Source organism: Acomys minous, assembly GCF_964271855.1.
Source record: "Acomys minous genome assembly, chromosome: 1".
Lineage (NCBI taxonomy): Eukaryota > Metazoa > Chordata > Mammalia > Rodentia > Muridae > Acomys > Acomys minous.
Window position 1 is genome coordinate 57,316,372 of NC_140483.1, and position 114,022 is coordinate 57,430,393.

A 114,022-nucleotide genomic window follows, 5' to 3' on the forward strand; every position below is an offset into this window, starting at 1 on the left:
CAGGAAAAAGCTCAGCTGGTGGAAATTGCTGTATAACCCTGAGGACATAGGAAACTGGGGGTGGAGACGCACTCTTGTAATCTCAGCACTGGGGAGGCAGAGGCAGGCGGGTTTCTACGGCTCACTGGCCAGCCACGCTAACCTTCTCTGTGAGTCCCAACAAAAGAGCCTGTCTCAAAACCAATCAAACAAAAACCACAGTGGACAGACACTGCCTGAAGAACAAGCAAGGTTGACCTCTGGCTCGTAGCTTCCACACTCATGCACCCACATACATGTATATATAACCCCCCGCCCCTGAGAGGGGGAGGAGGGGGAGAGGAGAGAGAGAGAGAGAGAGAGAGAGAGAGAGAGAGAGAGAGAGAGAGAGAGAGAGAGAGAGAGAGAGAGAGGAGGAAGAGGAGGAGAAATAGTTACACATTTAGAAGGATTCTTCTTATCCACCCCACCCACCCCCCACCAAGATGAGGTTTCTCTGTGTAGCCTTGACTGCCCAACTGTCTTGGACTCGCTTTGTAGACCAGGCTGGCCTCAAACTCACAGAGATCTACTTGCCTCTGCCTCCCGAGTGCTGGGATTAAAGGCGTGTATGATGGTCTGGGCAGAGTCTACTGTGGTAGTTTGAATGAGATGTCTCGGATAAGTTTGAATACTTGGTTCTTATTGGCAGCTGTTTGGGAAGGGTAGATGTGGCCTTGCTGGAGGAAGTACATCACTAGGGGTGGGCTCTGAGGTTTCTCTCTTGCCTCCTGCTTGCAGCTTGAGAGCTGAACTCCGAGCTGCTGCTTCAGCCCTCTGCTGCCAGCTACCTCTACCATCACGGACTCTGTCCTCTTTGAACTGTAAACCCCAAATAAACTTTTTCTATAAGCGGCCTTTTTTTTTTTTATGGTGTTTTAACGCAGCAATAGAAATGGCACTATGTAGGTGGTCATTAAGGTTAAGAGTAAACAAAACAGTAGTCATCCTTTGGTCAAATTTTGGACTGATTTAGCATCTCTGGGTTGAGGCTCAGGAATGTTTAGTTTCTAAAGCATCCAGATTATTCTGGCACAGCTAAGGAAGAGGATCGTGGGGTTTGGGATTCTGCCACTCCTGTAGCTACAGAAAGAGGAGAAATGCTCTCCTGCTGTAAGCTGGCGCCCAAGAGCCTTTCCCCCAAAGGTTCCATAAGCCAATTACCTCAAGATTCCCTCTGAAGGACCCCTGAGGGGCTTAAGTCTGGATTTCCTAAGCAGAAACAAAGGTAGCAGTCCTCCCTTGGGGATCTGAGAGGCTGTGAGAAACCAGTACACTCGACCTTTCCAGGAACACAAACCCAGGAACAGACACCGCAAACAGGAGGGGCGGGGCAGGAAACTGTCCACAGCAACCAGGAGCCCAGTGGGTTTAAGGACGATTCACTGCCAACAGCCCTTCCAACACAGAGGCCACACAAAGCAATCTGTCCCAGCCACATTCTAGGAAACCCAAGGAAAACGAGAGCCAGGACAATTTCTAATGTGTGAGAAATTTTACGTAAAACGACAAAGGGTTAGGCTGCCATACAGCTACTGTGAATTACTTTTATTGAACAAAAAGAATAAAAGCTTCCCCAAGTAAAAAAGCTGCTAGTAGGACATTCTGGTCCATACACAGTGTTCAGAGAGGTGGAGAGGGGGTGAGTGGCACACACGCCAGGAGGCGTGGAATAAAAGCAAGCTTGGAGGACAGAACTCTCCCCAGGAACAGAGAAGCAGAACCTGCAGTGGGTTCCAAACCCCGATGGACACTGCTGCCCCAAGCCCCCTAGGTGTCCTCCGGCTGTGAAGGCCCTCTCTTGCCGCTTCAATTCACTATCAGAGTGACTGACACTCGTGTACAAGCTAGCTCAGCTTCCTGGGCGGCCAGCCTCCCAGGAGTAAGGAGGCGTATGCTATCCGCTGCTGAGGCTGCCGTTGCCATCAACCTCCCTCAGCACACTGCGGATAGCGAGGCTTACCACAACACCGCCGACCACTCCAGCAGCAATCCCTATGCCTAAGGCCGATGCTACCTTCTTCTGCCACTTTGGGAGGTGAGGCTTAGAATGGTTGTCGAGATTAACTTCCCAGCCCTCGTCCGCTAGCTTCTGGTCCTCAGTAAGGGACTGATAGAAATTCAGGTTTACCAGTGTTGGAGGAAGGACCCTCAGGCCAAAGTAGAGCCTCTTGACAAATCTCAAGCTTTTGAACACTTGCACATCACAGCGGTAAGTCCCAGAGTCGCGCTCATAGGCAGGCTTAAAGCGCAGGAAGTGAGAGTTAGCCCGGAAGGGCTTGAAAACCTCATCGTTGGTAGAGATGATGCCTCGAGCAAGCTTCCAGGTGAAGCGGAAAGCCTCCTGCCCCACCTCCAGGATGTCTGAGCTGAGACAGCTCAGTTCCAACTCCTCCCCATGGGCAACGGTGAAATGGAGCATTCCGCAGATCCAGTTGGTCAGACACTCCAAGCGCTGGGACTTGCACTTCCTCCTCACTCCGTCGGGACCCACCTCACAGACGGTCTCCTCCTTGTAGCCAAGGCCACACGTAACAGTACAGGCTGTGGCATTGACGACGACTCTCCCCACGGCTTGTTGTAGCTTCTCAGGGATGGCCAGGGTTTTAGGTGACATCAACACCAAAGGCAGGTGGGCTATCAATACCAGACTCCCAAGGATAAGAACGGTGGCCCCAGTCTTCATGACTCAGTAGGCATTCCAGCTGAGCGCTTTATTGCACTAGAGCACAGATCCTCCAGCTTGGAACAGCCCTTAGCACCAACAGATTGTAGTGTAAAGCTGTCAGCAGAACAGACACATGCACAGATGTGCATGGGAGGGCAGTCCATAGGTTCAGGCGAGGCCACAGGCAGGGAAAAGAAAAAAAAGGACTTAAAATATTGTTTTGACTATCTAAGCTTGCTAGGGGCATCTTCCCAGGTGTCATTCTTGTCATTTTCTCCTAATGGACTTAAATCCATAGACTTGAGAAGGAAAAAAGGAAAAGGCCTCAGAAGCGGAAGTGAATTTCCACATTGCCCCAAATGCATGAGCTAACTTCCCCTCCCTTGCAGACCGTGGAAGAGTTTCAAAGCCCCATGCGAAATCTGACCAAATACAAGCACCAGCTTTATGAAAGGGGTGAGAACAGGTTGGGTTGGGATGTTAATTTGAATACCTTGAGTTATTTACTATAAATGTTCCTAAGCTACATCTATTAAAAAGATAACTCTGGACTGGAGTCACTCTACTCCCCTAACCCCCCCTGCCCCCTTTGTAAGCCAAGATCTCCTATCTGTTTCAGGAAGGTCACTTTAAACAATGCACCTGAAAACACTTTTCCAGTGTTAACTACCTTCATTTAAAGGAACAGAAGGCAAGGTGTGGTGACAGCACCTGGAGGCAGAAGCAGGACTACTAACACATTCAAGGCTAGCCTGGGCTACATGGGCTAACTCTGAAACCTGCCTGAAATGGAAACCCGGAAGTTTGAGTGGAGTGTGGCAGAGTGCTTGCCTGGCGTGTGTGATGTTCTGGGGCTGGTCCCCAGCACCACACATCCTGGGCGTGGCAGCGCACCCCTTATCCCAGCACTCACGGGGATCAGAAGTTCCAGGTCATCTTCAGTCTACATACGAGTTTGAGACCAGCCTGGGCTAGAGATATTAAAGGGTGTGTGTGTGTTCAAATTCAGTCCAACACACTCTTCCAGAGGAGCAAGTGAGGCTACGGCAGAGGCAGCTCCTGCCTTGTTCCAGGTACTCTCTTTTCTAAATGAACCAGGACGTTGCTAGGTGTGAGGATGAAAGATGCTGTTTGACTCTAGTCTGCTTTAGTTACCCTGCACAACAAAGGAGCTCATTGTTTACATCAATGGCGGTTGCTAGGAAACAGCTGTGATGCTAAAGATGAGTTCTTTGTGACAAGAAAGTCTGTAAGTAGACAGATTTGGAAGTCATTAAAACCATACACTAGATTGTGTGGGACATCTTAATCTTGAGATAATAAATGTTCAGTATGGACTTTAGTGTTATTTAATCAGAGAAAATGACTAACAAGGAAGAATTTAACTTATGTTTAGACTAACAAAGATCCTTGGAAGGCTAAAATCTCGAGGGTGCACTGCTGTAACCTCCCAGAATGCCTAGCACTGTGGTCTCTTCAAAGCTTATATTGAGTTAAAGAATATGGAAAGAGAAATCTCTAGATGAACTTTTTCATTAACATCAGCTTTTGGATCAAATAATTTGTTTCTAGTTTGTACAAGGGAAGACATCCAAACTGTCTGATCGTTCCAGATCCAAATGACAACAGAGAAAGATCTACAGTGCACACGTATTTTCTATTGTACAAAACCAAAGGTGGCTGCTGAGTTCCAAAAGCAGGCAGTGTTTACAAACAAACAGCTATACTTGTGGTTTAATAAACATCCAATTTTATTTACAAAGCATTAAAGCTTTAGCAAGAAGTACCCAAGGCTAAGTCTCATCTTGTACAAAACTACAGAACATTTTAGGAAATAAAATGGCGAGGCAGGGGAGATGATAAGAAGGAAGAAGAGAATATACATATATTACACAAGTCAAAAAATCCTAGCTGAAAGTGGACGGAAGGTTTTAGAAGCTGACAAAGATTCCAAAAGCATAAATAATTACTAGGAGCTGCTGCCAGAGACAACCTGGCAGGGTTTGAGCTGATTTACTCAGTAGCCAGTTAATGGAAACGGACACAGCGCTAGTATCCAGATGGAGAAAATCAAGCCACTTCACACAGGGAAGGCAGAAACCCCTGTATCAGCTTGCACACCACTGCGGTGCTGTACAGAGACATGACATGGATATAATGTCTACAAAAAACAAAAACAAAACCATGTCCTGTGAGCCGTTTACCAATAACAACCATTGGTCTCACTCACACTTGAGGAAGCAGCACTGGCAATGACACTGGAGACTTGCCAAAGTGTCCCCTTGTCACTTCTACCCCACAATATAATGTAATCAATGTGTTTGCCTATCTGAAGGAGCCGTCACCGACTGATAGAGATTTCACAATTGGCATAGTATTTAACCTCCTCTCGATGCTGAGAAAGTGTGGCCCAGGGCAAGCCAAAGCTATTGCCAGAGACATTACCAACCCTTTCCACACCTGGCTTCCTGACTTTGGATTTCAGAAAATTTCAAACATTTATTGTACACATCCATCCAATTTGCTATTTTTATTAAAAGAACAGCAAATGCAGAGAGAGCCAGAGTGAGAAAGAGAAGGGTAAAAGGAAAAAAGCTAAGCAACCTTTCACAGAAAGGAAGTGAGTGAAAACACAGGAAAAGGGGCCTGGCTCCAGGAAGGGACACAGTGTGGCTGGTGGGGACAGGTTCTCCACAGGCAATGATTAACGAATGAACCTGATCTTTGATTTAAAGTGAACTGCTGTTGCTTTGATTGTGGGGGTTCCACATGAGGGGTTTCACTCACCCCCATAAAAAAGAAGCTTGTGGGGAAACATACCTTGCTTTGTTTCTAAGTCTGGAAGTCAACCCAGGTAAATTAACACACAAACTACTGCTGATTCTTAGCTGGAGATGGTAAAACTAACCAAATCCAGACACCATGATTATTTAAACAGGCCCAACACTGGGAAACACGCGATGCAAGGGAAACCCGCTTCCCAGCAGCCCAGCCTCCTGAGCAAAAGGCTCCAGTACGACGGAATGACAGGGCCTTCTATCTTCCTTTTCTGCCAGTTTGAAATCTTTCAAGCACTTGCTTCTCTGCCCAACCTTTACACACAATATAGAAATACAGGAAGCAACTGGGAGAGGGAAGTTATGAATGAAAGAAACAGAAAATGCACTGGTTCTCCTAGGATACTGGTAGCAAATTTTCAGAAAAGAACAAGTCACTGAAGGACATGCGTGAAGATGGAAGGCTAACAGGAGATGGAAAGGACATGTCAAAGGATGTGACTTCAACAGTGAGGTGAACAAAACATGGTATTTTTCACCAGCAACACAGCCAAGTGTGGGGTTGAAGTGAGTCAGATCTGCCATCGTCACGAATCCTCACTCCTGAGAGCCTATCTGGACTGATGCTTGAGGGAAGACAGGGACATGTGCTCTTCCTCCATAATTCACTTCTTCATTGACATAAAATCCACTCCTTCACCCCCAGGGTGGGAGGTCGAGGCCTTTGTTTTCAGTTACTGCCAATCTCGGATGACTGGCCACACTGTCCAAAGGCTACCTGACGACAACGGGAGAAGAACGAAGGGTCTCACCATCTTCATAGCAGTTCTGAGATTGCTCCTCCTGCTAAAGACATTAGACACCAAAAGGTCTTCTTGAGTATTGTAGGAACAGATGGACCAAGAGCGTCCCCTCTGAGGAAAAATGCACAACCCAGATCCCAATCACACATCACCAAAGTAACCGCCCGGCTAAACTCCAAATCCCCACACAATAAAGACTGCTTCAGGATTGTCCCAACGTGTGCAAACGGGTGGGCTTCTACATAACCAGGCCCTCGTGCAATCACAACAGACAAAATAAACTCCGGGGAACCGACCCTTTCAACCTTCCATATGTTAGACCAATCGTTCGCTAAAGATTCACAGTGAACAAGACACCCCCTGTCCAAGCCCTGCCATTCCTTAAGTGACATTCTTATCAGCTTGGAAGGACCCCAGATAAGGTGTGATGTTTCTGTGCACCAGCAGCTGGTAAGTGAACAGAATCCTAAAAGGTAAGAACAATTAGCCACCTCCCTGGAGACTCCATAGAAGCGGCTCAGCTCCTGGCGGACAGACATCTTAACTGGGCTGCTGTGAAATAGTAACTAGGAAGTATAAAAGAGAACAAGGTGAAGAAAGCCTCCTGGATGTAACTAACTGAGGGATTACATGATGCTTGGAATTGTAAAATGGTGAAAATTAATTGCATAAGTAATGAAAGTATACATTTACAAAGTGGCTGTGAATGTTATTTTTTAAAATGAAGTTCTAATGCAAATGAAAACTGACAATAAAACATACTCATATTTGCTGAGAACATACTGAAGTTAGGACAAGATATAAGCTCTCTATAAATGCCACATTTTAAAAAGTCAAACTTTATGAGATTTTGTATTTGGCACTTATTTTTCAAATCTCCTTCAATATAAAATACAAAAAAATTCTTTTTTTTTTTTTTAAAAATATTTTATTTAATTTTAACTTATGTGCATTGGTGTGAGGGTGTCAGATCTTGGTGTTACAAACAGTTGTGAGCTGCCATGTGGGCGCTGGGAATTGAACCCGGGTCCTTTGGAAGAGCAGGCAGTGCTCTTAACCACTGAGCCATCTCTCCAGCCCACAAAAAATTTCTTAAGCTGATTTAAAATTTAAAATAACAGAACACATTCTACTAGACTCAGTTCATTGACTTCTTTGATGCTGTCGCACTGACTGCTCCCATAGGTCCCCTGACCAACTGAGTTTTCAGCTTGCAAATTAACATAGCACTACCATGTTAGCCATGAATCATGATGAAAAAAGTGGTTTGATTCCAGGTTGACACTCTTAATAATAGGCACTCAAGACAATTAATGAGCACCTTCTATCGTGCAAAATAATTCACATTTCTAGAGCATTCTCATTCTTATGAGAGACGTGCATGCATGTTTACACACAAAGGTTACTGAGGCATTAGGCAGCAAACTAAAATCAAAGCAAACACTACTATCAGCGAGGTCATATACTCAAGAACAGCTCTACAAAGGCCTGCAGCATCTGGCTCATGGAAATAGTTTAGGTGCATCACACAGGACATCTCTAGCAGTATAACATCAAGAAAAACTGAGCTTAGATTGACAGCTTTTTGGTCTCTCCCAGTAGGAGCCTAATTCAGGATGGCCAAAGAGAACGCTAGGACATGGTTTCCAATCCTTCATTGGTTAGCTAGAGGAACCACAGAGAATGAGACAGAATATCCAACTAGGCATCAAGTCTTAGTAGAATCCACAAACTAGTTTTTGAGTGACTAATTATTTCTAAAAAAGAGAGGAGGAAGTGGAGGAGGAGGACAAATGAACACTTGACTCACTAGCAGGCATTTAGTGGTTAGGTGGGCCTAGCTCCAGAAGGCAGTGAGTAGTTGCCCCAAGGTGGAACAAACTGCCTGGTACCCATTTCTCTAGGCAACAGCTTTTCTGTTCACTTGTTCTTGTCCACCTTCAACAGATCCAGGTGTACATCAGGCCATTAGTGTCTATTACATAAGGGGAGAGTGAGATTACGTATGTGACAACCAGTCCTCTGTAGCATTTTGTTGATGAGGTTTGCTGCTGAGGAACCTTGGGTCTTGGGTAATAAGGAAACCGGAGCTTGTGCTCTCAAGCTCAGAGAAGGAATTAAGGTGACAGAACAGAGGTATTAGACAGACGGTCCCACCAGGCCTGTCCCTGGAGAGTGCCCAGCACATGGTTCCCCTTGTCAGGCTTCCCTCCTCCACACCAAGCTCCTCATGGTGCTGGCCCTCCTATGCTAGCCAACACTAAGGAGCTGTGTGACATGGAAGACCTTCCGTGGCCCCACATTCCAGATTAACAGTGCCCTATTTGCCTCCAAATTCTCCCTGAATCCTTAATCTCCTGTTCTAACATACAACAGATAGCGGCAGTTTTTTGTTAGAGTAATTAAGGCTCACAAAATGGATTCTGCAGTAATTGGCCAGCTGCACATATTAATAAGCAGTTATTATCTATCCAGCTTGAGCATAGCATAGTTTACCCCTACAACTCTACCTTCAAAGTTGTGACACTAATGCAAAACTTATCCAGTTAAAGGGAGTCCAAAAAGTGACCCTTGAACACAGCCCTCAGAGTAGACTGCTGTACTTCTGCAGGACTGAGAGGGGAGCCTTGCACATGCTAGGCAAGTTCTAACACTGACCTATGCTTCAAACTGTGGGATAATTTTCAAAGAGCTCTCTATTACAGGCATTCTAAATGAGTTTTCTTTATTTTTAAATATATTTTATTAATTTATTCATATTACATCTCAATTGTTATCCCATCCCTTGTATCCTCCCATTCCTCCCTCCCTCCCATTTTCCCCTTACTCCCCTCCCCTATGACTGTGGCTGAGGGGGATTACCTCCCCCTGTATATGCTCATAGGGTATCAAGTCTCTTCTTGGTAACCTGCTATCCTTCCTCTGAGTGCCACCAGGTCTCCCCATTCAGGGGACGTGGTCAAAAAATGGGGCACCAGAGTTCATGTGAGAGTCAGACCCCACTCTCCACTCAACTGTGGAGAATGTCCTGTCCATTGGCTAGATCTGGGTAGGGGTTCGAAGTTTACTGCATGTATTGTCCTTGGCTGGTGCCATAGTTTGAGTAGGACCCCTGGGCCCATATCTGCCCATCATAATGTTCTTCTTGTAGGTTTCTAGGACCCTCTGGATTCTTCTATTTCCCCAGAGTTTTATTTATTTATTAATATTTGGTGAGAAACAATGCTTATATATTATCTTTTATTGAAAATCTCTGAAGCATCAAATAACATGAGTTATTTGCGAAAATACCAGTTTTCCTCCGGGGCCCCTGGACCACAAACAGCGGGTCCAGCTTTTGCTTGCTCAAGAGCCTCCCAAACCACCACGTTATTGAATGAAGAAGCCATCATCCCAACCAAGGAACCTCACACAGAAGATAGAGTAGCTCACCCTGAAAGCGGTATTTCTAGAGTTATGTGGGACATCTGCTATCAGTACTCATAAACAAACTGGTAGCCTCACAAATTTCCAAACTGCACTGAACTGCCTTCCAGTAAAGTGTGGCAACCCCCTGAAGGTGTGGGGGGCAAGCCTTAAGCTCCCTGCTGAGGCACTGCTAGGGCTTCTGCTCCTTCCCATTGAGATAGTTAATCTGTCCTGGAGATTTCCATTCAGGAAAAGCTCAATAAACCAAGGCCGGGGAAGAAAGGAGACCAGGGAAGGACGCAGAGCTGCATGGAGAAGCATGTGCAGCAGTCAGAAGGGGCAGCAGGACTGCTCTGCCTTCCCCTCCCCCACCAGGGGCAAGGTCTCTAGTCCTCCTTAGTGATGAGGCTTTTAAGACAGTTGCCGCCCTTTAAAGCTGACTCCCTTCAGTGCTTAACAAAGGTACTCAGAAAAGGGCAGCATGAATACCCTGCTACTAAAGACATGGTTCTACCTTTGATGCCTCAGGTCAAACAAGTGACAATGGGTCGTCTTCAGAAAGACCCTAGACAGAGGTTCCTACTCTTACTAGAGTCTAGCCTGCAGAGATACCCAGTAAGTGCATCTCACACACAGTTCAAAATCTTACTGCAAATTCTTTTGCCAAAAAGAAAATACTACTCATATACAAATTCAGTGTTTGTGGAATTTGAGTAATAAAAAGCTCATTCTCTAGGACTGAGTAAACTTTCCAACATTTTGAGCTTGGTTCTCATTTAAACATTTAGTGCCTATGGCTACTAGTGAACATATCAACTAAAATCTCAATTTTAAGTCATTCTATCATTGAGAAAGATAATTTTTAAAAAGGTTTGCACTGGCTTACTTATCATTTATTATATATACTTTCTATTGCAAAGCACAGGATTAATTTTAACTAATAATTTTTTTTTCTGGTGATGCAGTTCAAACCCAGGGCCTTACACGAGTTAGGCAAATGCTACTCCACTGAGCCACCCCACAGAGTTCTGAGTCCTTACAGAATGATCCTGAAGAATTAGAGAGAAAAAAGGCAGGCCTGCTTGCACATACTTTTATTCCCAGCACTCTGGAGACAGAGGCAGGAAGATCTCTCTGAATTTGAAGCCAACCTGGTCTGTGACACAGTAAGTCCCTTTCCTTAAAAAAAGGTGAAAGTGGAAGAAGAGGAAGAGGAGGAGGAGGAGGAGAAACAGCAGAAGCAACAGCAGCAGCAGTAGCAGCAGCAGCAGCAGCAGCAGCAGCAGCAGCAGCAGCAGCAGTAGCAGCAGCAGCAGCAGCAGCAGCAGCAGCAGCAGCGGAAGCATCAAGATTATGTCCTGAAATATTTTAATTAATTTTATACATCTGGCCACACTTTAAATCATGGTAAAAGCAACTGGGCTTTTTGTGGCAGGAAAATTGCCTCAAACTTCAAAGTGGGTATTTTTCTGAACTGATATCAGCTCATGCACACGGGCTACAGAAAGACCATCTGTATTTGTAGGCAGTGGCTGCTCCTGGCCCCTTTATAGTCCACACACATAGCCCCAGTACTCAGTATGGAGGTGAAAGCTGCCATTATCAGCGGAGCAGGGGGACCATCCCACTCAGCAGTCAGTGTCCTAGTATGAAAAACTCAAGTCTAGATCTAGCAAACTTAGGTCACTAACGACAGAGTCTCTTTTTCAGTTTCTCTGTAAACAATAATTCCTATTTACAGGTAACAAGTAACTAGCAAAGGTACAAACTGGGCAAGGAATTCTGCTTTGCATTTTAGTATTTAGCCTATGCAGATTAATACATTTAAATTAAAATTTAAATTGGAGAGAAAAAAAATTAAATATAACCACTGACATTTTATCTATCCTTTGTCAATTAGCCACAAAACAGCGTATTATAGTAACAAAACACTGCTCTGTGTGTGTGTGTCTGTCTGTCTGTCTGTCTTTCTCTGCATCTATCTAATGGATAGATACAGACTTTCAAATCCCAAGGACATTTGAGTGAGATAAGCTCTAACTTGATCATTACTTTTCAAACAAACACCACGTAACTGGCTCACAGGTGTTTTCTAGGATTTTTCACTCCTTGATAAAACTCCCTTGATCATATTATCACTTTAGGGGCTGGAAACGGCTCAGAAGTTGAAGGCAAAGGCTCACAACTAAGGACAGGTAGATGTTAAGAAGCTGCACTGTGTCTTTTTGGCTATTTCCTAATATTGGGGGAAACTCCCACACCTTGTTTTCTTCTTTAACATTATGCTACTGACAACAAACTCGCTCCTTTCTGTAGACTGCAGAAAAAGAACAGTGCCACTGGAGAATCTGAACAGCAGGAAGTTGCTGAAGTTTAAAACAGTCTTTATTTCTAGCTACTTAGGCAAAAATAAACAAACAAAAGAAAAACTCACAAATAAAAATTTAAAAACAAAACACCTAGGGCAGATACAGACTAAGAAATGTATTAGTTGGAGGTTTATATCTTTTTGGGTCAAAGATTTTCCTATAGGAGTCTAGTGAAAAGTAGGAGTTCTTACCCAGGAAAAAACCACTCACGGAATACTTTATATGTACCTGGAGAATGTAGGACCCTTGAAATCTACAAATTAAGCCAGTTTTGGTTTAACTCGCCCTAAGCAGCTTAAAATCCAGAGATTACTTGATGCTGGGGAGAAGGAAGGAATATAGGGAGGGAAAAATCCCATTGCAGTTAAAGGAAGTCAGGAGCTGTACAAAGCAAGGCCACAAAGCAAGCCAGACGGTGCTCCCAATGTGTCCTTACCTGTCAAGGGCTGGCTGAGTTCCGCCTGCACTTTACCCTTCGCTGATCCTTCCAGAGGTAAACCTCTGTCCCCTTTGTAGAGTTTCGGTTTAAATGGAGAATCTTTCTCTTTACCTTTTGATCCTTTAGGCCGGCCTGCTTGCTTCTTCTTGGATTTGCCATCCCCCTTCACACCCAGTAGTGGATGGACTTCTACAGAAGGAGACAGCCATGAAAGAGTGCATACTACACTGGTCCCACATCCCAGCCAGACCTCTGACTGCATCTGCTCTTGTGCCCCACATCACTACTTTAAGAAAAAAAATGCATTATTATTTTTAAAACTACAAAAGAATGGCTACAAAACTGACAAATACTTGCTAGGCTAAAAGGCATACAGAGTCTATATAGTTTATTCCAAACCATAGCAACTTTAAATTCAAAACCAGTTAAAACATCCACTCATACTAAGTGGATCCAAGTGTGTATGGGACACGAACACTCAGCACAGGCATAAGGGATCAGAAAACAAATGGACAGACCAGGGCAAGAGTCCTGACTGGACCATTTTCTGTAAGACCTTGGACAAGTTATGCTTCAGCCTAACTTTTCTCCTTTGTAAAGCACAGACAGACTAATTTCAGGGCTAATGAAAAGATGAGCAGTGGTATAGAAGCCATACCCTGCTGCCTGGATTGGAGTACACTTCAGAGACTGTGCAGCTGCATAACTGACTGACCCACTGTTAGCTGTAAGAAAAAAGAATGCAGGTGCCTAATCGTAATACCCTATCAGATCACTGCCACACATGGTAGTAAGAGCTCCCAATCCCACTGTAAAAGCAGGAAGGAAAAAACGAGATCTGACTGACACTTTAACAGGCAGTAAAGTCACTCTATGGGGGGAAAAAAGCCCATGTGTCAGAAGACAAAGTGTGTCATCCTCGCAAGATACTGGAAGGTAGAATGTCCCCATTTTAAAAGAAGTGAACACAAATGCCATCATCACAGAACTGTAAAGCAATATAGAAAAAGACTCATGGGAAAACCTCTTTAGAGTAAAAATGGCTCAAGTAGGAAATTATTTATTTGCGGCCAAGAGTGTAAATGAACAACGTATCTACAGGCACGGGGAATAAAAAGGAGCAGCTCTTACCATCGTTCGGCACTCCTTGGAGTTCTATATTGGTTGTTTTAGGTTTCTTCTTTGGTGGCTGGGATCCATCTGCAGAAGACTGCCTCTTCTTCTCTGAACTAGCCCCTTCATCCATCAAGGAGGTTGGGACTGCATCCGGTGGGGGGCCATACGGATTTTCTTCAGGGTCTTCTACCTCAGGGGCAATGGGTAAATACAACAGAGCCTTTGAATCTTCCAGCTCTTCATCACTATTTGGAACAGGATCAGACAAGGGATTGGAAAAAAGAGGAGATAGTTGCTTAAACCACACGCCCTTCAGCCTTTCTCTAGTGTCTATATTTAGTACACACAGCAGTTACAGACCTAGACTTTAAGAAAGTTCAGATGAAGGAAAGAAACCAGGTAACAGGATAGTGAATTGATAACCGTAAAAGCACTAAGCTCATTACTGCAGTTTAGTTTTTGTTTTGGTTTTGACCCTGAGACAGGTTTCTCTCTATAGCCTTGGCTGTCCTGAACTCGCTCTGTAGGGTACTCTGGCCTCAAACTCAAGAGATCCACCTGCCTCTGCCTTCCAAGTGCTGGATTAAAGGAGTGTGCCGCAACGCCTGGCTTTACCTCAGTTTCTTAAAATCTGTGATGCATTTTGTTCAGCAAAGGACCATTCTCTATTCTCCTGGTAAGCAGTTGGGAGTAAATGAACAGCTGACAACTGGGTAGTGAACAAGAGACAAGAATGACACCCAGCCTTCCAAGCTGCTCACCTGCTACAGAAGGCAGCAATGGGGTCTACGCTGGTGACATCCACTTCCTCGTCTTCAGCAGCATCAGCCCCTGTAGGACAGAATATTGGAGAGGGTTGAAAAGAAATGAAAAACTTCTTTTTGTCTAACAATAACCCAATAGTTCAATTTCATTCAATTACTTAACCAAAGGGGCTGAATTCCTACTAGATACTAACGCTGGAAATAGTGACAACCAGGAAAGCTGAGAACAGTTCTTGAGTAAAAGTCTCACAGTCTACCCAGGAAACAGACAGCAATCATTTCAACATAATACAATAAATGCCACAGAAAAACAATACACAGTGTCCTTGGTGGGGAGACTAGGAGAGGGACTGACTTACGTGGACATCTAAGAAGGTTCACAAAAATAGTCTAAGACTGCCAATGCTATCTACAACACTCTGCATCCTTGGAAGCATCCCTAGATCCCAGGAGATATGTAAATTACCTAAAGCCCTAAAGCGAAGGGCAATTTTCAAGCTAGAGAGATCTATTTCTCTTCTTCAGTTCTGATTCTCTAATTCCCAGCACCATGAAGTGGCCTAGCTGTCAAAGATCTATCCATCAAATACAGTGCCAGCTGGGCATAATAAACACTGACACACACATGCGCACACTCACACATGCACAGACACATATAGACACCTACTGTATGCAAAGTTCTGTGACAAAAACTAGGAAGATATGCCAAATCTCAAGGCAGCGGTGATGCACATATGCAATCTCAGCACTGGGGAGATTGGTGCAGAACGGTTGCGAGTTTGAGGTCAGGCTGTGCTACATAAGGAGACTCTTGTCTCCAAACAGCAACAAAAAAGTCAGATCTTTATTTTCAAGGAGTTCCTATTCAGAAATTTAGAAGATGAGATTAAAAATAACAATGATTATGGTCATAATAATAAGACTCTGGTGCTCTTTTTGCAGGCTGAGCATCCACTAACCAACCGCTTTACATGGGTTACTCCACTCACCCTCTACAGTATGGGTGTTACCATTACCCCACCTTAGAAATGACAGATTCTCTGGTATTTTGCCAAAAGCTGACCGGTAATAGAGGCCACGCTCTTGATCTTTCTACCACCGACAAAGACGGAACAGAAGGCACCACACAAGCAGAGCCTGAGCACAGCTCTGTGCTTTGCAGGGTGCAGTATATAAATCCTCACTTTATCATCTGTGAATCATCAGGAAACACAGGTGAAATGTCAAGAGAGCTGCTGGAGCTTTGGTAATGCCTACGTGAGCCCTTAACTAGCGTGGTAAAAACTACATATGCTTAGGAAAAAGGTGGCAGAGGAGGTGCTAACATACAGTTACACACAAAGCAGGGATAGTAAGTGAAACATTCCATTTCCTTTTGGAAATACCATCTGCAAATGAGAGGCATTACCTGTTTGCTCGGGTTCACTCTTATCTTCGTCCTCAATATCAAATTCTGATTCCCTTTCCTCATATTCTACATTTTCATCCAACTCTTTGAAATCTGGTGCAAATGCACTCCAATTTTCCTATGACAAAACAGATGAGTCACTACACGAAAAATCAGTAGCAATGTGAATTCTGTCAACTTATATTCAGCATAAAACAGACTAAGCATTTTAAGATTAAATTTAGGATATGAGAATAAAATCTTAGATAGCTAAGTGTTTGCTATCTTGATGCATTTTTCTATGTAAGTATTCAAGTTATTAACTGCATTTCTTCCCTTTTTAAAATGCTCTTCACAAACGTAGTTTAAAAGTGGTCACAGATATGAAATAAACTGAGCTGAAATAAGAAAGCAAAAGAAATGTTAAAAGGTGGCAGAAAGTGTACATACATGGAAACAAAGTTGGAAACCAGCTAAGGACTAATAATGTCCCTTGAACTAAACCTAAATATAATGAAATTAATTAGGCTGCAAGGATCAGGTGAATGACAAAGTAATTAAAGTGGTATTTAGCCTACTCTCTATAAAGATTTTTTTGATAAAAAGAAATACCTAGTTTCAGAGCAAGTCAACCAGAAAAATACTTACTACTTGATTTTGGGCCCAAATAGACACCACTCCACTAGAAATAGAAGCTATGATGGGTCGAACTGGATGCCACTAAATTGTAATTTAAGAGAGAGAAGAATTGTTTGTCAGAACAGATTCAAGCCATTCTAAAGTGTGCGTGCAAGCAAAGCAACATCCTGCTCTACTCACAGCCACGTCCAGCAGGAGTTCCCCTCTGGTCCCATGCAAGATCTTCACCAAGTTGCCGATGCTCTTCTCCCAGATATACAACGCATGCTGCCGAGCAGAGCCTGCCACTATGTATTCCCCATCCCCAGAGAAGCAACATTTTTTCCATGGGGTCCTAAAAGACAAAGAACATCCCCAAGAGACACTGAAAGAGGAGCCCAGGGAAGAGCGGCCATATACTCTCCTGGCAACGATACCTACCTATTCACCAAGTCCTGCAGTTTCTGCATAGGCTCAGGCTCTCCATCCCTTCCACATGTTAAAATCTCTCTGCCGTCATAAACTCTGATTATTCGATCTGCTGTGTTAATCAGAAAGCAACTACAGAAAGGAGAGGATTACAAACAAGTCAGAAGCCTGTCCCTGCCAGCATTTTCTATTACTGCTCCTTAGACGAGGACCATAGTCAACTGGTTAACTGGAGAGAAAGTAAGAACGTTCAAGATTCAGTGCCTGGGCAACTTTTTGTCACTCCAGAACAATAAAGTGAAAACACCTGTGCTTTATCCTGAACTCCTTAAAACTCAAGTTAACATTGTCTGGATTTACCTGAGATCCAAGGCCTCTGAAGCAAAATCAGCCTGCTTAAGCCACATACTGTGTAATAATCAATAGTTAAATACTTCATTTATCGGGGCTGGCGATATGGCTCAGTGGTTAAGAGCACTATCTGCTCTTCCAGAGGTCCTGAGTTCAATTCCCAGCAACCACATGGTGGCTCACAACCATCTATATTGAGATCTGGTGCTCTCTTCTGGTGTGCAGGCATAGATGCAGGCAGAACATTGTATATGTAATAAATAAATCTTAAAAACAAAAAACAAATCAAAACAAACAAAAAAACAACAGCCATGTAGAGTATGCTCAGCCTTACAGATAACAAATTTGTAACTAAATATGGTGTTTTCAATTTGTACAGAATAGAATATTCTATTAAAGTTGTGAAACAAAACAACAACAACAACCAAAAAACCCCCTTCATTTATCTGGCCTGTTTCAAACACAGTATAACTATTGAGTCATTGAGCTAAATATGTATTTTAAAATTATGTTTCTTCATTTGGGGAGGGATGCACATGCCATAGCACACTTACAGTGGGCAGAAGACAACTGGGTAGAGTCAGTTTTCTCCCTCCACCATGTAGGTCCTGAGGATCCAACTCAAATCATCAGGGTTGGTAGCCGGCTTCTCTAGCTGCTAAGCTAGTTCTCTGGCCTTAAGTATGTCACCTTTAAACAGCTAATATTTTATTATAATGCTAATGGAAATCTGTTTAAGATGTTTCTCATCATTTTCCTACAGTCTGTTGACTTATTTTTTAATAGTAAGTTTATATCTTTTTGAAGTTATAATACGTCATTCCCCCTTCCCTGTCCTCCCTTCCACAAAACCTCCTTCCCCTTGGTCTCCAAAATCCATGGCCTCCTTTTCTTTTGTTTAATTGTTTTTACATGACTTGATGATTCTTAACTCAAGAGCAATCTGAGTGGACGGCCTGCGGCTCAGTAGTAGAGAGCCTGTCTAGCATGCATGAGACTCCGAGTTCAATTCCCAGACCCACCAAGCACTCTGAAGAGGAGTCCACCCTAACTGGAAATGCTCTTACTGCTGACTGACAAGCCATTTTTTTTCTTGTTTCTGTCAATCCATCCACATCTTACAATCTTAGGGGAATGTGTGGAATTAAACCAGTTAGCACATGCTCAGTTGCAGTGGAATTCTGTAAGGTCAGTTGATGTTATATGCTGGCTACATTTATGTCAACCTGGCACAAGCTAGAGTTATGTGAGAGGAGGGAACTTCAATTGAGACAACATCTCCAAAAGATCCAGCTATGAGGCACGTTCTTAATTAGTGATTGACAGGGAGGGCCCAGCCCTTTGAGGGTGGTACCATGCCTGGACTGGGGGACCTGAGGTCTGTAAGAAAGCAGGCTGAGCAAGCCATGTCAGTAAGCAGCCCCCTCCATGGCCTGTGCATCAGCTCCTGCCCTGCCTGAGTTCCTGCCCTCCGTGAACTGTTATGTGGAACTGTGCCTCCTCCAGTTGCTTTTGGTTCTGGTGTTTCACCACAGCAGTAGTGATCCTAACTAGGACATGTTAGAAGCATATTTGGGGCTGGGGGTGTCGCTCAGTTTCAGAGCACTCGTCTAACATGAGGGAGGCCCTGGGGTTTTGTCCCTAGAACTGCTAAAAACTAGTAAAATATTTAAAATCTTTACTCAGTGCTATAAACCAGGCATTTTGATTCTAAGCAATGATAATTAAACATTTTTCTATAAAGGAACTGCCTAGTAACCTTCCAATAACAAAGATGTGACAACAAGTCAATGAAGGACATTTTATGAACTTAAGAACCAGAAAGTGAGCGATTCTAATCACTTTAATAATATGTGTAAGTTACACACACTGTTGTTATTGTTATTATTAAATTACTATTGTTTACAATCCATTCACATGAAAAAAAAAACCCTAAAGAAAATCTAAGACCTCCCAGGAGGTGTTAGTGCCATTCTGTAACCTCTGCACTCAGGAGGCTGAGGGAGAAGGACCTCAAGACCTAGGCCAACCTGAGCTATGCAGTGAGAGTCTGTTACAAAACACAAAATACAAAAACTCCACACACACAGAGAAGACATGGCCTCACTCACCTGCCCTTCCGGGCAAACTCAATTGACTTTATGGCTGTAGTATTGCTTGTTCCCGTTGTTACTCTGAAGGAAGCAACAAGATCCTGAGAGTCTGTTTTTAGGACCAAGATCTGAAGTTTACAGACAAAAATAAAAAGTAAATATTCTGATGACTAATAGTAATTAGACCTGACTTGTTTTTAAATTGCGCAGAGACCTAGTGAAAATTCAGGCATTTCTATTCCCATGTATTCAACCTTGTTAGCTGATACTGCCTTTTACTTCTTTTAATAAACCACAGTTATGACCATCTACTCTTAAGTGATGTCAATGATGTTTAACATTATTCACAACAGCCAACAAGTGGAAACACTGACAAATAGGGAAAATGTGCCATCAGCATGCAATATGATTGAACTTTGAAGCGGAGGGAAGTTCTTGCACACAGTACCACAGTTACCCTGAGGACACTATGTTGTATGGGATACACCAGTTGCAAACGGGGAAATGCAGTATTAGTCCATTTCCATAAAGTGCTTACAGTGCTCAAATTCAGCAACAGGAAACAGAATGGCAGCTGCCAGGGACTGAGGACACTCTCTGACAGCAGTTAAGCTTCCAAGATGAAAGAAATTTGCAGAGGCCGCTGCAGTGCCGCTGAGTTTAACATTACAATTCTTACAAGGAAAAGGTTTGTGTTTATCTTCTTTATATATTCATTTAATACTGAGGTTAAAAACCAAGACCTCATGCATGGAGGCAAGCACCTATAGCCATATATATATATATACACATGCGCACGTGGACACACACACACACATGTGTATATATATGTATATACACACACATACATGCATATGTATGTATGTATATGTGTGTTATGTATGTATATGTATATATACGTGTGTGTGTATGTGTGTGTGTGTATATATATATATATATATATATACACACACATATATATCACAATTTTAAAAAAACTGCAACTAGACAAAACACCTATGATGTACTGTCCCTCAAAAGTCTACACTTCAAAACATCCCAAAGGACAAGAGTAACAAGAAAAAAAAAAGGTAATAGTCTCAGTACTATAGGTTAAACTGGTCTGAATTACACCACCTTCCTCTGTGTGAATGTGCACATGTGGGTTTTATTCAACTAGATACTATGACATTCTCATTACCATGTTCTAGATGATGACTTTTAAATAGCATTCTCCTCACTACTACTAACTGGCGATGAACCCTCTGTCCTTCCCTTTTTTCCTTTTTTCCTAGACCCACATGCACATGGCAAGCACTTTACAACTAAGCTATATCCCAGGATTTTTCCCCTTAGTTTCTTGATTAAAGTCTTGTTTGTAATCCCAAACTAGCTTGAATCTCAGACTACTCCTTAAACTTGGAGTAATTCTCCTGTCTCTGCTTCTCCAGTGCTGGAAGAATTGTAAGATAAGTCACCACACTGTCTCCATCCTTATCCAGCCAAACAATCTATCAACCCTAATTAAAAGTATAGAAGTTATTATTAAGGCATGAAAGAAAACTTAGTGCACTTCAGTGGAGCGATTATTCCAGAGATAAAAGAAGCTTAAAGGAGAAGTAAACACGAGCCAAGGTGACACCTGGCCTTTCCTCAGGAACCTCAGCGCTTACCTTGCCTTTTGCATTTCCTGTATAGATATATTCCCCTCGCCTATCAAACGATGCCACCACGTTCAAATCGGAGTCATCATCTACCGGCAGAACAACATGTTTGGAATCTGAAAGGGTCAACATGACAGGAGCAGATTTCATGGGACACACGAGAACCTTGTTCCTGTTCAAAAATATGAACACATATTGGCTATTGCTTTGGTATTAGAAGATTGAGTCCCTGTCCTTTGTCCCTGATCCCTGACCACTTCCCTCACTGGCTCTCCCAGCTCCAGCAAATATGGTCAAAACACATAAAGTTTACACATCTAATAAAAGGCACAATGTATGAGAGCCTATCTTGACAAATAAAGTGTGATCATTAAAAACATTTAGTAAACCATAAGATAAAAACAAAATACTGATTGTAACTATGTTAACAGATATATGTGTGTATGTATCAAATATGGCCTGAGCCTGAGGCACATATAGTGAGCATCATACTTACAGAGTAGATAATGGGAGATCCCCGAGAAATGAAAGCTGTGTCTGGGTAATGGAATACTGAACAACTTTTCCTTAAATGTCGTCTTAGCATTAAATTATTTCTTCATACTAAAGGAGTCTAAAAAGTCAAGGCCAGGGCCCACTTATTGCATTATTCCCATCTTTGGTCATTTCCAAAGTCTTAATAATAATAATGATCAGTTACAATCTCCTTACAATATAGTCAGTAGAACCAACCTAGATAGAAAAATTATTTCATATAGGTTTGAAAAGTGTTGTGTTTGCCTCTTAAAATCTTAATCTGAAGCTGTCATAGCCCAGAGCTAATCCTCTCAGAAATGAGACCCCGCCCTAGGAAGGAGTATCTGAAACATACTGATCTCGAGGATGGTATTGAACTTTTAAGATGGGTGAAGGGAATCGAAACCTCTGGTCGCAATCTCCTGAAAGAACATCCCACTGTGACACTATGTTATCTGTAGAAGCACTCACGAGCTTATGACCATCTCGACTCCAACTAGAAGAAGAAACAGAGGTGAATTTAGCACATGGGCTAAGGTAAAGTATACACACCACTATTATGGATAAAAAGTTGACCTAATTGCACAGGTCAACATTTTATTAAGATATAGAAAAATCTATAGCAAACTTTCTCAACTAATCAATAAGTATTTCCATCACTCTCTTTTTTATTTTTGCCTCTTTCCTGAGACAAAGTCTCAGTACGGCTGACCCTGAACCCACAATCCTCCTGCCTCTCCTTCCCAAGTGCTGGGACTGTAGGTATGTGCCACCACGCCTGGCTCTCATACTGTATTTACATCTAGTAATGTCACTATTTCAAAGTAGCAGTTAGCACTATGAAATAACAGCTGAGCACCTTAGTAAAGTCCCAAGTGAGCTGACTTTTAAGACCATGACACATAAAAAGGGCTTAAGAGGTGTTTCAGGGATGAAGAGTGTCAGAATTTCCTCCAGATGACCCAGGACTTCACAGCAACAACAAAACAAAAAAGACAAATATGCTATCTCGAAAGTATTAAGTACTTGCAATCCTAGCACTTTGGAGGCAGGGGAAGGAGAATCACTGAGCCCCAGGACCCCCCCCAGGCTTCAGGGAAAAACAATAAAAATTAAATGGATAATCATTTCTTAAATGCAGCTGAGCATACTAGACATTATTAAAGAGCGAAAGGTAGGCTGGCTCCTTAGAGACAGCAGAAGTCAATGGAGGATTCTAGACTAAAGTCCTGGAGTACCTTCCAGCCTCACATACCCTGGACTGGGAGAAGCTAACAACTGGATAAAGCCAATGGTTACACACCATCCTCCTCCTCCTTTCTTCCCCCTTGCTCTCCCAAGGTGAGGGATCAGGACAGGAAAGGAGGGAGAGAGATGGAGAGAGGGAGGGAAGGAGGGAGGAGAGAAAGAGAGAGAGAGAGAGAGAGAGAGAGAGAGAGAGAGAGAGACAGACAGACAGACAGACAGACAGACAGACAGAGAAAAACATGTACCCACTCTGTCCTCAGTCAGCAATGTCTGAGCAGACAGCTAGACTTCTACCCTGACCTATCTCTAAAAAGGCACCCTGCCTCATCGCGGTGCTGCCAGAGATGGCTGAGTGGGCTCTCACCACCACAGTGCCTGTGGAGGCCAAACGAAGTGAAGGATCAGGGCCTTCCTGTCCTTCCCAAATAGGATGATGTCAGCAGAGACCCATGGAGAGTCTCCACTTCCAACCCCACCAGCAGCTTCTGCAAAAGTGTAAAGGAAAAACATAAGGGAACTTGAGAACTGAAAATATAATAATTCAAAGTGAAAATTCAATAAAAGGATCTAGCAGTCAATGGAGTTGGGGAAAAATAAGAAATAGTAAACTTGAAAGATAGAATAAAAATTACTCTTGTCTCGAAAAACAAAAACAAAACAAAAATAAAAAGAATAAAAATTACTCATAGTGGATAATAGATTTAAAAATTTAAGTGAATGGGAAGAACACATGGCCTCAGCCATAGACAATGAACTACAGGCAAATAAGGAATGCTAGGAACAAAAATCTTCCTCAGGAAAGAGCACAACACATGGTTATCAGATACCAAATGGTCAGTCCTGAAAACATATATAGTCAAGTAATATTATATGATTCGGCAGACTGTATTTATATATCTAGAAATATATACATCTATACATGTATACACACAATGTGTACACACACAATGTATACACATACATACAACAGAAATTAAAGAAAAAGAGGCCATCAATTTTAAAGAGAGTAAGGAGGAGGTAATGGAAGGGTTTGGAGGGAGGAACAGGATGGGGTAAATGATGTAACATCAAAAAAATTAATAAAATAAAAATTAAAAATTCCAAAACACAAATGTATTTGAATACAGAAACATCCTCAATCTTGTCTTAAAAGTGGCAATAGGGCTGGGTGGTGGTGGCACATGCCTTTCTTTCCAGCAGTAAGGAAAGGCAGGTGGATCTTTACTTTGAGGCTAGCCTGGTGTACAGACTAAATTCCAGGACAGCCAGGACCTACACAGAGAAACCTTGTCTCAAAAAACAAACAAACAAAACTCCCAAAAGTGGTAATAGGAAAATGATTCCTCATCAATTAAAAAAAAAAAGTAACTAAAGACAACAATTTCTCATAAAAAACAAGCAAACAAACAAAACCCTCCAAAAACAAAGATAAAAAACCAAAAAACCAACTGCAGAAGCCAGGCGTGGTGGCGCCCCAGCACTCAGGAGGCAGAGTCAGGTGGATTGCTGTGATTTCCAGGCCAGCCTGGTCTACAAAGCAAGTCCAGGATAGCCAACGTTACACAGAGAAACCCTGTCTCGAAACAAACAAAAACTACAGAGGTCAGGAGTCAGGCATGGTGATACATGCCTTTCTTTAATCCCAGCATTCCTGACAGAGGATCTCTGTGAGTTGAAAACCAGCCTGATCTACATAGTGAGTTCCAGGACAGACCAGGCTACTTAGAGAGATCCTGTCTCAAAAAACAACAGAGGCTAAACCAAGGTATTTAAATGGAAAGATTAGATTAAAAGGCCACTATAGGTTTGTTTTGTGCCAGTTACAATGTATCCAGAAGATATGTGTGAGATAATTACATTTTATACAAGGGAAGCAGAAGAAAAGATCAGGGCATCATACTTAATCTGAACTTGGATTTGACCTTGGAGCATTGTAGTAAATCAGATGTATAACACAGTATCTAGTAACCACTACAAGGTACACAAAGAAACACTTTAAGTAAATCAATACAAAACCCTAAATTTGTTCTAGTAACCAACAAGTAAGACAGGACTCAGAGAAAGGAAATATAGAAGGAACAGAAAGAAAATTCAAACAAATATTAACCCAAGCTGTGGAAAGCAAAAATACTTGTTAACGAAGAACTTGGCAGGCAATGCAAGTTCACAAATCGGACTTCTGCTTGAACTAGGTATTACCACCTTCTAGTTATGTGATCTTAGGGAAAGTGTATGGCTTTTCTGGGCTTCAATTCTTCTATGACAAGAAGAATAAAGTCTTTACTTATACAGGACTATTGACAGAATTAAAGTTTACACACACACACACACACACACACACACACACACACACACACACACACACATTTTTAAGTTTTCCAAAACAGGGTTTCTCTGTGTAGCCTTGGCTGTCCTAGACTCACTCTGTAGACCAGGCTGGCCTCGAACTCACAGCGATCTGCCTGCCTCTGCCTCCCGAGTGCTGGGATTATAGGCATGCACCACCACGCCTGGCTTATATAAAGTTCTTAATCCAATGCCTGATATATAAGAAGTGTTCAGAAAATATAACATAATCATTTGTGTCAGAGATGAGGCAAATTTATTCCTAGATTCTGGACTCTGGGGACAAACAATGGTAGAAATAAGCTAGAGGTTTAATTATGAGGACCTACGTTCAAGTCTTCACGCAGAAAAAGTGAGGTACCTCTCCTACCAGTTCTACAACACCTGCAATTAACCCTGGGCCTTCATACCCATGTGCATACATATGCACACACACACACACACACACACACACACACACACACACACACACACACAATGCCAACATACTTATACACATGCACATAAAAAAAGAAGAAAAATAATCATGGAGCTGAAGGTATTTATATAACTCAGTAGTAAAGTGTTTGCCCAGAATGTATAAGGTCTTGGGCTCAATCCTCAATACCACAAAAAATAAATAAAATAAAATAAAAATTCCTTACCACAAAGAACAGACTGGATGGATGTGTGCACTAATTATTTTAGCAATGCCTCTTGTCAAGAAATCCCAAATAACAATTCGGCCATCGTTACAGCCAACTGCAAGCAGTGTGCCCCACCTGTTAAAGGTGCAAGTCAGGGCCATGCTGATGCAATCCAAAGTTCCATCAGCTTCCTGTAAGACAAATACAGAAACGCACACAAAAGACAATGCATACCGAACTCTGTAATGTTCATACATCTTGTAAATTGGCTAAAATGGGCTAAATTAAAAGTGAATTAAAACCAATGGAAACAGTGGGGACCGATCTTTTACACAAATCTTCTAAAGGTCAATGGGCAAAGTGTTATAGAAGTTACTAGAAAAGTTCTTTGGTTTCAGGAAAATGTAAAAGCTATGAAATACCCTGTGTGTCTGACTGATGCTATGAAAATTACATTCCTTTATATTAGTGCCTTGAAAAATAACCATGATGACCACAATGAAGCCCAGGAAGTGTCATGAGTGCACAACAGCACGTGATCATTACTGCTATCAATGCATTCACTACAACTTGTAAAGCACACTCAAAAAAGTGAACTTTTTTGATTTAAAACTTTACTGTAAGACTTCCAACCAAATTTGCATATTACCTCTTATTCAATACTAAACATTCCATTTTTACCATAGCAACGTGTGTGTGTGTGTGTGTGTGTGTGTGTGTGTGTGTGTTGCATTTAATTATTTGTCATCAAACAAGTAAAAGGCAGTCACCATTTTCCACACATAACAACAAAATGAAACTCACCTCTGGATAATTCTGCCCAAAGGACTCTGCAACAAGGCAAAGAAAAAAGTAGATGAAACACAGGGCACATACAAGGGCCCACACAGCCCATGAACAGTACACAGAAGCACTGGCCAAGTGCCCGGAGCTGACACCAGTCTAGAATATTCATGGGGCCACACTACTCATCGCCACCAGCAGATGGCATATACCTGTTTTACTCTTGTCATCTGATTAGCACACAGGAAAGTATTCCTGAGGCTGTGATATCTTTTGTTGAGGTTGTTGTCATTTCCAGACAGGATTTCTCTGTGGCCCTGGCTGTCCTGGAACTCACAGAGATCCGCCTGCCTCTGCCTCCGGAGTGCTTGGATTATGGTCTGCACCACAGCTCCTGGCTGAGGCTGTGATATCTTGAAGTGAGCTCGGAAGCAGACAGGAATGCAGTTCAACCAAACCAACTTCTTTTTAGACAAACACTAAAGAGATCTTTAAAAATACAAGATAACGTTGTTCCTCTCACTCATTTTTATTTGTTTGCTTTTTAAAACCCCAGAAAGTGGAAAGGTAAGGAAGGATATGAACTCTGCGTTGTTAACACTGGGGACAGTGAAAAGTTCCCAAGTGCCACCTGGCGCAGGACTGCAGAAGGCTATCAGTACAGGAGGTGCACTGAGGCCCAGAGAGACTACAGAGAAGGAAGTTAAAGAGCTAAGGGCAGGAGCTGAGACTGTGAACAACATAGCCCCACTGGCTAGAGTACAGAGAGCCACCACGTGTGAACAACCCAGGGTCTAAGACCTAGACCCCAGGAGCTGGTGTGCTGGCAAGCTGAGCCCAGAGCCTTACGCATCTGCTTAAGCACCGAACAATAAACCTCTGGCTCTGAACTCCGGAGCCATACGCCTCTAGTTCTCAGCATTAGAGGTATAAAACTGCGAATTTGGAACAGTGTGTGAGCCACCAGAATGCAAGGTTACCAAGTGTTCTCACTGCTCATCCAGGATTCCTATCTGACAAACCCAAAGAACCCCAGCCCCTGATGACAACACATTCAATTGCAAAGAAGGCAATGAAAGCAAATGCTGACTGTATCAAGAAACAGGTTCCTGAAAATTGTTTTTACAGTTACTAAAGTAGAACACATATTACATAGGAAGGCACAGCTAGGCCTGGAGAGGTGTCTCACTGAGAAAGGCACTGCTATGACACCTTTACATAATGCTAGACTCAGGAGACAGGCCAGCCTGAGCTCTGTGTGGGAGTAAAAACACAGTGGGCCACCACAAATTCCACATTTTACCTTAGTCAGTCCTCTCAACTCACTGCTAACTAGGCATTACCATACTGCGTTTTTATAGATGAAGACAGCTGGGCACGAAGGTACAGCTAAACACTGGCAAGACCCTGCCCTGGCCAGAAACAATGTTTGGGCCAAAAATGTAACTCCTAGAACCTTGCCTCAATTTGCCCACAAGGTTATTACTCTGTGATTTACAGAACACACACCTGCCTTTTCCTGAGAGTCAAAAATGCAGCCCAGCCCTTTCAGCATAGCTAATGTTCTGAGATCCTCAATGATCATCCACAGATCTTGGGGCCAAGGGATTCAGCAATGCAGTGTGAGCTAAGAGATCTACCTAGAATCTTTATCCGATGAGAACTTTTCTTAGCAACAACCACTATTCATTTTATTCTGTTAGTCCCAAAACACCATCCATTTGCCACAGAACCAAAGAAAAAGTTAAGAACGTAACCATCCAGTTAGCCTTTGCCCATAAAATTCACAGTGGGCACACATAAGGTTTTTATCAGATTACTGAATGAATAACTTGTTCTTTCTGGTCTTCAACACTTCTTTGTTCTCCATGTTTCATATGCTGACTCCTCAGAAGCCTGTGTGAGCTTCATATCCACCTTCCGCTATGGACCTTCTCTGTACCTGCATTTTTGGGATCTGAGTTTAGTGCAATCTCATCAGCCTCTTCAAGCACCTCCTGGGATCTTCCTCTTCTGCAGGATCCTTGCTTCAGGTGGTCATGGATCGGTCTAGGCTTCTCCAGCCTTCTGTCTCTCAATAGCCCTATTTGGGTTTTTTGTCTGTCTGTCTGTCTTTCTTTCTTTCTTTTTGGTTTTTCAAGAAAGAGTTTCTCTGTGTAATAGCCCTGACTGTCCTGGACTCGCTTTGTATACCAGGCTAGTCTTGAACTCACAGCGATCCACGTGCCTCCTGAGTGGTGGGATTAAAAGCGAGCACCACCACGCCTGGCCCTATTTGCTTTCTATTGCCAACAAAGTCCTCCCTTTCATACCAGTTTGGGACCATAGTAGCAGCCCATTCTGCTGCCTGTAACAGGTGACGGCTCTGTTAGTACTTCAGAGAAATCTCTTGTCTAGGTGTCTAGACAACAGACACTATCCCCTCCTCAGTCTAACACGGCCACACCTGCTACACTGCCTTGGGCCTAGTCATCTTTCAGACAAGTCGCAGGTGTAATTCCATCTACCCACAACTGTATAACAGCACTCTCTCACTTAAAACCCTTCTTTGTTGGACAAAATAAACAAAACTCTTTAAGCATAATTTTGAAAAGCAAGCTGACCTTGGCTCTGGCCAGCACCTTTCATTTTGTCTTCTGTCTTTGTACTATCAGCACTTGTGCCAGAACTTAAATTAACCACGCCCTGAGTACCAGCTGCAGAATACACCACCTCCTGCACTCACTCATTCATTTACACACTCATTCATGCCTAGGAATGTTTGTTCCTCTGGGTAACCGCTTTGATTGGTCGGTGGTTTGGCGTCTCCATCTCAGTATCTTCACTTGAGCAGGACCTCTGTAAACTCTCCCCACATTTTACATCAATCCCACCAACAGAGCAGAACTAGCTGCTTCATATGGATTCCCCACATTGTAGTAATACATTGTGCCTCAGTAGTATACAGTTATTTCTTTCTCTTCTCCTGGTGGCTTTTATCCAGGACAAAAGCAGTATCTTATTGACTTCAGACGATACAATTTAATCCACCAAAAATGAATCAATCATCATAGCCCATTAAAAACAAGGTTTTATTTATTTATTTATTTTTAGTTTTTTTGAGACAGGGTTTCTCTGTGTAGTCTTGGTTGTCCTAGACTAACTTTGTAGACCAGGCTGGCCTCAAACTCACAGAGATCCACCTGCCTCTGCCTCTCGAGTGATGGGATTAAAGGTGTGCACCACCACACTCAGCTAAAAACAAGTTTTTAAAAAATAAATTACAGCAGGAAATGTCACAGGATAATAAACAAAAGGATTATATATGTGTGTGTGTGTGTGTGTGTGTGTGTGTGTGTGTGTGTGTGTGTGTGTGTTTAAAGGCTGGAGAGATGGCTCAGTGGTTAAAAGTACTTGCTACAAAGCATGAGGTCCAGAGTTCAGGTCCTGGCACCCACAGACGTCCAGAATGGTCCTACCCAAGTTTGTTACACCAGCATTGAAGGGGGCAGAATAGGAGGAAGTTGGCTGGCTAGCAGTCCAACTAAAAAGCACAAGCTCTGGTTGATAAAAAAGACTCTGCCTTAGAGGAAAAGGGTAAAGAATACAAAGCATACTACATCACTCCCTTTTCTAGCCTGAGTGTACAAACCCCCACACACAAATTCACCCACACAAACACAGGCATACATTCCACAGACATACTCATGCCAAAATATTCTAATTACACATGTGCATACATAAGGGTTGTGACAGTTTATTTCTAGGGCTGGTGAAATTGCTCAGTGGCTAAGGATACTTGCTGCCAATTCTAAGACCCTGAGATTTGCAGAACCCACACGGAGAAAGGAGAAAACTGACTCCCTAAAGTGGTCCTCTGATCTGCATGTGAGCTGCTGCACGCACCCACACACACATCAACACACACTAAGTAAATAAGTTAAAATTAATTTTTAAAAAGAAAATTTGCTTCTTACTATGAGTTATAGGAAAAATGTGTTTGGAACCTATCTTGGGCTGGTGACGCAGCACTAGGTGCACACGCCCTGGGGTGGAAGAGGCTGTCCTAGGAATTTTGTGTCTTCAATGCAGCCCATCTGTTACACAGCAACATCTCAAAAAGTGGTCAGATGGTCACAGAAGTAAAACTAGTATTCCTTCATTTCCTTTATCTGGTCCTTTACTTGCTCCTACAATCACATTCACTTCTGTTCCTTGTTCCTGCTTATACACAATCATTAACTTTCTCACTTTAAAACTCAGCCATTTCTACAGATTTTTTATCTTTGGAGACTCAGACTTCTTTTTAATTGCTGAATCAGCCAATGTTAAATATTCCTAAGTCTCCCCCTTATGAACCTTCTGTATCACTCAAAAGAACTTTCCCCACGCCACTGCTAACGCTTTCAAAGGGCTATCGTAACAGCTTTCCCCTTTTCCTCTTATAAATAAGGATCATCTTGGTCTCTACTTCTCCCACACCTCCCTAAAATCACTGTAATCCACCTCCAACCTAGGCTGCTAAGGAGTGCAAGCTGCTAGGGATGAAATGGAGCAGCCTTTGCTGAGTTTTCAGACTCCTCTGCTCTGCAGCTGGTGTCTGTGAGAAGGAACTACTAACCTGTATCCTCTTCCAGCTGCTGTACAAGGGGAAATACACGGAAAGGGCCTGCAAATGTGCCTGGCTCATGGAAGCACTGCATATGTTACGATTTTATTTTATAATCATTTGCTCATCTTTTTCCCTCCAAGCAAATAACCGGAAGATCTTGTCCCTGGCAATTTTCTTTTCTGTCCCTTCCATCTTTTCCCTTCCACCTATTCACAGGGTGTCAATGAGGCAAAATGAACGGAGATCCTAAGTCCAAAATTCCCCCCAAGCTCTCAGGCTACATTTAACACATCCAAGCTACCTTTCAAATATCTTTACAACTTATCAATCAAGTGCCATTATTTTTTTAGTTCCTTTCCTCATTACCACTACACTCAGACTCTGCCAACACTGCCTCCTCAATGCTTCTTTTCTTTTCATGTCCGAATTTACACATTCTCTATCACTCACACACTGTAGCCCTCCAAACTGGTTTTATATTGTTTCAAACCCAACTGAACATTACTGTAAGATGAACTTTATAAATCAGTGCTCCAGATGAGTTGTCAATGGATCTGCCCTTCCATAAAAAGCAAACTGTCCAATCTGGCATCCATAAGTCTCCACAAAATGGATAGCACCAATCTAAACTCTTGATTATCTCTTTATCACCATATCCACATTTTGGTCAAGCAGAAAAATTCTCTAGTTGGGGGCTAAAGAGATACTTCAGGGGTTAAGAGCACTGGCTGCTCTTCCAAAGATTCCAGGTTTGATTCCCAGCATCCATATTGTAGCTCATAACCATCTCTAACTCCCGCTCCAGGGGATCTGACTCTCTCTTCTGGCCTCTGTGGGCACCAGCCACACTACTGGTGCACAGTCATACATGCAGACAAAACACCCAGTCATATAAAACATCAATAAATTAATTGTGAAAACTCTCACTTTTGTCTTATTTCAGATGTATCATACACATATTTTCATACTTTGCCAGGATTATATCCATGTACATGCATTCATACTCCAAGACGCTACTTGAAGACAAAGAACGCTTTAAAAAATTATCTTTGTAGCCCTAGTCCCTTCTCAGAAAAATGTAACCATTAAAGGCAGCCAAGTCACGTAGGAGCTCCAGAAAAAGAATCACCATGCTAAACATTACCTCATGGGAAGTCAGAAGGAAAAAACAAAAACAACAACAACCAGAAACCAATGCGGATAAGGGATTGTAGGCAAATTTTCAAACATAGTGAGCATAAAATAACTGTTTGTGTAGTTCACACTTCGGGAGATCTACACCTTCCTACGGTTAAGAACCTTAAACTGGAAGTCAAGATAGCTGGATTCCAAGTGCCAACTACGCCACTTAGTGCCCAGTCACAGCACTCTTACCCTTTTAATAAAATCTGGTTAAATAACACATTGCAAGTAAGAGTTACCCTACCTATGCACTCGATCTCCTGACAAGTCTTCTAAACTGACCCACCCTACGTCACTCTTCCTCAGATCGCACCTCCAAAACTCTGGTCCTGTCCGCTCTTGTTACTTCGAAATCACAGCTCGGACAAAAAGTGTCCCTATGACTCCACAACTGACCTGAAAGCGGCTTCAGGAAGGAAATGCATTCTTCTCGGACAGAAGCCGGTCATACTCCTGCTGCTGCAACTCCCTATCATGAGCACTTAATCATCTCAGAAAAGTGTCCCTAAGGTTGCAGCCTGCGTTCCCTCCCGCCAAGGTTCCCTCCTTTCCAATACCAAAGGGTTAGCCAAGACGCAGCCAAGCCCTCCTTACCCAGCAACTCAAGGTTCATCCCTGCGGAAGCTGGCCGCCTGGTCTCCGCACCGGCAACAGTTCCTTTTCCCCCACCCGCTCAGAAGCCCCGCGTCTAAGTGGGGGGCGCCGCGAAGAGCCTGGCGCAAGCTCCGGAGACTTTCGGATTAGAAGGCCCCGCGGCTTCCGCTTTCCTCCCCCGCCTTCCTTGTTCGTTTTACGTAGCTGTCCACATTTATCCCTAACTTTAAAAAAAAGACTAAACACTCTTGGAATCAGTCAATTATAATATTATTGAGGTTTAAAAATGTTATCGTCATTCAGAACGCCAAGAAGTGCAAGAATGTAAGACCTTTCTCTCCGGGACCATGTAAGTGAGCAAGAAATTTCAGGCATATCACTAACCCACTAATACTTACTGTGCTGTGTGTTCCTTAGGTCATCCCGGCGGCTGCCTGTAACTCCGCAAGAAAGGTTCCGGCGTGCTTCTTTCTAAGGCAGGAACGCGGGAAAGGTTGGCCCCTAGTGCCAGAGGTTTGGAGTTCCTTGACGTGGTCCAGAGTGCGTGCTGGCTTGGCTCATCCTGTGTGTACTATAGTTAACATGTGTCTGACTTAGTTTCGTGAGAATTATTTCACGTCTCTAAAAGTATGTCATACTCCACCAGAAAACGGCTCGATAGCGTTTGTTAGGCCTTTCCCTGCGGCTTTACTAATGTACACAACGTCGATTAGGACACAGGAAAATTGTCAAGAGAGATGGACTGAGTTCCTCACAGTTCCGTCAGACTTGATGAGGTACACAGAGCAATCAGAGAAGACCAGCTGATGGTAAATAGTGGCCGTGGGGTGGGAGGTGTTTAGCCGACTGTAGATGTGGTGGGCATTCACAAAAAGGAAAGAATGGCGCGGAAAGACGAGCTAGGTTCCTAACTGTCCCCACCCCTTCTGGGTGTTTAATCCTCGGTGCCTCCGTTTCCTTGTGAGTAGACTGGCAATGACAAGAACGCTACTTACAGGATTAAATGGGTTAGCATTCAAAGCACGCAAGACAACGGGTGACAGCAGATATTAGCCATCATTTACCAGTTGCCTTCTCCTAAATATGTCACTTTCTTGTAGCCATTTAATCCAATAACAGCAATTGAGGCTCAGAGACATTAGACCATTTCCACTCCTTTACACATCCAGTTTTTCCAAAATGCTATCCAAACACTGTACTACCAGAAATAGTCTCTCGAACCTACTTCTGAACCTCTCATGATGATTTATTAATCAGGTCTCTTCAGCTGTACCCACTGGCTAAGTGGGAAGGAAAAAAAAAAAAGCACCATTTCTCTTGTTTAGTGGTAGTGATGAACTTTCCACACGTCTACCTGTTTATTCTCTTCTGTGAAGCAGTGTTTGTGTCCCTTGCCACTTTTTGTTTGTTTGGTTGGTTGGTTTTGGTTTTGGTTTTTTCGAGACAGGCTTTCTCTGTGTAACAGAGCCCTGCTGTCCTGGACTCGCTTTGTAGACCGGGCTGGCCTCGAACTCACAGACATTTACCTGCTTCTGTCTCCTGAGTGCTGAGATTAAAGACATGCGCCACCATATCCTGCTTCTTTGCCAGTTTTTTTTTTAAACAGAAAAATTCCAAAGCAGGAATAATATGATCAAATTGATGTTTAATAAATAAAATTCTGCACCCTGACATGGTGGCACATGTCTATAATCCCAGCTCAGGGAAGCAGAGGCAGGTGAATCTCTGTGAGTTTGAGGCCAGCCTGGTCTGCAAAGCGAGTTCAGGACAGCCAAAGCTACACAAAGAAACCCTGTCTCAAAAACAAAACAAGAAGAAAGAAAGAAAGAAAGAAAGAAAGAAAGAAAGAAAGGGGGAAAGGAAATTCCTACCCATCCTTGTTGCATATACATGTAATCTCAGCACTCAGGAGCCTGGGCTCTATAAATCCTGGTGTGAGAGGGAAGACAGAAATAAAATTAAAAGGATTGGTGGGTGTTTTGTTGCTGTTGTTGTTGGTGGTGCTTTGGTTTGGTTTTGATTTTGGTTTTGTTTTTTCTGGGGCTGGCGATTGAACCTAAGCCTTACCCACAGGCCTAGCCCTAAAAAGAAAAAATCTTACAGACACTGGTGAGTAGGAATTCACTTGAGGGGTGAAGACTCTCCACAGAGTTTACCACAGAGATCCTGTGGGAGGGTGAGGATGATCCGAACCCAGGCCAGAGTGGAGGAGGAAAACAAGCAAGGCGTTCCAGAGAGATTAGCAGACAGAAATGCAAACGGCAGAATAGGAAAGTCGGTTTGTTTTTAATGTGGGAACTAATTGGGGTAATGTCTGGCATGAGCCATGTCGTGCCATGAGCTTTTGGGGGGCTCCGTTTGCTAGTGCCTAGGACACAGAGAAAGAAACAGCTTGGACAGCTGGATGGAAGAGCCCAGCTTCGGATATACTGGGTTGAAGACACAGATGAGAAGCCAGAGAGACTATAACACTTGGACTTCAAAGAAGTTCAGGTTAAAGATGCACTGTATTTTGTCAATTTTATGATGTGCTTTTTTTGCATTTAAAAACATCTCTAAATTACGAACAGCGCACACATGTGATTATCTTTCATAATAAATTAGTAGGGTTCTTGTTTTTGTTGTTGTTGTTTTGATATGGTATACATTATATGTTTTGTAATTTGTTGTATTCTACATTGATGAAAAACTGTTATTGGTGGGCTTTGTTTTGTAAGGGTTAGTTAGAACTTATTAATACTCCTAACTGCCAAAATAGGGTATCTGAGTTTGTGTGCTGAAGGGGCCTGGAGCAATTTGTACCTGTCATCCTGTTAGTCTTAAAAACTTGGTTCCTAGCCCGGATGGACTTCCTTCTCATTAAGATGTTTTATGTCCTTCATGCGTTAGACCATATGCCCCTCTTCCTGGTAAAAATCATAAATTCTGGGCTGGGGTATAATATAGTGGTAAAGAACCTGCCCTAGCCTGTGTGAGGTTTTGGGTTTGATCCTAAAGCCCCGTGGGGGAGGGGGAGGGTGGGAAGTCTCTACCTAGAACGTTTCCCTTCACCGTCAACCAACAACTCCTCTGGGAGCTGCCGTAGATAACACGAGTACATTTAAAGGCTCCTGTGTGGTTCCAGCATACAGCAAAGGGCTGGGGGTGACATCAGAAATAGTGGGTGAGACAGGGATTAAAGCCTTTCTCAGAAAAAGTGTGCAATTGCAGTCAGTGTTTTAGTTAAAGAGAAGGAAGAAAAAGGACAGTTACAACCCAGCTCTGAATTCCCTGGAAAGAAGAAAATCGAGAAGGGAAGAAAACTATATAGGTATGGGTGTCATCCACTTGAAAAGAATGGAAACACACACACACACACACACACACACACACACACACACACACACACACACACAAAACACATGATTGTTCCTTGCAGTATTAATCTATAATTGCCACCGTTGGAATTTTTAAGAAGCGGGGAGCTTGAATTTTTCCTTCTTACTCTTCTGTGGGCAGTGTGTAGTTTTTACCACAGCGGGAAACTAAGTCCCATCACAGCTACCAAGATGTAGCTGCAGTCATCCTTGGCTCCCTTGCATTTGGTACCTTGCGGAGTGGGGTGGGGGGTCTTCTTTCTGGAGTAGGTAGAGGGCTTTTAGAAGCCATTTTTACTTACAGTTTAGTCTGTTAGAGCTAGTGCACTGAGGATAAGAATCTATGAAAGTAAAGCAGTAGTTTGCTTATGTTAGGGAAGAGGTTCCCTGGGAGTGGGAGCCAGCCAGCCTGCTGACATTGACCTTGCTCTGGAAGTCCCTGTCCTTCCTCTTATCTGGTCAGCATGGCTGACTCATACCCAGCTGCCTTGTGTTGTTTTGTTTTACCTTCTTCAATGTTCCTGACTTTAGCATTTTAACCCTAACTTTCCTTGCCCCCGCCTCCCCGCCTCAAGACAGGGTTTCTCTGTGTAGCCTTGGCTGTCCTGGACTCACTTTGTAGCTCAGGCTGGCCTTACAGAGATCCACCTGCCTCTGCTTCCCAGAGTGCTGGGATTACAGGCATGTGCCCACTACTGCCTGCTCAAAGGTTTGTTTATTTATTTATTGTATATGAGTGCTCTATCTGTGTGTACACCTACATGCCAGAAGAGGGAACCAGATCTCATTACAGATGGTTGTGAGCCACCATGTGGTTGCTGGGAACTGAACTTAGGACCTCTGGAAGAGCAGACTGTGCTCTTAACCTCTGAGCCATCTCTCCAGCACCCCCTAACTTTCCTTTTCACATTAATATTTGTTCTTATTACAACAAAACCCAAGGCCTTATGCATGCTAGACAAAGTGCTCTTCTGAGTTCTCTAGCCTCATTTGTAGATTACAATTATTTATTTATTTATTTATTTATTTATTTATTTTATGTGTGTGTGTGTGTATAGGCGTGTATCCATGGTATGACTTCAGAGGTCAGGAACAATGTTGAGTCAGAAATCAGTTCTGTTTTTACTATGTGGGTCCAAGGAATTAAACTCAGGTCATCTGGATTGGTGTCAAGGCCCTTTATACCCTGAGCCATCTCCCAGCACCCCTGATTAAAGATTTTAAATTAGAGTCAAATTTAATTCTGACCTTCTGCTATTCCTCTGAATTTTCCATTCTTAGAGGGAAGAGGGAACTCATAAGATTCAGAAAGCTTCTTGGCATGGTAGTGTACCCCCTTTAATCCCAGGACCTAGGAGAAGCAAGTGTATCTCTGTGAGTTCGAGGCTAGTCTGATCTACATAGGAAGCTCCAGGCCAAGGTTAAGACCTTGAACAACAACAACAACAAACAAAAAATAAAAAATAAAAAAAAAATAGGACCCCGAAGACTAAGGGAATGTATAAGGCTTAGAAATCTCAGAACTTTACAAGGCTTCTCAGGTTATCTTAGTCATGAGCTATTGCTTCCTGCTATTGCTGTTGGGAGAGGAGACTGTTTGTTGGAGTTGGCTGCAAGTTGTGCACGGTTCTCCAGGGACCAGTGTGCTTTTGTCACTTATCCCTAAGTGGGCGTTCTGGTCATGCAGTGGCCTTCAACTTACACATGCTTCTGTAAGTATCCCCAATAGACTCATCATTCGCCAAGCTGGATTTAAGTGAAATGCCTCTTTGGTCTCTCATCGTTGCCCTATCTGCACTGTGCATTTGTTCTTGTCTCCCTACAAAAATATCCCTTCCTGTGGGCTGGGGAGATGGCTCAGAGGTTAAGAGCGCTGTCTGCTCTTCCAGAGGTCCTGAGTTCAATTCCCAGCAACCACATGGTGGAATACAACCATCTATAATGCGATCTGGTGCCCTCTTCTGGTATGCAGGGGAACAGGCAGGTAAAAACAATGTATACATAATAAACAAGTCTTTTTTTTTTTTTAAAGCCTTCCTATGATCCAGTTGTAGTGATTCCCACAATAACCTCCATCAAACCACTTCTTTTCCCCCATCCTGAGAAAAGAAATGTCTGCCACCAAGTGACAGGACCCCTCTCCTCCTAGCTGCTGGCAGCCACAGTCTTTCCTCTGCTCTTCACAACGCGTGGGGCAGCTGGCTCCTACTCCTGTCACCATCCTGGTGACTCTACAGCCTGGCTGTTTGACTCAGCACCGTGACGTCCTGGTTTCTTGCCTCCTCCCCTCCAGTGACCTCAGTGGTTACACTTCATTGCACTCCAGCCTCTCACCTCCAGGGTCATAAGGCCATGACCGCCAAAACCAAAACCAGCCAACCAAAGCAAAGCCCCCCACTGTACCCCCTTTGAGATCTCAGTTTTAAGTACCCCATTGTTCAAAATATGCATCCTGGTTTTGTTTCTCACTTACTCTTGTCTCCTAATCAAATTTTCTTCATTCTTATCAAGATCTCTGTGACTTTAAACAACAACAAAAACAAAAACCTCTGTGACTTCTCATCCAACTTTGTTTTTCTGCTTATCTTACCAGGCTTAGAGTCCACAGACTTCTTTAGCCCTCACCCCAGTGCTAGTACCTATTAATTATCCCATGCTGGGTTCTTACCCTATCTATGGTGTTTAGTCCTCACTTGGTGAACTGTTTGGGAAGCGTTAGGAGGTGTGGTCTTGTTGGAGTAGGAGTGTCCTTGTTGGAAGAGGTGTGTTTCTGGGGGTGTACTTTGAGGTTTCAAAAGCCCACATCAGGCCTGCAGTCCGTCTCTCTGCGCACCCCTGACCTGACCCTATAAGGAGCAGTATATAAAGGCCTCAGCTACCGCCCCAGGGCCATGCCTGTCTGCTTCCAGCTGTGATGATAACAGACTGAAACCCTCGAAACTGTGAGCCAGCTCCCAATTAACTGCTTCCTTTTATAAGAGTTGCCTTGATCCTGGTATCTCTTCACAGCAGTAGAACAGTGACCAAGACACTATCTTTTTATTGTTTACTCATCAGTAAAATGGGTTGTGGTCAGGACGAAGTGAATTACTGTATGGAAACATTTACGACAGCACATAATACTCATTGCCGTTATCTATATCCTTCATGGTTTGACACTTTTACTTTGGGACAGGATAACTGGGATTTTGTTGTTGTTGTTGTCTTGGGTTTATTGCATGATAATTTGGGTCTTTTGTTTGTTTGTTTTGTTTTTTGAGACAAGGTTTCTCTTGTAGCCTTGGCTGTCCTGGGCTCGCTTTGTAGACCAGGCTGGCCTCAAACTCACAGCAATCCGCCTGCCTCTGCCTCCCGAGTGCTGGGATTAAAGGTGCACACCACCACGCCCAGCTCAGGTCTTTTTTTTTTTTTAACCCAGGTGGTGCTATGGTTTAAATATATGTGTTCCTCCCAAACCCAGGCTGGAACTTAAACCCCAAGGTGATGGAAGTAATACAGGAGACTCTTAGTATGCTATGGTTTGGATCTTGGGTGTCCCTCAAAGGTCTATGTGTTAACAACATCTTGGTCCTCAGTGTGATGCTGTTGAGAGGGGATAGAGCATCTAGAGGTGGAGCCCTGTGGGAGGCCTGCTCTTGAACCAGGGAGTGGGACCTTCATCCCTTCCTCATATTTTCTGCTCACTGGCCATGCAATAGGTGGTCTTGGCTTGTCACATGCTGCAGCAATGACACTTTGACTCATTTGTCCCACATTCTTGCCATCTCTAATACGATCTGATGCTCTCTTCCGCCATGTAAGTATACATGGCAAATAGAGTATGTGTATACATAAAAGTACATACTAAATAAACTAAAAATAGGCCAGGCGGTGGTGGCTCACGCTTTTAATCCCAGCACTTGGGAGGCAGAGGCAGGTGGATCTCCGTGAGTTTGAGGCCAGCCTGGTCTACAGAGTGAGTTTCAGGACAGCTAGAGCTGTTGTTATACAGAGAAACCCTGTCTTGAGAAACAAAAACAAACAAACAAACAAACAAAAAAACTAAAAATAAGTAAAGATAAAAAAGATTCTTTTACTTTATATGCCTAAGTGTTTTTCCTGCCTGCACGCATGCCATGAGAATGCCTGGTGCCAACAGAGGTGAAAAGAAGGGGTCAGATCTCCTGGAACGGGAACTACAGATGTGGAAGCCACGTGGCTATTGGGAACTGAACCCAAGTCCCCTGCAAGAGCAACAAGTGGCCTTGGCCGCTGAGCCGTCTCCTCAGCCTCTCTATGGAGCACTGGTAGCAGTGTATTCGCTTTCATAACCGGGGGTCTGCCTCACCCTGTCCTCAGGGCTTTAAAGCTTTCATTGTAGACGTCTTTCGCCTCCTTCGTTAGTTCTGTTTCTAGATGTTTTGAGAAACTGTTGATTGGCTGGCCATGGTGGCGTTAATCCCAGCACTCGAGGCAGAGGCAGGCAGATCTCTGTGAGTTGGAGGCCAGCCTGCTCTACAAAGCGAGTCCAAGACTGCCAGAGCTGTTACATAGAGAAACCCTGTCTGTCTGTGGGGGGGGGATGAGGGGGAGAGGGGGAGAACTGTTGATTAAACTGGGGTAAACCACCTAAATACAAGCTCTTGTCTTGGTGTCTTTGGTTCTTCATTTGGGGAGAGAGATAGATTCTGGGAATCTTGCTGCTGTGTAGCTTTTTCTTCTATACTGAAACATTTCCTCTTGGAGGGAAGAGGAAGGCTGTAAGACTCAGGAAGGAAATGAAACTTACAAGGCTACGTGAGTTCTAGAAACAAGATTCCCTGGGCCCCTCCCTAAGCTTATCAAACCAGTGTGGCCATTTAAATGAGAATACTCCTCATAGGCTCATATGTATAATTGCTTAGACCGAGGAGCTGGAACTGACTGGGAAGGATTAGGAGGTGTGGCCTTGTTGAAGGAGGTGTGTCGCTAAAGGTGAGGTTTGAGGTTTCAGAAGACCAATCCCAGTGTCCCCTCCCGAAAGAGAGCCCTCAGCTGCTCTTGCCACCGTGCCTTACTCTACCTTCATGAACTCTATCCCTCTGGAATAATAAGCCCAATTAAGTATTTTCCTTTTTTAAAATGCTGATATAAATGATTTACTTCACACAGTACTAAGCCAAAATTGAAACATGATTTTTAAAAGTACTTTTATATTTATAAGAAACTATAAAAAGTACATTTTAATGACAAAAATATTATAAATAATACAACATTTTAAGAAAGGATTAGTATGTGCTGGCCTATTCATATGTTTTATAAGATTTATTAACATAAAACAATGCTGTTGGGCTGGAGAGATGGCTCAGAGGTTAAGAGCACTGGCTGCTCTTCCAAAGGTCCTGAGTTCAATTCCCAGCTACCACCACATGGTGGCTCACAACCGTCTACAATGAGATCTGGTGCCCTCTTCTGGCCTGCAGGCAGACTAATAAATAAAAAAATTTTTTTTTAAGATGCTGTTAATTTTGTTTGATTTTTTTTTTAAAGCTGGTATATGCCTGTAATCCTAGCAGACAGGGGGTTAAGGCAAGACATTGCAAGTTCAGAGTTGAGCTGAGCTTTATAGCATGATCTTGTCCACCAGAACAAAGCCAAAACAGGTACTGAAAGGGTACATTCTTTTGTTTAATTTAGCAAAGTGCATGTGCCTATACTTGCATGGTACAGGGAAAACAAACTTATTCATATACCTCTTGTAAGAAAGAACTAGGGCAGACGGAGGAGGGCAGAATTAAACACTTTCTGTTATGAGTTGCCTTGGTCATAGTGCTTTGTCCTGGCAATAGAAAAGTAACTGAGACAACCAGTAGCCAACTGCTGACCAGAGGAGACACTCTGGTTGGCTTAGATACCAACAAGTCATGCAGGGAGCTCAAGAGCCATGTTCAAGTGGGCTTTTCAGTGATGCAGTGGCTTTAGTTGTCTGTGTCCCAGTGAACTCACTTGTTCACTAAGCTAGACTTGTCATGGGTGTCCCATCTGGAGCGTGTAGACATTTGTTCATGACTCCATGGATAATGATGTGGTCATGTTCCCCACCTGCATCGATGTTGAATGTAGTTTCCTCATCCTTGTCCTTCATCCCTGAAATTTCTCCTTCTGCTGTTGATTCTGCCTTTCCTCATTTAAGTCATTCAGCTTTGCATTTTTAACGTTTCTATTTTTTCCCCAAAATCTCAATTTATCTTTTTATCCATTTTGTTAGTTTGCTTTTCCAGGTCCTGGATTGATTTTCTTATTTGTTTGTATCTTCCTTTCTCTCTCTCTCTCTCTCTCTCTCTCTCTCTCTCTCTCTCTCTCTCTCTCTCTCTCTCAAAAGATTACACCTGCAGGCCAGAAGAGGGCATTAGATCACATTACAGATGATTGTGAGCCACTATGTGGTTGCTAGGATTTGAACTCAGGACCTCTGGAAGATCAGTCAGTGCTCTTAACCTCTGAGCCATCTCTCCAGCCTTTCTCTCTATTTTTAAGACAGAATTTTACTATGTAACTTTGGGTGGCCTTAAACTCACAGAATTTTACTTTTCTGCACCTTTTGAGTATTAAGATTAAAGATATGTACCACCATTGCCTCCAAGAAAACTTATGAATTCTTTTTTTTCCCCCAGACTGGGTTTTTCTATGTAGCCCTGTCTGTCCTGGACTTGCTCTGTAGACCAGGCTAATCTTGAACTCAGAGATTACTGTGGTACACCATCCCACAGCAGGTGGCCTGGATTCCTTATCTGGCAAGCTGGTACAGGTGCTGCTTCCAGACCAGAAAGAATAGACCTTGAGCTCAAAGGTCTCAAGGTCCTGTTTCTTGCTCAGGGACAGTTTAGAGCACTCAAGGTGAGGCTAGTGGCCTAGGAACAAGGCCACGTTTCCGGTCTCATTGGGGGAGTGGGGGTGGAAAATGACTTTTCCACAGAGTGTTACAGTTTAGCTCTTTTAGAATGAGATTGTTGGTATCAGAGACTTGGGAGCTCCACAAGTCCATGATGATACCAAAAATGTTACAGCTCCTTGTTTAAGTTGCTGTGCTAAGCACAGCAGAGGAAGCAGGCAGATGTCCAAAACCCACTGGCAGGAAGTTCCAGTGAGATGCAGCCCCAAGGTGCTTCACCACGGTCAGCACAGAGCCAGCAGCAGCCATGGAGCAGGTCCCAGCAGCTGCAGAGGCCATCGCTGCCTGACCACTGGGCACCCAGCAGCAGTCCCCACCCCCACCCCCGCCTGGAATGAATGAAGTCTCACAGGGTCATGGTGGGGGAATGGCGAGCACTCAGGTGCAAGTGGGGAGGAGTTTGGAGGGTGAAGGTCTGATTCGATCAGGCTAAGGGTGCCAGGATACTTTATCTACATGCAGCGTTACAGTGCCTCATTTACACACAGTAGTATGGGGTCCTATCACAAGAAGGAGAACACAGTACTTAACTATCCTGTGGCTGAGGGAATGTCTTCTAGGTTTGATTAGAGGTCATTGCTAGGATCTCAGCATAGGGTGGGGTGCTTCCCGAGAATTCTCTGTGCTTGCTGAAAAGTTCCTTATCAGGAACTGTAACCTTCCTTGAGGGCTATGTGACACTCCTTACAAAATCTGGAGTTACCAGATCAGGTGGAATGAGGATCCCGCTAAGGAAAGGGAGTCCACCATCAGAGATCGAGCGTAAAACAGCTTTCCAGAGATGTCAGACTTCCGCCTTATCCAGCGGAGACCCACAATCCACCTACCCTCTCTCTTCTTTTTTTTTCTTTTTTCCCTTCAACTGGGTTTCTCCTTTTAGCCTTGGCTGTCCTATAACTCACTTTAAAGACCAGACTGGCCTCGAACTCAGAGATTTGCCTGCCTCTGCCTCGCACGTGCTGGGACTAACGGTGTGTGCACAACTCCGGCACCAGAATTCCTTATGCAACATGTTGAAACCCATTTCAGTATCTTCTAGTTCATTAAAGAACTTATGATTGGGGGAGTCATGGTACCCTGCTTTTTTTATGCTTTTTATTTTTGCTTTCTGATTTGTACTTTGCTGTTGTTTGTTTAGATGTCTCTTCTGGTAGATTTAGTGAGCAGCTACTCTTAGGGGTCAGTCCTCATTACCACCTAGAGAGGAGAAAACAAACTGCTGTAACAACATCAAAACATACAAGATACAGGCATGCACTTAAAGTCAGTTGTAACCCATTAATACCTGTTGTGGTTAAATTATAAATATGACCTAGATCCGGGCATGGTGGCACATGCCTTTATCCCAGCACTTGGGAAGCAGGGCCAGGCGGATTGCTGTGAGTTCAAGGCCAGCCTGGTGTACAAGCGAGTCCAGGACAGCCAAGGCTACAAAGAGAGACCCTGTCTTGAAAAAAGAAAAAAAAAATAAGTATGACCTAATAATGTTTATTATCAGGCCTATAGTTATTACTAGCAAGGTATGATGGCACACACCTTTAATCCCAGCACTCAGGAGGCAGAGGTAGGTGGCCAGCCTGGTCTACAAAGCAAGTCCAGGACAGCCAAGATAACATCGAGATACTCTGTCTTGAAAAACAAACAAACAAAAAGATAAATGTTTTATTTATTTATTTTTAAAGATTTATTTATTACATATTACATATACAGTGTTCAGCCTGCATGTCTGCACACCAGAAGAGGGCACCAGATCACATTATAGATGGTTGTGAGCCACTATGTGGTTGCTGGGAATTGAACTCAGGATCTCTGGAAGAGCAGCCAGTGCTTTTAACCTCTGAGCCATCTCTCCAGCCCTCCCCCCACCTTTTTTTTTTTTTTAAAGATAAAGGTTTTAAGAAGCAATAACATAAAGTCAAAATACTACTAAAAGCATAGTAGACAGGAAGAAAAAAGAAAAGAAAAGAAAAGAAAATTGGCCAGGGTAATAAATGAAAAGAGAAGATTGCCCAAGAACAGAAAAAAAATAATATAAATAAAATTAGGTAAATTCATGAAGGGAAATAAAAAACGCTTTATGGATAAGTGAAAGCACTACTAACATAAGAATTAAACAAAGTCCCACCCCAATAGAAAGGAAAGAAAAGATGATGGAATGTTGAATTAGCTCCTTCTTGGGTGGGTCTTGAAAAGTCGGTCAATTTCTCTGTATGACAGGGCAAACGCAACTCATGGGCTCTGATCTTCCCTGTGACCTATGGTTGTGCTGAGTTTATAAGGAACCAGTGTGCATTGTCCACCACCAATCACAGAGGTCTCCCTTTGTGTGCTAGGGCCCTCTGCTGGTCACACGTGGCTTTGCTGGACCACACAGCTTTTCTCACCCTCCAAGCTCTACAGATCCTAAGTGGCTAGAAATCTAGCTGCAAGTGTCTCCCCAGTATACTGGGATTAGCAAAATTAGTCACAACACCGCATTGTGTACTGGTGTACCTATCTCCATACTTTTTGAACCCTAGCAGTATTAATCACCCTGCTGAAGGGATGTAGCTGTAGATACCAAGTGGTCTGTGGGAGTTTCAGTGTTCTCAACCTACAGAGAATGCCAGATGACCTCAGGCTCACACTCTCAAACTGCAATTAACTCTGAGCAGATGAGGTCTTCTCCCACATACCCAGGGCAAGGGCTACCTTTCTTTATACACTTCACTTTGAGGCCCATGCCAGTTGGGCTTTTCAGCTGGCCTGTGCCCAGCCCTCCTGCTTTCCACAGCTTTTTCCAGGGCTGTCTCTTGCCCTGGGGCTGTAGCAAGTTTAATAAGGCACCATTTCTTATGACTACTCCTCAGGATAGCTCAGGTTAAACAATCTCAAGATGGGAGAACTCTTCTCATTGCTGAGACAGCCCTCTGGAGAAACTAGTTTCGGCGAGCCTGTAGCTGGATCTGAGGCTGGTGAAGGCTGGGTCTTGTCCTATAGATAGGCTAGGGCTGCCAAGCTCTTTCCTCAGAACTCCTTCAATTTCTGTTTCCCCTGCCTCTTCAGGGCAGGCAGTGTAACATGGCCTGTTCTTCTTGTGAATTTCTGTTGCTCTTCCTTGGCCCCCTGTTGATCTGATGTATTTTGATACTAATTAATAAAAGGCTGTCACACCTGGGCAGGGCAAAAGAGATAGGCGTGGCTAAGGTTCCCAGGCGCTGGGAGACAGAGAGGATCTTGGGGAGAGACCGGAGGAGAAGGGAGGAGGAGGCTTGCGTTATGGGTTAGATGAGGAGAAGCACATGGCTGGCGTGGATGGAGGATTTGATCCAGATGAAGAACATTAGCAAGTATGTAGGATTATGGATGGGAGGTAGCTTGATAGAAGTTATTAGAAGCAGATGGCATGGGATGGAATCCCTACCCCACTATGGGAAGTAGTTTAGGGGATTAATAATCTGCCCTGCCCCAGGTTAACTAAGGCTATTTTAAAATATAACAGGTGTCTGTGTCTTGATTGATTGCTACTGGGTTAGAAAATGCTGTCATAATAATTATAGGCCTAATAATAAACATTATCAGGCCCTACTGGTAACTTAACCACAACAAATTAGCACCCAACGTTTAGGCCATATTGGTAAATTAACAACAGGCTCCCACTCTCTCTGAATATCTTATCTTACATTGACCCCCCCCCCACACACACACACATACTTTGGTTATTTGAGACAGGGTTTCTCTGTGTAGCCCTGGCTGTCCTGGAACTCACTCTGTAGACCACACTGGCCTTGAACTCTACCTCTGCCTTCCCAAGTGCTGAGATTAAAGGCGTGCACCAGCACTGCCGCCCGGCCTCCTTGACCCTTCTTTATCAGCTCACACAGATTTAGCTTCTGGAGGTCAGCCACTTCATTTTATAACTAGGCACTTGTTGCAGTAGCCACTGTGCTATTCCATCTTTTCTGTCATGTACAGACTTTGTCCCTATTTGTCCTTTTGCTCTTCGTCTATGGAGACACAGCAGTAATCTAACTCTAGGCTACAGCAACAAGACTCCATCTATGAAGCAGAACTGTGTGGCCCCCAGGACTGTGAAACACAAGTTTATTCTACTTATAAGTCATTCTATGGTTCTCATTGTAGGAACATGGTGATAACCAGTTTTATTGAAGTCTTTTCCCTATTGTCTTGAGATGTTATTTATAGCATATACAAGGAACAAGCTGTCCCTAAGGCCTAAGAAACTTCAATCTGCACATGGCCACCCATAGTAACTTTGCTGTTTCTTCCTAAGAGTTGCTTGGTCATGGTGTCTCTTCACAGCAATAGAACAGTGACTAAGACAGGGTATTGCTGGGGCAGGCTTGACTGTACTGTAACAAACAGTATAGGAGGAATATTGAGGACTGGGACTAGAAAAGAGGTTGGGTGGTTTAAGCAGAGACTAATGGGCCATCCTGGTAGGAACAGGGAAGACAAAGGGGGATTTGGACTGTGGAGGGCAGCCCAAGGAGTTTCTGAGGGGAAGAATATTACTAAGTGGCCTAGAGAATATTCTTGTCATATTTTGCCAAAGAATGAAGCTGCTTTTACTCCTTGTCCAAAAACTCTGCCTGAGCTAAGCTGAAGAGCTTTGGATTAATGCTGTTGCCAGAGGAGACTTCTAGACAGCCTAGCATTGACTGTGTAGTGTGGTTATTAGTAGTCACTCTTATGCAGATCTGTAATGAAAAGGAGCAGACTGGACAAAGACAAGTCTGAGGAGAAAAGGAGCATTAGGAAGTGTAATCAGTGCTAAGTCCAGTGTTCATGGGAATAAAAAGTTTAAAGAAAAGCATGATACTAAGTGGATTCAAGGGAATGGTAACCTCAGAATAATATTCTACCCAGCTAAGCATCCAACTTATGAAAAGGAATTAGTGCTCAAGCAGTGAAGGAAACCGTCAGCACCAGAAAGCTGATGCAAATGTAATTGAACAGGAGGCCAAGTTCCTCATTAAGCAGCAGAACTTGGCAGCTTAGGCCACATGGTTCTGGCTTTAGAGTCAAAGATACAAGGAAGGGATTGTGGAATCTCCCTTCACAGCTAAGGAAAACCAATGAAGCCAGGGGTGTGTAGGGTGTCCGTGCATGGAGCTCCAGAGAACCTTTTTTTTTTTTTTTTTTTTTTTTTTGGGTTTTCGAGACAGGGTTTCTCTGTGTAGCCTTGGCTGTCCTGAACTCGCTTTGTAGACCAGGCTGGCCTCAAACTCACAGATATCCACCTGCCTCTGCCTCCTGAGTGCTGAGATTACAGGCCTGTGCCACCATACCATGCTCCAGAGAACCCATTTCATGTGAAGATGAAACCTGGATTGTGTTAGAGACCCCATGATGTTTGAGATGCCAGAGTCCTGGGATACCTGCCTAGGAAAGCTGCAGACCAGTGGAACCGGGTCAGGAGAGAAAAGTATGTTGCTGAAAAGAGTTGGGAGTATTTCAGCAATCTCTCAAATGAAGGGACAACATTTGGGAGTGGGAAGCGGGGCTTGGGAACATCCTGGGAAAAGTGAGGGAAAGCTGATGCCAAACAGGCAACACTGAGACATTAATGTGGAATCCATATCCTAACAACTTACAGACGACTCCACAAAACCAGCACAGTCATTCATGCTATGGGAAGACAAAACCTAGCGATGTGTCTCTCAAACAACAAAAGAAATAAATAAAAATAAAATGGTCCCACTGCAACAATGCCATGGAAAGAGGCACACTGCACAAGAAAAGAGGGTACAGAGACTGAACTTTGTGTCAAAGTAAAGTTTTTGTTATTGCACTTTATTCTACACACTTAATATGTTACATTTGTATATAACACTGTAATAAACATTAGTCCTTTAAAACAAATAAAAACATTACATAAAGACAAAGGAAAAAAACAGCAAGCCATTCAGACTAATTTTCTTGCCAACCCTCTGGGCTACTTGGTCTCCCCAATGTCAGGTGTTTGCACAGTCTCCACCACTATGTCAATCACACTAGTTGCCAATAAAGCAAGTGAAGTTAAAATTAAACTCTTTTAAGGATACAGCACTACGTGAAACTTGTAGGGGAGTTTTCAGTACAAGTATCTTAAGGCCACCGCTTCCTGACCCTGTGACTCTAATATCACAATGTCTGTATCTCACACACCCCAACATTTAGAAAACTAAATCCCCATTTTCTTTTAAAGAGTGTGTGGACCACTTGACCCAACAAATAGGAAATGCAAGTTCTGAACACTTAAAGCAGATCATTCTTTGGAATGCACTTTTCCAAGGCATACTCCATCTTGACATTACATGGTCTTGGGAGGTTTCCCAGTAAACACATCAAACAAGCAGGGCATCTCTTCAGAGCAAGGACAGAGGATGCCTCAGTTTCCCTAAGTGCTACTGTACTCACACATCCCCTGGGCTTCTCAGTGGTAAATAAGACGATGACAACACAACAACAAAAATAAAGTGTCATTTAGTGCAGTTGTCACTTTGCAGCCCTAGTACCCCAGGCTACTTCTGTCAGGAAAACCATTTTTCAAACCCACTTTGACCCTTGTGTTTTGTTTTGTTTTGTTTTTGGTACTAGACACTGCACCCAAGGCCATGTGCACGCTAAGCACATCTTCCCACTGAGCTACACATGTCCTGAGCACTCTAACCTGTTTGACAGTTCAAGCGGAAATACAGAAATGCAATCTGGGGAGCTGACAAGTGTTTTGAGGTCACCATTCTCCTGTAGCTGTGGTAGTCAGGCGTCCTTTCCTCTGCTTCCTTAAGCATTAGTGTTAACACGTAGTCGCATGGCTGCCTAGCCCTGCCCCTTAAACTTGATGGAGTCAGAGTGACTCTCTTTGGTCTGGCAACAACCAGGGCAGCCCTCTTTCTGAGACCAGTGAAAGATTGCTCTCGGGCACAGGGGAGCCTTGCAGGGTCCAGACTCTGCCAGCATTTTTCTCTGATTGCTCTGCAGAAAGGTCTGTTAATCCATTCCAAGGCAAAATGAGTAGCCAGGCTTTCAGCTCCCAAGAAGCAGCCAGGTATCACTGTTGGGCTGCAGTGAACTGCCCTTCCGGCAGTGTTCTGAAGGATGGCACAGGAAAGGGAGCTCCTCATGCCACCCTTCCTCCTCCCTCAGCCCAGAGGTAAAGCCTCAAAACTCTGTCCCTGTGGAACCCGGTACTACCCAAGAGCCACCACACTTCTCTGCCCACCTAGTGTCTTCCCAAGTGATATACAATACAGTACATTTTATCACTGAAATAACAGATGCCAAAAAACATAGAATCCAAAATTAGCTTACAATGTTATAAAGTAAAATACACACAAATTAGACATACGTGTTCACATACTCAGCCTGCTGAGCACTGAAATACCGCCACCAAATATACCCCATGTGGCCTTTGGCTTGCCCGGAAACTTGGAGGAGTATGTTGGGCCTTCCTCAGATACATATAATGACTGAACTATAAAACTGCTCCTTATCTCCCTACTTAGCATTAGCTTTTCCCTTCCTCCCACAGGGCAGAAAAATGTAGGGAATCAGCTATTTAAAATTAAAAACAAAAAAGGAACCTGTAATCTGACAGGAGACTGAAAGGGGATTCTACATGAGGAAAAAAATCTAACCTCCCACTTATGGGTCCAACATGAGCTAGGTGGCCCCAGGAATGTTAGGAGCAAGGCTTCCTTTCTAGAACCTGAGCCTCCCTGTTACAGTCAGACTGAATAACAAGGGTCAGCAGCCTCCTAACTACACAAGACCGCTTCATGTTTTACACACAACAGACCTAACTAGTAGTGATGACTCATTTGTTCTGTCCTGATTCCTGGCTTCCTGTACATCCTACTGTCTCCAGAGGGCAATGCGTTAATATCAGAGTAGAGTAACTAAGGATAGTTGAGTAGGTGTTAAAACTCTTAAGAGCAGCTGGGCAGTGGTGGCACACGCCTTTAATCCCAGCACTTGGGAGGCAGATTGATGTGAGTTTGAGGTCAGCCTGGTCTACAAAGCAAGTCCTGGATAGCCAAGGCTACACAGAGAAATCCTGTCTTGAAAAACCAAAACCAACCAAACAAACAAAAACCCAAAACAAAAACCATAAAACCTCTAAGAGCTAAACTAAGCATTCTGCCAAAACGAGGCCAGAGCCAACGAACCAAAGACACTGCCCACCACTTGTCCGTTACAATCTGCATGTAGAAAGCATTGCATGCGTTTCTGAAGAGCTGCAAGTTTTAGGAGACCACCATGCTCAACTGTGTCATCATCAGGACTCATAGTGCCTAGTGTTTAAAGTGAACTTTAAGAGCTATATGAAGCTGGGGTGTGGCTCGCAGCAGAGCACTTACCAGAACATCTGAGCCGTGGATTGGTCCCTAGCACGGAGGAAGAAAAGAGTGAGTTATATAGTTAACAGCTAGGCATGGTTGCATGTGCCTGTAATCCCAGCGCTATGAAGGCTGAGCCAGAAGGATGGACTTTAAGGCTAGCCTAGGCTACATCCCATTAAAAACAACAACAAAATTATAGTTTATTTCTGATCAGACACTCAAGTCCAAGTACCATGTTATCTGGAGTATCCTTTTTGAGGGGAAAATAAAGGGGAGAAGGAGGTGGGGAAAGACCCAAGAATCAAACAGATTCTGTTTGGGTTAGACCTGCCCCGCAGACACCAGGGCTTCCTGGCCCTGGAAATGTAAACACACTGGGTTGTGAGGGCAGACAGCTTCACACCCAGCTGCCTCCTATGGCTTTGACTGTTACAACCTGAGATCCTAGTTATAGAGAACAAGAACCAGGCAACCACATGGTATGCTTGGCTGAATTGGTTTGTTTTTGCCTTTATAATCATACAATCCTGAACAAAGGTCATGTTTTCTAAGTGGTCTCTACCATCGGGTAGAAATGAATGGTTCCCAGCTAAAGCTGAAGTCACGAAAGTGATAGTTTTAGACCTTGCCTTGCAGTGTCCCACTTGTTTCAGAAACATATACAGTGAACAACAGTGTAACAGTGGTAACAGTTGCCTCCTTTTCAGTTCTGAGGCCAGAACATCACATTCTTCAGCTTTTACACATCTGAGACAATCTTTTGCCAAAAAGACAGTGTAAGGCAGTATGAGTAATAAAACAGCCACTGAATTCTTCACTGTCCAGGAGCCATCTCTGCCCAGGAAGGTCTCAAGTTGCCAACAAGCACCGGTTCCCTTGGGAGCTCCCTTAATGAACAAACGACAAATTCTCCCATGGCCAAAAGGTGAGAGGGAAGGAAGGAACAGATGGAAGGAGAGGTTTTGTCTTCAAGTAGAGTCCTCCAGCCCTCTGTTTGCTTGCTCACAACTGCACTTGCAGAGGCGTTCCATGATGCTGCGCAGCATAGGCTGGACGATGCCCAGGAGGGGCCTCTTAGAGGGGTCACCATCCCAACATGCTTCCATCAGCTGCCAGCACTCCTCATCAAACACAGGAAGACGTTCTGGACGGGTCCCTAGAGAGGAGAACAAGGAAGAACAGCCAGTCAGGGAGAACTGGGAGAGCAAAGAGCTGGGTTTCCACCGTAGATACCTAGACTATCATGTAACAGGGATGGTGAAACTGGAACGCATCAGCTTAGAAACCAAGCACTACAAGGTGTAGCAAAAACTATTTTTGAGACAGTTCGAGGTAGTGCTGTCCACAGCAAAGGTCTGGTGTACAGTGTCCTTTCAGCATTCTACGATGGTCAGTCTAATGTGGTCATGCTGTGGAATGGCCACAAGATAACGGTACCCTGCTGTGGTGCCTGGGATGTCTGTTTGGTGGCTCTTACCTCTGCGCACATTATTCCAGAGATGGTCTTTGCTAGCACACCTCTCAAATGCCTCAGGGAGCTTGATAGAGCCGGAGCAGATATACCAGAAAAGGATCCCAAAAGCGTAGACGTCCACCGAGTTGTCATACTTCCCTACAGTGAAGACAGGCAAGCGACAGTGAGCCACCGTCCTGCTGCTACAGGTCCTTACACAATTTTTAAGAGCTTTTAACATCTACTGTTCTTACAACTTGCCTGAAAGGCAGGGCCACTTGTAATGCCCATCTTGTAACATAGGAAGTAGATGCTAAGACAAAAATTGGTCAAAAAAGAAGGAACAGAAGACCTTTCATTTCAATGGGATAGTCTGCAAGATCAATTCTAAAGGGCCATACTAGAGAACTATGGGTGGGAACCAGAAAATAACAATTATAAAGACACAGATGAACAGGTGCGGTGGTGCACACCTCTAATCCCAGCACTCAAGAGACTAAGGCAGAGCCGGGTTAATCCAAGCATTCAGGGAGGCAGAGGCAGGCTGGGTTTGAGGCCAGCCTAGTCTATAGAGTGAGTTCCAGGACAGCCAAGGCTACACACAGAAACCCTGTCTCAAAAACAAAAACCAAAGAGACTGAGGCCAAAGGATTATTTAAAGCCAGTTGAGAATATGTAGGAAGCGCCTATCTCTCATAGGAGAACATATTTTTAGAAATACTCTTCTGGTAGCAATTGGGTAGATGAAAATAAAAGGAACTGAAGTAAGCAGCAGCCAGAGTAGAATAACAGAAGCAGGAATAGAGCATAGTAAACAGGAAACGAAGAACTCTCCTATTGGCTCCAGGGAAGGCCAGACAGCAGCTGTGCACTAAGCACAGCTCTTCTGCGTATGACATGATGAAAAGTGAGGTGACAACTTCTATGAAATGAATGGGATCCAGGGGCTGGAGAGATAGCTTGGTGGTTTGAACACTTGGTGTTCTTACAGAAGACTGGGGTTTGACCCCAGCATCCGCATGGCTCACAGACATCTGTAATTCCAGTTCCAGGGGATTCAACAACTTTTCTTGACCTTGGGCACCAGGTACACTCATGGTACACACACACACATGCAGCAATATATTCATGGTCATAAAATAAATCTTTAAAAAAGGAAAGAAATTGAGATGCATTGCACTTGTTTTCTCATGTTAACACTAGTGACAGACCTGTGATTTCTTCCTTGGCACAGTGCCATCACTCTCCGACCCTTTCCAACACTCACAGGAAAAAAAAGTTTTCCCATTGTCTTCTGAATTCACCTCAAATCTGTAACCTGTTTTAGCAGCAGTACCACCCTAACCACAGACACAAGTCTTTGCCTAACTGGCCACCTCACTCTGATCCTCCTCCCTCACACCCCCTCTGCCAGTGGCTGCAAAGCTTGGCCAGGCCGATGCTCTTTGCCTCCCTCCACTGCTCAAGCTCAGCACCTCCTTATCTGCACAGGAACCCTCTGCAAGGCTTTCAGTCTCTGGATTTCTCCGGCCTTATCTGTCACTGTTCGCTGCTTTGCAGTTTCCCCTTCTCCTTCAGCTGTCTTTGCCCTCATGATCCATGGTTGGACTGTAGAGATAGGAAGGCCAGGATTCAAACCACAGGTCCGTTGCCTTCTACCTCAGCTTTAGGACCTAATTACTTCGTCAATCTGGTCCCAATTTTATCTATTAATCTGACGTAAAAATATACCAACATCATCACAGGATTGTGGTAAAGATTAAGCAAAACAAGATCGCTAGAAACAAACCTGCCTTGCCTACTGCAAAGTGTACACTTAAACCCGAGTTTCTTTTCCACTACCAATTTTTCCACATAAGCCTCAAGTGTTACTCCAAATCTCATGTCTACCATAAAACCAGCCAGCATTTCATCCTTAATTCGTTCTTTCACTCTACATCATCACGACACCTGTAATTTAGCTCTTACTGCTGCCTTCCATCGTTCCCAGATCATTTTACCTCTGACTATAACTCCATGTTGATGGTAAATTAATGACAGCTCCATCATTTAGACATTATCCAACCAATATTTCATGATTAAGTAAGTGCAAAGTATGGCAAGTATAGTACCAATAATCAAACACATATCCAGAGAGTACTCGGTAACTCCATTTGTAGCTACACTCTTTCTCACTTCTTACCTCTTTACTCTCCCTGTTCTGGGTTCTTCCTTGTCAGAGCTGCTAGGAGTACTTGTGTACAATACTTACCCTGAGGGGCAGCACTCCAGGTCAGAGTCCTGGGGGCAGCCTAAACCCACTTTTTGCCCTCAAGCCTTACCTGTGAAAAGTTCAGGTGCCATATGGATTGGTGTCCCCACAATGCTGCCTGACATCATAGCTTCTGGCTTGCAGAATCCTAAGTCAGTGATCTTGGCACGGTTTTGTTTGTCCAGCTGCCAAAAATAGCAGGTGAGAGTCACCTTGTGTCTGCACACCCAGCCTCAAAGCAGTATTTACTAAGTCCTGCCTCCAACCTCACTGTCTCAGACTCGTTCCTGTCCCTGTCCTTTTCCCCGGGTTGTGAGCAACCTGGTGACAGGGATTGTTTCTTTCATCTGTATATCCCTGGCATATACTAAGATCACTATAATCTTGGAAGACTGAGTAATGAAGGTCTGTAAAAAATGAGGAAAACATGTTGGCACTTGATTTTCCTTTGTCAGTCAAAGCGATTCTTTAATTCTTAAAGCTCTGCTAGAAGGCTAGGGTGTGGCTCTAAGGCAGGGACCTGGAACAGCATACGTAAGACCCTGGTTCTACCAGAGCACAGCAGAGAGAATAATGATATAAAAACAAATAAGCAAAAATCGATCCTAGAGAATAAATGTGTCTCATCTGGTTACGGATGCTCTATTATCTTTCTATCTACAATTTCTGGGCTGTCTTTCTCTCCTCCAAACTGCAACCTCATGGGTATTGCCATGCAGTATCGGAAGATATTTTTTCCTAAAGCATTATATTTTATTTATGTACTTTGTGTATGTGTAGGTCAGAGGACAACTTGTAGGATGCTGTTCTCTCTTTCCACTATGTAGTAACAGGTACCACAGCATGTAGAGCCACCTCACTGACCCTAGTAGATGTTTCAAGAGGAATCTGTCGGAGGGTTCTTTACTATTATGTAGTGTGACCCTGAGCGGTACAGTGATGCATGCCGACTCTCACCTAGCATCTCGCATCAAACCTTCAACAACAACAGAGACTGACTCCTCAATCATACCAACGACATGAAGACAGAACAAGAGTTGACAATGACTGCTCTGGCTTGAAGAAGGCTGAAACAGCAGAATAACAAACTACACTGTAGGATCCTTTGATTAGATCCTAGATAAGAAACAAGAATAACAAAATGCCAAGCAGACATACTAGGAGCAACTGGCTATAATGGAGACAATAACAGAATACATGTTAATGTATCAATGTTACATTTCTTGAGTGTGGTAATGGCATTCTAGTTATGTAGAAGATTCTTCATTCTTAGGAGAGACACACTGACATATTTAGGAGTGAAGTGTTATCAGCAACTTACCTTCATATGATGCAGGAAAATAAATAGAAAATATGACTGTGAGTGGGCACCCTGGCAGGAACATAGATACAAGGGTATCTGGGCCTCCATTATGCCACTGCTAACTTTTCTGTGAAGTTTCTCAACAGTAGAGGGAAAAAGTGGTCGGTTGAAAGTCCTCCTTAAGCTTAAGTGCAGGGCACAATCCACCCTCCATGGTGTTAACTCTCCTGCTTTCCAGGTAGACTTTCCCTAGAATCAAAGTGCCTTTTACACAGACACTCTGCAGAGGCAGGAATCCTCTCTGAATATAGCTCTTCCTTACCAGCACATTTTTCAGTTTGATATCCCGATGAACAAGCCCCTGGCTGTGCAGAAAGCGGATTCCCTCCACCACATCCAGAGCTATCTGCAAACGTGTCTCCAGGGTCAGCCCGGCCTGGGAAGACAGAAGAACCTACATGTTATAAAGGCCAACGCCTTACCCCAACTGAGATGCCCAACTGTGAGCAACTAAATGACTTATGGTGGCACAAGAGGGCAGAAGAGTGAATGGGAGGTGCAGGACACAAAGCAAAATGAAGCCTTCTGCAGGCTGCAGCTGGTTGGCAGGGTCACTCCCAGATCCGAGCAGAAGAGGTGCAGGGCCTCACTCCCAGCATCACAGGGCCTCTGGCATTTCCTCATGGGAGATTCGCTTTCAGTGCTTTCACAGGCTTGGATAGCCCAGGTTTGATTTTATGGGTTCCAATTTCAAAGTCATTCTGATTACTTTAACTTAGCAATTCTGAGAAAATGTCATATTAATTTCTTCCAAAACCACAAATGGGCTTTTAGCCCACTTACAGGAAAACTTCAGGTGCCCTTGAGACAAAAAAGAAACCGAGTGTCTTTTTCATGCCACTAATTCTTGTGACTCCTGGAAACTCGAAGTTCTCTCTGCCTTACTTCTAAAGTCTCCATGTATGTTCATATAGGGGAATTCAAACACTCTGAAGTCAGCTTCTCTCTCCTTCTACTCAGCTCCAATGTAGGGGACAGACAAGAAAACCCTAATTCCCTATTGGTGGCGTTTGTTTGTTTGTTTGTTGAGACAAGGTTTCATTGTGTTATCTTGACTGTCCTGGAGTCACTTTGTAGACCAGGCTGGCCTCTAATTCACAGTGATCCACCTGCCTCTGCCTCCCAAGTGCTGGGATTAAAGGTGTGCGCCACCACTCCTGGCTGGTGATTTTTTAAATATGGGTTTAAACTTAGCATTCAACTGAGAGTCTCACCCTTCCTCAAGTGAAATTGGTCAGTGGCACACACCAATTAATCTTTTAAAAAAAAGATTTTATTTATTTTATGTACGAGTGCTCTATCGACATGCCAAAAGAGGGCATTAGATTCCAGTATAGATGGTTGTGAGCCACCATGTGGTTGCTGGGAATTGAACTCAGGACCTCTGCAAGAACAGACAATGCTTTTATCCACTGAGCCATCTCTCTAGCCCCACAATTAATCTTTTTTTTTTTTTAAATCAAGATCATATAATAAGATCCTATAAGTGACTTTGAGACTAGACTGCTCCCATTGAACCTGTCTTTCTCTGTCTCTTTCTGTTTCTGGTGGTGTGGGTTCTGAATTCAAGACCACACATGCTAATAAGCAAGCACTATGCTCGATCTCCAGCCCCCTGTAAGTGACTTCACTTTAAACCTTATTGAAAGATTTGTGTTAGAATGTGTAGACTGCAGAGCCTCTCAGTAGCTACAACTTGATCTGAATTCCTTTAAAATGTTAAATGTTGTGTGTGATATTGGAGGTGTGTACACATCTATGTGGGTGTGGAATCGCTCCTTGATTACACTTCATCTTTATTTTTTAAATATTTATCTACTTTTATGTGTACGAGTGTTTTGCCTGCTTGTAAGTACACACACCGTTTGCATGCAGGGTGCCTATAGAGGACAGTAGAGGGTGTAGGAGCCCCTGGAACCAGAGTTACATATGGCTGTGAGCTGCCATGTGGGTCCTGGGAATGGAACTCAGGTCCTCTGAAAGAAAAGCCAGTGCTCTTAACAACCGCGTCACCTCCCCAGCCCCCATCTACCTGTATCTTTCAAGGAGGGTCTTTCAGTGAAACTGAAGCTTATCTTAGCAATGCTAGGTTACAAGCACCCATCTTTATATCCAGGTTTTCCTAAGAGTTTTGACCTTGGATCCTTGTGCTCTTATAACAGGAAGTTTACAAACAGAGCCATCTCTCCAACCCTTAGCTTGAGTTCTTAACATTTGAGTATTTTGTTAGCGATATTTCTTTGTACTTTATCTCTCATTCCTATAATAAACTAGCTGCTGCCCAATGAGCCTAGAAGCCTAGTCTTCACGTTCTCTGGCATACTGTTCCTTTCCCATGGTATAGCTCATCTTTCAAAATATTCAAGTCTATACACCAGTGTGCACATGTCAAACTCAAACTGAACATCCTCATGGAATACTCACTGACTATAATTTCTTCTAAAGTGTCCAGAAATTGCACATTTTGGTATTGTCTAATGGTGCTTAATAAAAGGCCTTGCACAAAATAGTCATTAATAAATATTTGTTCATTTAACAAAAACTGGCTTTATCAAGAAGAGTAACAAGGAGCCATTCTGCTCTTCTAAAGAGCCTATATTTTATCACACTGCAGGATATCAAAGTGGAACCAGCTGGGCTTGACAGCACACGACTTTAATCCTACCACTCTGGAGTTAGAGCCCAATCTAATCTACATAGCTCAATTCCAGGCCAGCCAGCACTACATAGTGACACCCTGTCTCAAAAAACAAGCAAGCAAATAAACAAAAACAAACTTTTGAAACAATGAATAAAAGCATTATGGATATACACTGGAGCAAAAATAGATTCTGAGAAATGTTTGACATTTTCTTGAAATAATTCAGTAAAGCCAGATTATTCCAATTTCTATGAAAGTGAGAAGTTCTGAGTAAACAGGAAAGGATGAAGTCCAGGAAGGAAGGGTTGACCCTGGCTCCCACTGGCTCGGTCACTGGCTGCCTCACTCACCTTCAGCCCTGTGTAGAGGTCCCGGTGCAGCCGCTCCATAATAAGCAGTACAGCAACACTGGAGCCGCCACCGTAGTTGTAGTCAATGACTGACCCGTGGAGATCCACCAATCGCTCATGCTTTGGCAAAGACCTATGAGGAAGAGAGGTTCAGGCCACCACCCTTGGGGTCTAATTCTGCATTAGACGCCGGGATGTGGAAAGAAAGAACCTCACAGCCAACTTGGTCCTAGTCCAGACAGAGAGGAAACGAGAACTGCTTCTCCACCAAGGCCAAAACAACCATGGGTATCAATACTGACAATCCTTAGTGACTAAGGAAGATAACAGAATGAAGAGTTGAGAAATTATGATGGGGAAAAACTAAGCAAAGATAGTATGTCTGGGCTAAAAACACTGGCTCTAACATTTTGAAATCTAGGTTTGGAGAGAGGACATGCTATAGCTCACGGTTCAAAGCTTATCGCACTCTTGGCGTCTCTGGGTCTTCCCCCAGGGATCAGAGGAACAAAGACCCACCTCATGTAGTGAAACTCCAGTGCCAGATCATTCCAGTGCTTCTCATCTGGAGGGACAACGGATTTGAGGGCACAGGGGAAGTGTCCGCCCCAGTTGTCACACAGGTATACCACACCATATTGGCCCCGGCCTAGTTCCTGCCCTAATTTAGGTTTACCTGTAAGATATAAAGACAGAATAAGGCAGGTAGAATAAGAATTTACCAGCCATTCTCTAGGATTCTTAGATGCAGCCCCGCCTGGAGGCTGGAAGTTGTAATCATGAAATCATGCAGTGGGAAGCATTCAAGTGTTGCTCTAACCCATACAAAGCAGCTGAGTTGGATGACTTTGAGCAAACTTTGATCATGTCAGTCATATTACATAAGCAGCAGCTCAAACAGGAATTCACAATCATCACTAAGTGCTGAGGCAGCTTTGCAAGGTGCTAGGAGCCTGAGACACTGGAATTCTTGGAGGCCAGGCATAAAAATGTCAAAGATCCTGAACTTCCTCCAATTTACTTAGAAACAAGAACTCACGGTAAAGCAAGACGTCCTGTAAAGAGCGGCTCTCCAGGGAAAGGCGGGCCAGGCGCGGGGCGTGATCTTTTCGAACCTTCAGCCACAGATCTTCAGTTTTCTCCAGCCGGCCAGAGTGGCCAGCTTCCAGCTGGGAGAGAAACAGAAAAGACAACATGAGACTTCTAACGTCCCTCACCTCAGCCTCCCCGCCCACTGCATAGAAACAACAGTAGCGCTCTCATATCAACAACTGGGAGAACTGAATGGCATGTATATGACCGTCTAAGAAAATGACTGACCTGTCAATAGTCACTTTCCTCTTACAGTCATAATCACATCTATTTATTCTCTCCCTCTCTCCCTCCCTCTCTCTCTGTCACACACACACACACACACACACACACACACGGGGGGGGGGGAAGTGAGGGCACATAATTATGAACTGGAATTAATTTAGAAAGTCACTCCTCTATTTCTTCTTCTGTTTTTGTTTGTTTGTTTGTTTGTTTGTTTGTTTTCAAGACAGGGTTTCCTTGTGTAGCCCTGGCTATCCTGAAACTCTTTGTAGACCAGGCTGGCCTCAAATTTACAGAGATCTGCCTGCCTCTGCCTCCCAAGTGCTGGGATTAAAGCCATAAGGCACCATGCCTGGCCTATCATTTATTCTTTTTAAATATATATATATATTTTTTTTCAAGACAGGTTTCTCTGTGTAGCCTTGGCTGTCCTGGACTTACTTTGTAGACCAGGATGGCCTTGAACTCACAGCGATCTGCCTGCCTCTGCCTCTTTCAGTGCTGGGATTAAGGGTGTGTGCTTTTAACCCCATGCCAGTCTATCATTTATTCTTAAATACTGTATAAACTTATTATAAAGTGTGCACTCCTCTATGCTTTTTTCTCATTCAGTTGTATGGGAAGAAATTAACTGCATTCCCTCTAACTCTCTTAGAGCTAGAAAAAGATCCAAATGAAAAATTTGTTGATGAAACTTCCGGCAACATATTATTCTTTAACAGAGTAAAATGCATACTGATTTTTTTTAAACTATAAGGATAGCAGAGAGCAAATTATTTCCATCTACAGGAGGCCCCTTTCTGATTACTGCAGCGCTCACTCCTTCCCTGCATACCCACCTGCCTCAAGGAGGCCGCAAAAGCCTCATGAGAACTATTGAGCCGAGTGCGGAACTGGCTACAAATGCTCTTGGCCAGCTTGGAGGCACTGAGGCTGTCAATGGCTTCTTGGGCCACCTTCCTCTTCCACTCTAGAGTGATGGTGGGTGGGTTCACCCATGTGATACGCTGGATGATCTGCCAAGATGAGCACAGTAAGGTCACTGAAGGAAGGAGAAAGAACCTCAGGCAGCTCCTACAATGCCCTTCCTTCTCTGAGTTCTCATTCATTGGGAACAACTCTCAACGCAGGAGCCTAAGAAATCCAACATGGTCTCTAACTCCATCTACCTCAAAACTAGAGTTCATTCAGAGGAACGCACCAAAGAACAGTAGCCTAATTTAAATGCTCACGGCTGTCAAGGTGTCCTACTCAGGGCCGGGGAAGAACTGATGCCTCTCCCTCTGAAGCAGTAATCATGCTGCACAGATGCAAGTCCAGGGCAGGAACCACATTCTTGGCCCCTAGCAACAAGGCCTCGTTTGTGTTTGTTTTGTTTTGTTTGAGACTGGATCTCTATCTACATAGTCCTGGCTGCCCTGGAACTTACTACGTAGACCAGGCTGGCCTTGAACTTACAGAGATTTACCTGCCTTTACCTCCTGTGAGCTGGGATTAAAGGCGTGCACTACGACAACCACCTCAATGTCTATATTTTTGTTGTTTGTTTACTTGTTTACTTGTTTACTCTTGTAGTACTAGGGAATCCAACTATGGCCTTGCATATGTTAGGCACACCATCTACCACCAAGCTATAGGCCCAGCCCCAACAATACCTACTTTGAAAAAACATTTAAGCTGAATAAAAGATGAAGAAACTAATGAGGTAGAATTCTGTGGCTTCATCAAGTATTACATAAATCCACAGCTTTTTAAGAGTGGAAGGAAACATTGGTAGTCACCAAGAATAGGCATACAACAGAGTTCTCAGAGAGGCAAGCCAGATTTATGGCTACCCTTCTTTAACAGCATGTTCTAAAATGTAAGTGGGCCAAATGTGAACTGAGGAACACTCACCTGCTTGATTTGTTCCCAAAGCATCCTTGTAACTGAAGACCCCGAGTGAAATGTGACTTCAACATGATAAGCAGCATTTAGGATCTGAAAGAGAACACATGAAGGAGCAGATGCTGACAGTCTTTTCTGAACAACTTCAAGAATAATCCAAGTCATGTGTGGGGGTGTACACCTTTAATCCCTGCACTGGGAAGAGGAAGGTGGGTCCTTCTGAGGCCAGCCTGTTCTGTGTAGCAAGTTCCCAGCCAGCTACCTCTATGTCTGCCTGCCTGCCTGTCTGTCTGTCTGTCTGTCTCTCTATATATAAAGTTCATTAACCCTATTACTTTGTGACTAATTAGGTTATTTTACTTTCTATTCATTTTTATCAACTGCAATTTTACAACTCATCAGCACCTCCCCAAGCAGTAGTCATGAAGTAGGAAAACAAAATGCAGTTTCAACTAGACTGTTTCAAAGAGAAATCCTTGGCGAATTTGAGGCTGGGCTTGTGTGTGAATTGTTCCAGATGTTAGCTGTGACACTGTGTCTTAGCAACTGTTCTTTTCACACCTGTTTGAGATAGTTGCTGGTAATATGAACTGAGACATCCTGTGACTTTTCAAGGCTCTGCAGACACCGTTCCAGGGTTCCCACGAAGCTCTCCCGAAGGTAATCCACTGAGCTGATGAGCTTGTTGGCCACCGCCTGATTAAGCCTGGAGATGATGAGCTCCTGGATCTGCCGGATGCAGGACTTGATCTCTCTGGTGCCTATTGTTTCTCCATTCTCAGGGACAATGACATCTACAGAGGTAGAGACTACGCTAGTTAGCTGTGAAGGAAAGGGGCAGACACACTAAATAAGGGCATCTCCCAAGTCGTCATCAGTGACCTACCGTGATGGTGGCTATGAAAAGATATGGTTGTCAAATTCTGATTCTTAGCATGATCAAGGGCCAGGTAATGCTCAGCTACTTAAATAAGACCCTGAAACTGTCTAACTGAGTCTGTTGATCTCATTGGCTTTTAGGCTACAGTTACAGGAGGGGAAGAACACCATTAGTCACTCAGTGGAAGCTATTTGAAAGTCACAATAGTAAGCATTATATATCTGAATCTAACTTCATCTTGAAGTACCTTTATAGATGAGTATTAGTGGATATATTCTATAGACCAGAAAATAGCCCAGGGAATAAGACAAAGTGGGGGCAAGGAGAGAAGATGTGCAACCAGGAAGCAATACAGCACAAACCTCACTGGTTCCAAATCTAGGATCTTTAGGTTTTGGTGTTTCTTTTAAAAAAAAATTAATTTATTATAATTTATTCAGCTTATATCCTGAATGTTGTAGGATCTTTGTTAAATTCCACACTGTCTGGCATATTAATCAGACTAACATTGATACCACTCAAAAATTTTAACCAACCAACAACTGTATACACCTTCTGAATGGCTATGCTTATGGAAATTCTTTTTCTAGAACTCTGTCCTCACAAATCTCAGACTGTGTGCACAATGATATCAATTCAGTCATTTGTTTCAGCAAAAAGAAAAACACAAAAGAATCTAAATATTTATCAATAGGTTGGAAATGATGCAAGGTATGTCCATTAGAAGACAGACTTAAATGGGCATTTGCAGAAAGCTCTCTGAGCTTTACATTAGAAAAGTAGAAATGCATGGGAACCTAAGGAGAGGAACTGGATGCTTGGGGAATAGCATTTTCATGTGTTAGAATTAAATATCATATATATGCACTTATCTTATTGGGGGAATACAGCTCAGTGGTAGAGTGCTTATCTAGCATGAATAAGCCCTAAGCTCAATTCCCACTACTATAAAACAAGAATTTTTTTGACATGTAACTCCCTACATAGCCCAAGCTGACCTCAAACTTACGATTCTTCTGCCTCTGTCTCCTGAAAGCTGGGAGTACAAGCATATGTCACCACACCTAGATTAAAACATAAATATTTTCTAAAGTATGTACATTCTGTTTAACCAGCACACATGCATGACCTTTATTTAAAGACAATAGAAATAGCAATAGAAATCTGGTTTTATCAGATTATGTGCAAGCTCTCTTTTAAATCAATTTATTATTGCTTCAAAGGTACCCAGAAAGGACTCAGAACAAGGTGAGAATCAGATACTAATTTGCACCTAATATGTAGCTATCTAAGTATGTAGATCACAACCTACATGTGGCCAGCAGAGTCAGACATTTGATCTACACTTACTCCTATATCTGTTTAAGCTAAACATTGTACAGAAGGCACTCAATTTGGTATGCCTGCCACAGTAAATCCAACATTACACTTTTCACCTGACCTGCTGCTCTGGCCGGCTGTCATTATGTGCATAAGGTACCAGCATGGATGCTCCAGGATGCTTAGTGACATGCTAGAGGACTTCTAGAATTTCCACTGAATGAGCATTTCTTAGCCACTAAAGATACATCTTTGTTCATTTTTACTGAGAAAGAGAAGAGAGGGAAGAAGGAAGAGGGAGGGAGGAGAGAAGGAAGGTGATTCTTTGTGCTTTTGCTGCATGGTATAAGATGATGAATAACCCCAAGTTCATATTCTTGAACTCTGGCATTTCAGAGCACAGAAGTCTACACTAAAGAAAGTAAAAGATGACAGTTGCCGGTGAATGTGTGGGGGCATAAATGAGTACAGTTGACAGAATGCGGCAGAACTAAAGACTTCGTAAAAAGTGGCATGTGAAGGGTAGATAGGATTTGGAAAAATAAGACATATTTCAGATTTGAGGCAGGACACATGCAAAGAAGTTGAGGGAATGTATGGAGGGTAGCAAACAGTTAAGACCAAGCCAATAAAAATTATAGGAAGATGCTGGGTGGCGGTGGTACATCCCTCTAGTCCAGCACTCAGGAGGCAGAGGCGGGCAGATCTCTGTGAATTGGAGGCCAGCCTGTCTACGGACTGACTTCCAGGTCAGCCAGGGCTACTCAAAGAGAAACCTTGTCTCAAAGAAAATGCCCACAAAACAAAGACCTACAAGAATGTGAGGAATGAAAAGTAAGGTTGGCAAAGTTGATAAAGACTTTGGGAGCTAATACTAGACTGGCTGAGGTAGTCAGTACTAGTCTGTAGGGACAGGAAGCCAATAAAGACAAAGAAGGAAACAAGTTGGGTAGACTGATTAGGTCAAAATACTTCAGACAGACTAGAGAAAACAGAATAGAGGCAGTCTTCTGAGTTTAAAGCCAGCCTGGGTTACACAATGAAGTCTTATCTCAAAAATATCCAGAAAAGTATGGATAGATATTGCAGAGGACTCACAGGTACTTGGCAACTGGTTAAACAAGAAAACTCAAGAGAGAAGACAATAAAGGATATGCTGAGGCTTTGACACTGGTACCAGAAAAAAGGGGGACATCAGTAACTTAGAACAGAGGGCCTCAACATTCCTAATGATGCGACCCTTTAATACAGCTCCTCATGTTATGGTGACCCTCAACCATAAAATATTTCATTGCTACTTTGTATCTGTAATTTTGTTTCTATTATAAGTTATAATGTAAATATCTGATATTTCTAATGGTCTTAGGTTACCCTTGTGAAAGGGTCATTTGACTCCCAAAGGGGTCATGACCCAGATGTTGAGAACAGCTGGTTTAAACAGTAAACACTGAACTATAAAATATGGGCTCAGGGGCTCGGTGTGGTGATACATTCCTTTAATCTCAGTACTCAGGAAGCCAAGGAAGACCCATATTTGTAAGTTTGAGACCAGCCTGGTCCACATAGTGAGTTCCAAGATATCCAGGCTACACAGTGGGAGCATGTTAAACAAACACACACACACACACAATATCAGGACATATATATTGACCATATATTGAACTCAAGAATTAGACTGTCTCAGTTAATATCCTGCCGCTACTATTTACTAGCTGTAGGACCTTGGGCAAAATTGCTTAATTCTTTTAAGCCTTTTGCTCCCTTGTCTAAACAATGAAAATAAGTAGAATTTACCTAGAGAGAAAAACACTGCGCTAAATCTAAAGCTGTGATTTTGCTGTGCCCCCGCCCAGATGGTGTGCATGTGTACTCCAGATTGACAGTCTGAAGAGTAACTGAACAGTGTCGTTTTAATTACTGTAAGTCAGAGCTCATGCACACAGACTGAAGTCACAGCAATGGAACTTCAGACACTAGAAGCCCTGACTGATGGCTTCCCCCATCCGTTGGTACTCATTTCTGAGTGACACCGCCAGAAAAGCTAAAGTTGCTGTGGGAAATCTTCCCAAAGTGTTAGGAGCAGCCTGAAGGTAAAATAAGACCATGGGACAAAAAGCAACACAGTGAGGCCCCCTGGGCCATGCTGCCAGAGCAAAGGTGAAAGTACTCAAGCAGCTCCTCTCAGTAATGCAGAGACAGTGGAGACTGGACAGGTATAGAGGTGATTTTCATTTATATTGTATTAAGGTGTGTCTCTGTAGATTTGGTTGTTAATTGCTGAACTGACAGAGCTAAATGCTAACAGATTCAGGTATTGAATTACTATTGAGGAATCTCCTGTCTGCTTCAATGTGTTGTATAAAAATTACTCCCCAATTATCTCTGGTTAATAAAGAAGCTGAAGAGCCAATAACTGGTCAGAGGAGACAGTAGGCGGGACTTCTGGTCCTAGTCTGGGGGCGGGTTCCCCAGTAGACAGAGGGTGAAGAGAAGGTTGCTATGCCATGAGGATAAGGTCGCCACAGGGGTGTTGCTAGGGGGACAAGGATGGAGCAGAGGCAGCCAGGATGAGACTAGAGGACAGGTAGAAAGGCATGTGGCTGGGAAGTAGCTAGATTAGCATAGACGGGATAGAGTAGATCAGTATCTGCCCAGTTATAGTGCCTGAAGCTTATTAATAAATCTAACAAGTCTTATCATTTGGGGGCTAGATAGAGCGGGCATATTAAAAAAAAACCTTTAATTCGACAGACAGCTATATCAAAAGCTAAGCTAATGGCCCAGTAAGGAATGAAAGTGAACTTAAGAGCTATGAAAGCGAATGAGGCATCTCATCTAATGACTGAAAGTGTCCTCTTGCTGCACCTACAGAATCAGTGCATTCAACTTCTAGCCCAGAGGCCTCTGCAGTCCCAGTGCCCAGAAGCTCTCTAGAGCTTACCTTTAAACTCCATGTTGGCAGCATCCTCCAGAAGTTCCTCTTTCATGGTGTTAAGTGTCTCAACAATCATATCCTTCATTTCCTCCTGCTTTCGATTAGCAATGTTCATCAATGATTCATACAATTCATTCTCCTTTTTTCTAGTATATTCTAGACGTTTGGGAGTGATCTGCAGGTCTCGCTGCATGTCAAAAGCCTGGTTAATAAAGATGTCAAGGCAGTGGCAGTGCACCACGTTCAGGGCCTTGGCTGCGTCCACTAGGCGTGTCTGTAGCAGCTGCTGAGAGAATGTACTCAATTGTCTGAGCTTCTCACTTTGCTCCACCAACATGCTCTGAGCTCTGCTGTCCTGGTCGGTAGCTCCACAGTTCCTGTGGCTGCTGCTCAGATAGCCCAAGTCCAGTAGCTGCTGATACAGCGGTGATCTTTCACTCTCTGCTCTCCCACTGGAAGAGTCCATTATCTCCAGCTTGGGTGTTTTGAAAAAGAACACGGGAAAGGAGAAATACTTTCTAATTTCCTGAAGCTCTTGCTCATCCCTCTCAGAGAGTTCATCTTTGTGAAGTGCATAGGTTATCACAGGCAAGAAATCATTCGCCAAGTCACTCAGAACATCTACCGCAGCCCGATGGCCGTGGCATGGTGCCACGACAATGTCCACTTCCTACAAGGAGAAGGGGTCAGATCAGCACTTCAGGGTCAGAACCAATCTTTGCCTTCACTGAGATCAAAATCCAGATGCACAGTGAAGCAACTGGACTTGACGTGTACCGCAGTCACCTGTCCACCTCCTTCCGTGGTCCCTAATACCCCTCTGTGACATACAAAGGCAAGCATTGAACTAGATAGAAAAAAAAAAAGTAGATAGGATGGCAATCCCTTCAGCCATTCTAGATAAGTAGAAGAGTCCCTGTCTTTTTCTGATGCTTGTAAATTCCTATTGACTCCCATGAAAAGAAGACAAATAGTGAAAGAAAACGGAATTCTTTTTTGTTTGTTTTTTGTTTTTTGAGACAGGGTTTCTCTGTGTATAGCTTTCCTGTCCTGGGCTCACTTTGTAGACCAGGCTGGCCTCCAACTCACAGAGATCCACCTGCCTCGGTCTCCTGAGTGCTGGGATTACAGGCATGCGCCACCACCACCTGGCTGAAAACTGAATTCTTAGGGAGACTATCAGACAGGACGTAATCCTATCTTCCTCCTCTTGCTTCACCCTCACACCTCTAGCCCCACCTGGCAGCCTGGCTACCTGCGGTATCCTTTAACAGTATGTAAAGCATGTCACACCGTACTCTTTCCTGTTATGGAACTGCTGACACTCTACGTTCAACACATTCATAGTTTATTTATTTAAACCCCATCTTCTTCAGACAGGTTGGTAGTACATGCCTATAGTGCTAGCTCTTGGGAGCCAGAGGAAAGAGATCAAAAGTTTTAGGCCAGCCTGGGTCACACAGTGAGTTCCAGTCCAACCTGGGCTGGAACCTAGAGAGACCATATCTCAAAAGGAAAAGGGAAGAAAGAATAAAGGAAAGAGAGGTTAAAAAGAAGAATGGTGAGAAGAGAGGAAAGAAGAGAAGAAGAAATAGAAGGAAAAAGGAAAGAAAGAAGAGAGTTTGTTCCATTAGCATATAAAGCCTTTGAGGACAAAGACCATATTTACTCACTAGTAGAATTCCATATCTAATACAAGTAAGTCCTCAATATAATCATTTGTCAAAACAAGAAATCATTCTGCAAACTGATTGTCAAGGTCACCAAACACTTCTCTCCTATTCCAAGATTCTGCAGAGATCTCACAGGCTCAGTGGAGTTAAGTTGTGGTAACACCATTAACAACATGATCACTCGGGGCTGGGGACGGCTCACTGTGTAGGAGTGCCTGCTGCATGAGAATCTCAATTTCAATCCCTTGTGTCTACATAGTGACCACAGGAGGCCCCTGCATCAGTGAACTTCAAGTTCAGTGAGAGACCCTGTCTCAAGGCAATAAGGTTAAGAGTTATAGCAAAAGTCCTGCTCTGGCCTCTGCATATATGTGAATGTGCACACTCACCCATATGCCACCTGCATGCACGCATGTGCACACACATCATCACTTGCTATGGCAGATAATAAGGCTTGCCAAGCCAATATTTAGCCTTTATATTTTGGGGAAGGTGGGATGAGGCAAGAGAAAACATGAGACAGAATTGATTGAGTCTACCAGGAAGCATGCTATTGGCCTTGCCCATCTTCCTTCTGTGTGCAAATGTGACAGCGAGAGCAGCGGTAAGCATGTAGCTGACCTAGGCAAACATGTAGGTAAAAGCCAGAGCTAAGAATAATGAGAGCATGATGGTGCACTTTTAATCCCAGCACTCAGGAGTCAGATCTCTGAGTTCGAGACCAGCCTGATCTACATAATGAGCTCTCAGCTAGAGCTACATAGAGAGACCCCATCTCGAAAAGCAAAAATGATGATGATGATGATGACGACGATGATGAAGCACTTTTTCTTTTTAAAGGAAGCCTGGGCTTCAACTGCCTATCTAAAGTTTTCTCTCACATGAGAGGAAGATATCAATCTGCCCTGCCTAAGCCTTTGTGTTTGTGGTGGTCTGTTACACACAGCAGAACTTCATCTTAACTGATATTCCCAAATTTATAAAAAAAAGTTTCCAGAATGTCCTTTTGAAATAAATTTTCCATAGGCCCTTTTCCTATCCTATAGGTTCTGCTTTTGTTTTCAATCTCTCTCTTGAGGAGTAGCATATATTTCCATCCAGGGTACAGTTGCTCTTCATCGCTCTGAAACTAAGTCACAAAAGTGTGACTGAAGACTCTGGCCAGTTATCACTAGCATAGGTACACACTCTTGCTGCCTTCAGAGGTCTACAAACTCAAACCAGCCCTTACTGCAGTCACTTTACAAAGTCTAGCTTACAAAGTTCCAAAAGAATCCATCCTATATCTACTCAAGTTTAAGTCCTTAACAACTGCCAAGCTAAATATTCTTTTGAAACCTAAGGCAAATTTGTGTTTCTACTTTGTTTTTTAAAATAGGGTCTCTCCTGTAGCCATCTGCCCTCAGACTTGCTATGTACCCAGTGCTAGTCTTGAACTCCTGGTCCTCCTCCGACCTCCCAAGTGCCTGGTGTACAGGCTTGTACGACCATTCTGCGCTGGAAGAAACTTTCCTCTCCTTTTTCCATTTTACTATGTGTGTGTGTGATCAGAGGACAACTAGCAGTTGTTCATTTTACCATAGGTCAAGTTGTCAGATGACATCCTACCTACCCTTGAGGTATCTATATTTGATCAAATATATTTTAAAATGAAATCCTGAGAGTCCCCCCCTTCTTTGATAGCCTTTTCTAGATATGAAAAGCCCAGGAAAGCCAGCCTGTTTGTCTACCTAGTACCTGCCTTCTAATGAAACAGACATATGCTTGAACTATATTTTTGTTTTGTTCTTCATCCTTTCCATTTTCTGAAAAGCACAAAGGTCTCAGCTTCCTGCCAACAAAGACCTAAACTTTATTTTCAGGTAATTCACATGATACTCATTTAGTTGGTCACTTCCACTCCAAGAAATCAAAGAGCCTTTTAGTACTTCCTCATGTGTAATTTAAGCAAACTACATAAATCCATCCACTCCTTTCCCAAACCCAGGATAAGAAGATTCCCTCTGTTTCATCTCTGCCTCAAATTTCAGGGAGTGTGTTCTAGTTGGAAAACATGTCTGGCTCTCATCTTGCTGTCCAAAATGAACCCTTTTACTACCCTGACCTACACATGCTGGAATGTGAGTGTTCACTTCAGGGAAGCATTTTCAAAAATCTGGTAGATAGGAAATCCCAAGGTTTAGATTGGATTATATATACAATTGCATAAATACCATCAGGAAAAGCACATGTGAAAAAAAGGGTAAAAAGAATCTTAAGGACAAGGAGAGAGGAGAAAATGAGCCAGGATGTTTGTTTGATGGGGTCAGAGTTGGTTCCATCATTATCTTGAGACAAGATCTCCAGTTTCTGATGTTGTGCTGCAGACTCCAGATTTAACTGATCTGCTCAGTTCTCCTGTCTCTGCCTCCTATCTCTCTGTGGAAGCACCAGGATTGCAATGCTTGCTGGCACATCTGGCTTGTCATATGGGCTCCCTGATTACATTCAGGCTTGTTTCATTCACTGAGCCATCTCCCTGGCTCATAAGCTAGATACATTATGAGAAGTTTGTGTTTTTAAACCACAGTTCCTCTGTACGTATATCCCCACCCCCTTTTGAGATAGGGTCTCGTGTATCCCAGTTTGGTCTCAAACTTGCTGTTGTCAAGAATGACCTTGACCTGATCCTCCTGCCTCCACCTCCTGAGTGCTGCGTTAGAGGCTTGCCTTGTCATGTTTTCCTTATGCAGTGCTGAAGACTGAACCCAAGGCATCCTATGTAACAGGCAAGCACTCTACCAACTGAGCTACACTCCAGCCCCCTAGATATAGTGTAAAAAGATACAAATCAATTTTATTACAGGAAAAAAGCAAAATATTCAAAATCTACATATTATTTAGAAAATTTTCACTTGAGGAAATTCATAGCTGGTGTTTTGCTTTATGCTCATTTGTGTGTACTCCTGTATGCCAGAAGAGGGCATCAGATGACATTATAGATGTTTGTGAGCCATCATGTGGTTGCCAGGAATTGAACTCAGGACCTCTGAAAGAGTAGACAGTGTTCTTAACCATTGAGCCATTTCTCTAGACCCCTCACAGTTGGTATTGTAAGCCAGATCAAAAGCCCAACACTAAGAGGTCACAGACTCTAGGAGGAAAGGAGTGCTGAGAAACGCTATGTTCTGGAAAAGACATGGCCAGTGCACTCATGAACTCACTGAAGCTGTGGTGACCTGCCCAAGATCAAGGCCACAAGATCAGTCAACATTCCAGCAGGCAGCACTCATTGAACTAAGTGGATTACAGAAGGTGGAGGAGGGCATGAGTGGAGATGGGGACATGTGAGGTGTGTTGGAAGAGTGGGATGGGAGAATTAAGGGTAGAAATGATGAAGATGCATTGTTTACATTATGAAATTGTCAAAGATATTTCATCAAATTAATTGTTTAAGAAGAATTTTATTTGGTTAAATTTTCTAAAATAAATTTTGAGGTTTTCCTTAAAGGACCACTTTGTGCATAACAAAACCATCAACCAAAAGTACCAAGTCCATATGTCGGACCAACACCCTTCTTTAAGAGAAAAGAAAGAGCCAGGTGGTGGTGGCACACACCTTTAATCCCAGCACTCAGGAGGCAGAAGCGAGTGGGTATCTGTGAGTTTGAGGCCAGCCTGGTCTACAGAGTGAGTTCCAGTCAGCCAGGGCTACACAGAGAAATCCTCAACATGGGGGTGGCGGAGAGTAACAAGCACAGGGAAGAGAAAGAACAGGAACAGCGGACTATTAGAAGAAAAATTTTGATTAAGGGTTTGTTTGTTTGTTTGTTTGTTTTAAGACAGTGTCTGTGTCTCAAATTGCAGGGAATGTGTTCTGGTTGGAAAGTTTGTCTGACTCTCACCCTTGAAGTTCAGACACCTTTTGCTGCCCTGACTTATATGTGTTGGAGAGTGAGCAACTTTAGGGAAGCATTTTCTAAGTTAGTGCACAAGCACTCCTAAGTTAGTGCTCACTTTCAGGACTCGCTATATGGCCTTGACTGGCCTGGAACTGTTACATACTCCATGCTGGCCACAAACTGTGTCAATCCTCCTGTCTCATGTCCCAAATACTGGGATGGTAGACACATGTGGCAGAGTAAGGGCTTTGTAATGATATATTAGCACCTGTGAGAAAAACTTTATAATCCTAACCCTCTGTGGTGGTGTTTGGCTTTGCTTCAAGAGATCTGTTTTGTTCTGAGACAGAGCTCCAAATATACTCCATGTAGGCCTTAAACTCATTGTGTCGTACAAAGTAGGCTCACACTTTTCAGTCTTCCTGCCTCGGCCTCCTCAGTGCTAGAAGCACTACTATGCCTGGCTATTGTAAATATGTATTGTACTAAACAAAAATGAACAGAAAACAAAAATAGTGCTCTCTTATTTCATCCCCAGTGAGTTTACTGTGCAGCTGGTCACAGCTCTCCTAGGAGTGCCAGGAGGCACAAAGAGCTGCAGGCCAACACTCAATACAACCTAGACTGCAGGGTGATTTGTGACTCTGTAATATGACTAAAGCTAAGGAATGAATCATATTTTATGGATATAAACAAAAAGGGAGCCAAGTGTGGTGGCGCATGTCTTTAATCCCAGCACTCGGGAGGCAGAGGAAGGTGGATCACTGTGAGTTCAAGGCCAGCCTGGTCTACAAAGTGAGTTCAGGCCAGCCAAGATAACACAGAGAAGCCTTGTCTCGAAAAAACCAAAACAACAAAACAAACAAAAAACATACAAACAACAACAAACAAAAACAAAAAAACAACAACAAACAAAAAACAAAAAGGGAAGCCAGTGGTGTCTTCTCAAAGCAGAGAGTGAAAAACAATAATACTGAGTGGATGAACCAGAGCTGTCTTGAGTCCATTGTAACCACCTGAATTGGAAGTCTCACCCCAACTGTCTATTTCCTGAAGGCTCTATACTGTCCCGGCACCCAGAACAGGGCCCGTAACTTAGAAGACATACGATAAGTAACTGTGGGATTAATTGATGAAGAAATAATACCTTTATTACTTGCTCAAAACCACATGTGATCATCATATGAAATCTTCTGCCTTTCAGGTTGCATCACAGACATTTATCTGAAACTGGTGTTTGAAGCAATAAATAAACATTTTGCTCCTTAATCAAGGGAAAAAACTCAGGGAATAATAGAATTCCTTAATTTCCATTTGAATCACAATAGGAAAGCTCTCTTGTAGAATACATTCTGCACAAAGTCATGGACCCCACAGTTTTCTGTTAACCATCAATTTTTCTAACAAGATGAAGACAATGTAAAAGAAAAGTGCGAATTACTCCCAAAACACCAGAATAACAGCTCTTTGGTTTTGTTTTCTGTATAAAGTGACAAATGCCTAGTGGCAATCACCCGGTCACTGAAGGTGGCTGACTGCTTCCTAGGAATAGCTGCTCTTATGCTGGGTGTGGTGACACAGCTTTTAATCCCAGCACTTGGGAGGCAGAGGCAGGTGGATCTCTGTGAGTAGGCCAGCCTGGTCTACAAAACAATTCCAGGACAGTCAGGGCTATTACATAGAATAACCCTGTCTTGAAAAACTAAACCAAAAACAAACAAAAACCAGCACTCTGCTAAAGCTCAGTTATATAAAGGATGATGTCCTGAGGCTGGAGAGATGGCTCAGAAGTTAAGAGCACTGGTGGCTGCTCTTCCAAAGGCCCTGAGTTCAGTTCCCAGAAACCACATGGTGTCTCACAGCGATCCATAATGAGATCTGGTGCCCTCTTCTGGTATGAAGGTGTGCATGCAGGCAAAACACAGTATACATAATAAATAAATAAATCTTTAAGAAAAAAAAAAAAGAAGAAGGATGATCTCCTGGTCGGTTTTCCTTGTTTTGTTTTTGTCAACCTGACACAAGCTAGACTTATCTGAGAAGAGGAACCACACTTAAGAAAATGTCTCTTTGGGGTTGGAGCAATGGCTCTGAGGTTAAGAGCACTGGCTGTTCTTCCAGAGGTCCTGAGTTCAATTCCTGCATCCACATGGTGGCTCACAACCATCTATAATGAGATCTGGTGCCCTCTTCTGACCTGCAGGTGTACATCAGGCAGAGCACTGTATACATAATAAATAAATCTTTAGAAAAAAAAGGAAAATGTCTCCTTAAGATTGGGCTGTAGGCAAGCCTGCAGGGCATGTTCATAATTAGTGACTGATGTGAGGAGGCCCACCCATTGTGGGTGGTACCACTCCTGAGTAGGTAGGCCTGGGAGCTCTAATAACAGCCTGAGAAAGCCATGAGGAACAAACTAGTGAGCAGCACCTTTCCATGGCCTCCGCTTCAGCTCCTGCCTCCAGGCTCCCGCCTTGAGTTCTTGCACTGACTTCCCTCAGTGATGGAGTGTTACCTGAGAATTGCAAACGGAAATAAGCTCTTTCCTCTCCAATTTGTTTTTGGCCATGGTGTTTATCACAGCAATGGAACGCCTAATAAAACAGGTGATTATTTTAACTGTGACTCAGCAAGCAGCTGTGTATTCAGGCTGAAATTGGGAAATGGCAAGTGTCTTGGCTTTCTCCACATCCAGAACCTTGTGTTCATGACCCACATAGAAAGCAGCATACATCAATCTGGTAGTAGTGCTGCTCTCAAAGAGTCGTTTCACATGCAGCCTTTGCCCTACCAATTTTCTTTTCTTTTCTGTTTTTTCCCCCCAAACACTTTATTCAGAGGCTGGGGGAGGGCTGGAGAGGTCCACCTGACTACTGTCGTCTGCCAGTTCTCTCTGTTGCTAAGAGAGCCGTAACCATCTTTACTTTCAGTTTTCCTCCCTGGTGCCTCTCATAAGCACTTGAAAAGTTTTCTTATTTATTGTTTTACAAGCTGACTCTGAATTTACTTCCACTTTCTTAAATCTTAGCTTTATTTATTCCTACGGCTTGTATGAAGTATGTGTGAAAGAGTGCAGGTGGCCATATGCCATAGCATACATGTAGAGGTGAGACGACAATTTGAGGAAACTGGTTCTCTCCTTCTACCATGGGTCTGGGGAGCAAACTCAAGTCTTTAGGCTTGCTCAACCAGCACTTTTTTTTTTAACCCACTGAGCCATCTCACCACCCCCCCCCCTTTTTTTTTTTTTTTTTTTGGAGACATGGTTTCTCTGTGTAACCTTGGCTGACCCGGACTTGCTTTGTAGAGCAGACTGATCTTGAACTCACAGAGATCCATTTGCCGCTGCCTCCTAGAGTGCTGGGATTATAGTCATGTGCCACCACACCCAGTTTACCCTTCATTTTTAAATGTTAGTTACATATTAAAGAAAATATTGCTCTATTCTTGTCATATTATTAAAAATATATTGACTCTGGTTGGTACAAATACTCTCCAAAGGGGAGTTTCAAGTAAATGGGTTTCTAGGCCGTGAGATGCCTGCTAAGAAACTGGGGTTTATGTGAGGCCACCCCAGAGCTTTGTCCCAGAGCACAGAGAATGGATACAGGCTCATCTCAATAGGAATATGAAGCTCTATTCTACCACTTACAAGGTTCATAGACAAAAAGAAAACAGATGGAAAAGAGAAAGATCTGACTTAAATTTGTATGCATGGCTCTACTATTTACCTTTTTAAACAACTTCATCCATTTCATTGTAAAAGCAAGTAAAAATGAATTATGAAGAATGTTATTTCTAGTAAGGCTGACACAAGGACTTCAGTTTGAAAAAAAAAAAGGAAAAGTCCATATTTGGATGATTACTGGGGAAGAGACAAATGACTGAGAAAATACGAACTCCTCTCTCTCTCTCTCTCTCTCTCTCTCTCTGTGTGTGTGTGTGTGTGTGTGTGTGTGTGTGTGTATACTTGCTTGAGTAGGTATATGTGAGTGCAAAGCCTGCAGAGACTAGATGAGGATGTCAGATCCTCAGGAGACAGAGTTACAGGCAGTTATGAGCTGCCCAATTTGAAGGTACTGGGAACTGAATTCAGGTCCTCTGCAAGAACAGTATGCACTCTTAACCACTGAGCCACCTCTCTAGCCCAAGAAACTCTTCTTAAAAACACCAATTTGAGCTAAGCATAGTGGCGCACACCTTTAATCCCAGCACTTGGGAGGCAGAGGCAGGCAGATCTCTAAGTTTGAGGCCAGCCTGGTCTATAGAGCAAGTTCCAGGACAGCCAGGGCTACACAGAAATCCTGCCTCGAAAATCAAAAAACAAAACAAAAACAAACAAAAAGCCACCAATTTATTAATCTAAATGGAGGAAGGAGCTGGCTTATTATGTGCCAAACTTTTCTAGGTTCTTTATATGTTTTGTCTCATTTTAGCATCACGTCAATCCCAAAAGATAGGGATGACTAGACCTATCTTACACAGTCTCAGAGGTGAGTGACAAACCCAGATGGCTACACAGTTCCCCACCCACTTAGCCACAAAGGCTGTGTTTAATCAGTTACTTATGGTCTACTGTGTATCAGGAACCGTCTGATCTGATGTCAGGGGAGTTCTGAAAGTTAAAGCAGAGAGTTTGCTCTATGCTTAAAAAGTACACTGCCTGCAGGGTAAAGACGCTATTGTGAAACAAGACAGCATCCTCCAGAAATGGCTTCAGTATCACAAAAGAATCAGAGAAAATATTTTCAAGAAGCTTAACAATCAAGTTTCTGCCTACAGACAATTCTTTCCATCTCTTGCGCCTGAAGAGAGAAAGGCTCCTTCTCCACACTAGTCGTTCCTCAGAGGGAGACATAACTGAGGTTTTGAAAGGAAAAAAGAAAAAAAGTATGGTGCAGGATATAGTGGCAGCAAAGGGAGAGAATGAAAGAGGAAGATTAAGACTTCAAACTGTCAGATAACCCCCAAGAACTAATTTGGGAGGCCAAAGGCAAATGAACAGTAAACTAAGAAAAGACAACTTCAATAGCAAGTGCTCTTTTAAGAGCTAGGAAGGCCACTATGGGACGAGGAAAACTTTAGGATTCTTTTTTTTCCCCATGGTTTTTTGTTTTGTTTTGTTTGGACACAGTCTCTCTACATAGCCATAAATATTCTGAAACTCATACGTAGCCCAGGCTGGCTTCAAACTCATGGAGATCCACCTGCCTCTGCCTCCCAAATGCTGGGATTAAATGAGTGTGCCACCATACCCGACCCAGTATTATTTTCTTGAGGCAGGATTTCATATATCCCACATGGCCCCAGACTCTCTATATAGCCAAAGATGGCCCCGAACTTCTAGTCCTCCCGCCTCCACCTCTTGAATTACAGGTATGTACCATCATGCCTTATTTATACTGTGTTAGGTGGAGCCCGGGCTTTGTGCATGCTAGGCAAGTACTCCACTGTCTTGGTTGGGGTTACTATTGCTGTGATAAGACACCATGACCAAAAGCAAGTTGGGGAAGAAAGGATGTATTTGGCTTACACTTCCACATCACTGTTCATCATCAAAGGAAGTCAGAACAAGAACTCAAAACAAGGCAGGAGCCTGGAAGCAGAAGCTGATGCAGAGGACAAGTGCTGCCTTACTGGCTTGCTCCACAGGCTTCCTTAGCCTGCTTTCTTTCAGAGCCCACAACCACCAGCCATAATGGGCTGAGCCCTCTCCCGTGATCACCAATTAAGAAAATGCCCCACAGGCTTACCTAGAGCCCAGTCTTATGGAGGCATTTTCTCAACTGAGGCTCCCTCCTCTCTGATGACCCTAACATGCCAAACTTGCTAGGACATCTACTAATTAAGTTGAATTCCCAGCCACTGGATAGGAATTTTAAAACCAAAATTCCTGGCTAAAGGTTGAGTGATAGAACTCATGCTTGGCATGCACAAGGCATTGAGTTTAATCCCCAGTACCACAGAAACCACTCATGGGCTTAATATGTGCACTAACCTATAATAGGTTGGCACACAGCGTAGGCAGGATGGCTGCATCTCCCTGTGTATGTGGCGTGTTCTGGGGGAAGGGAAGGCTGTTAGGCAAAGAGCACTAGCTTACTGTCTCCAAGGCATTTAGGGTTTAGTGTTGGTCTGAACTGCCTGTATTCTATCCCTACTTCAGTTACCTCTCTAAAACTCTACCCCTTTGCTTTGGATTATTTCTGCTCTCTTAGAACAACCACTGGGCCTAATTCCGTGCACTCCTTCCTCCCAGCATGGTCGTCTTTGCTTCTTCTTGCCTACCAACTCTATCCTGCCATTTAGCTGCTACAGTCTAACGAAAGGCAATGTGCTGGCTAGTCTGTGTCAAATTAACACCACTACAGTCACCTGAAAGGAGGGTGCCTCAGTTGAGAAAATGCCTCCATGAGATCCAGCTGTGAGATATTTTCTCAATTAGTGATCAGTGTGGGAGGGCCCAGCTCATGGTGGGTGATGCCATCCCTGGCTGGTGGCCCTGGATTCCATAAGAAAGCAGGCTGAGCAGCTATGGGAAACAAGCCAGGGAGAAGCACTCCTCCATGCCTCTGTCTCAGCTCCTACTTCTAGGTTCCTGCCCTGTTTGAGTTCTGTCCTGACGTCCTTCAGTGATGAACAGTGATCTGGAAGTATAAGCCAAACAAACCCTGTCCTCCCCAACTTGCTCTTTGGTCATGGTGCTTCATGACAGCAACAGAGACCCTAAGAAAGACACGTAACATACAGTTTTTATTAGGCACCAGAATAGATGACAATAACTGCTAGAACCTGAGAGAAGCTAGTCTCCTAGCAACAATCTTAGGAAATTTCAGGGTTAAATATATGTTTAATTTTTTGTTGTTGTTATTCTCTTATGATGCTTTATGGTGACTGGATTTTGAAAGCATTAATGGCTAAAATATAATAAAAAAATCAGTATATGTATTAAAAACAGGTTATTCCCACTGATGGCTAACAGTTGAGGGTTATAAAAAGAAACTTTTATCACTGTAACTGGTTAATTACAATTATTTGCAAAGTAAATAAGTAAGACCTTGTTGGCATTATTAGCCTTCCTTGGTTCCCTCAAATATCTCACCAGACATCATGTTGAACCACTAACCATGGCAGCTGTTGGCAGGCTAGTTGCCAGTTGACAAGTGCAGAAAGTACCTGGTGGGACAGACAAACTGCTGACAAGGCAGAACAACACAGCTGGCGGTGGTGGTTCATATGTAGAATCCCAGCAAGTGCAAGGCTGAGACAGGAGAATTGCAAGTTCAAGGCCAGCTTGTGAAAAATAAATAACAAGGCCTGATGATGATGGTGGAGGAGGGGAGTAGGCCGAGGATGAGGGGAAGAGAGAAAGAGGAAGAAAACTTCAGAGCAACTGAAATTATGTAACGGCCACAGTAAAGGAAGCACTGCTGAGGTTTTGGGAATCCTCTCAGGTTAAGCAAACTGACTCTTTACAAAACAGACACACAAACACTCTCTCACACACACTCACGCTCTATTACCGCCACAGTGTACAAGTGTGAGGTGTGAGGCAGACAACTGTTCCATTAGCCCTGTAAGAAGAAATTTTAAAAGGAGGTGGGTAGATGCAGATGCTAGAAGCAGATGGGGGTAGGGAAGTACTTTTGCATAAAAAATGCTTTGTATGAGGAATTATGAAATGTGCTGCCAACTGGGGTGAAATGCCACATTTGAACACTAGGTAAGGTCTCAAATACTTATGACTTAACAATGTTCCTCTTATTGAAGTATAAACCAGGACTCTCAGGGGATCCAGAACTAGCAAATTGGCAACACCATGCAGTGTGAGTTAGTAAAAGTTAGTCTAATATGGAATATTCTGAAAATGGTGAGGTTATGAGGACATTTAACATATTAGAAGAATGACCATTGTATAAGAGGGCACGGGGAAATTCTGCTTTGATACTTTGACAGCTCAAAGGGACATCCATTTCCCCTAATTCACTTTTGGTTTCCTTCAGCTAAATGTTTCCTTTCTTTGCCACCCCCTCTCCAAATCAAACAGAAGCATGAACTCATTTATCCTAAATATAGCTGGAGCTGAACAAAGTACTTTTTTTTCATGGGCATGAACACTCTTCAGGTAGCTGTGTCCTGCTCCAAGAATTGAGCTAAGCATCTCCATTATTCAACAGATGAAAGCCTGTGGTGAAAGAGTGGAAGCCAAATCCACAGCAGCGACAAAGCCCCCAGCGGGCTCAGCATCATAGGACGCTAAACTTAGAATCCCTGGAGTCTGCTCCCAGCTCCACATCAAAACCAGTGGAGAAGAAGGAAAGTCTGGAGAAACTGCTTAAGGGGAGCCTCATCTGCCACAGGAAAGAGCATGAGAAACTAGAGAATTTCAGCCAAGAAAAGGCCGCTCAGGTATTGTAATCCCAGTACCCTCCTCAATTATGAAGGGGTGGGGGGCCTGTGTGTGAGCACGTATACACACACACACACACACACACACACACACACACACACACACACACCATCTATCAGCAGAAAGCATGGGAGCTCTCAGTAGTAAGAAATGTGCTCATCCCCTCAGACACAGACATAGAGGAGAGGAGTAGGGGGGAAGTGGGAGGAAGGGAGGAATGGGAGGATACAAGGGATGGGCTAACAACTGAGATGTAATATGAATAAATTAATTTTTAAAAAATTTTTTAAAAAAGAAATGTGCTCATATATACACTCAAGGGACAACTTGTTGTACTTTTCTTTGTTGTGACTTTGTTATATCAATTCAATTCATGGAAGAAAAGTAAATTAATTTAAGAAACTAAAAGCAAGGGGCTGTGGAGATAGCTTATAGGGTAAGAGCACTTCCTGTGCAAGCCACAAGACTGAGCTCAAATACCTACCATCCCCATAAAGCCAGGCATAGTGGGGTGGCTTGTAACCCCAGTGGTAGGAGGCAGACAGGCAGATCTCAAGAGCTTGCCGGCTGGCCAGCCTCACTAAAACAGTAACCTTCAGGTTGAATGAGAGCCCCTATCTCCAAAAATAAGGAGGAAGGACTGGAAAGATGGCAGAGCAAGTAAGGACACTGGCTGCTCTTCCAGATGATCCAGGTTTGAGTCTCAGCACCGGATCGCAGCTAACAACCCTACGTAACTCCTCTTCCATGGGATCCAGTGCCCTCTTCTGGCCTCCACAGGTACCGTACACATATGCACAGATACACCTGCAGGCAGAACACTAATACACATAAAATAAAAATAGATCTTCAAAATAGAATGAGCTGGAATATGATTGAGGAAGGCACCTGACATACTGCTCTGGCTTACAGACACACACCAAAACCAATCAATCAATCAATTCAAATAAAACACTAGAAATTTAACCAAAATAGGGCTGGTGTGGCTCAGCAGTAGAGTGTCTGAAAACAGAGGAAACCCACCACTAAACATGGACCGAGAGAAAATGGGGATTGTTATATATTCCTCTCTAGCACATAAATATATAAGAAACAGGCCAGGCAGAGGCAGGTAGATCTCTGTGAGGTCAGCTCCAGAATAGCCAGGGCTACACAGAGACACTCTGTCTCAACCCCATCCTACTCCCCGAAAAAGGAATCAAGAAACACGCTGAAGGAACTGAGAAGATTGCCTGCCAGACTCGTACCCTGATAGAGAGACCAAGTATCTCAGAAGAGAGGTATATGGCGAGGTATAACAAAGGCAGAAGAACTATCCCAGGTGGGCCAGCCACACCAGCCCATCTCGAGCGGCACTGCCAGCCAAGGTGATGAGCCCTGAATTTTGAGCACTGCTGTGCTCTTTTAATCCTACCTGCTCTGACCCAACTATCACATCCTTCACCAACCCCCATTTGAGTCTAGCTACGGTGTGGTCCTAGCAAGCTAGAAGCAAAGGAAGGCCAGAAAAAGAGAGAAGGCCTTCCAGTGTGAGGCAGGAATGGAGCAGCAACACAATACAGAGATGGCACAACACCTGTGCTTTCTTTGGGAGTTTACATAAAAAAGCCAAGGTATTCTTCAAATGAAAGGGCAACTTTGTTCCCTTATATTGAATCAGACCAGTGTTCCTTGTCCCTTATAAGGCTGGGAAATGAGCTGCCCCATTCGGTAAGTTAACAGCTAGTGTTCACATTCTCAGCACTCAAGAGGCAGAGGCAGAGGCAGAAGGCAGAGGCAGAAGGCAGAGGCAGAAGGCAGAAGGCAGAAGGCAGAGGGCAGAAGGCAGAAGGCAGAAGGCAGAAGGCAGAGGGCAGAAGGCAGAAGGCAGAGGCAGAAGGCAGAGGCAGAAGGCAGAGGGCAGAAGGCAGAAGGCAGAAGGCAGAAGGCAGAGGGCAGAAGGCAGAAGGCAGAGGCAGAAGGCAGAGGCAGAAGGCAGAGGCAGAGGCAGAGGCAGAGGCAGAAGGCAGAGGCAGAGGGCAGAGGCAGAAGGCAGAGGGCAGAAGGCAGAAGGCAGAGGCAGAAGGCAGAGGGCAGAAGGCAGAAGGCAGAGGCAGAAGGCAGAGGCAGAGGCAGAGGCAGAGGCAGAGGCAGAAGGCAGAGGCAGAAGGCAGAGGCAGAAGGCAAGAGGCAGAGGCAGAGGCAGAGGCAGAGGCAGAAGGCAGAGGCAGAGGGCAGAGGCAGAGGGCAGAAGGCAGAGGGCAGAGGCAGAGGCAGGTGGATCTCTGTGAGTTCGAGGCCAGCCTGGTCTACAAAGTGAGTCCAAGACAGCCAAGGCTACACAGAGAAACCCTGTCTCAAAAAACCAAAGAGAGAGAAAGGGGCAGGGGATGGCTAGAGACAGTTCTAGCAATCTCTTCTTACTAAAACAAAAGGGCCTTCTAACTTTGATAATATCTACTCTGTAAGATCTTGTCAAGACGCACTGATCACATATCCTTCCCTGCCTGTTCCCCAGGGCCCTACAGTATGCTGAGCAGAGGCAGGCATGAAACCGCTACCCCCGTGCTCACTCAGCTTCATGGATTCCAGCCCTCTCAGCCTGTGTTCCTTCCAGAGCCCAGAGCTCAGCACCAGACTACTTTGCTGAAAGTCAGAAAGGAAGCTGGTGCAGGCATGTGTGAAGCCGGTACCTGCAGGAGAGCATGGTGCATTGTCACCTCGAGCTCAGCTAACACATGAGCAGCATCCTCACTGTCTTCTTGGACCTCCAAGTCCTCCTCAGGGATGGTCTCCCAGTTGTCCTGGTGTGCAGCCAGCGTGTGCACTAGTTCATACTGACCGGGGAGTGCCAGGCTGACCCGAGTCTGAGTCCCATAGGTGAAGCGAAGGCGCCGAAGCTTACAGCTCTTGTCGGTGTCCAGCTTGAGGGTGGGCAGCACCCGCACCCCCAGCAGCAGGTTCAGCAGCTGGCACTTGGCATTACAGTCCTGGCCGAGGATCAGTATGCAGGGAAGGCAATCCACCATCTGCTGGAGATACTCCTCTTCCTTAGGCGGGAAGGAAATGCAGCTCAGCTGGCCTGGTTGGGGAGTAGGGAGAGTGGAGGAAAAAGAAGTAGATATAGAGTGAGGAGGGTACAGAGACTCAACTGCAATGGCAGAGTCCTAGAGGGAAAACATCCAGGAAACTTCTGGCTAGAGCAGGTATTGGGAAAAGGCACTAGTTAGAAAATGTTCTTCAAATGTCAAATAGTCACCTGGCATCATGGAAAACAAACATCCTACTAAAAAAAGGCGACAGTGAGCTGACAGTCCCTCCTCTTTCCTACAGAGGAGGGACATCTTAAGGAGTTTACAAGGATTCCATCACAAATGCAAGGTCACTAAACGGCAATAACTAGGGTCTGAGTCCAAGTAGAAATTATATTCTAGATATATCAAATTTAAAACCTTCCTTCTGAGGCACAGGGCAGGAGAGATGGCTCAGCAGTTAAGAGCACTCACTGGCTGCTCTTCCAGAGGACCGGGGTTCAATTTCCAGCACCCATTCGGCAGCTTACAACTATCTGTAACTCCAGTTCCAGATGATTTGATATCCTCACACAGATAAATATGCAAACAAAACACTAATGCACATAAAATAAAAATAAATAAATTTAACTTATAGAAAAATAACACTTAGCTGCACTGGCCTTTTAGGTTTTAGCTTATGCTCCTCATTTACACTTATTTTATGCCTAAATGCTAATACATACACACATGGGGCGAGCAGTGAAAACCTCTCTGACTGGCATGAGCTTTAAAGTGCTTCCCAGTTCATCACCCTGGTAGCTGACACCAGCGCCCCAGCTGCCAAGCGTTCTCAAGACACTGGATGCTTAATTGAGATTATACTCCCTAGTCAAGCCATGCTCTTTGTAAGCCATGAGTAAGACAAAGGAACAAAACTACCCAGCAGGATAAAATCTAGGCAAATCTAAGAGATATGATCTCAAAAATAATCTCCTCTGAGGATACCACCATTGATCTAAAGGGCTCACTTCCTCAAACAGATTTCAGTAGTATTACAGAGACCAAACAGCTTGAACACCTGCTTGGGAAATAATATGGGATTGGTTCCTAGAAACCCACTCTCAAATTGCTTCAGTAAAGGGATCTCCCAACATCTAAGATTCGAGAAAGCCAACCTTTGAGCCAAACACACATGTCATAATTGAAGCTTACGGTAATTATACTGTGATACTCTTTGTTTTAGTCACCTAACAATAGATTATATCAAACTATTTGTGGGCTGTTGTTCCTGAAGGAAGAGGCCTGACTCATTGAAAAGGTAGTTCTTCTTCAGAACATACCTGCCTCATGTTCGCTTATCTTCCACAAGTGACGTCACCAGAAGGCTCAAGAGGTCTGTCCTCCCTAAGTCTCTCTCCACATTTATTATGGCCTTCTGTTTCATGTCTATGAGTGCAGCACCCTGGCCTCAGCAACACTAAAACAGGAAACTTCCTCTTCCAGGAAAGAGACGGGCTCCTCTAAAAATGTAGAGAACGTTTCCTGAGTGCCTGCTTCTATACACGGTATTTAACAAGTACAAGAGTGGTGGTGGCACACGCCTTTAATCCCAGCACCTGGGAGGCAGAAGCAGGCAGATTCTGAGTTCGAGGCCAGCCTGGTCTACAGAGTGAGTTCCAGGACAGCCAAGGCTACACAGAGAAACTCTGTCTCAAAAAAACCAAAACATGAAACAAAATGAGAGTGAACACCAGGCTACAGGTCTAATCTCTGGCCTACACTCTAAAGCAGGAAGGCACGTCCAATTGTCTGTGTGACTGCTTAGCAAAGAGCAATGGGCAACCCTGAGTGCCATGTGCCTTTGTGTACTCCACACCGTAACATATACCATACAGAGCAGAGGATCTTCTATTACTGTTTCTAAGAATCAGAGCATGAAGAACCTTCCTGTTCCTCTGCATCCTCGACACCCAACACAATCACTGACAGTGTTTGAATGTTGTATACTTGTGCTGTGTAAGAACTCATAGGTTGAGTGGTCTGCGAGGGAAATCTTCACCATGAGTCTCCTCAACAAACCCAAGAGCGAGATGACCCCAGAGGAGCTGCAGAAGCGGGAAGAAGAGGAGGAATTCAACACAGGTCCCTGTGGGCGCTCACACAGTCAGTCAAGAACAACACGCAAGTGCTCATTAGCTGTGGCAACAACAAGAAGCCGCTGGGCCGGGTTAAGGCTTTGACAGGCACTGCGACATGGTGCTGGAGAACGTGAAGGAGATGTAGACCGAGGTCCCCAAGAGCGGTAAGGGCAAGAAGACGTCCAAGCCTGTCAACAAGGACCGCTACATCTCCAAGATGTTCCTGCGCGGGGACTCAGTGGTCGTGGTGCTGTGGAACCCACTCATGGCGGGCAAGTAGAGTGGAGCCCTCCCCCTGTCTGTGAGAGCCCACTGTCTCGCTGCCCTGCCAAGCCCTGCCCCAAGAATGGAAATAAAGCCCTGTGTGGTTTTGTTTGTTTGTTGTGAAGAGTTGTCTACAGAAGTGACTCTAGTATTTACAAAGCACAGCATCGTGATGAACAGTTTTAAGCAAACCATCATTCCTAAAATCACCATCTTTACAGAGTGAGTAGCTGTGGGGAAAACAGAACTGCAGAACTGGAAAAGATTCTAGCTAGCCTGCCTTTACTCTTGTTTCCATGTCCCCGTTTTCCTCTTTTCCTAGCCCTTCCCAGGTTCTCACTTAAGTGCCAAAGTGTCTGTTCCACTGACAACCTTAACATTCCTATCATAAAAGCACTTTTATAGGTAAAGCAAACCAACAGCCTTAAGTGAGTTCTATCACTGTTGCTTCCTCTAGCAGAGTAGGTAATAAAGAAAACCAACTAAGCCTCTTTCAGAACACCTCTGACACATCTATCAGCAACAGGAAAGCCAATAAAGCATGCTGCACCAGCCCAAACCACAGAGACACGCCCCATTATTCATCTGACCCAAATCATCACCTTCCCATGCTCCATCTCTCCTGCAAAAATAGTCTGAGATGCAAACTGCTACAGTCAAAGCATCCAAAACTAGTGCAATGGCAAGGGGGCTGCGGTTGAGCCCAGTTCTGCCTCCTGATTCCAGTCACCCTGCCAGGATTCCATGTGCAAGCTGAGCTAGGAAGGCCTTCATCATGGGCACTGCTGTCTCGTTTTTCAACATAACACTATCCAAGCCCTCTCTTCCTCCATGAAGCTGTAGCCTTTCGTCTGTAGGATTTGAAGTGTGTGAGAGAAATGAAGCTGAAAGCAGATGGGATGTTCTTCCTTCTCTGGGTACCTTTGTGACAGGAGCGCAGCTGGCAACAGGAGCAGCTGTGGGGTGATTTTCTGATCCTTTCTTACACTGCTTATCTATGAACTGAAAGAGTTTGACCATCTTTAATACTCTTTCCAGTATCAAATTCTAGTTTTTTAAAAATTTATTTTAAATCACATTATAAATGGTTGTGAGCCACCATATGGTTGCTGGGAATTGAACTCAGGACCTCTGCAAGAGCAGTCAGTGCTCTTAACCACTGAGCCATCTCTCCAGCCCCTCAAATTCTAGTTTTAGCTGGTCTGGTTGTTGTTGCTATTCTGAGACAGGGTCTTACTATGCAGCCCTGGCTAGTCTGGCCAGTAAGTAGATAAGGCTGGCCTAGAATTCAGAGATCCACATGCCTCTGATTACTAAAGGCGTGTCACCATGCCTTGCTGTTTTTATTTTTAAATTGTGCATGAATTTAATAATGAAAGCTCCTCCTGAACTACTATTAAGTACAGATCAAAAGTGACTAGACTAGCCAGGGGCTCTAAGGACCTACAATGCACTCTTAGCACATTCTAAAGAAAAGATTAAAAGCTGTGTCTGACATTGGAGGGAGGAAGGCAACCTGCTTCTGAGCTGCAGCAGCTGCCTCCCAGACACTTACAGGGCTAGTGAGTGAATCGGGTTTTCTGGTGATTAATACAGCCGCATCTGCATATGGGCTGCCAGAAGGTAGCAGTGGGGGGCTTCTCAGCTGGGGCACATTAACCCTGCCAACTCTGACTACAGGAAAATTCAAATCAAATTGCCCTAAGTGCAAACCAAGGCTTTATCTCTTGGACTTTTCTTCACGGTGATAGTTCTTAAATACAGAGTTATCCTGACTGAACTTCCTTCTAACAAAGGCTTAGGAGGAAGAAGTACGAAAAAGTAAGCCATTGTGTTTATTTGTTCTAGGTAATATTTTTTATCTCTTTATAAACACTGATCTCTATTTGCCTGATCTCAATGTACTCAATTCTGCCAGATATGTTTTGTCCTCATTTATAAATTAAGAAATAGACTTTAAAAAACAAACCAAAAGCAACCTAGGCTTCTCTGCGGAGTTGAACACGCTGTGCAGAGCTATACCTTGGTGTCAGCAGCAAGACAATGCCCCCACCAAGATGTTTCCCTGTGAGATCGAGGCCAGCCTGGTCTACAAATCAAGCCAAGGCTACACAGAGAAACCCTGTCTTGAAAGAAGAGGAAGAGGGGAAAACAACCCTGTCTTAAAAAAACAATAAACAAACAAACGGGCTGGAGAGATGGCTCAGTACTTACAGCACTTACTGCTCTTCCTGAGGACCTGAGTTCAGCTCCCATCCCTCTTGTCAGACAATTCACAATCTATCTCACAATCACTCATGTCACAAAACTCACAGCAGACAATGCAGGCAACTCTAGTTCCAAGAGATCCAATGCTCTATTGGTTTCTGCAGGCACCTGTCACTCATGGCACACACAGCATGTACATGAATGAAAGTAAATCCTTTTGGAAGGGGCGGAGTGGGTTTTTTTGTTTGTTTGTTTGTTTTTGTTTGTTTGTTTTTTGAGACAGGCTCTCTTGGTAGCCCAGGCTGGCCTTGAACTCATGTAATCTTCCTGCCTCCCCTTGTAAGTGTTGGGATTACTGATGTGAGCCACCATACTTCATTGCTTTTCTCTTGGTTTTAGCAGTGTCTGGCTGCATACTGAGGGAAAGAGGGCTCTATAAAAAGCCCCAGAGACTGCATAGCCAGCCAACGCCGGGCCTCCCCCTCTGCCTCTACTATTACATCATACCCCAGCTGGGGTCGTTCTACACAAACCTGAGTGCTACAATCGTGTGCCCTGGCTTTAGGAGTCATCGTTTGTGCAGCTCCATGCACACAAAACCAATTCAATCCTTCACTGTGCTTTGCTCTTGTTCCTGGTTTTGCCTCAGGAGACTGGATTGTGACCCTTGGGACAAAGAAGGAAAGGTGTCACTGCCTGGCAAGGACTTCAGAGTCATGCAAGTCTTAATTCAGCTGGTGCCCAAGCACATGTGCTTCCCTCCGTTTGTCTGTTTGTTAGAGACAGGGTCTCATTCTGAGCTTAGGCTGGGCTCAAATTTATAATCCTCCTGCCTCTGCCTTCCTACTGTTGGGTATGCAAGTGTATGCCACCACAACCAACCTTCAGGGCCTTCTTTCTTTCTTTCCTTTCTTCCTTTCTTTCCTTTTCATCTGTTTATCTCATTTTTAACTTAACTTCCATATATAGTATGTCCTTTTATGGCAAGCTACCATAAGCCCCGTTTAAAAGCAAATGAAATTGATTTTATAATTATTGAAAGGAACCATAACACAAACATACATTTCCACAATGAGTAGTGATGTTTTACTTTTACATTAGCTACATGTGCCAAGAGTAGAGGAAAGGATCCATCCTAAGTGGAAAAAGAAATGCTGCACAGTCTTTCTACTACAGGTTTCAAAGTATTGAGCTGTGAAATTCCTAGGAGCTTAAATAAAAATTTTCTAAACGAGAAATGTATTTGTCATTTCTAAAGAACTCTCTGAGCATCCACTAAATATAAGAGACTGAATGGTACAGGAGACACCTGACTTATGGAAACACATGTTTGAGTAGCCTGAGTTTTAAAGCTCTAGGACCAAGTAGGCCAGGAACTGTGACGGAAGGGATGGTATTTGGAGGTGAAAAGCTGAAGTGGAGACAGCTCTTACTGAAAGCTCAAGCCCAGCTGCTAAAGACTGGCTAAAGCTATTCTGTGTGACAGCCCTGGGAAGACCTTCATGTTTTAAATATCATACAGGTTGTCCTAGACTGGAAAGAGAAAGGAGGCTTCCCTAGCAGCTGGTACCCCCCAGGAGCTACATTAACAAATAAAGACAAGTTCCTTTCTGAGTGAAAGTGCTCCTGGCACCACCACAGTGCACAGGGAACAGAAACACCACCAGGCAGCTAGAATGTTACAGATGCAGAAATGGAAACAATTTCTAGAAGGAAGCCAGGCACACACTTCACAGAGGCCTTAGGTTCTGCCACTTGTAAGAAAGCATATTAAATTGGGAACAATTCAAAGTTGAGGACACATCAGCCTGAAAAGGGACTCACTAACCAAACAGGGTAATTTATGCATAAAATAAAAAAAAATACTAAAAGTTGTGACCCATTCAAAAATTCCCAGATCCAAATCCACACAATATAAAGAAAGAAAAGATCCTCTTTACAGCAAAATAGCAACAGGCAGACAGAAAGAATGGTGGACAAACTACCACTGAGCAGGTGAAAATTGTCAGTGGGTGCTAGGTCGAGGGCAGTGGCTCTCAGCCTGCCTGGTGCTGCAACCCTTTAATGCAGTTCCTCATGCTGTAGCGACCCCCAACCATGAAGTTATTTTGTTTCCACTTCATAACCGTAATTGTGCTACTGTGGTGAACCGTAGTGTAAATATCTGTGTTTTCCAATGGTCTCAGGAGACTCTTGTGAATGGGTCCTTCAACCCTGAAGGGGTTGGGACCCATAAGTTGAGAACAAAAGGATTTTGAGGGATCGGCTATTGGCGAAATTTAAGAATACATTCCCACAGAAGAGGAATCGAGAGCCGAGGGAACAACGGTGAAGTCACAGTGGAGACCTAAGTGACCGCCACCTAACTAGTGACCAAGTCTAATGTGTCCAGAAGGCAGGCAGCAGCACATAATCTGCGAGGTGGAATGTGGCAGGTCATGTCTCTAAAAATCTTGATGAGGCCTCACAACTGAGTCTCGTGTCCCAAGTGACATGCAGATCCAGATTAAGATCTTCCTACACAATGTAAGGCCTTTCCCTTAACTTGTCAAAGCACAGATGTCAGGCGAAGGGCCAGGAAACTGCTCCTGACTCAGGGAGTCTGAAGAGGAGTGATGACGTGTGTTCAGTGAAAACGTGAGGGACACGTGTGGGGACTGTCAGTGCACCCCAACGAGGCCAAGGACTGGAAGGCAGTGCATCCACACTAACGTCCTGATTTGGAGAGCTGCATATGTGGAAGCATGTCCTTGTTTGGGTGAGGTGCACTGGAGTTTTTAGAGATGAGGCAACCTGCTGGCATCTTGTTCTTAAAAGGCTCCAAAAAGACAAGACATACTATGGGGAATAGGCATCAACTGGGGAACTGTATGAAGCAAATAGATGAGCCCTTTTCAGGCTTCTGAAAGAGTTTATGTGCCTTTGAAAGTATTTCAAAATACTTTTTCTTTATTGACCCCAAAGGACATACCGTAAAGACACAGGTCTAGATCTCAGGAAATAAAGAGACCAAGAGACATACTTTGACCCTACAGGGGAAAATCTTTTGTTTGTTTGTTTTCCAAGACAGGGCTTCTATATATAGTCTTGGCTGTCCTAGATTCACTTTGTAGATCAGGCTGACCTTGAACTCACAGAGATCCTCGTGCTTCTGCCTCCTGAGTGCTGGGATTACAGGCATGTGCCGCAGCCCACAGCTTTGGTATATTTTTAAATAGCTTAATAACAGTTCCTTAGCCAGGTTGTGGTGGCGCTCACCTTTAATCCACGAGGGAGGCAGAAGCAGGCAGATCTCTGTTTGAAGCCAGCCTGGTCTATAGAGCAAGTTCTAGGACAGCCAGGGCTACACAGAGAAACCCTGTCTTAAAAAAGAAAAAAGATAAGAAAAAAGAAAAAAAAAGTTCCTTCCTTGTCCTCACTCCTGCCCACCCTCCTGGATCTTCCTCTGGCTTACTGCTCCCTCTTGGGGAAGATGGTGTTTTCAGGGCAATAATGTAAGTAGTTCAGAATGAAATTTAGAATCCAGACCTGTGAGTCAAGGCAGCAGTACTCCAACAGATCTGCTTATAAGCTCATTAGTGAAGAAGCCTGCAGAGAAGCTTGCCCTTAAGGTGCCTGCACTGGCCCCTTCTGCTCCCTCAGGAACAGGCATCCTCCCTCCCACACTTTAAAAGACCGCTTTTCCAGGTTACACTGCTAGGAATTCTCTGTCTCTCCATGGAATAAGCACCAGAGAGCAAGTCAATTGTTCTTTCAAGAAAAAGTGAGGGTTGGAGAGATGGCTCAGAGGTTAAGGGTACTGACTGTTCCTCCAGAGGTCCTGAGTTCAATTCCCAGCAACCATATGGTGGCTCACAACCATCTATAATGTAATCTGATGCCCTCTTCTGGCCTGCAGATGTACATGCAGGCATGCACTGTATACATAATAATAAATAAATAAACCTTAAAAAAAAAAAAAGAAAGAAAATAAAATGAAAAAGTGAAGCTAGGCGGTGGCCCACATCTTTAATCCCAGCACTCAGGGAAGCAGAGGCAGGTGAATCTCTGTGAGTTCAAGGGCAGCCTGGTCTACAAAGTGAGTCCAGGACAGCTGGAGAAACCCTAACTCAAAAAAGATACAAAAGCAAGAAAGAACAAAATGAAGTAATTTCCCTAGAGGGGCCTAGTATGCCAAAACCTTTTCTCCTCCTGGACATTTTCCTCCCCATCCTTCCTTGCACTTAACTTGTCTTCACACACTAAAAGCTAAAGTTTTCCTAGAAAGAAAACTCGGAAACAGCTCAGCTATGCTCTCTCTAATCTGAATAGAAAGTTTTCACAGAAACAAGTCTTGTATCCTCGCTGCAGCTGGGCTCTGCAAAGTTGGGGCAGGGGGTGGGGTGGGGAGGAAGGGGGAGAGAAAGACAGAGGGAGAGAGGGAAAGAGATGGAGAAAAAAAGAGAGGAAGAGAGGGAAGGGAGGAGTTCTGGGAAATTCTATCCCAACTCTCTGGGTAGAAAGGATAAAAGCCAGCAAAGTGGCATCAATCTGACATAATAAGGCATTAAAGCTCTTAATCTGATTAATCTAAATTTAGATACTTTACATCCAGCCAAGTAAAGAAATAAAAGGCACTTTTAAAAAGAAATGGATTTTAAAACTCGAAGGCTTTTATGAATACATAACCAAGACATTCTTCCTCAGAACAATTCTGATGCATCAATTAGCTGGACGTGTGAAAAGCAAAACAGCTCTGAAGTCCTGCTTCCATCTTCCGCCCAGAGAACAGAGCCTCAGGGAAGAGAAGCCCAATTCCAAAGCTTCCCACAGCCTCGCAGCTCAGGCTGGGGAACACATCCAAACCATTCATTAGCCAAGAGAGGGCAGAAAGTATGCTGCGTAAGACTGCCGCTTCAGACAGGGACAGCGGATGCCAATGGCTCCCCACGCCGTGGCCGACTTCCTTCAGGGTTTTGGTCTGAAGTTGAGAGGATCATTATGCACAAGGGGACTTTATCAGAAACCCTGACTTACACAGCTCAAAGCAAGAGTAAAACCACCATCTCACACGTTCTCTGTCAGGCCTCAAGTTCCAAGAGCCCAAGACCACCAAAGACCTGAATCTTCAAGCCCAGAGAGGGCCTGTACAGAGACTGGGTGCCCCACAAGGGTCCCCAGCAAGTTCTGGGAGGCAGACAACACGCACCTGCTTCACACCCATCATTATCATCGATTCCCTATACCACAGGGGCAAAATCCCCATTATCCTACGGGCTGTTTGCTCACATGCAGGGTAAACTCACCTTGGGCCTTACAACTCTCATGTGTGGGGAAGCCATATTTCCACAGGAGCCTCACGCTCTTTAAGAAAGGCTGAGGCGGGACGATCACTTACGGTAATGGATGCATTCTGCCTTGAACCACACAAACAGACAATCATCACTATTCACAGAGTGTGCAGGATACCTCAGCTCCTTTTCAAAGTGTGCTGCTTCTTCTAGCAGTCAAGTAAGCTCTCTCTACTACTGAGCCAACCCCCATCCCTCAACTCTTTTTATCAATGCCGTGGTGTGTGTGTGTGTGTGTGTGTGTGTGTGTGTGTGTGTGTGTGATGTGTGTGTGCACGTAAGAACATTTATGCATTGTGAACATGCCTGAAGAGGTCAGGGGACACTTTACAGAAGCAATTGGTTTTTTTCCTTGTTCTGTATGGAATCTTGGGCTTGAATTCAGGTCTTCAGTCTTGTTTGTTTGCTTTGTTTTGTTTTTGAGACAGGGTCTCTCTGCATAGCCCTGGCTATTCTGAAGCTCTATCTGTAGACCAGGCTGGCTTCAAACTCACCGAGATCTACTGAGATTAAAGGTGTGTGCCACCATGCCCAGTTTAGGTCTTCCGGTTTATATGCCCTACTGCATCCCTTCAAAGACAGGTGATAGTTAAGTGGGCAACAGTCTGTAGACTATTCTCCACAGGGGCCAATGAAATGCTAATCCTAACTGCAACCTGGACTGACCAGCCTCAGGCCGGTGGGTAGAATGGCTTACATAAAGAGTGGCTGAGCACATGAACTTTAAGGACCTATTTCTCATACATCGATGGCACTGTGCTCTAGTTGGTACTGCATGAAAGTCATTCTTTGGGACATGAAAATAATAATTTTGGATAGGGCATGAACCCTAACTTCAGCCCAGCCAGGTACAGTGCCTCATGCCTGTAGCCCTAGCTACTCTAGAGACTGGAGTATCAGGATTGCACAAGCTTAGGAGTTTAAGACCACCCAAGCAAGCAACAGAAGGAAAATCCACCTCGGAAAAGACAAGCAAACAACAAGGAACACTGGGAACATTGTCTGCAAAGCAGGGCCTGGTGGGTCTGCCCCGGCAGCTGGTGCAGCGCTGCAGGCAGCCCCGCCCTCTCCACTCTGCTGCCACAGCTGAGAAAGTGGAAGCTAAGGAAGAGACTGAGGAGCCTCACATGGACACAGTGGTGCTGGGATTTTGAGCAAATCTCTTTTTCTAACGTCTTCAACAAAAAGTTGGACCTGTAAAAAACAAGAGTGGGGTGGGGAACCTCAAGTCTAACCAACCACCCATCAAAAGCGCATGTTTAAAAGGATCCAAGTAGCAAAATATAGGTGATTCTACAAAACTCCAAATCTCTTAGTGTGTGGAAATGTTCTTCTGAAATGAAATTAAATTGCATTTGATTTCACAGCATCATTCTAGCTTCTGCCAGAAATAACATAATAGATATTTGCCCATTATATACAAAGCAATTCCATAAGCACTACTGGACCAGGAACACAGATATAAAAACAGTCCGTCTCTTACACACTCACAATCCAGTAGGCACGGGAAAATAAACATACTATAGCTAGCATGCAAAAAGTAATCAAGACATAGTTTGCAATCAGATTAAACAGTGAGCACAAAGTGAAACATATTTTCCTTTGCTTCAACAACATGTTTTTGAGGTTTATTTTGAAAAGATAGTTTTGTTGTTTTCACAGTGCTAAGGCTCAATCTTGGGGCCTTGCACATGAAAAGTAAGTGCTCTACTGCCGAGCAGCATTCTCAACCCTCAAAGACTGCTTTGGAGGGAGGCATTTACCACAGGGAGAGCTATTATTCTCTTAGCCTACTGAGGCAGAACATGGGAGAGAGCGAGTTCACAAACAAACATCAATAACTACACTGGATTTTTATTTAAATTCATAGTTTTTTTAAAAAGAGAATTTGTTTAATTTTAATGTCTGTGTATGAGTGTTTTGCCTGCATGTATGTATGCATGTATATATGTATGTATGTATGTATGTATGTATGTATGTGTATGTATGTATATGTATGTACCATCTGTCGCAGTACTTGAGGAGGCCAGAAGAGAGTATCAGATCCCTTGGAACTAGAGTTACAGAAGATTGTGAGCCACCACTGTGTGGGTGCTGGGAATCAAACCTGGGTGCTCTGGAAGAGCAGCCAGTGCTCTTAGCCTCTGAGTCATCTCTCCAGCCCCTTACATACATGTTTTCTTTACCGAAGTACTTGCACAAGCTCAGCATGGTTGCCTCTATGAACTCCCAACAATTAAGGCTGCCTGCATGAGGCCTGCACAAGACAACACCAGTCAATGTGCCAACATGGGGAAAGGTTCACAAAGCCCCAGTCTCACCGCTGAGGAAAAAGCAGTTTCTTCAGAGATAAGCTGTATAGGTTGCCCAAGCCTAGATGCTCAGCCCTAAACCCATGAACAGACATACAACACTAGTCAGATGCAGTAGTGTGTGTGTGTGTGTGTGTGTGTGTGTGTGTGTGTGTGTGTGTGTGTGTGGTGTAGTGCCTAGAAGAAGAGGAAATATATTTGAATTTAAGAGGAGGATGTGGGGGAAGCATGAAGGGATTGGAAGAAGGGAAGTGTTGAAATAATATAAATACAGGATACTCACACGTGAAGTTACTTTTAAAATATGGTTCACAATTTCTAAAATTAGAATAGTGTATCCGGCATAATCTTAGAAGACTTTTTAAAGAATAATGTAAAAATCTGGGCATTTCAAGTCTATAATCTCAGTACTCAGGAGGCTGAGATATAGTAAATTCTTTGCCTCAACAAACAAATAAAACCCAAGGCTGGAAAACAAAGCAACCAAACTGAAATAAGTACCAATAACTTGGTACTGCTAGGTAGGCCTGTAACTCACTGTGTAGCCTCTAACTTGTAGTGATCCTCCTGCCTCTGCCTCCTGAGTGCTAAGATTATAGACATGCCCCATGGACTGTGCCTATAATCCCAGTGCTCAGGCAGTAGAGGCAGGTACACAGAGCAAGTCTGAGTCTAGTCTAGGCTACAGAATGAGACACACTGCCTCAAAAACAACAGAATTACTCAAAACTAAACATGGTAAATGATAATAAATGTGTGAAGTGTGACACTTAAAGGCAGTGTACACTACAGTTTGAAAACAATGTTTTTCCTTTTAGGAACAGGCATACCTTTATAACCTTTGTAATAGTAGGCGTCCCTGTGCCATGGGAAACAGATTTTCTCAGGCAAGGATGATTAGGGAGGTAGAAGACAGACTGAAGGGGAAAGGGTGCAAAAAAGGCTCAGAGAAGCCATTTCCTCCCATGCTTCTGATCAGCAACAGGGGTCCCTAAAGCCTTGAGGCTCAAGGATTCGTAACTAGGTGAGGAGTCTGAGGAAGGAGTGCCACACCTTCATTGAATGAGATAAGGTCTTCCATTGCAGTGAAGCATGGTTCCAAATTAGGACTCATTTGTAACAGTCTGCAAAGACTGCATTTATATTCCCAAGCCCGGTCAGGAAAGCACAGGAGCCACAGAAGCAGAGCTGGGCCTGGAGCCTGGAGCCTGGAGCCTGGGTCTAGACTTGGCTCCGGTACAGTGCTGTTTTGTCTCACAGTCCATCTTCCAGTTTTATTCTCCCCCTCCCCTCCAAGCCCATGCTCCCACTTGCTAAGGCAATGTTCGCCACCTCCCACCACAGGCTAGAGCCACATTGTACCTACACCCAGGCTGTAGTGTGCACTGTCTCTAAGGGTCACAACTTGTGAGGTGGGCATTATCACTCCCCCAGCATACAGTGAGGTACAAGTGATCCCTTTTTGTTTGTCGCTTTGACTTTTAAGATAAGGTCTCACTACGAAGCCCGGGCTAGTCTCGAACTCTCTATATAGCTCAGATTGATCCTGAATTCAAGATCCTCCTACCTCAGCCTCCTGGAGTGCTGGGGTCACAGGCACAGCACCATTTCTGACTAAACTCTGTGATACAGATTTCTAGGACAATATCCATTTTCAGTGTTAGTGCCTGGCAACCCATCTGTACAAAAGAGTGACAAAAAGAGGGCAAAGAATGCTGAGAAACACATTTATCAGATAACAAGACGCAACCAGCTATAAATACCTGAGAATTAAAGTTTATTTTAAAAGGCCTATAATCAGGTTGGTGTAGTGGTGCACACCTTTAATCCCAGCACTGGGAGGCAGAGGCAGGTGGCCTCTCTGTGAGTTACGAGGCCAGCCTAGTCTACAGACTAAGTTCCAGGAGAGCCAGGGCTACACAGAGAGACACTGTCTTGAATACATGAATAGATAGATGGGTAGGTAGGTTAGGTAGGTAGGTAGGTAGGTAGGTAGATGGATAGATAGATAGATAGATAGACAGACAGACAGACAGACAGACAGGCCAACCTATAATCTAGCCATTCTACCTTCCTGTTTTCCTTTCAGCTTTATGTGTTACGTGCATATAAATTTACGAGAGATTGTACCTCTGCAGAGGGGAAGGGCAGGCCTCCAACTTCCTTTTGTCCAAAATACACAAGAAGGTGCTCTGTAATGATGGCAATTATAACTAGTTTTTCTTATAAGGAAAGTGTGAGCCAAAAGTATAATTCCCACACCTGGGAAGTGAGACAGGGTTACAGGTTTGAGGCCAGCCTGAGCTACATTTTGAAACTCTGCTGAAAGGAAAAGGAGAGAGAGAGAGAGAAGAGGAGAGAGAGAGAAGGAAGGACTGACATCCACCCAGGCACTCACATGTCTATTTAATAAAGGCTATTGTGGGGGTGGGGCACGTACCTGTAATCCTAGCAATGAGCTACAGAGACAAAGGGCGCTCTTGAAGGCCCAGTCTATCAGCTGAGGCTGAATCAAAAGCAAAGGGCAGCTGCTGCTTACCCGCACCTGACCGGGACTGCTCTAACCCTGCAGAGTATTAACGCCAACAATCCTAGAGGGAGGACGATCACAGCCCCCATCTCTAGATGAGGAAGCTGCGACACAACATAGCTATGGTGAGTTAAGACCGAAGGGAGGCAACGCAAATGCCAGCGTTTCAACCAGACACACATGAGTCATTCCAACTTCTTAAAATGGAGAGGTTTAGGGCAAACTGCAACAGCTAGAACGTCCACTGGATCATAAAATAAGATAAATGTGTTTCCTTCTTCTATTTTGTAAGTCTCTACCCTGCCTCTCCTAACAGGGTTCAATGCCTTTATCTCATTGCTTCTGAATGCTCTGGCAGGAGCAAAAAACAAAAAACAAACAACAAACAGAAATGACTTGGGCAACAAAGGGAAAACTGAATCAATGAATCTTCCTTTATGGTTTGGTTTTCTTTGCATAAGCAAAACTACTCTCAAAAATACATTTTAAAAGCTCTACTTAATCCACATCCCTACCATCGCCCCCACTACACAGCCCAGGCTAACCCGCAACTCACAATCCTATCTCAACCTCCTGAGCACTGGGGTTGCTGGCACGCACTGTCATACCTGTTCCAGCTACCCTTCCTTCCTTCCTTCCCTCCTTTCTTTCTTTCAAGCAGGAAGAGCTGTGTGAGACAGGGTTTTGCTAAGCAAACCTCGTTGGCCTGGAACCCCCTACACAGCCCAGGCTGGCCCCGAACCTAGCAGAGATCCTTCTAAGTGCCTCCAGTGCTGGATCACAGGCACACACCACCCGGCCTGGCCTTCCATCTACATTTATGCACTGACTTGAGTAAATATAAACCTACCAAAAATAAGAGGGAAATTTGGAGTTCTTCCCAGTTCTCTGTCATTTAAAGTGAAGGTTTTTTAAATGGTGTTATATATTATGACAAACGGTATAGAAAGAAACATAATAAATTGCTTTACTATGGTTGCCATCTTTTTAGTCCAGTGACTTCAAATTATAGTCAGTCCTTGATCTTCAGTTGCTCAAACACCACACTGCATTGAGGAGAGAAAGACTTGTTAAGAACTGGGTGCCCCTTTCCCTCATGTTCTGAGTCCCTATTAATCAGAAACCAACACTCACAAAAGAAAGTTGAGATGGCCTCCGAGTGACTTTGACCTTACCAAAAAGCTCCAACCAGCACAAAGAGGCCACTGTCCTTTATAGGCTGGTTCTACTTCCTACCACCTTTGCCCAAATAACTGGGACGACAGCATCCGTCATCTAGGCACAGAAAGAAATACTTAAAACTGTGGCGCAGCCTCACCCCCAAACATAAGGCCCACCACGATGACTGAGAGGCATGGTATGGGACAAAATCAAATTGTTCCCGATCCTGTTATCTGTGGCCTCCTGGGATTTTATAGCGATGGGCACATCCCAAAGGGTGAAGAAAGTTTAAGTACGCAAAAACTAGATCACGATGCAGTCAACCAGAAAAGCCAATTAAACAAAATACAAAGGTGTTTTTGTATGCCTTTAAAGAAAACAAAAGCCAACCAAGATGCTTGAAATTTTGAAAATCTCCATCGTTCTAAGTTAAATTAATTCTGATTTTTTATTTTTATTTTTAAGGAGTAACTCTGAAATAGTCATTTTAAAGTAAGAGCAAAACCAGAGGGCTTTTACAGCAGGGCGTCTTCTGGTGGAAGAAGTGACTGTTAGGGCATATCCTTTGGGCCCATCTAAAAGTATGAGCTGCCTTACTAGTGGCTCCCTGCTGGCCTCACAAGTCAGTTCCTCCAGTTTACCCCTAGACAGCAAGTCTCTGGATGTGTCAAAAACACAACTTCAGAAAAGGTAGTCACTACCTTAATAGTGCTCATTATCTCCTGAGGTAAAATCAGATCTTTAGCAGTAGTGAGGCAGGGACAGGTGGATCTCTGTGAGTTCGAGGCCAGCCTGGTCAAAAAAGGTGAATCCAGGACAGCCAAGGCTACACAGAGAAATCCTGTCTAAAAAAAAAGCTTTAAAAAGTAAGTGTGTGTGTGTGTGTGTGTGTGTGTGTGTGTGTGTGTTGGCCAATGTGTGACAGTCAGAGGACAACTTTAAAGAGTAGGTTCTCTCCTGATCAACTCATAGCACCACCAGGCCTGGCAAGAGGTACACTTACCAGCTGAGCCATATTGCTGGTCCCAAACAAGAGCTCTTTAAATTGCTATCCTGAAGGCCCGGTGTGGGCGGTGAACACCTTTAATCCCAGGTAAAGGCAAGCAGATCTCTGTGAGTTCGAGGCCAGCCTAGTCTACAAAGCCAAGTCCAGGACAGTCAGGACTACAAGAGAAATCTTGTCTTGAAAAAAACCAAAATAAATAAAATAGAATAAATTGCTATCCTGGGCACCAGAACAGTATCGTTCAAGGCCCTATGGAAACTTATAGTATGTCTTTAAATTCACCTTTCTGGAGTCTCAGACACATTTATGATATTAAACATGCAACTAAGAGTGTACCTTAAGTCCAAATTTCTCACCAGCAACTAAATTCATATTTCCAAAAGCGTTAGTAAAACACCTGTGTCAAACCCCAGAATCTTTGACTGCCAAATTAGACTCTTAGGACCTACCTACCATGGTTACACAACCCGAATCCACGAGACAGAGCCTGGGACATGGTATTTTTAATACACTCCTGAGGTTATTTTAATCTACACTGCAACTTGAGAATTATTTTAAAACCAAGGACATATCTGATGTTATGTTGTCCCCATGCCCGCCCCCCCACCTCCCAAGACACCTATCTCTGTGGACCGGCAGCGGCTTCTCCCTTTCATCAAAGTCCTAGGGAGACCAATTGAAGTTTAAAAGTAATCAAGGAGAATCAAAGATCTTGCAGTATTTAAAGGGATGTGGGACCTCTGGCACATCCCGGGGGGTGGGGGTGGGGGTAAAAAATCAAGCCAAGAAGGGCAAGTTCTTCAGGGGCTCAAGGCGGGCCGGCTGTACGACACCCCCAACAAGAACAACAACAAAAAAGCCTTCCTTAACTCCTTCACCATCAGCGTAAGTAACATCTCAGACTAATTAACTGCTGGCTCCCATTAGATATCCTGTTCTTTGGCAACTTCACAGGGCTGCTTCTTGACTGGATTGCAAGCACTTTACACACCCAGACCCAGCGCGTGCACACTCATCCCAGTGCAGTCCAAAGGCGTCCAGGACTGCAGAACACCCAGCCTAACATGCCTAGCTGACAGGACACAGTCCCCAAACTGCGCACCCTCAACTCAAAGCAACTTTCCCTCTCTCCTCTTAGCCTTTACGGATTCTCCCTCCGGGCCTCGAGTCCTCGCTACCTTTCCCGCAAGAGTATCCTCCCACCTCATCTCAGATCCCCGAGGCCCAGGCCCCGCGCCGCCCCGCGGCCCACTCCCACTGGCCGCCGCCTCCTTCTCCTCCTCCTGGGTTGTTTTGCTGACAGAGATGCCACCCTCCAATTTTCCTCTCTCCTTCGGGCCTGTCCTTACCCGCTGGCAGCGAGGCTTCGGAGACGTCGCCGGCAGGGCCAAGCTCGGCCGCGCCGCAGCCCGCGGGGGAGGAGGGACAACTGTGGCTGTGGGAGCACTTGATGTCGCGGAAGAACTTCTGGGTCTCGCGCAGGTTCTGCCGCAGCCGTCCCAGGTAGCGGCGGTAGCGGCCGAAGCCCCGGCACAGCTCGCGGATCATTCCGCCGCCTCCCGGGCCGGGGCCCGAAACGGACTCGCCGGCCCACTGCAGCCCGTCGGCCTCCATTGCTCAGCCCGCAGTCTCCGCGGCTAGCTGCGCCGCTGGCCCGGCCCCCTCCTCCCGCCCCCTAGCGCTCAGGGAAAGCGGAATCCGCCCCTCGACGCCCCAGCCCACACTCCGCGGGGCCTCCAGCCTCCACCACTGCCACAGCCGAGCAGCCAGGGCGCCCGGCGCTAGCCAGAACCTTTCTCCGCTCCCCAGCGGAGCAAGGGAAGAGCTGATCGAGGCACCGTCGCTGCGCGGGCTCCTGGGACTTGTAGTCTGGGCTGGGTGGAATGCCACAACGCCCACAGGGAAGCGCGGGAGCGGTGGAGCCGGCTGATCCCTGTGCTTGCTTACACTCGCTTCGTTTAAAATAAGTTCTTGCTCTGTACACAAGTCCCTAAGGGACGGCAGAACCTGCTGAGTCTGAACGTCGGCAGAAATGGGGTACCTCAAATCTAGGCGAAAGAATTTAATAGTAGGAGGAAATAGGAATGAGGCCAGACTATCTCTGTGGTCACCCCCAAATGGACACAACAGATACTAGAGAATTGATTGAAAATACCTTAGGAATAGTGAAAAATTCTTGTTTGTGTTACAGTCTACTTTTTTATTTTTCCTGCTCTAGATGTGGAAGGTGGGGTTGTGAAAGGGTGGGTGAGACCGAACAGGACAGTTAAGTTTCTTGTAGAGCTGGTTCGGTAAGGGGAAGTTGAGGTCTGTAGCCTTCTAAACTGTCTCTTCCCTCTCTTCTTCTTCTTCTTCTTCTTCTTCTTCTTCTTCTTCTTCTTCTTCTTCTTCTTCTTCTTCTTCTTCTTCTTCTTCTTCTTCTTCTTCTTCTTCTTCTTTCTTCCTCTTCTTCTTCTAACAGAATTAATCCACTTTATTTTTCTTGTAAAAACCCTTATGTGGTAGCCACAGCTGGAGCCTGGGTCCTCTGAACAGACACTCTGGTGTGGGTTTTCACAAGATGATCAGTGAATTCCTGATAAGGAGACTTGGTGAACACAGTTTCTTTCCAGAGATCTGGTGTCAGGTAGCTGTAGGTCTTGGAAATGTCATCAAAAGTGGCCTTGGCAAAGTTGCCCAGGGTGGCAGTACAGCCCCTGGCTGATGTGTAGCAGTCATCAATACCAGCCATCGTCAGTAGCTTCTTGGGCACAGGAGCTGAGACAATGCCAGTGCCTCTGGGGGCAGGGATGGGACGCACCAAAACAGAGCCACAGCGGCCTGTCACCTTGCATGGAACAGTGTGTGGCTTGCTAATCTTGTTCCTCCAGTAGCCTCTCCGCACAGGGACGATGGAAAGCTTGGCCAAGATGATGGCCCTCGGATAGCTGTGGCTACTTCCTTGGAACACTTAACACCAAGACCAACATGACCATTGTAGTCCCCAATAGTGACAAAAGCCTTGAACCTGGTCCACTGGCCAGCCCTTGTCTGCTTCTGCACTGGCATGATCTTGAGAACCTTGTCCTTTAGGGATGCGCCCAGGAAAAAGTCAATAATCTCGGATTCCTTAATGGGCAGGGAGAACAGATAAATCTCCAAGAACTTGATCTTCATATCCTTAACCAGGTGGCCCAGCTTGGTGACAGGGATCCACTCCTTGTCTTCGGCTTTACCTCCACGAGCCCTGGGGCCTCAACCACAGCCACAGCCTCAGCCACTAAGACCGCTGCTGAATCCTCCACAGAAGCCGCCTTGCCCTCCTAATCCTGGGCCCCCAGTTCCTTCGGGCCCTCCTGCTGCACCGGCGTCAACCGCCATTTGGTGTTTTTTTCTTCTTCTTCTTCTTCTTCTTCTTCTTCTTCTTCTTCTTCTTCTTCTTCTTCTTCTTCTTCTTCTTCTTCTTCTTCTTCTTCTTCTTTTTTCTTCCTCCTCCCCCTCTCCCTCCAAACCCCCCTTTCCCTCTCCCTCCCAATCCCCCTCTCCCTCCCTCTCCCTCCCCCCTCTCTCCCTCCCAACCATCTCTCCCTCTCCCTCCCTCCCCCTCCCTCTCCCCCCTCTCTCTGTACCTTGGCTGTCCCAGAGTGCTGGGATTAAGGATGTGCACCAGCTTGGCTTTAAAACTGATCATTGGGCATGGTGGCGCACGCCTTTAGTCCTAGCACTCGGGATACAGAGACAGGAGGATTTCTGTGAGTTCAAGAACAAAGAGAGTTCCAGGACAGTTAGAGCTACACAGAGAAACCCTGTCGCAAATAAATAAATAAATGTTTTTTTAAAAATTAACATGATTGTCTTAACTAGGCTTCTACCAGTGTGCCAAACCTCCATCGACCCAGACTGTCACAGACCCCATGACACACAATCAGGGAGGGGGGTCTGGACAAGTTGGTTTTTTAAAGCCTTTTTAGGTCTATAAATCTAGCTTCAAATTTTTTCACCTGTTCAACTCTGTATTTTGAGTAACTTGGGCTCTTAACTAACTGATGCCATTATATTAGATTAATTCAACAGTAACTTGTTGCATTTTTTTAGAAGTTCACCAGTTCAAATGAACCTACGCTTTGATGCAGGCTAGCTGGAAAGAAGGAGCCCCGGGTTCTTGACGATTTATGCCTGCCTTTGTGCATTCTCCACTGGTCATTGCTCCTCTTCGCGGTTGGATTCCCCATGCTTTCCAAAAGGCTCCATAAAACAGAAGTTCAAACACAGAATGGAAATTTCAAGAAAAGAAGGTTGATAGTGTAAGAACACTATTTAAAATAGAACAGGGCCTGGGTGTGGTGGCACATCCCTTTAATCCCAGCACTCGGGAAGCGGAGGCTTGTGGATCTCTGTGAGTTCAAAGCCAGCCTGCTCTACAGAGTCAGTTCCAGGATAGACAGGAATACATAGTGAGACCCTGTCTCTGTTGTAACAAAGCTATGCATGATGATTCCTCACACACAGCCATTTCCGGTTAAGAGGATCAGTTTTAAAGCCAGGCTGGTGCTGGGATCCTTAATCCTAGCACTCTAAGAAGCAGAGGCAGGTGGATTTCTGGAGTTTGAGGCCAGGCTGGTCTACAAAACGAGTCCAGGAACAGCCAACGTACACAGAGAAATGAGAGAGAGAGAGAGAGAGAGAGGGAGGAGAAGAGAAGAGAAGAGAAGAGAAGAGAAGAGAAATGCAGTACAAATTTCAGAAGCTATAAATGGTACATGAAGAAATGTAAATCTCCCTTAGTTTTTCTATCCCTGTCCCTGGTCATCTAGTTCCCTTCAGGAGGAAGTCACCAACCAGGCTTGGTGGTGCACGCCTTTAATCCCAGCACTTGGGAGGCAGAGGCAGGTGGATTGCTGTGAGTTCAAGACCAGCCTGGTCTACAAAGCAAGTCCAGGATGGCCAAGGCTACACAGAGAAACCCTGTCTCAAAAAACCAAAAAAAAAGAAAAGAAAAAAAGAATAAATTTACAAGCCTGGCATGCTGGTACACTCAGGGAGACAGAGGCAGGTGGATCACTGTTAGTTCAGGCCCAGCCTGGTCTACAGAGTGAATGCTAGGACAGAGCTATGGAGCTCTCCTCAAAATGAAAGTGAGGGTGTTAGTTTGCTCAGTTTTCATCTTCTAAGTTACTGTCAACTAAATGAAACCAGGCTGTGAAAAGGGGGGAATTATAGAAGAAGAAAAAAGATGAGAAAAAGTTTAATTTTTCCTGTGAATTGGGAAAGATAGAGAAAAATAATAATTTTTCTTGTGACTTGGAAATGATTGCCTATATCAAATTTATTTTTAAATTGTATTTATTATCACTGTGTATTTATGTGCATGATTGGAAAGGGTACACATGCCATGCATGGTGTTTGTGTGGAGGTCAGAGACGACATTTTGGGTTCTGTTTTCTCCTTATGTGGCTCAGGGGCCCCAGTGCCAAATCTAGCAATAAAATATACCACTTTGCAGCACAAACATGTTTGAAAATCCCTAGCTCTAGGTTAATGTTGCTAATGTGTTTCAAAACAATGCTCACCTTTTACTCTGCACAGCAACCACAGAAGTGGTTCTTTTTAAATTTTCATTAACTCGTATTTATTTTGTATGCATGGAAGGTGTGTGTGTGTGTGTCTGTGTCTGTGTCTGTGTGTCTGTGTGTGTATAGATCAGAGGGCAACTTGCAGGAATCAGTTCTCTGCTACCATGTAGGACCCAGGGATTGAACTCAGGTCATCAGGCTTGTCGGCGATGCTTTTACCCACTGTATCACCTCACCAGCCTCTATATGGCAATTTCTGACTCAGTGAACTTTCTACTTTGATTTCTGTGGTTGTGATACTGCCCATGACCAACATCAACTTACAGGAAGAAAGGGTTCCTTCAGTTTTTATGCCTCAAGTCAGGAACTCAAGGCAGAAACTTGGAGCAGAAGCCACAGAGGGACACTGCTTACTGACCTGTTCTCTGCCTTGCTCAGTTAGCTTTCTTTCTTTCTTTCTTTCTTTTTTTATTCTGAAATCTTTATTAAGGCAGCATGATAGAAATGGGCCACCAGCCCAAACCTTGTGGCCTGAGGAAAGACCTGTGTCCATAGGGCTTGCTCACTCTCCGGATAGCTCAGTCACCTCCACAGCACCCATCCCTTCTTAAACCCTCTGCTGGGAGATGAGGTGGAGGGCTAAGGAGAGAAAGGCATGGCCCCTTCCCAGGCTGTAGCAGCACCTGGGCCACAAAGCGCTAGCAGAGGGCAGGGAAACAGCAGCCACCAGGGTTACCACCTCTTGCTGGATACAGGCCTCACTGTACCCTCTTACAGTTGTAGTCAAAGCAATAAATTAAAATGACCATCAGCACCTGCCTCAAGATCCCTCAATCCCAGAAGCTAAGCAAAAAGCAAAGCAACAATTTGGGTTCTTGCTCTTCTGACCAAGGCCTAGACTGTTCCCTCTAAGAGCCGTTGGGAGTCCAGATTGCACAGTGGCCATCTTAGGTTGGCTCTTCATGCAAATCTTGTCATGATGCTTGAAGGACCTGAATCCAAATGCAGTGACCCTAGGAGGGACACCACCTTTGGAAGGTCCTGGGGCGTTTTGGCAATTGAGAAGATAAAGAGCCTCAGAGGAAGGCCTCCAAAAGGAGTGCTGGTGTGTGGATTTTACCTATCTGAATTTCTCTGACCAGCAAGACCCAAAGTTAGCTTTCTTATACAGCGCAGGCCTACCTATTTAGGGATGGTGTTGCCATGGTTGCCTGGGTCCTCCTGTATCAATCATCAATCAAGACAATGCCTCAGGCCAGGCTGGTTTGGGTAATTTCCCAATTGACACTTCCTCAAATGACTTTAGGCTATGTCAAGTTGACAGCAGTGGTTAACTAGGGCCACAACCTATGAGATGCTTTAGATTTTTGCAGTTATAACAAGCTGCCAAATGGTGCCAATGGCGCTGACTTAGACAACAAATGCAAAGGTACTAAATGGACTCAGCAAAGACTCTGAATTACAGAAATAAGTTTGACAGAGAAATTTGCATTAAAAGCCTAGTTCTCCATGTCTCCAATTTATATTCTCTTGGAGATGTCACTTACTTTTTAGTCTTTGTTCCTTATATGTAAATGAAAACTTTTATTTACTTATTTATTTACTACTTTATTTATCTACAGAGAGAGTTCCAGGACAGCCAGCACTACACTGAGAAACCCTGTTTTGAGAAAAACAAAAAACAAAAAAAAAAAAACCCAAAGTATTTTTTAACAGAATAATTGTATTTAAAAGGGCAACAATAGTGTCAAAGTAGGTCCAAGTATGTTTTTAAAGGAACAGCTGCAGCTGGGCATCTGTGGCACACACCTTTAATCCTAGTACTCAGGAGGCAAAGGCAGGCAGATCTCTGAGTTTGAGGCCAGCCTGGTCTACAGAGTGAGTTCCAGGACATCCAGGGCTACACAGAGAAACCCCGTTTTGAGAAACAAACGAGCAAACAAAAACTCAAACAAACAAAAACAGTTGCTTCCCCGCCCCCCACCTCCCTTTCCCTGAGACAGGGTCTCACTAGGTAGTTCTGACTGGCCTGAGCTAGATGGAACTGGCTAGATGGAACTCACAGAGATCCAATGGTTTCTGCCTCTGGAGTGCTGGCACTAAAGGCCTGTGCCACCACTCCCTGGAAAAATAGCTGCTTTTGTCAACTACATTCCCATTACTATAAACACCTCACCCTACCCCCATGCTTTAGTCGGTGTTCTGTCACTGTGAAGAGACACTATGACCATAGCAGCTCTTATAAAGGAAAGCATTTCATTGGGGCTTGCTTACAGTTCAGAGTTATAGTCCGTTTTTATTTGGGGAGGGAAATTCTGCAGCACACAGGCAGACATGGTGCTGGAGAGGTAGCTGAGAGGTCACATGTCAGGCAGCAGGAAGAGAGAGACACTGAGCTTAGCTTGAGCATTTGAAACCCCAAAGCCCACCCCCAGTGACACACTTCCTTCAGCAAGGCCACACCTTGCTAATCCCTGTCAAGTTGCGCCACCCTCTAATGACCAAGTCGTCAAATATGAGAACCCAGAAGTCACTCTGTCCCAGAGGCTGAGTGACTCAGCAGTCCCAATCTGGCACCAAAAGCCTGGAGGTTCCTGGGAAAGCACTGCTGTCAACAATGAGTGCCTGGAAATGCTGGTTCTGATATCAGTGAAGGAATCAGCTGCTGCCAAGTAACGCAGCTCAAGTGTCAAGAGGGAAGGTAGAGGACACAGAAGACAGACCATCCTTTTGCTGTGACCTACTTACCCCGGCTGCCACCTGAAGAAGCCACCCACAGTGTGGACAGACCACTGCACATCCTTTAAGGCAATCGGGACAGTGGCTCAGAGGACGCTCAGGTGATTCTGATTTGTGGCAGGCAGCCTTTCAGCCCAACTGAGATGATGCTAATGCTAATTTTGTGATGACTGCCGTTAAAAGGAAGGATTTGGTCTATAAAGCGAGTCCAGGACAGCCAGGGCTATTACACAAAGAACCTCTGTCTCAAAAACAAACAAACAAACAAACAAACAACAACAACAACAAAAAGAAAAGAATAAAGAAAAAGGAAGGATTTAAGGGCAGGAGTGATGGCTCACAGGTTAAGGGCACTGGCTGCTCATGTAGAAGACCTGGGTTTGATTCCCAGCATTCCCATATCAGCTGACAATTGTTTATAACTCCAGTTCCAGGAGGCTGGACACCTTCTTCTGACCTCCATGGGCAACAGGCTTGCATGTGGGACACATACATACATGCAGGCAAAACACTCATACAGATAAAAATAAACAAATATGAAAATGATAAAAGGATCCACTCTTCCTGGTTCCTTCCTTCCGTGATGTGGGTAGCCTCCGTCACACTCTCCTCATTCTGATGTTCAGCCTCACTCAGGGCCCAGAGTCACCTCAGAGCTAGTGCTGTCAAGGAAAGCTTTGAAACTCTGATGGATTTCGGAAATAGGTCTGCCCTTGACTATGTTTGGCAAAGCTGAAAACGTCAACAGAAAATTAGTACCAGAGAAGTGGGATCATTTGGGTGGGACTAGGAAAAGTTTGGAAAAGTGGCCTAAAGAAAGCCTGAAATGCTTAACCTCAGTGTGCAGGTTTGAATGGGAACAGCCCCCATAGGCTCAGAGATTTGAATGTTTGAGTCCCAAGGTGATGGACTGTTTAGGAAGGGTTACAAGGTGTGACCTTGTTGGAGGCGCTCCTGGGGGGGGGGGGTATGGCCTTTGAGGTTTCAAAGGTCCAACCAGGCCTGAATGTCGTCCATCCTTCCCACCCCCACCCCTGACTCCTCCCACTTGCCTACCTCTGTCTTCCCATCTCTTTGACTGCACGGCTGCCTGCAGATCAGAGTGTAAGCTTCTAGTTGCTGCTTTAGCTCGATCCCCCCCCCCCCCACCCTGTCACCATTCTGTTCATGGTCTTGTAATGTCCAAGTTGTAAAACCCCCAAAGACCACCAGGAATCAGTCCAATGCAAATCACACAGGGTCTCGTTTATTTCAAGCTCAGAGCCTGGACCGCCAGGCCCCTTGTGAGGAGGGGAGATGGCAGCCTCCAGTGCTAGGAGAACAGGGTTTTTAAAGGAAAAACTGCGGGTGGTAGTAGTGGTTTTCAAGCCTTGCTGTCACATGATAGGTTAGGGTACAGGAAAGTTGCCCTTTAAGGTAATTGGCTAGGGGACCAGGGCTAAGTGAGGGGACCAGGGCCAGACTGCAGGAGGGAATTTTTCACTTGTCCTGGTCACTGTGACCTGTAGCTCTGATTGGTTGGCCTCGGGTGCAAGCTCCTAAGAACGGTTACTAGCTGTATGTTTGTGGCTCTCCCTGGAAACTCTGGGGTGGGGGTGGGGGTTGGAGTCAAGTTCTCAGGCCCTAAACACAAAATGGCGTTGGTTTGGTCTCTACAGCCTAACTGTCTGAAACTGTTTTTGTTTTTGTTTTGTTTTTCCCGAGACAGAGTTTCTCTGTATAGTCTTGGCTGTCCTGGACTAACTTTGTAGACCAGGCCGACCTCTAACTCACAGAGATTCACCTGCCTCTGCCTCCCAAGTGCTGGGATTAAAGGCGTGCACCGCCACCACCACCACCTGGCTTCCTCTGAAACTGTAAACAAGCCCCAATTAAATGCTTTCTTGTATAAGAGTTGCCTTGGTGATGGTGTCTCTTCAAAGCGATAGAACAGTGGTTAAGACACTCAGCTTAATGAAGATTCAGATGGGACCTCTGAAAACCGGAATACTGGTAGGAACTTGGACAACAAAGCCTTGCTTACGAGGTCCCAGGTGGAGATAAGGAATAGAGGCCATTAGCAGCTGTGTTCTAGAAAGGAACTTCTTTGCGAGAACCTGGAGTAAAAGGCAATGGGTTGATTAACCTGGCAGAGAAAATGGCAAAGCAGTCCAACATTTAGACTATAACATTGGCGTTGATGGCTTCTTTTTTTTTTTTTATGATTTACAGTGAGAATCGGATCAATGGACAACGCAGCAGGTTGGAGATGTAGTTTATTTGAGGAGATACTTGTCTAGCATGCCTGAAGCTCAGGGTTCCTTCCTCAGTACTGCATTTTAAAACCAGCATGGTAGTACATGCATGCCTGTAATCTTAGAACACAGGAGGTGGGGGCAGGCGGATCAGGGATCAGAAGTTTAAGTTCATCCTCAGCTACGTGTTGGTCTGATTCTGATGTTAGTTAATAAAAGTCTGTCATGGGGACTGGAGAGATGGCTCAGAGTGCTCTGACGGTTAAGAGCACCGTCTGCTCTTCAAAAGGTCCTGAGTTCGATTCCCAGAAACCACATGGTGGCTCACAACCATCTGTAATGACATCTGGGGCCCTCTTCTGGTGTTTAGGTGTATGTGCAAGCAAAACACTGTATAAGTAATAAATAAATAAATCTTAAAAAAAAGGTTGTCACACCTGGGCAGGGCAAATGAGCTAGGCATGGCTAAGGTTCAAGGGGCATGGGGAGACAGAGAGAATCTTGGGAAAAAGAGAGACCAGAGGGGAGAGAGGAGAAGAAGGCAGGCCGCCATGCGTTAGGTGGAAGAGAAGCATATGGCTGGTGTGGGTGGAGATTTGGCCCAGATGATGATAATTAGCAAGTATATGGGATTACAGGTGGGAGGTAGCTTGATAGAAATTGTTAGAAGCAGATGGCATGGGATTGGGGCAAATACCTGCCCCACTACGGGAAGAAGTTTAGGGGATTAATATCTGCCCTGCCCCAGGTTAACTAAAGGCTAGTTTAAAAATATGTCTGTGTCTTGATTGATTGCTAGTGGGTTATACTGCCATAATAATAATTATAGGCCTGATAGTAAACATTATTAGACCATACTGGTAAATTAACCACTGCAGCTACACAACTGCTTTAAAGATTTAGGACACACGTGATCCTATTTGAGAAAAAGCAAAAGCATCGACACTTACAGTTTGGCTATAAAGCCTACATAAAGTTACGGAAGGCATGATTTCTGAAAATAAATCAGTGCCATCAGAAGAAAAGCCACAATCTTCACTTCATAGGGAAGGCATCTCAGAATTGGCCCTACCTATTTCAGTTGAAGGGCAGAAAAAAGTCAAGTCATTTAAAATACTCTCTTGAGACGATAGCTCCTCCCGACTGGTCAGCCCCAACAGACCCACCTTAGTACACTGTTTCTCCCGGTTCTTTGCAGGATGCTCAGCTGACCAGGCTCTCAAAGGCAAATGCAGCTGTGGTGTAATGAGCCCAACTACGGTTTGATTCAGCATCCACGTGACGCTGGTTTTGCAGGCATGCAGAATGCAGCTATAAGGTCACGGAGGCTTCTATAATGGCTTCCTTTCTTTTCGAAGGAAGGCTTGGGAGGCTGGCAATAGTGAAAAGGTCAGGATCCCTGCAGGCAGCTCAGAGCGGGTGGCGTGTAATGCTGTGAGAGTGAAGCCTAGGTTGCATTGGACACCCAAGGGAGTTGGAGATGCCAGGAACATGGAGTGTTTACTAGGGAAAGCTGGAGACAGCTGGCTGGAGAGGTAGCTCAGTTAGAAAAGTGCCTGCCTCACACGCATCACCCTGACTGAGACCTCTGAGTGTCAATCAAAATGAATCCTAGCCTCCCTTTAAAAACCAAAGGGAGGAGCCGGGCGTAGTGGCGCATGCCTTTAACTCCAGCACTCGGGTAGAGGGTGGATCTCTGTGAGTTCGAGGCCAGCCTGGTCTACAAAGCGAGTCCGGGACGGCCAAGGCTATACAGAGAGACCCTGTCTCAAAAAAAACAAAACAAAACAAAACAAAAGCAAAACAAAAAAACTGAAGGGAGATTGCTTTAA

General features: G+C 44.3%; 3 protein-coding genes and 2 pseudogenes across 9 annotated transcripts; 1 reads left to right on the forward strand and 4 right to left on the reverse strand.

Annotated features, from left to right (window-relative positions):
• Positions 1-1,502: 1,502 nt before the first annotated feature.
• On the reverse strand, positions 1,503-4,265 carry TMEM81 (transmembrane protein 81). Its single transcript, XM_084794829.1, has 2 exons — positions 3,600-4,265; positions 1,503-2,800 (listed from the first exon to the last, which is right to left on the reverse strand). Exon 2 carries the CDS (start codon positions 2,702-2,704, stop codon positions 1,916-1,918), a length of 789 nt encoding a protein of 262 aa, XP_084650955.1. The 5' UTR covers positions 2,705-2,800; positions 3,600-4,265; the 3' UTR covers positions 1,503-1,915.
• Positions 4,266-4,413: 148 nt separating this feature from the next.
• On the reverse strand, positions 4,414-32,938 carry RBBP5 (RB binding protein 5, histone lysine methyltransferase complex subunit). Of its 4 annotated transcripts, none has more exons than XM_084794804.1 (14): positions 32,770-32,938; positions 26,424-26,449; positions 25,638-25,810; positions 21,755-21,895; positions 20,893-21,055; positions 19,259-19,368; positions 16,809-16,928; positions 16,569-16,722; positions 16,398-16,469; positions 15,771-15,888; positions 14,360-14,429; positions 13,614-13,843; positions 12,480-12,671; positions 4,414-6,306 (listed from the first exon to the last, which is right to left on the reverse strand). In XM_084794804.1, exons 1-14 carry the CDS (start codon positions 32,786-32,788, stop codon positions 6,281-6,283), a joined length of 1,614 nt encoding a protein of 537 aa, XP_084650930.1. In that variant the 5' UTR covers positions 32,789-32,938; the 3' UTR covers positions 4,414-6,280. The 4 variants fall into 4 exon arrangements, with proteins under 4 accessions (XP_084650930.1, XP_084650932.1, XP_084650931.1 ...); XM_084794806.1 differs by having other exon boundaries at positions 12,594-12,671; positions 32,770-32,937; XM_084794805.1 differs by having other exon boundaries at positions 4,414-6,309; positions 12,594-12,671; positions 32,770-32,937.
• Positions 32,939-48,798: 15,860 nt separating this feature from the next.
• On the reverse strand, positions 48,799-103,730 carry DSTYK (dual serine/threonine and tyrosine protein kinase). Of its 2 annotated transcripts, none has more exons than XM_084783544.1 (13): positions 103,015-103,730; positions 84,396-84,784; positions 67,766-68,429; positions 63,186-63,433; positions 62,634-62,717; positions 61,577-61,753; positions 60,460-60,589; positions 59,940-60,096; positions 59,421-59,553; positions 56,692-56,805; positions 55,137-55,251; positions 52,840-52,974; positions 48,799-52,518 (listed from the first exon to the last, which is right to left on the reverse strand). In XM_084783544.1, exons 1-13 carry the CDS (start codon positions 103,277-103,279, stop codon positions 52,331-52,333), a joined length of 2,799 nt encoding a protein of 932 aa, XP_084639670.1. In that variant the 5' UTR covers positions 103,280-103,730; the 3' UTR covers positions 48,799-52,330. The 2 variants fall into 2 exon arrangements, with proteins under 2 accessions (XP_084639670.1, XP_084639671.1); XM_084783545.1 differs by having other exon boundaries at positions 63,186-63,418; positions 103,015-103,728.
• Positions 85,798-87,234, forward strand: LOC311598498 (small nuclear ribonucleoprotein Sm D2-like; annotated as a pseudogene). The gene has a single exon. The product of its transcript is annotated as a small nuclear ribonucleoprotein Sm D2-like (transcript).
• A 393-nt stretch (positions 103,731-104,123) lies between the features above and the next one.
• LOC311593837 (small ribosomal subunit protein uS5-like) lies at positions 104,124-105,025 on the reverse strand (annotated as a pseudogene). The gene has a single exon. The product of its transcript is annotated as a small ribosomal subunit protein uS5-like (transcript).
• Positions 105,026-114,022: the final 8,997 nt, after the last annotated feature.

Coding starts and splice junctions, on each gene's coding strand:
- TMEM81 (XM_084794829.1), bottom strand. CDS start 2,704: ATGAAGACTGGGGCCACCGTTCTTATCCTTGGGAGTCTGGTATTGATA.
- RBBP5 (XM_084794803.1), bottom strand. Junction 21,056..21,754: donor CAATACCATCCTCGAGATCA/GTATGTTTCAGA, acceptor ATTTTTGAACAG/GAACAAGGTTCTCGTGTGTC. Junction 14,430..15,770: donor GAGTGAACCCGAGCAAACAG/GTAATGCCTCTC, acceptor TCTGTCCTACAG/GGGCTGATGCTGCTGAAGAC.
- DSTYK (XM_084783544.1), bottom strand. CDS start 103,279: ATGGAGGCCGACGGGCTGCAGTGGGCCGGCGAGTCCGTTTCGGGCCCC. Junction 61,754..62,633: donor TTTGGGAACAAATCAAGCAG/GTGAGTGTTCCT, acceptor TCATCTTGGCAG/ATCATCCAGCGTATCACATG. Junction 52,519..52,839: donor CTGGAATAATGTGCGCAGAG/GTAAGAGCCACC, acceptor TCTCCTCTCTAG/GGACCCGTCCAGAACGTCTT.